The 125,446-nt window shown below is 43.7% G+C and overlaps 4 protein-coding genes across 11 annotated transcripts; 1 reads left to right on the plus strand and 3 right to left on the minus strand.

Annotated features, from left to right (window-relative positions):
• Positions 1–516: 516 nt before the first annotated feature.
• On the minus strand, positions 517–8,153 carry thg1l (tRNA-histidine guanylyltransferase 1-like). 4 transcript variants are annotated; one of them, XM_052050779.1, is made up of 7 exons: positions 8,017–8,153; positions 3,459–3,662; positions 3,186–3,362; positions 2,944–3,113; positions 2,744–2,832; positions 1,816–1,923; positions 517–1,326 (listed from the first exon to the last, which is right to left on the minus strand). In XM_052050779.1, exons 1-7 carry the CDS (start codon positions 8,085–8,087, stop codon positions 1,165–1,167), a joined length of 981 nt encoding a protein of 326 aa, XP_051906739.1. In that variant the 5' UTR covers positions 8,088–8,153; the 3' UTR covers positions 517–1,164. The 4 variants fall into 4 exon arrangements, with proteins under 4 accessions (XP_051906739.1, XP_051906827.1, XP_051906913.1 ...); XM_052050867.1 differs by lacking the exon at positions 8,017–8,153 and adding an exon at positions 3,994–4,274; XM_052050953.1 differs by lacking the exon at positions 3,459–3,662 and having other exon boundaries at positions 8,017–8,132.
• lsm11 (LSM11, U7 small nuclear RNA associated) lies at positions 4,314–6,551 on the plus strand. The gene is made up of 4 exons (XM_052051367.1): positions 4,314–4,845; positions 5,278–5,417; positions 5,489–5,572; positions 6,047–6,551. Exons 1-4 carry the CDS (start codon positions 4,407–4,409, stop codon positions 6,341–6,343), a joined length of 960 nt encoding a protein of 319 aa, XP_051907327.1. The 5' UTR covers positions 4,314–4,406; the 3' UTR covers positions 6,344–6,551.
• Positions 8,154–8,435: 282 nt separating the features above from the next.
• On the minus strand, positions 8,436–23,120 carry clint1a (clathrin interactor 1a). Its single transcript, XM_052046859.1, has 12 exons — positions 22,928–23,120; positions 19,017–19,121; positions 17,683–17,779; positions 17,273–17,381; positions 16,678–16,842; positions 16,397–16,580; positions 15,620–15,839; positions 15,452–15,539; positions 14,582–14,647; positions 13,858–14,156; positions 11,793–11,985; positions 8,436–10,453 (listed from the first exon to the last, which is right to left on the minus strand). Exons 1-12 carry the CDS (start codon positions 22,966–22,968, stop codon positions 10,110–10,112), a joined length of 1,911 nt encoding a protein of 636 aa, XP_051902819.1. The 5' UTR covers positions 22,969–23,120; the 3' UTR covers positions 8,436–10,109.
• A 33,300-nt stretch (positions 23,121–56,420) lies between these two features.
• ebf1a (EBF transcription factor 1a) lies at positions 56,421–120,545 on the minus strand. 5 transcript variants are annotated; one of them, XM_052047199.1, is made up of 17 exons: positions 119,788–120,542; positions 118,970–119,126; positions 118,191–118,254; positions 117,613–117,668; positions 116,430–116,503; positions 115,037–115,105; positions 88,711–88,792; positions 87,521–87,662; positions 85,101–85,231; positions 81,611–81,737; positions 73,588–73,676; positions 69,580–69,645; positions 68,343–68,505; positions 66,183–66,362; positions 61,776–61,973; positions 61,473–61,541; positions 56,421–58,666 (listed from the first exon to the last, which is right to left on the minus strand). In XM_052047199.1, exons 1-16 carry the CDS (start codon positions 119,919–119,921, stop codon positions 61,474–61,476), a joined length of 1,800 nt encoding a protein of 599 aa, XP_051903159.1. In that variant the 5' UTR covers positions 119,922–120,542; the 3' UTR covers positions 56,421–58,666; position 61,473. The 5 variants fall into 5 exon arrangements, with proteins under 5 accessions (XP_051903159.1, XP_051903306.1, XP_051903233.1 ...); XM_052047346.1 differs by lacking the exon at positions 66,183–66,362 and having other exon boundaries at positions 119,788–120,545; XM_052047273.1 differs by lacking the exon at positions 61,473–61,541 and having other exon boundaries at positions 119,788–120,541.
• Between the last annotated feature and the right edge of the window lie 4,901 nt (positions 120,546–125,446).

Consider the following 125,446-nt stretch of genomic DNA (forward strand, 5'->3'; position numbering starts at 1 on the left):
AAATCCTCCTGGATCCCCCGCACCCTGCCCACCACCTTTTTCAGCCACTCCCCTCAGGCAGACGCTACAGATCCATGGGCACCAAATCCAGTAGACACTTAAACAGCTTCTTCCCTCTAGCCATTAACTCCTTAAACAGTCACGGACATAGTCACTCTTCTTGCACCACAAAATGGTACTACAAAACTACTGGTTACTCTAAAATGGTTCAATGATGTTGTTGTTTACGATGATACTAGTGCAGCGTGTTATACCGGAGACAAATTCCTTGTGTGTTCTACATACTTGGCCAATAAAGATGATTCTGATTCTGTTTTTTGTTTTTACTGGCCTCTGATTTCAAAACTAGTTATCATTTTGTTGCATACGGTATATGTTATATCAGGCTATCATACATTATATATTTGGGTATCACAGTCATAATGACCCTACAATTATGTAGCGCACAACAAAAATCTGTGTTTGCATTCAGATTAATATTGTGTTTGTGTAATATTAATTTGGTATTGAATGGACTAAAAGGGGTCTCACCATTTTATTTATTTTTGCTGAGAAACTGTATAAACAGGTGTCTACTAATGCTGTCTACAGGTCCTGATCATTATTTTGACATTTTTATATACGTGTTGGAAAGTCCAGTTCCTCGAGAGCCATATCCTGCCTGTTTGAGATAGCCTCCATCCTCATACACATTTGATTCAATTGTTCATGATCGTTTCAGGCCTCTACAGAGTTTGCTGATGAACTGATCATTTGAATCAGGCGTGTTGAAGTACAGAGAAATCTAAAACAAGCAGCATATGGCTCTCGAAAAACCAGAGTTCCCTACCCACGTTTAAGTGTTAAAACCTTTAATTTGGGTCAAAACCCGTCGGTGTGGCGCCATCTTGAGGTTAAGCACAATACTGCACGTGCAGTGTCATTTTCAGTCGACTGCAAGCGGCGCAATGACCCCGCCACCCCAGTCCGAAATAGATAAACATGCGTGGACTTTGCTGCTGTATTCACAATCCAGAAACACAATATTAATCAGAATATCGTGTTCAGACTTGCGGGGTCGCATGGATCGTATTCTTGTAAAGAACATTTCTGACTTGGCTTTTACTTTTAGTAAACAAACTGATCCAAACGTGTCACCGTGATGTGTGTTTATTTTTCACAACACTAACAGCCATCGTCTTCTAGAATGTTTGAGTGTTGCTGCCAAAACTCTTCTCCTATTATGTCACAGTGGTAGGTCTGCACAATCTTCTTGCTTCGGGTCACGCGTATGTCCTTCCTCTCGTCATTCACTCCTATTATTTGTTTGGTAACAGTTTCATCATGCTGCAAAATAAAAAAAGATCAAATGTGAAATTAACCAATGGTGCACTGTGGTAATAAGTGTCATTTTTTCCTAAACTGTATCAAGAAAGGGCTGTTAAGACAGCGACACTAAAGTGTTACTCACCAAAGGCATCGACTCAACACTTATTAGAGTATGAGTGTTTTGTTTTTATACTGTAACAGTGTTCTTGTTACAAAAAAAGATACATGAAGCTCATGTGCAATGCAAATCACCAGTGCATTGTTTTTTTCATTTAAGTTCAGAGTGAGTAATTAAATGTCTTAAAGTTGAAAAGGATACTTCACATATGCATGCCATTTGCAGCAGATACGTTCATATTTTATTGGTAATTAATTTGATATGTTTAAAATGATTAAAAAATAATAGCTGGCCACCATGTTCAGTGAACACAACACTCGACAATGTTTGAGGTGTACCTTAACAGATCTCAAGCAGTAATCAATAAAATGAGCATCATATCATCTGACCTTTTCCCAGATAAGAGTTGTGCCTTTCCTATGGATGGCCGCTTCATTGTTGTAGTTGAGGTCAAACTCTGAGAACAGGATTTCATTTTTGTCAGCAGCTAACGTTCCCTGTATGACAACACAAATGTGAAAACATGTGCAGAGACTATATTAAATTAGGCATACAAAGGGTGGAGATTGAATGCATAACTCCACAATTCCATTTCTAAGAGTACAGCTATAGGTAAAAATGATCGAAACCCCTCCCCCAAACATTTTAATGCATCATCATCAATAACTTTTTAACTTCTTCATGTTTAAAACATGAAGAAGCATGCCACGTGTTGTCAGACTCTTAAATGAACTATTCGAAAAAAAACTGTAGGTTGTGAGAAACATAATCAGTTCCATCTTGTGGCAGAAAAAGAAAAACCTTTCAATGTGGTACTAGAAGACTGAAATCCACCAATTTTTGACCACTATAGAGAAGAAATATTTGCTGGTGTATGTCTTCAAAAAAAAAAAAAGTTTTTTTCATCATGTATTGGTACATTGCATTGACAAAGTTGGCATGCAACATCCTCTGCCAGTACGCGGATGCAGTGAAATCGCAGTGGGTCGGACACATTGGTTGATGCATTTCACAGACAGGAACAGCGCAGGATGAACTAATTTGGTCTCCTTAAGCGTGCAAGCCAAACCACTGTAGTAGAGCTATTGCTTTTTCGTTTTGATTTTGTAACGGTTTTTCATTGATTACTTGAATGGCCTGAAAGTATTTTAAATCAAATAGTTCCTGTAATCATGATTTTACCACGGCGTTAGCATTGGTTAGCAATAGAGAGGAACTCTGTCATGAACCTGATGACCCTCTGCATTCTATATACAGTACTGTAAATATGAATACAACTCAGATCTGAATTCACAATACCAAGTGTTAAATGGTCACCTTTAAGCGCTCTTCTGCTTGAACTGTGGTTAGTTCACCTTTCTGCACGAGAGTCCAAAAGACTGTGTTGTACAAATTATTTATGTGACCTGCAAGAGACAACAAATTCAGTGATACTTTGGTCGTCATCGCCTTCATTATCATCATTAACATCGTCACCACCATCATAATCGGTGTAATGATAGTTATAACATACTTACAGTCTGCTTGCCTCCAGCTCAGATAGTCTTTCAGGTTGCGGTTGCTAGGATACAGTACCACACGTCCATCAAATCCTGGTGGGTAGAGGAGAGGCTGCTCTCCAAAAAACTCTTTCCAGTAAAAGACGTAAGAGGACGAGAACTGCGAGGCCACATGGGTCATCAGCTTGCTGCCAGGAGAAATTCGGTCAGACACAGAACAACAACAACAATAACACAAGTATAATTACATACCCAATTACCTAGCTCTCCTCTTGAACCAGTTGGAGGTCCTCTTGAAAACAAAACTAAACTCATCACTTTGTCCATATGCAATGATAATATCCTCAAGCTCCTCCATGACCGAGCGGGCGCTGCGGGTCATCAGGCCCAGGGCCCTGTTGTCATTGGGTTTGGTGAACTTGTGCTGCTCTGAAAACCTGAAACACGACATGATACTATGATTCTGGACTATAGGACCATAAATCCACTTTCCCACAAAAGTCAAAGGTGTGAATTGAGAAAAGAAGACTAACTTGTGGAAGTTGCGCCCATCCAGCCTCACGACAATGTAGCAGTTTCTCAGACAGGTGTCATCTACTTCAAAGTTACGCACATATTCAAACTTGCTCTTGGCCATGGTACGAGAAGAAGTAAAAAAACAGGCCAGGGGCTTTATAACACGCGATTTGACACCGTTGCGGAATCGGCACACATTTATAATCTGCATCAATCTGCCTCTGCAACAAAAACACATCCAAATTAATTAATAAGTGGTGTAATGTGTAGTTTCAACGCTAATATGACAAATTGGACTAAATGATGACGGCATACAATGTAATTCACCTTTTCAGCGCGTAACTGGATGACCGTTTATACACAGTAAATGGTATATAATGCAATAAATGTAAGCTATATGTGTCATAATAAAGTGTTGAATTAATTACAACACGATACAAGTTTTTCAATGCAATACGATTCGCATTTGTATTTGCGTTTATTTTAACTAAAAACACAAATGACAATGTACTCCTCAGTGGTAACCAGTGCTCTGAAAGGAAACAGGCTTACCATACCACACTTGGAAAGATGGAAATCTTTCAGACGCACGATAAACAAAACGTTTAACTTAAAACGATTTCCTGATTACCGTCTTATCTTGACAGTCAAAGTGGATTTCATAAATATCTTATATACTGAAGAATGTCATACAACGAAAGACGTTTCTGACGCATGTTCTATTTGGTCCGTCAGTGTGTACAGTCATATTGAGAACACGGACACGATTATAAATAGTTCCGGATTACAAACAACGACTATTACACGCCAACACTTCTATCGTGTGAAACAAAAATTATAATACACTGAGTTAGAGTAAAGCTAACGTTTTGTGGCGTGAATTTACTGTGTAACTTCAGAGTTGATTAATTTCCCATCATGCTTTGCAGGACGCGTTTGCCTGCTTGCGGCTGTTTCAAACAAACATGGAGGAGAAAGAGAGGGACAGGCGAAACAAGCCAAATCGTAAAGAAGAAGAATCTGCTTCCAGCTCCTTTGCCTCATCGGTGCCAAGAGACGATTCCGCTTCTAAAATAGATGTGTGTTCTGAAAAGTTCGACCCACTTCTGGCCCTATACTCGCCCGCGGTGCCGCTCCCGTTTCCCAACATAAAATGTTTCAACAACGTCGCCGAGTACGAGGGCTTCCTGAAGGGGGGACCCGGTAGAGCCAAGCCGGAGAATGTGGAGAAAAAGCGCCTGCAGGCCATGAAAGGAGTCGCCGACCCGGAGCGCATCGAGAGGCTCAAGAAGCTCATGGTGAACAAGAAGTCAGCGGACGAGGAAGACGAGGGGGGAAGCAGCAGCCGAACGCCGCAATCACGGAGACGCAAGCCTCAGAAAAATGTGCTGACAAGGATGACCCGTACGTCCAATACACAGCATTGACAATACACTTCAAGTAAATCAATGTCAATATTTTTTTTGTGTCAGAGAAGGAGATGTAAACGTGTAAAATAATTTTATCAGCTTTTTTTATTGGGGGGCCGGCGGGGGGGATGAAATTATTCATTTTTCCAATATATATTCGTGACTGCGAAGGTTGACCATAGAATAAATATCCAAGTTACTTAAATACGTACATATATTGCTCCATCTTCTGATTGAGTATCGTCTTTATCAGACCTTCTGATCGCTGATCTACCCCAAAACACCGATCTCGTGAAGTCTAATCGACATGTGTTACCTATTTATTTGAATTCATCTCCCAACACTCACTCGGGCAAGGAGGTTGTCCAATACACTGAACTCCAAAATATCACAGTTGAAGTTAACCTGAGATCTGTTTTGTGTGCAGTCTGCAAAGGCAGTCCTTTGGGCGAACTGCACAAATGTGTGGAGGAGAGGATACGAGTCAAAGTTCACATCAGGACCTTCAAAGGACTGAGGGGTGTGTGCTCTGGCTTCGTTGTGGCCTTTGACAAGTTCTGGAATTTGGTGAGTGCTTGGATGCGTTTGTGATTATGATTGCGATTAGAGACAGTTGCCGATTGTTGTCTCGTCGTCAGGCCATGGTGGATGTTGATGAGACCTACAGAGAGCCTCTTATCGGGAAGGCCCTCTACCATGAGAAGGCCCTCACTATTTCACGGGTATGCCATTTTCTTCCAAGTGTCTGCTGAAATTTCAGCACACACTTTTGCCAGCTGCTCCAAGGCCCTCAGATTTACAGGGTGCCTCTTCCCAGCTCCTGTGAAATCTGGAGTCGGGTATTCTCTGGGTTTTCAAGGTTCTAAAAAAAATGATTTCATTTGAGGAGCAGCTTTTGAATCTCCAACACGTTATCTTAAATGATTTCTGTGTGCTTTTTTGAAGCCTGCTTTGGGTCATCCTGCTTTAAGACCTGATGAGGAAATTGACACCTGGCCCTACATTGTCCACTAAAATTATTTAATAGTCTTCATGCTTCATAATGCCATCCACAAAATTAAGACGGTTTCTTGAAAGCGTGTTTGTTATAGGCCAGGCATAATCTGTGCATTATTCTGGGAATTTACACTGTGGGAATGTTTTAATGTTTTACATACATGTTGACTCATCCCAATGTGGTTGAACGTTTTGCCTAGCTCTTTGAGAAGATGAAGCTACAGGAGAGCTCAGCAAGTGAAGGAGCAACAACGAAACACCGTGTCCCCGGAGAAAGTGGCCAGTGTCTGCCTTCAAACCGGAAGGTGACTTCAGAACACTCATCCGCTCGCCCTGCCAGGCAGAGAAGTGACGACAAGCCAACGGAGCCACCGAAGGGGACAAAGACAGGTCAAGAGAAAGAGTGCAGGGTGTATGGCAAGGTCCATACTCGCCACATCAACCAGTTATTCATCAGGGGAGAAAACGTTCTCCTTATCAACCCTCAACCGCTCTGACAGCTCCGGACTGCATTTCTTGTTGTACCACTTCATCTAAAGCTACGTGTTACCATCTGCATTGATAGGCATTAAATGCTGCTGAGGAGCTGGCAGAAATCTCTGCCCAGAGTTGCTCATACTGTATATCATGTTGATATGTAAGATTTGCTTTGTGTTCCACAGAAATCACCTTGTGGTTGAGGAATTAAAGCTTGTTGCTTGTTCATTCTGGTGTCCTTTTACAGTACATGTCACACCGTCTTAAAGATGAGAACTCAGTCATGCACAGGCCGAGCATGAAATAATATGTCCACGTGTTGCACACACATAAAACCAGCCGTGGGGGCGAGTTGAGAGTTGATCCCCTGAGCACATTAGTAAGCATTGGTAGAAGTATAGCAGTTTATTTGTAAGGACCTGCAGGATTCACTGTTCCAATTTCATCTGCAGAGAAGTGTGAAAGTGGCCACTAGCTTTTGGAGAGAGGCTAGTCTGCTTCCCGGCTTCCTGCCATTCAGCAAGGCACTGACCCTGCTCTCCCAACACAAGAGGCTGTTCACACTCATAATTCTTGCACGCCAGCATGCTAATGTGGGCGGTGTAAATTGAAATTCTCTCAAAGAGATTATAACGAGTATAATAAAATAACTAAAATGAAATGGGACTTTAATTGAACCTTATATGACCCCAGATTTAGAGGGCCCGCTGTCTCATTTGCTTAAATGCTCAGTGGGCCAGATTAAAGAAAGCAGTGGAACACGTATGGCCCACGGGCCACACAAGCCATCACCAAATAATTTGGAAGGGGTCTTCGATTTACGACAGGAATGTTCCTGCGTTGGCAACATAATCTGTGTGTAAATAGGAATGTGTCCGTCTCAGACACGGTAGTAAAGTCCCAATAATAAAGTAAGTTTTATTAAACACACTAAACCACAGAAGAAGAAAAAAACCCTAATCAAACAACATAATTACGGCTGTAACTGAGCATGCAGTGTTTTATATTATTTGTTCTAGCCAGAAGTGAACAAAGATGAAATCGGTTCGTTGGCGTCACGTGTACCATTCACCCATTTAATTGGCCGGAAATCATCACCCCCCGCGACACCTCCATTAGTGCGTCAACCGCACCATCCAGCAGGTGTCAGCAAACACACGTTACTTCCGGCGAGGCCGCCATCTCCAGCTTGTCTCTTGATGTTGCTTTTCCAGTTAGTTTGAACAGGAATGACAGCGCGGTCTCAGCGGACTTCATAAATGCATTATGAATAATTGAGTTTGCGATGGTCGAGATTGCAGATGGCACTCAAAAGCTGTCATTTGTCTTGACGTCTCGAATTGCTTTTACTCTTTAATGGGCACATTACTCATAAAAGCACAATTTACTGCATCTCGTGGAAGATTTTTTTTCATGGCAGAGGTTGCTCATTGTCTCACTATTTCTTGTGTATTTTTCATATTTTATTCGTATTGCAATGAAAGTAGGTCATTTATGGCGTACAGTCACGTCCACAATTCGTCAACGCTTCATGTGTCCTCCAAAATTAAATATATATTTAAAAAAACGAAAAAAATGTTGTCCATCCATCCGTTCATTATCTGAACCACTTTATTTTCACCAGGGTCGCGGGCAAGATGGAGCCTCTCCCAGCTGTCTTTTCTCAATAAATTAAAAAAATAATAAAACATACCTGGTGTTTACTTTCCCTCTGAGCCCAGTCAGGTGTTCTGTGGTCATAAAAACGAAACTTTTTGCAGTCATCTTGTCTACAACATTCAAACTTGTACAAGATGTCCTATAGCAAATTGCATTTGAGACGTCATCTACTGCAATTACAAAACAGAAATTGGTTTGATCTATAAAGGCTGCCAAAAGTGAGCCATGACAATAAAATGTCAAACAATTATGTAGTCACTATTAAGATGACGATCCCAAATTCTAAACGCTGCTTCTACGGCAGGGCTTTGAGTATTCACTTGCCTTGCACTTTTGATCACGTTGACATTAACTTAAATAATTTCTACATTGAATACAATCCACTTGTGCTGCTTGAAGCTCTTTCTAATGACGCAAATGACAAAACGCACCAAAATAACACAGACCATTACATCATTTCAATCAACGGTTTAATGTTGTAGATAAGCAATATTGCTGTGTCAATCAAAATGGGAATAATGCAAAAATTCTCCAAGGACTTTCTTTTTGATATTTGCATATACTAGTGTTTCTATAACAACCCGATTCTTACTTACAGAAGATCAAAAGTAGATAAAAAAATTAGATAAAACAAACTAATGAAAGAAAACAGATTTTGGTCATTGTAATGTTCCAGACTTCAATAATAAAAGGCTACATTGTATCGGTGTGCTAGACCTCTTGAGGCCCTCCAAAGCTGCAGGATCCACATCCTTACACTCCGGCATGTGAATTACTTATAACATCATTGGCCCAAAAAAAAAAAAAAAAAACAGGCACCCAAGATTGATGTAATGTTACAGTTACAAGGGTCAGGAGGCACTTGGTCCATCCAGCGAGGAGCTGTGCCTTGTATGTACGCACCAACAGATCGGCACCGCAGTTCGTCCTCTTGCTCATCTGCTTAGTCGAAAGGGAAATGCACACACATACACGCGACCCGACAAATATTGCATGGGAGCTGTTGTAAATGCAAAAATATAAAGTTTAACGCAAATGTGATGCAATCGGCAAACAGTTTGCGTTAACAGAATGACACAACAAAAGAGAGGAAGTAAATATGTCGAAGGGACAAACAAACTGCTTGAGTGAACTAGTTAAGACAACTGCCTTGGTGTACTGACAGTTTACTTGGCTTGAGGCACGAGTACAAACCGGCATTATTTGTACATGGTGTGGTTGCTGCCTTCAACACTGCATGGTCATATTGTCTTCTTTATGGAAGTGAACAAAAGAGGAAAGGCAAAGGTCTCGCAGGCACTCTGGGTTGTACTCATGAGGGGGAGAGGGAGGGGAGGGGAAAGAAAAAGAACATTCCCTAAGTATTGATTATCTTCTTTAAATGCAAAGCGATCACACTCTTCTTAGAAGTCATTTATATATGTACATCAACAAGAAGAGCCATAACATTGTACCAGTAACAAAGGGTGAGTGGTGTGGATGTGAGGAAACTGCTTTTTGCAGCCAAAGGTCATCGCGGCATGTCGGAGAGAAGGTAACAATGTGCTCTTAATTCAAATCGCTTTTGTGTGGATGGCGTAACTGTTAGCAGCCAACTCAACTCACTGCAGATCAAAGTTCTTCCTAGTTTCGAGGAAAGAGATGGAGATTTCAATTGACAGGCTAAAGGAAGACAGGACAAAATGAGAGGTAACTTGGAAGTTAAAATGGCTGACCATGTTCACCAAAAGCATCATTCAATAGGTGGCATCGTGAAAAGAGATGCATCAACCGAGATATATTTATATATGTATACAGTATATCTATATACATCAATTTTTGCTATTCTGCTGATTCCGTTTGATTGAGGTCATAAAAGCAAACACAAGTGACATTCATGACCAGCAAGGCACACAATTTACAGTAGCCATCTGAAGACCGCATTGATCATTGGTTCAAACGGCACACGCATGCATTCGCTCGCACGCGCGTGCGCGCACACGCACACACACACACACTTAGATTTGCTTAAAAGAAAGATTGCAGGGTGTCGGTAGAGTGAGAGTTGACATGATTCAAGTACTCTTTGTTTGAAGCTCAGAACAATCCTTCACCAATGACCTCTTGGCTCATCTCTGCTCTTCTTCATCACTTCCCGAAGTTCCCAAAGTCAGCGAAACTGTCATGTTTGGACTGCTGAACCATTGCCGGGTTCATTCCCATTCCCATTCCCATGGCGCCGGGCATCGCCATCGTCACCCCTCCCATGTGCATGCCCATTCCCATCATGCCCTGGTTGGAAGCCATTGACATCCCCATCATTGCCTGGTTGGGGGGCATCCCCATGACCATCATTCCAGGGTTGGGGGCCATCCCCATTCCCATTCCGGCACTGGGGTGCATCATAGCATTGACAGGCGGTCTGACTGCCGAGGGTCCAAGGCTCATGGTCGAAAATCCCTGTGACAGCATGCTGGCATTGGCCTGGCTGCCTGCAATGTATTCATCAAGTTACATTTAACTAGGCTCTTTTGGGGCACGCACACGCACATACAGTGGTACTTCGGTTCATAAAGCAATTTATTAGTGAACTGAGGTGCCACTGCATCCAAGTTCTGTTTCACAGCAAATTATTGCCGACGAATCCTTCAACACGATTCCATCGTGGCCGCCGGGTTCAATTGTTCGCCATCATTGAGGTAGCAGGAGATGATGACTGAGGTTGCTCTGTCGTATTTCCACATTTGGGCATCTCTTGTCTGAATTTGTTGGCAATTACTTTCAGTGAGCTTGCTGATGGCAAAATATAAATCTTGCTTATTATTACAAATATCTTATACCGCATCACCATATTGTGCGGAACGTCAGCTCGATAAGAACGGCCAAACATCAGTTGAGTGAGCATCAAAAGATTAACTGCGTCTGCACGCATTGTTTAGTTTTTTTTTTTTCTTATTTTGCTTTGTGGCAACTCGTTTTTCAAGATAAGGGATTTACAAGAAGATGGATAACACACTCTAATGTTGAATGATCTTTACATTCCAATCTGTAAGCCATCAACATAACATCCGCATTTTACTGTCAAGGATATGAAATTGATTTGGTTTGAAAGTGAAGCCTGCTTCAGACTTGCCATGGCAGTCATGTTTTTCCGCTTCCTGCCCGCTTGCTGAATAGTGTATAAAGTACCGATGCGGGGCTGCTGGGCCATGTCAACCCAGGCATTTGCCAGCTTCCGCCGGCTAAAAGAGGCAGAATGGCGTCAGCTGTTTAACTTGCCGTCTTAAGAGCAACTGCCACCGTACATCTAATCATCTTAATGGGGAAAGTCACAGCTACTAAGAAAAGCGTGAGGAGCCCCAGTGGCGCAGTGAACGACTCTTTACCTTTTTACTGACAATTGTTTTAACTGTTTATACATTTTGCCAATCGCAGTGCTTTTAAGGCTGTTAACATGCCATTTTTGTTTCTCTCCCTTTATCTCTGGAAAAGATTAGCGGTTCCACTGTTGATGAAATCACATTCATTGCAAGTCTGACTGTTTGCTGCCTCATTCTTTAGGACAACATCGCCATAAGATTGCCAGATTGACAAAATTCTTAATGACCTGAATGATTATTTATTTACGAGCATCCTCCTAGTTAGCCTACTTGCGAGTGTATAAGCTTTTCAGCTTGAGGTTGAACCATGTGGCTCCATCAACAAAGATGCTAATTAATTCCTTGTTGAATGCAATCGCAGACTGCGCTGTATTATTTACGGGATGCTTAAAAAAAAAAAACAGCCACAGCACGTCAACAGAGTTAGAATTTATGTCTGTCTTTCCTTTACCTTGTTGAAGTGTGTTGAGGGTGGGTTGACTCTGCTTGGGCGCCTGCATGCCGGGTCCCAGCGAGTCGAGGCTGATGTTCACCGAGTGGTCTGACCAGGTGGAAGGGAGCGACGCTTTGGCTGCAGCGCCCTGAGAAACGACTCCCTGCTGAGCAGTCTGCGGTTGTAGAGGCGTCCCAATGTTCTGTAGGGGCTGGAAAAAGCATCAATAAAAATGGACCTTGAAAGTGCAGTCTTAACCACAAAGAGCTCTGCCAAGACCTTTGTCATAAATAATTAAATAAATAAACATCAGCTTTTTACAACACTAAAGAAATCGTAATCTTGATACGATGCGAGCAACAGTAATCTAATGACACAAGTCTCCTCTTTGTTCTTGGCAGAGAAAATTATACGCATTTTGAGAGAATTATTCCATACTACAAATTAATCACCGTATTATACACTACAGTACTAAGAGATGATAAAGAGCCGGAGGTGCAAGTACTGATCTCAATTCATTTTAAGGAAGTGGCGGTTGCCTACTTTTTATGAAATGGGAATTCAACTCAACAGCCCCCAGGAGTCAAAACACAGCAACTAACATTGCGTTTGTGGAATATGAATTAAGCAGCAAAATTAATATTGCGTTTGCTGAATATGAATTAAGCACCAAAATTCACCCGGTTTTAGCCTTCTCTGGCAGCAGCCATTTTGCCACTTGCTGTCAACCAAAACAATGACAGCACAGTAGCTCTTTTTTTCCAAGTTTGGTCATGGAACTTTCGCAAGATGAGCCAGGATTGGTCGTTACTTGAGCAAGCTCCTCTTTGCTTGTAATGCAGCACTATTATTACTTGGCTATGACATGACAACTTCAGTGGAACTATCACCAAAAAATAACAAAACAAAAAAAGTTTGTTTTTTTTGCCCAGTTTAGCTGCAGTAGCAGGCTTATGGAAATGTGATGTTACAACTCCGCAAAATTCATACCTGATTAGGATCATTTTTTGGAATGGGTGACCATCTAAAAAAGTTAAATGTTCATAGAATACAGATTCAGGGCACATAATTTAAACAGTTTCAAGTATTTATGTTTATTCTTACATCATTTTCGTTTTCCAGCTCATCAATGTTCAACCTTCAATGTTTCATCTTTTTGAATGGAATTTAGAAATTTCTTGGAGAGGGTCTATCTATTGATCGATCGAGTACCAGGGGTACTTTGTTTATGTTCATGTTTTTCATGAACATTAACAAAAACATTTACCTTCATCTGAAGCCATGAATACAATTTCTCACTCCCTATTTTAGTTCCTTGTAGGTAGACTTTGTACAGCGCATAATAAACACCTTTGATCATATGACTGTGTTGAAGTAATTATCTCTTGTTTCTTCACTGTCATGTTTCTCTTGATCACGGTGTTTCTTTTGTTTTTGGAGTTGGAGAAGATTTAAAAAATAAACAAAAAAGTACTGACAAAACGATACGTCTCCAGAGGCAACATTGTTTTAGCAATTCTGACAGAAGATGTCACAAAAGGTCATGTCTCCTCTCCTCGTACTTAATGCGGAATAACAGTTATCCCAGCTCAGGTTTTGCAACAACAAATGTAGATGTGCAATGCCAAACTCCACAAAGTGAGCGAAAAGGTTTGTTGCTCCAAAATTGGCCTCCGAAGTCAATATGTTGCACGTCATGTTTTGATACGTTTTCATTAAGGCATCTATTAGCTTTTTTCATTTTGTTCAGTTTAAAAAAAAAACATTTCCAAAAGGCTTCAGTTTCACAAAGTTGTATTTAAAAAGTATTTATCGATTATAGCACAAATTTTCTCATGCGATGCACTCGTCGTCACACTATTGTGATTAAGTATATTGTGTATTCTTTATGTGGCATGCTCTCTGGTTCATTTTGAATCATACGCATCAGTCAAGCAACATTAACTGCTCATATCAGCACCCCAACTCTTGTCAATGCAATTCCCCCCAAAATGACTGCATGAAATCAATGTCATGTAATGCTAAGCATGTTGATAAATTATTAAAAATGGACACGTTGGTGTTTGAGTGCAACCACGCATACCTGTGACCTCGACTGAGGCAGGCCTGTGGTGTTCATGCTCTGTGTACTATTCATGCTGAAGTTGAGGCTCTGAGAGGAAGTAAATGTCTGCGTTGGCCCCATCAAGTCAAATAGATCCGCTGAGGACGAACTGGAGCCCACAGTGGCGACGGGGGCGGGGGCAGGAGCAGGACTGGCTTTCATGGCTCCAAAAAGGTCATTCCCACTGGTGTCTCCAGGCTGAGCAGATGCTGGCATCTGGCCACCAGGGAATGCATTCCACTCTCCAAAGTCTCCATTGTTACTGGAGACTGGTGCAACTGCAGGATAAAAGAGCAAGAAAAAAAGTTATTTGTGTAAACTGAGACAAATAAATGAGACCTGCCCTGGCAAAATCAACAGTTGAGTCAGAGTTTGCTCAGTCCGATTTTACGGATGGTATTCTCAGTGATAACTGATGCCACATTTTAAAATTTAATTGAATTGATTCTGCTTGTTGTCTCTCCATCCAACCCCCCCCCCCCCCACCCCTCACACACACACACACACACACACACACACACTTCTGTCTTCCTCTGTCCCTGTCTCCTTGTCATCCATAACTGGAGCTGATGTGTGTCTGTTCTTGTTATGCAGAGCAGGTAGCACGCACCATATGGCCAGCTTTCCTTGTGAATATTCTAGTAGTATGCTGGCATAGCTACAAAGGCACAACACACACTTAAAAGGAAGCCTTGAATCCTACCAGATCCCGCAGAAAGTCCGGCAGAAGCAGCAGGTGAAGAGAAGTCGGCAAATCCACTCATCAAGTCTGCAATGAGAAAAGTCATAAAGATGTCCATCTGAGAGAAGAGCTCCAGGTGCTCAGCTGACAGTTAGCATTCCTTTAGTGTGTTCAAGAGTGTTAGGCAGAAAGGAGGGGTGCTGACATCTGTTCAGTCCTCCCGCCCTCTTCATTCACCAGGGACGACTCCAAAAAACATCTGGTGCACTTAGTTCCTATACATTAGCTCCCTCCTCCAACTGTCCTCAAAATCTGACGCTGGCACCAGCAGGTGCACATTGTGACAAGTGCGCAACTGTCGGTTTGACGCAAGCTAACTTGACGGCTAGCTTGTTAGGCCATCAGATCGGCATTTCCCATTGCCTGGAAAAAACAGGTGCACAGACTCAACAAATCAAATCCACTGGTTGGGCCTGGATTGATCGCGGAGCGTGAGAGAAAAAGTAACCCCAGACAGGTACATTGCAAGTTACGCATTCAAACTCTTACATCTCATGACACTGCAGTATCATTCGCATGATGGGTATGTATTGATGAAGGAATTTCATTCCTATGCAGTTAAGCTTTGCTGATGCTGACGCAGACTAAACTAGTTGCAAAACTTATCTTTTACACTGTGATGTTTTCAGGTGGAAGTTGTGTCCTTGTGACCACAGCTCATTTTTTGAACGCACCCACTACAAACAGCATGTACATGCTTTCATGGTTTATTTTGAAATAGCGAGAGCAGCTGGTGACGACTGCAGCTGGCACAACTAGATAAACTAACACAGATATTATAGCATCTAAAACCAAGTTTTAAAAAGAAAAGGGTATGACCCAAAATTTTACCAGCGGAAGGAGGCTGAGAAGGAGTTGACTCCACCATAAGTAGGTCAACTAGTCCACTACTCGAGGGCTGCGTTGCTGCTGATTGAGTCTGAAATAGAGAATACAGATAGATCAGAAGCGGGGCATCGTATGGTACTTGCAGCCACACTAAGTGTATTCACACGCAACTTGTTTGCTGGTAGCGTTTGGGCTCTTGTCTCCTGTGTACTGGGCCGCCGCCCCCAAGTCCACTTTCTTTGACGGGACGCCTCCTCTCTTGCGGGTGGCTGTCGTCTCTGTAGCTTGGACTATTTGTACACTCTTGGTGGTCACGGTTTCTTCTTCATCTTTGAACTCTTTGCCCGATTTGCCATTCTGAGACGAGCGGCCTCGGTCCTCCTCATTGTCACTGGTCGAGGGCAAATGAACAAATTACAGAATGCCAATGCGTAATGCTCTCTGCTGGAGAGATTGTGACATTTTGGATACTGTATTAAAGTCTCTTTGCCCAAGTGATGACATACAAGTCACGTAGGAGAAAATCTAAATTTTGAGCTAGAGGCATTCGTTTGTGGCCACGCATGCATTGACGAAGTTGGAGGCTTGGTGACAAAGTACGTGAGTAAGTGAGAAAATAGTTGAGGTTTTTGCAGTCTCGAGCATGCCGCTTGAGCCTCATAGAGCCTCAAATTGTAATTTATGCTTCCTAAGTCATGATATGTTTTATTGCTCAAAATGGCCATCAATTCAATACACCCTGTATATGATTAAAAATCCTGGAGATCTTTCAAAGAGTGGTGCACTCAACAAAACACGGTACACTAATCTGGGAAATCAAATGCATCGAACTAATAATACGATTTGGAGGGGAGTTTGAGATATTTCAAATCAGCCTTACCAGCATGACTGGTGTGTGTGTGTGCATACAGAGATATACAAACATTGCCACTCACTCTCTTCTCTTACCTGAATCTGTCTGGTGAGTCATCTCTGTCCTTCTTCCTAAACCTGTTGATGGTATCGTCAATCGTGCTTCCAATCTTGTCACTGATCTCTCCCAACTTATCGCTGAAAGGGAACTGCCCTTTGTTACTCTCCCAGTCATCATCCCACTGGTGACGGGTTTCACTGGAGTCATACCTGTCTCCCGCTGGAAGAAATCACAGTGGTAGCTTTAGGCCAAATAACTGTTTTTTTTCTGGCGAAAAGGACTGCGATTACTTTAGTTTGGCCATGAATACACTTACAGTAACCTCTGTATCCTCTACTGTCGGAAGACACACCAACATATTTATCTTTGTTTTTCTTGGCTTTTTTGCGCTCTTCCCTGAGCCTTTCATCATCCTGGACGAACTCAACCATCTCCTTCACCTTCTGGCGCACATTCACTCCTTGGTCCTTCCCATGCTCATCTAGGAACAGCACATGTGTGGCATTACAACATGGACTGATTTTAAAAAAGTGTTACTTTTTAAGTGCTGACTCGCATACACTAAGAACACTGTATATAACCATCGCTGAGCAAACATTAACGGATGATCTTACTTCTTGCACCTTAGACACACACACATGGCTGAAAATAATGAAAGCAGCTTTTGGGGACCACGTGTGTGTGCGTGTGTGTGTGGAATTGTGGAATAAGCACAGCTGTCATCATAGCTCACACTAAAGCTTTTGTTAATTAACATTCTGTTCGAAGAAAGGCTCTCATTATCAAAGCAGAACTTGAGAATTAAAGTGACAATGAGCTACGGGGGGCTTCACGTGCCGGCGTATGCACCCCTCCTACAAACTGCAAAAGGGAAACCCTGAGTATGTTCGAAGAGAGGGGGAAACACTTACCAACAAAGTGGTAGCTTTCTAATGATCTCAAGTCATAGAGATGTTCTCTGGCACTAGTTACAACCCTCTCTGATCCATTCCTGATTAGATGAGCAAGCAGCAGTAGAGACTGCAAGGCAGGACAGATAACAATAAGAGTATTCATTTTGAACATACATACTGTAGTGTACGACCCAAAATGATCAAGAGGGACTTTTTTTTTCCTGGGCCGCTGCAGACAATTCAGCACATGTTAAAAATATCAAACATCAAAATACTTTCAAACCATAGCTGATGTGTGTTAATGAGTCGTAAAATAATAATATTTCTTGCATTATTAAAAAAGGGTCTGTCAAACGTGAACAGGGGTCTTTGCCCTTGTTTCACATACTGTCTGTCTGCAAAGAGTTTGCGGTACATGGCCAGCAGACCTTGTAGACTCTCCTCCAGTTCTTCTTGTTATCTCTCAGCATGCGGGTCCACAGCATGTTCATCACCTCTGGGAACTGCTCATACATGAAGGTCGCTCTGAACGTTAACACATGCACAGAGGCAAGACAAATTCAACATTTAAATCTAGAATGCATCACACCCTATATTTTATCTGCCCATGTCCTGTAAACATTGTGACCGGGCAAAATGTTGAGTTCACTCAAATGATCTCATGTAAGAGCAAGCATAGAATCAATATTATGGCTGTAAATTAGAGCTCGACTGATATGGATTTTTTTGGGAGGCAGATAAAATATATAGATTACCAGTTAATTCATTTAAAACAAATATACAATGCATAAAATACCTTCTTTTTGGGGTCCTCTAGAGATTTAAATACATAAATTGCATGAAAGGCAACTTTCTAATTTTATTCTTCCTGTTTTTTTTAAATTAAATATATATTTTGTATCAACCGGACACAATAAAATGAAATATCCACAAATATCCTATGGCCAGAATGTCCCAAACACGGTTGTACAACTTCTTTTCAAGGAATACAGTCAAGTGCAAAGAATAAGATGGAATACAAGAGTGACAAGTAACATTTAAGGAGCACCAACCAGTCATTTAACTAGAGTTTTAGAAACATTCGTTTCTAAAACTCGGTGCCTTGTTAAAGGCACCGTTTTATTCAATTGTGGTGTCTCAGTCTCTCTCTCTCTCTCTCTTTTTTTAAACATTTATCGAATATAAAGGTCAAGTATAACAATCAAGAAAAATATCCTCATTCAAGACAAAAAAATGAACAAAGCAACAAAAGAAAATGAAGGAGGGAAAAAATAGAAAGGTAGAAAAAGGTTATGCTGCATCATGCTTGAGGGGATCAGGGTTTATATCCTGTAAACACGTTGAAATCAATGCAAACTTCCTTTATGTGTCAGAGTACTTGAGTGAAAGAATGTATTGTCAGCGGTGTTTAATTAGTTACGAAATACAAGACTGATTCTTCTTGAGAATTTCAGACTGACCAAACCCGTACGTCCCGTCCATCCCAGACAGTGACCCCCACCCACTATTAAAACTTGACGGTGATCGATGGCTTTCACTTGCCGTAATGGGTGGCGCAACTAAGCTCGCTGCTAATGCTAATGTGACACACCGGTGGTGCGCCTCTTGCCTCCTGTCAATATATCGGAGTTGGGAGAAACATCATTCCACAATAAATCAAAATGGAACCCAATTTACAGCTGTGCTGTTTCAAAGTATAATGGACCGGCAAAATAATAGGCACAGCAAACAAACCCTTAACATTGTGGACTGTTGTGCTAACCTTGAAATTTCACTCATCAGTTGTCCTGATGGTCCCCAGGGGTCATCATTGGTTGCCTCTCTGACTTTAGACTCCACCTCTGAGTAGTTCATCACCACATTGGTTCTGTGAAGGAGAGTTAAAGAAAAAAGAGAGAGGGAGAGGGAGAGAGGACACGTAACATACACATGAAATGTTGCTGAAGTGGAAAAGCATGTTCTGTAATTAATATACAAATCACATAGTCACTGTTTAAACAAGGAGCGAAAAAAAAACCATGAATTCTAAACCCACACACTTGAGCTTGTCCCGACAGTGAGAGACAGAGGGGTGTGGTATTGCCCCCCCCCCACAAGCACACTTATGAGGGCAAAAGAGAGAGCTCTTGATTGATGACATTTAAATGAAATTAAAATGAAAAAGTAGGTCAGCAAAATACGATTTGGCTTGTCGAATTGTAAATGTAAATCTGTAAAAAATATTAACTGTAAAAAGAAAAACAGCAACATTGGTACCGAAGCGTGCACAATGTAATTCATGATGGCGGTTCAGTCATCTGTAAAAATACCGGTACTCAGAATTGATAAAATAAACTAACAGCACATGTTGAATTTATCCATTCGATCATTCAGAACAACATGATGCAACTTCTCTTTCTGGTTAGAATTTGACCTCATTGAACAGCCACAAAATGCTGACGAGTAAGTAGAGATAGAACCACAAAATACACGCTTGAAAAAAAAAAAGAATGTGGGGCCAACTGCTGTTCTAGATAGTAACCCTCATGTTCCTCCATTTTCGTAAGTGATGAACTTTTCAGAACGGTATATCTCAAACGTTTTTGGTAGACCATCATGACAGACATCAAAATAATGAGCTAGACATGGAAAAATCTCATGAGCATCTAATAGACTCCATAATTTATTTATTTTTTTACATACTTGGGATTCAAGTTGCCACTGATAAAATAGCGAAAAGTCGTAGCGGCCTCGAGGTGAAGACGAACCTGCCAGAGACAGACGGGAATCCTTCCACTGCATCGCGTTAATCATGCCTTAACCGTTAATGCCAAGTGGACAGCGTTTTGCTATACAAGAGTAACTCTCCGACTCCATTTAAGAATGGCAATCAAGATCATTACAAAGTATAATCTACATTACAATGAACTCATTTCCAGCAAGCCTTGCTTTCCACTTCCTTTGGTTCAGTCACATGTCATAGGGCGAATGATATCCTTCATTTTTATTTCCCAGCAGCTCATTTATTTTTACACTTGAAAGAAAGCTAAGAACATTAGTATTGCCTATAAAATATGTTTTTAAATTGCTACTCAATCGTCATTATTTACAATAGGGAAAGTAAAAACTCAATTCGAACACTTATTACTTATTACTTATTACTGATTCGTCTTACTGTTTATTGTATATGTTAAATCGCTCCATGTACAGCACTTTGTATGCAGCGATGGCTGTTTGAAAGTGCTCTATAAATACTGTTGACTTGACTTGACTTGACTAAGAAGTCAACTGGTATCACTGAAAAATTTGTGTTGGACTACCTATGTGTTGAGTACAGTACTCAACACTGTTCTAGTGTTCATTCTTAAAGTTAGTTCAGAGACGTACTGTATGGTTTCTGAATACTTCAAAATCATAATCTACAGTTTGGTATAACCAAACATTTTATTACGATGAATGAATTAACTTGAAACTACGCTTCAGCCAAAACATGGCGGAGTTAATGTTTGGTTCCAGCACATGCCAATATATTCACGTCACCTCAGCAGGAGGCCTGAAAGAGCAGCATGGATTTAGTGGAAGTCAAACAGGGATCCACCCTTTTCTGTGCTTGTGGAGACATGCTGTGTCACTATGTCCAGCTGCATGGGACGGAATCATCCATAAAACATTTATGGATGTGGAAAAATAAGTCCAAGGCAACAAAATATTTTTTTTAACTTGTTGTTTTTCAATAATGGAAATAAGTCCTCATTTGTCATCCGTTACCCTAATAAAACTTTATGACAAGTAATCAATTTTAAGTTCTTTCTATATGTTCTACGATCAGGCTGTATCCTCAGCCTCTTTAGGACACTGCCCAACATCGTGTCTCCCCTTAAAGGAGCATTCAGAAAGGATGTGGTGATGCAATGCTTTATCTATGATATTGGAAAGATATTGGTGATCAAGTGGAAGTCACGTTACTAACAGTTCTGACAGTGAAGCACAGAAACTTCCGTTTTGACTCACAAGTTTGTAGATACTCAAGAGCTACTATTCACACACCCAGCCATCTTCAACGACATGAACCAACTAAACAAACAAAATATAACCGAAGCACACTTGTTAAACTGATGAAGTTGATGATCATAATATGCTTCTCAAAATGTACCCCACCCCCACCTTTTTTTAAACATACTTTCAATGTCATATTTCCTATGAGTCTTAGTCCTCAAAATTTTGGGGAGAAAAAAAGAACAGTGAGAGAAGAATTACCCTGGCTGAGGTTGCTATAATAAAAGCTATATGAAAACCCCGATATGTAAAAACATACCTGTCAACTCATACGGTTTAGCCATAGTTCATACGGATTTTGTGGTGAATCTTACGTATATGGCCGTATCGCACAAATCATACGGATTCTGAAAATTTCCGGGTTTTTTTTTCACCAACTCCATTTGGAGTTGGTGAAAAAAGTAATGCAGGAATACAACTCTGAACACAGTAATGTCACTAAGTAGAATGATGATTAGACATTAACCAGACATTGTATTATGGAGATCTACAATAAATATCATTGAAAATTTCATGTTTTTTTCCTGCCGTTATTTTGACATACAAAATGCTTTGGTATGTTATAAGGATTTTTTTGCCCTTTATAGGGATTTTTTGGGTAATTTATACAGTTTGACGCTCCGAAAGGTTGACAGGTATGTAAAAAGAAAACCATTACAAGTTGCTGGTTGAGTTCAAGGCTAGTATAAATATTTACTTCTGGCATATGCTTAACGCACAACATAACTGACATTATAATGGACTGACATCTAAGTACCACAGTGTTTACCTGAATTATTTGCAAATGCTTGTTCAATCAATTCACTTGTTAAAAGCCTGAATTTATACCTGCTTGATCTGATGATACTGAGAACATAAACGTCTTGTTAGCGCAAATTGCTTTTGGAATACACTGATGGACACGCCAAAAACCCGATGTAACTAACGTTATAGTACAGTGAATTGGCGTCCCTCCATCTTTTTATCATATCATCTTATTTAGTTGTTCTAGTTTTATTTTCGCAAGCCATGGGACTTGCTGATCCAACCTGGGACCTCGGGTAACGGATTTTGTGCCATATTATGGGGAAATGTGTGTTGGTGTGACGCAATTCATTGAGTAACTGAGTACAGTGGATGGTACACAAGCACATACTGTAAATACAGAGTGGCTCAAGAGAGTACAACTCGGCGACAAGTAGAATAACTGCCACGTCACAAGATGAAAGGATGCTTTGAAATAATATTATTTCAAACTAGGCGTCGAGATTGTGTCACGACAACGTTCTCACTTCATTATCCGAAGCTGTCAAACTAGCTTAGCTGGCTACCCTGGTCAGTTCGCCAACTAGCCAGTACGCTAATGAATTAGCATGTTGGCTAAGTTTGTTAGCTGCCGTGATCTGTCAGGAAGAAACGCCAACAACACACTCAAGTGCCGTGACGGTATAAGCTATCTCACATTAGCTGTCACCAAAGTGACACCTCCATATAAATTGTATCCGTGGTAGTGCAGGGTGCTATCCGCTGTTTATGGTTAGCAGCGTTTAGGTTAGCTAACTTGTTCGAGCAATGTGACGTCAAAGTTTTTGATACGTGTCTCTTTCAAACAGGTAAACTCCGCACTCAAATAAAGCGAAAGATCTGCGAGATACTCACGCTTTGTCAACCAGCTCCCGAACCTTCCACATGTTCAGCATCTTGGCTCTGTGCTCAGGAAGCTCTCCGCCTCGCTAAAACGCTTTAGTCGAGCCCAACACCGATACCAAACCTTGAAATGGGGAAAAAGTAAAGTGTCGTTACACCTCTCGGTCAACAGACAGGAGGCGCAAACGCACCACCAGGCCGTCAGGAAAAGTTACTGCGCTAATTCGCAACTGAGTGGCGTCATTTCTTTTCACGCGAGCATTTGTAAATAGCATTGCAAAGTGGAAGCTCTTCCATGAATACAATGGTTACACAGTCATGTTTACGAGCGGTCGTAGTACAATCGGGGGTGCAAATACCTCGATGCATCATTGCAAAACAAATGTACAGACCAACTGATCGAACACATCATTGAATGTAGGATCCAAAATGTGATCATAAACGCTACGTCGCTTCGTTTTTGCCGTACAATTACGTTTAGATAAAAAAAATAGCCCGAGCAACAATGAATACACACATTTGCCCAGTTAGAAAAAATAGCCCGAGCAACAGTGAATAAACACGTTTGCCCAGTTTAAATGTGCTTCTGATTTTCATGTTTTCAATTGCAATGTTCGTTATTATTATTATTATTATACTCATGATGGACCTCAAGGGCAAACTTGCAGAATTCTGTATTTTTATGCTGTGCACCACACAGGACCACTTCACACATATGCAAGCATGCAGTGAAAGGTGTCAGTGAAAGGGGTATGCAAATGCAGGTAAAACATGCAATTTGAATTATGAAAAGGTAGAGTTGGTACCTTGCTCAAGAACACCTCAACAGTAGTTAGGAAGGAGCGTAGCTTAGTTGACCCATCCACCCATTTTCTGATGTGCTTATCCTCACGAGGATCGCGGGCAGGCTGGACCCTATTCCAGCTGTCTTTGGACAGTAGGCGGGGGACACCCTAAACTGGTTGCCAGCCAATGACAGCTTACTTGACCCCCGGTTCCAAAGCTCAACTCCTCAACAGATGAGTTCATTTCACTCAAAATGATTGAATACCCTCGATGAAAAATAGAGCATAATGCATAGACTGTATATCAATATTGCATTGGAACTCTTTCGTGTTGTCGTTTAAATAAAACAACGTACGAGGTTCATTCGGTACATAAGGTGAATCTTTTTGGTATAAGGACTTCTAATACAGATACAAGGTAGTGTTTTTTTTTTCCTCAACGTAATCTCCCAACACTGTCACACACCTTTCCCATCAGTTGAACCTTCCACCTGATCAGGGTGGAGAGTACCACTGGCCAGAAACATGTTTACAATTTCAATTGATTACAGCTACATTGTGTCACCACCACCTGTTAGAGTCTTGTTACACTGTAGCCCAAAAAGTTGGGATACGTTTCTTAAAGACGTAGTCTTGGTTTATTCGTCCTCACATCCATCAATAATTACAGTACGTTCGTCCCGTTGTAATAATACATTTTGTGTGTGATTCGTTATTTGTTTGGTGCATCAGTTCTAAAAGATGTTTGATTTGCACTCCATGAGCAACAGTGTATTTTATATAAAAGGGAACAGGATGTTTAAAGTGAGGCCAATTTATTGGGTTAGTTTGATCCAGCGGACTAATTGAGGCAGGATGTCGTTAGGGAGGATGCCTCGACTTGCAGGTTGAGTGACTGTTCTTGTTGGAGGTCTGTCACTCTATTGAGTCGTTTTCAGTGTATTTTTGTAGTATCTCGACAAACTTCTCACGCTCTCCAAGTCAGACCAAAACCTTTCATTTGTGTCCAAATGTGCTCCAGCCACATGAAAGTGAGCAGGTCATCGCTTCTGCGCTCCCTCACTCTCACTCCCTCCTCATCTAGCATTCAGGCATGCAATGGCCAAGTGATGCTGTGTGACAGGCCAGCTCGAGCACTGGCCGTTTGTGTCAATCCAGATCAATCACTCCCTCTTCTGGACAGACGACGTCATCAACACACACAAAGGTCACGGGGGCGCACTAAAAGCCAGGCCTGATGTGGCGAGCGGCGAGGTCAGCGTAGCATGTGAACACTTGACTGACTTGAGTGTCAGCTTAGATATAGAAGAGGAAGTTCATGAGGAGGAAAGAGAATAAAATGACTGGCACTTGATGTTTGGTCATGTTTTTAAATACACATCCGATTCTCATGTGACTTGCGTGCTTATAGGAAAAAACAGCCAAAGCCTTTTTGTCTTATTGATTAATATAACACTGTGACAGAAGGCCAACATCCAAGAAGACGCTCTAATGATACGCGTAAATCGGCCAGTGACTTAGACTACTGCCGGAGAGCGGGAGGAAACAACACAATAGCCAAAATCCAAGCCTTTGGAGAGAAGAAGAACAACAAGAAACAGCACTTAACGGCCCAGAATGCACTGCACCCGTGGGAGCAACCTCAATTACCGTTACACATCTGAAGAGCAGAACTCTCGGAGAAGTGATTGCCGAGATGGAAATGGCCATGTGTGATTGTGCATGTGTGAATGTGTGTTAGACGATGGGTAGAAAGGCACTCAGTAAAAAGATCTTTCTGGAACACTTTGCCTCTGTGACGTTGACGCGAGCTGTTGATTGACATGCACTTCTCGACACAAGCCAGAGCTATCAAGCTATCTGCCACGCATTAGGCATGGCGTGCTCCTCTGGGAGGGGCCTAAGTGGTAAATGATGTTGCTCGGGAGTCGAGACACTCTCTGTCAACAGCGTGTGTGTTTTTTAGACTCTGAATGCTGAGGAGAGCAAGGTATTCAATCAAAGATTTGATTGAGAAGCCCATGTGTCCTGAAAAATCAGTAATCTGGCGGGGATAGCCGAGGGGCCTGTTGAAAAGCAAGCACACTTGTGATCATACCAAACAATATCGGGCGATTAGAGTTTCACGTTAGTAAAAAGAAAAATAAAATTCAGTTTTACATTCATCTCATCTCATGTGACACAGGATGTTTCAAGTGACGACCTTACTGCTTCCCCTGATAAGAAAAAGCAAACAAATGACATGTAATTAGGATACTGGCAGCTAGGGGGCACTCAGACTTCTCTGAAACCGAAATGATTTCACTGAGCACGATCAGCAGATCCATTCGGATTCGTTTATGAAAGGATATTCAAGTGCAATACTGTCAATGAAAGACAGTAGAAAATCCAGGCTGTGATTTTACACGTCCAAAATTTCAGTTCTAAACGTGTGTATAAACATAATCTCAACTCAAAAATGTGCAAGGAAATGACATTTTTATGCCTACTGTTTTTCTGTATTAACGTTTCATAACAGTGCTTATTGTTTTCCTCACATTAGCTGGAGTTAAACAACTGCGGAGTAGAGTATTTCTGTGGAGTCATTCTGTGAGGCTCCACTTCCCTCCTGTCCTTGTGAGTGTTCTTTCTCCAGCGTTGTATTCCGTGCTGTTTTTGTTGGCCCCTTTGCAGCCCCAGTTAGATCTTGGGTCCTTTTCCCAAGCGATATAACCCTCACACACATCAAGCAGTATCTGACCCCTGTCTCCATGACACATGACAGGTCCACTGTGTTTGTGTGTGTGTTTGTGTTTGGGCATGTGAGCGAGCATTGTGTATGTCAAGTTTTCTATGCGTCACACAGATATATACACAATTACGCAGAAGATAGCTATCTCGTTATGCAAGTAGTGAGTGTACCGAAGAAATCAGCCACTTGTGACATGCTCAAAGTCTCTCTCTCTCTCTCTCTCTCTCTCTCTCTCTCTCTCTCTCTCTCTCTCTCGCTCTCTCTCTCTCTCTCTCTCTCTCTCTCTCTCTCTCTCTCTCTCTCTCTCTCTTTCTCACACACACACACACACACACACACACATACACGCACACACACACATCCTGCTGTGATCTTAAACCGCACACACAGATGTTCCTAATGGGACAAAAGCAGCATTCCCATTCCTGTGGATAACCAGTCTGTTTATTTTTCTCTTCAAACTAAACTTGACTGCCACTTTCTCTGGTGAGAAAAAGGATGAGAGATGATAAAATAAAACTGCAGAGAAAGGCTCCCACTGCAGTTTAGGCTTCCATAGTCAGCTGACAGAACTAAACAGCAATTGTGATTTAAAGGGGACACTCATGCACTGTGTAATAGAAGCTGATACCTGGGCAGATTTGTGCGTCTTCCGACATGAGGAAATTAGCTTATTGTAATGTTGAAAGCTTATATTTACGAGTTGCGATGTTCCACTAAATCCGGTTTCCTTGAACGAGGGCGAGACAGCATAGGAAGCCACGCAGGTACGCTCAAATCCGGAGAGCATCTGCTCCTTTACTACCTGATTGAATTAGCAATTACAGAGAGTAAAAAGCAGATCAAAACATCTGGAGCTGTAAGGAGTAGAGGTTATAAATCTGAGCGAGAGGAAAGGGGGTATGAAAATGAGCCAAAGTGAGATTGTCAAGGACAGTGTCTCTGATTGCTCCATTACCATGGCAGAGGTGTCAACCAAGGACCCGAGGCAATGGAAGAAATTGGACAGAGCACGGGACTACAGTGGGCATCTGAGAAATAAAGCCGTGCTTTTCAGTGCCAACGCCAGCGTGATATCTGTGATGTACTGTAGGCTCAAGAGATACAGCATGCTGACTGTCCTTCCAGGAAGTAGTAGGGGGGGAAACAACAGGGGCAAAATACCTCAACTAGGGCTTCAAAAGAATGTGATCTTCATTGGCATAGGAAGGAAAGTTTACAAAGATGCAGAAGAACTCCATCGTATTTAAACAAAATACTTTGTGAAGTGGATTGACATTGTGCTGGACAAAGTGGCGCAGGCAGGATTATCTTTAACACCATTGTAAACATTAGGCAAGACACTACCACTTGCATTTTCCTCCAAATTTTGGGTCACATTTCTATGAATAAATTACAATAGCCTACAGCAGGGGTTGGCAAACTACGGCCCGCGGGAAAGTGATATGTATCTGATTAAACGAAGCGGGTAACAAAGTACGAAACATTCGGGAGACGCCTGGAGTAGGAAAGACTCAAATCTACAAGACTTTGAAAAACAAGGAAGCGATTCTTACTCGGTCTGATTCTGGCCACTTCCATGCTCAGAGTGAATTGCTTGTGGCTCGAGTAAATGAACATTTCCTAGAATGGTTTGATTGCTATCATGTTAAAAACTTTCCGCAAACTGGACCGCTAATAAGAGTCGGAGAGCAGTCAAATGTGTAGAGCGTGAACAACAGGGGGCTCAGTACACATCCTTGAGGAGAACCGGTGCTGAGTGTGATGGTGGAGGAGAATGTTCCATTATTATTGGCATACAAAGACATTGTGCTATCTTCTTTATTTTCTATTTCGATTTCTAATTTTTGCCCCAGCCCTCCACAATATTTTCTGCTTCTCATTTGGCCCCCCCTGGAAAATAATTGTCCACTCCTGGCCTACAGTGTAAAAGACCACCACTAGCGTTGTTGTTTTAATGTTTTCCATTGTAGTTTATTGTCATTTTGGCAAAGTTCAATAGTCACAGGACAAATAGGGACGCCCAACGATGGAGTGGTTCTAGCTGTCCCCCACACAGACAGAAAATTCCAGATTTAAATGTGCATTGGCTGAGGCTTTGGAGTTTCCGTGGTCTCCTTTTACTTGGGTGGGTTTCCTGCAGGTACTGCAGCTTCCTCCCATCGTCCAAAACGAGGCATGTTAGGTTAATTGAAAATCTTAAATTGCCCGAAGGTGTGAATGTGAGTGTGAATGTGTCATGTCAGCCTTGAAAGACTCCGGCACCCCCACAATCCTGCATTGGTTCAATTATTTCACCAAATTTGCAAAAATGACTGTAATAGGGGGAACTCACTGACATGGCGATCAATGAAGTAAGACACACCAACTTTGGCCGTGATAAAATTGAACCTGTCATGATTCAACAACTATATTAATGCAGGCGTGGGGATAAATCACTGCTGAATTAAATATTGCAGATCGTTTGCAACATCACTCCAGTGGTTGTTGGTGAAAGAAAGCCTGCGGCAAGCAAGAGAGGACGATTCTAACAGAAAGAGCCCGACGCAAAAGTCAGTGTTATTGAAGGACATTATCAAATGCACTTTATCAATTAAAAGCTAATGTTTACATTTCCAATCCAAGGCCAGACACACGGTGGATGTTTCAAATAGGTCAAGGTTGAAGTGAAAACAAAAATTCGTCGATTAGCAGTCGAGGTGCGCCATTCCTAATTTGTATGCTAATCTGGTCGATCATCGCACAGGCCCCGTTTACCAATCTACATCTGCATGCACTCATTTAATTATCCAAACACAATTCACAAAAGTCACTGGAAACAAACCAAACCAAAATAAAATAATTTGCATATATTTAAAAGAGCAGATAAACTCCCTGGAGGTTGGTTAATATTTTAGAGGCATAATAATAAGATGCAAAATCATTCACATTTTACCCGGCACCAAAACAAAGTGGCTTTGTCGATGTAATTAGGGTGTTTTAGAGTTGAATCACCCTGGCAAATGACCATGTTTTTCTCTCTGGATGATCCGTGTGCGAATGTAGACACACCTCTCCCCACGTTCGTGACTGTCTGCGCGCGCGTGTGTGCGTGTGTGTGTGTGTGTGTGTCATATTGTCACGGTTCTCCTCCATGTGCGTGCAGTCTTAGAAAAGGATTGATTAAAGAACGAGTGTCTGTCTCGGAGCAGTTAATGAGGTTTAGTCCCATGAGCTGTGAGGATTTCAGTGTGCGTGAGTGCACACGCAAGTGTGTTTGTGTGTGCACGCAGACCTCGTGGAAGACACTGTTAATTGGCTAAGACTTACTTTCAGCTAGGAGGGAGGGAGGGGGCGACGTCAAGGGCACAGCTCCTTCACAATTGGGAAGCATGGGGCATTTGCAAAACACAGTTTAATTTGTTTTTTGATATCATTTGACGATGCATCACTATTGCATGCTTGGATTTATAAACAAACAAACAAACAAACAAAAAAAACATCAACACGCCCCCGTTTGTGAATGATACAGAAAACAAAATGCTCATTGAAAAGTGAACGGGAAATCAGTTGTCATTCTGGGCTTTACCTGAAGTTTAGGATGTGAATGAAACACATTTATTGCCATCTCTGGGGATGAGAATGAAAACACAAAAAGAACAAAAGAGGAGATTAAAACAAGAAAGTCATAAATGGAAGGCATCACCAGGAAGAATGGAGAATGGGGCGAAATAGTGTAGAGAGAGCGGCCATGAAGGATGGACGCTATGTTACCTGCTTGCATTTCGTGACACACCTGTCCATCTACGAGAATGGAAAGACCTGCACGTTCCTTTGCAGTGCAACACTCAGCTAGTCTCAACCGACGGGGAGCATTGATGCTTTCAAGTGGAGCACAGCTCAAAGTAGAGCAAGACTGTGTGTGTGTGTGTGTGCGTGCGTGCGTGAGTGCGTGCGTGTATGTGTGTCTGTGTGTGTGTGTGTGTGTGTGTGTGTGCGCACGTGTGTAAAACCCAGGCATTTCCCCCCTTGGGACCCACACAAACACGCTTCCCATCTTTCCTTTGAGTTTTACATTCAAAGGTTCCACTCGTTCAACTGTCAATCATCCTCTCAGCCAATCAAGGCCTTCCCTTCTCAGTCTGTTTATAGATCAAGGGTGGTTTAAGCGTATGGATGTGATGTGACTGGAATTTTTGCTATGACTAACACTAATAGTGTAAATATTCATATTTTATTTCAGATCTCACCATTGGTGTCAATCAAAATTGACATTCTATTGTGTCATACTGAGAGTACACTGGAACAATTTTTAAGACCTCACGCTCTGGAGACACACTAACAATAAATCTGAAAGAAATGCAGACCAAGAGAAATATGTTTAAAATGACTGAGTGAGGTAGTACTACGCATGCATGAAGCAATAGTGAGAACATTCTGTGCACAGACGGAGGTTATTAAAGACATATCTTTGTGTTTATGAAGGCTAGCGAGTGTGTGTCTGCGCAGATATGTGTCATCGGTGGTGTATATAGCACTTTTCTGTGTACGGGGCTGTCGCAACCCAGATATGTCGTGCTTAATTTAGTGGCTGGGGGTGGGGGGGATGGGGGGACAAGAGAAAGAATTATATTGCGTAGGAAATTTGCCTTTATTTATTTATTTATATTATGGTGCAGCAGTCTTACGGAAACGGAAAACACTACAGCAGACGACTTCCTGTTCGATGTATGATGACGGTCATATACAATTACTCGAATGGTGAATATGAATTCCTGCATGTGCAACTTCAATCAGATTCTGGGCAAAATGTAAAGGCTTCACATAAGAAATGTCAAAAATGTCATTCAATCAACAACGCCAGTGACTTGACTGCAACAGTCCTTCGTACAGTATGTACTGATACATCACATCTTTACATGGAAAGTAAGAGTGTGATGAACAAATACATCACCCATTAGGTGACAGCTGGCATCACCTCTGATTGCCATCTATTAGGATGGAACAACAGTTTCCTGTGGGATATGCTCACGGGTGCAACGGGGGAAATTAACTCAGCTATACGTTGTCTTCTTTATGCCAGTAGGGAAATTGACAAAAGAGAATGGGCACGATGGGGAAAAAGCGCAATCTCTCATACACCTGTTATTTGGTGAGATAGATAGTTGCCATATGTTCGTACCTGCCTGCCAAGCGTGGGGAATGAGTGGTGACTTGTAATGACCAATAGAGGGCAGCAGAGAACTTCTGAGCTGGATTGGCCCTCAGAGGCCTGTTGGAAAACTTCTTTTTGAGCTAAACTGTCTGGAGTTACTGTAAATGTCACCTCACAGAAGGAACCCACTCAACCTTTTCTGCGCTTAATTCAAGTATAATTGATGAGCTCATGCGGTTTGTGCGTGGAGCAAAGATCGGTTCATCACTTGCCAGACTGCCACTCTGGTCTCACTTTGTTTTTGTCATTCCTAAGTGTTTACCCTCAAATGAAATGAGGTGACAGTTAGGTTTGACCTGCAGGCCACTGGTAATAGCGGACTGCGTGTTCACAGCACGTCTCAGTGAGAAAGTAGCTGGATCTATTCACACAACATGCAGAGCCGTGGCCTCCAGGCTTGGGTTCCTGCTTCGGTAATGATTGTGTTCCCCTGTGGAATGTACAACATTGTCTCTCCTCAAATGAGGGAGGCACACAAACACAAGCACTTCAATATGCATGAAACACACAAGGTTGTCAACACGTGCAGGCAAAATATGATACACACTTACACACACACACCCATACACACACACACACACACACACACACACACACACACACACGTTTGTCACATACATTAGCAGCACAGTATCAGAAGCATTGATTTTGACTCCCTCTCAGGCTTGCTGGGCTCTGGTGTGATCAATCAGTGAGCAGTGAGCTGATAGCCCACAATGTGTGGCAGCTTGTATTGCTCTTTCTCCCTCGTCTCGAGCGATCAGAGAAAATCCCACTCCAAGCAAGCGCAATGCACATTCATGCAACTTTAATGACTCTTAAATTAACCATCATATTTTTTTTTGCTTCACTTCTTCACTGACTAAATCGCTTAATATGCATCAACGCTGGCTTTACTTGTGGATTAGCCCTGACATTTTTATAATTCCTTTGCACAGGCATTGTGTTTATTTATGAGTGTGTAGGCTTTTTGGGCTGATAAATGGCACAATTAAGCGGCACTGAGACACTTGAGCAGGCGTTTCAGGCTGCTGACAGATTTTTAGTGTCCTCTTCCATGGCTAACGATGAAAGTAAATAATGCCTTAACGAAGTTGCCGCAGCAGTTGTTTTAGGATTCATTTTATGCGTTATATGTGCTTTGAGCAGCAGCGGATGTTGCACGCGGCACAGACGCAGCCCGGATTTTGACACTTTGAATCGAATTTAAAAAGCTTGTTAACAAAATCCCCTTATAATCACTTCCAAGGCTACGAGTGAACTTTGAATTTTTGCCACATTTCAACATTTTCCTCGCTGAAGACCAAATGCACGCTTCAGTTTTGCGTCTCATTTTTCACGACAGTATTAATGTTCCTCAATATTCCTCGACATGTGGGAGGTGTAGATTGAAATCAGACAGGGATCTTGTCGCTTCCAGTATGCGCTGTTGAAGGGCCCCCGTTGGCTGCTGCTGGTTTCGACATGAACGCAGTCTGACGCAATACTTTGCAATTGTGCTTTACGCTATTGTTTTACAAACTATCGTAAAGCGTCACTCGAACAAGGGGGAGGATGAGCCCGCTACCTAGGTGGGGGGAGGGCCGGCTTTATGAGCCCTCTGAGGCCGACCAGGGAACGCCAGGGCTCCTGTGTAGTCAAGCGGTGGGCTGTGTCCCTACAAGCTGCCCCCACATTTACAGAATGCCCTTGGACAGAGTGCGTGCCTGGGAGAAAGAGTGCGGGGCATGCATGCTCATGGGCTAATGAGTGCATGTGTTAATGCCTATATGTGTTTGTGTGCGCATGTGAGTGCACGGACGAGATGTGGCCGGGTTGAGTCAGTCTCCAGAGGGAAGGAGAAGGACAAATGCTCCTTAAAAATAGCCCCTGGGCAGCTGGTGTACACAGTCTATCAGCAGTCCTTCCCTGGGGCCGATGAGGGAGAGGGGGGTGGAGGTGGAGAGACGGGATGGATGTAAGACAGAGAAGCGTAGTGAGAGAAATGTAGAGAAATGGGCTCGAATAGGAGTGCAATTGAGTGAGAGGAGGGAACAAAAGCTGTCGAAGAGAAATGACCTAGCGTTCGAAATAAAAAGGGCCCAAAAGTCAAAGAGGAAAGAACAAAGTTGGTGGTCAGTGAAAGAAAAAAGGATGGAGAGTGGATCCTCAGTTCCGGCAGAGGTCACAGTGCAGGCGAAGGATTTTAGAGAGCAGCTTTGTCCCCAGACATCTTCAGTTACTAATATAGCAGTGTGCCTTTCTCTAAATCGCTCCCAGTCGTCGAGAGTCGAGATCCACAAGACCCGCTGAGACCCTTTGTGGAAATAACTCGACTCCATTTGCTCTCGATAACGGCCGCTAACAACCTGCTCGCACTGAATATGTGTGTGCGTGTGTGTGCGTGTACGTGTGTGTGTGTATTTGAATTCACTGTTCACTGCGAGCAATGGCCATGCGCTCATTAGGAATCTTGATGTTTTACAATTCTCTTCAGCAAAGTTATCAAGCTATTAGATATTTATGGCACTGGAATGTTTCAGATTTTAAAGCTACGGCGTGTGCGTTATGCAGAAAAATGATTAAACCCGGAGAGATAAGATAAGACTCTCCAAAGGAATATCAGGTAGAATACAGTGCGACTGGGAAAATTTGTGCGAGTATTTCAACTTTAAAACGAGAAATAAAGAAGTGGAAGTCATTCTGTTTGCCTGAAGGATCCCACACTCTCACAGTATCATCTACACACCAATTAGAGCCCCAGACTTGGGAAGGATCAATGCATTTCTGAGTGTGTGTGTGTGGGCGGTAGATGTGTCTATGGATGTATTTTACTGGTTCCTCCACCAAGCTAATTGAGCTGTTTTTTTTTTCAACATTTGGGAGCTCTTAGGCTGCGGACAGATGCCCTTGGTGTGTATGTGTTTGTCCCAGCGGTCATGTGTTCCGCCCCGCCACAGTGATTGTGAGTGTTTGTCCATGCATGCCACAGGAAAACACAGGTGCGCGGGTGTGCGGGCGAGGTGTTTGTGTGCACGGCATTCAGGTCGTTGGTCTGTCACTGGCGTATTTAGCGGTCTCGAGGCATCATTAGTACAGCCGGACTGTCACATTGGACTGTCCTCGCTGAGCTCTTTATAAAGCTTTGTTTAGAATACTCTGGCCACATGTGCTCCATTGCGACTGACGGGCCTTGAGCGGGTGGTGATGGAGTGTGTGGGTGTGTGTGTGCGCGTGAAAGTGGGGTGGTGATGGAGCAAAGCCATCCTGACTGAGATGTTAGCCGGCAGCGGCATCCTGTGCACCACACATACGGTAACTTCGCTTCTCAAACAACCTGTCTCTCAATGTCATCGTATCAGATTGACTTTAAGAGGAAGGGATACTTGTTGTGGAGCTAAATATGTGTTCCACTCCCAACTTGAGGAGCCCAAAAAGTTTTCTGCTGGTCACCCTGACATCTTTCATTTTAATAATACGAGCATGAAATGTATTTTCTTTGATTTGGTTACCAGTTGGGTTGACATCTGCAAATGTAAGTAAAAAATGCACCGACATGCTGTATTCCTTTCGTTCAGTGCTCCAATGTCCCATCAAAGTTTAAAAATAAAGGATATCTTATCTTATCTTAAAATGTCAAACAAGTTAAAAATAAGTTAAACACAGTAAATAATGTCATAACAAAACAACTACTGTATATAAAACACTGTTCACTTTAACAGTTATCAGTTTAATGACAAATGATGGATGGTGATGCTGGAGTCTTGTTTTGAAGAATCCGCAAAATGCCCAAATTGCACATTTCTGTATAATAATCTCTTAACTCATTCACTCCCAAAGACGTTTTTAAACATCTTTTCAGACTTGGTCTAGATTTGGCTGGCACTGAATGAGTTAATAGCTCTTGCGGCAGATCCTTCTGCAATTTGAATACAACATCCCCACACTATACTGCAGTTCGGCCATGACAGATCAAAGGTTTTTATGTCTAATTTGGGATATACACTTTATGAGCTTTTTAGCTGTATTAAGCCCAAATTTAGAATTGTGCTGCTTTGATGACAATGCTGGACTACAACATACCTGGTGATAAGGTCTCCTGAAAGAGATGCAGTGTCATAAAGCATGTGAAGCAGAGGGCATACCTTTCTTATAACATAGTTATGACATATTTATAACTTATATGCAGTGATAACATACTTTGGTTGGACATTTTTTGTGTTAGTTAGCTACCCATATGCAACCTTTAATTCTCTTTTGTTTTATGTCTCAGTAGTGCAGCAGTTTTTCCAAGAACAAAATCTTCAGGCTGGGCTCTCTAAAAAGAGCCGGCTCCTCAATTTCTTTGTTGCTTCTATTAATTCACTTAACAAATTAGGTGTCAAATGAATTTCTAAAAAAAATCCTGACATATACCTATATATATATATCCATCCATCCATTTTCCAAACCGCTTAATCCTCACTAGGGTAGCAGGGGGTGCTGGAGCCTATCCCAGCCGTCTTCGGGCAGTAGGCAGGGGACACCCTGAATCAGTTGCCAGCCAATCGCAGGGCACACAGAGACGAACAACCATCCACGCTCACATTCACACATACGGACAATTTAGAGCGTCCAATCAGTCTGCCATGCATGTTTTTGGAATGTGGGAGGAAACCGGAGCACCCGGAGAAAACCCACGCAGGCCCGGGGAGAACATGCAAACTCCACACAGGGAGGCCAGAGCTGGAATCGAACCCGGTACCTCTGCACTGTGAAGCCGACGCGCTAACCACTGGACTACTCATATATATATATATATATATATATATATGGGCGGTATATAAATATATATAATTCACAGGGTGGTAATTTCTCATTTTACATTCGAACAAAGTACCGGCTCCCGATATTCTCATTAATGAGAGCAAAAACACATTTTATCTCAAACTGATACTAAGATCTTACAAAGCCCTCAGTGTCTTTTGAATTTCACTTTGAAAAGAGCGCAGAGACAATTGAGCTGCACTAAAGAGAAGGATGCACTCATGACCCTGGAATGGCAGGCTTTGGTTACCAGCATCTGGTTACTAGCATCTGGTTACTAGCATCTGTCACCGGTATGTTTCTTAAGGTGTGAGGACATGACTCAGGAGTAGACAAACTGTTTGTTAGAAAAAGAGTTGAAGCTAGCATTTCATACATCTGCATGATCAACCGCAACAATAAACAGATTGTTAAATAAATGTCTCTGTCAGTCTGCCAAAGTAAAGAACACTTTTAACATCGTCAACTCAGATTTTTCCGTTTAGAATGGCTCTCGTCATGGGATTGTGCCGTGTTGGAGTCATTCTTTTAATAAGTTCATCAATTTACATTGAAGGAATGTCGTTGAGCCTGCTTTCAATGATGAATGAAATTGACCAACAGTGCAACATGTACAGTGTAATGCAATACATTTGTAACAAGATTGGTTGCAAAACATTTGAGATCCCTTTAATGCACGACTCCTGCTCTTGTGAGAACGACTGAATTTGTTTTGTTTGCAACTTATTTTTCATTTATATACATCTGTTGCTAAATATTAAATGAAAGCTTTCACAAAGCTTTGATGTGTTAGATTCAAGCATCCATTGAATCAACAAGTTGACAATGTCGTTTTCAAGGAAATTTCGAGCTGGTGTTTGCCGTCTCTCTTCACCACAGCAGCTGCCTCTGATGGTTATCTCTCATTCATTTTCAAACACACACGCCTGCAACTCACACACTTGAGCACACACTTCTTTTCTCTCGCATTCTTTTTTTTTTTTTTAATAACTTCCAGCTTAACTTCCAATCAAAATTCGCCACTCGGTCCTCGGGCATGCATGTGTTGTTACTTTGAGATACATATGGCAATAGCGTCTAACTTTTTTATTCATTTTCATTTTTATTCATTTTTTTACTCATCATTGGGTTTCTCCCCAGGGAGCTTTATCATCGAACTTCTACTTACTTCATAGGCTTTACAAGTGGGTTTTTTTTTACAAGTGGTTTTTTTTTAGGTAGCAGAATTTAAACAGGAGTTGCGACAACGCTGTTTTGTGGGGAGCTATCCTATGTGAAAGGCTACGGCTTTGCGATGGAAATGACAAAGTTAGTTTGGACCTTTCAAATCTTGAAACTCCCTTGGGTCACCGTCCCTCTCTGTGCTGATTGTGCGCGTGTGTCGCATGATTGCTACCTGGGCTAACAGAGGCGAGTCCCTCAGGTCCCTCTGTGGATCTTCTTGGGTCTGCTCAGTTAACCTCCATCTTTCTCTTTGATCGCCATCGCTCAGACGACCCGCTGGGATAGCAAAACAAATCTTCCGTACCGCTTGATCCTCACGAGGGTCGCGGGGGGTGCTGGAGCCTATCCCAGCTGTCTCCGGGCAGTAGGCGGGGGGACACCCTGAATCGGTTGCCAGCCAATCGCAGGGCACACAGAGACGAACAACCATTCACGCTCACACTCACACCTAGGGACAATTTAGAGTGTTCAATCAGCCTGCCACGCATGTTTTTGGAATGTGGGAGGAAACCGGAGCACCCGGGGAAAACCCACGCAGGCCCGGGGAGAACATGCAAACTCCACACAGGGAGGCCGGAGCTGGGATCGAACCCGGTACCTCTGCACTGTGAAGCCGACGTGCTAACCACTGGACTACCGGGCCGCCCTAGCAAAACAAATCTCCGTCAAATGTCTTTGAGCACACACCCGCACGCCCGCACACACGCACGCACACACACACACACACACACACACACACACACACAGACAGACAGACAGACAGACAGGCAGGCAGACAGACAGACAGACACACACACACACACAGACACACACACACACACACACACACACACACACACACACACACACAGAAATTCTTCCTCTCTGATTCACTACACATACCAAAAAAACTTAACATGGACATATGCCAATGCCCACATGGCGTCATTCGCACATCTAGACTAAAGGGGTAATACTATACAGGCAGTGTCAGTGAGAGCACGGTACTTAAGGTGCTATTACACCTCCATTACCTTTACTCTCATGTGCAATCAGGGAGAGGTGATGGCCCGCGCTCTGGCAACTCTCTTTCCTCTGCTGACAAAACTCGGGCCTGCTGCTCCTCCACAATCATAAGGCAGGCCAGAGGAGAGGATTTCATCAGACACGTGCGCATGTGTTTGTTAAATCGAGAAGGACGCGAGTGCAGCTAAGAGAGAGGGGTCTTACTGCACCAGTGATGAATCGAATGATGGATATGCCAAGTTTCATGCAACTATGAATTCCCTTAATGAAACAAATGAAAAGAAAACAGATTCCCTCCCATTCGCTCTCGTGCTCTCTCTCTCTCTCTCTCTCTCTCTCTCTCTCTCTCTCTCTCTCTCTCTCTCTCTCTCTCTCTCTCTCTCTCTCTCTCTCTCTCTCTCTCTCTCTCTCTCTCTCTCTCTCTCTCTCTCGCTCTCTATCTCTCACTTGCTTCCCCCCCCCCTCTCTCTCTCTCTCTCCCCCGCTCTCTCTCAACTAGCCCTAGATAGTTTTGCCCACCCCACCGCCCCACCGCCCCACCCCTCCATGATCCTCTGGGACCCCTTCTCTGTGTCGTTAATCAGAGCTCCTCTGCTCAGCTTCCCTCTCTTTTTCTTTTTCCAGCCAAGACACACACACACACACACACACTTACACACGCATACACACCTACAGTACATGCACATGTGCAGTCTTCAAGCCTCCCCCACCCTCCCATGCATCCTCCGCCCCATCCATCATAAAACAGCATTGGGGAAGGTGGGGCTATGTATGTGTAAGTGTAAGTGCACATGACATTGCGTTTGTGTGCGTGTGTGTGTGTGTGTGTATGTGTGTGTGTGTGTATGCGCACGTGCGCACAGGCACACATCGCTGTGTCTCCTCAGCAAAAATGAATTGAGACTTTACAAGAAGAAAGCAATTAGGCCGGGGCTCTGCCCTATCATTCACTAGCTAATGTATCAGAGGCAGAGTGAATATTATTAACACACAGGGAGGGGGGGGGGGCTCTGTGGGTTTTTACAGCCAGAAGGTAGGACAAGAAAAGACTAATGATTGTGATGAAGTAACCCTGAGTTGACGGGTTTTAATCACTTGTAGGCTTTGTGGCTTTGCACTTGATGTGCTTTATACGATAACTGCATGGCTTCCAGCTACGTGTGCCCGTCATTTGCCAAAGCACTGGAATGGAACAATCAAAAGAGTCATTATCAAACATGGACAAGGATGACTGCATGCTATGCAACACCATCACTCATTCATCAGGACTAGCGGGAGAGCGCATCAGGGCCACGGGGCTCACACACAAAAAAAATTGGAAAGCACGATGCACCAGTGTTGAAGAGTGGTGGCATTCAAGTGCAGTATTTGAGGTCCGTAACGTGGGAACCTGTAGTATTTGACTGTCAATTGCATACCTGTCAACTTTTCGGAGCGCCAACCCGTATAAACTACCAAAAAAATCCTTATAAAGAGCAAAAAATCCTTATAACATACCAAAGCATTTTGGTATGTTATACCAAAGCATACCATACCAAAACATACCAAAGCATTTTGGTATGTTATAAGGCACAGAAAAAAAATCCCCGAAATTTTCAATGATATTTATTGTAGATCTCCATAATACAATGTCTGGTTAATGTCTAATCATCATTCTACTTAGTGGCATTACTGTGTTCAGAGTTGTATTCTGGAAATGAAAGCATTCGAGTAGATGAGCACCATTCTGGGCAAAAGCAAACGGAACTACCTGTTAGGGGGAAAAAAAAAAAAAACCCGGAAATTTTCAGAATCCGTATGATTTGTGCATTACGGCCATATATGTAAGATTCACCACAAAATCCGTATGAACTATGGCTAAACCGTATGAGTTGACATACTCATACTATGCAATTGGTCCAGGTGTCAACACCTCTCACCAAAGCCACTTGCGATATCACAAAAGAGATTGTGTTGGGAGGTTCTGCTTATGAGTTTGTAACAAGTCGCAAAACATTTATTCATAGAAATATATTGTAAATGTCAGTGGAATACAGCGATATCATTGTTTTCTTCCTGATACCGTTCAGAAACTCAGAATGTTGTTCAAATGTGCCGTTCAGTCATTCACAGTGCCCCAGAAAAGGGAAACCAGTACACACAGTGCAAGGAGAGTAAACAGATTCAGAAATTGGGACGCAGAACGCTCACGCTCCGACGGAACACGAGGATGATGAAATGTCCGCCTAATAGCCACGTTAAAGTTTTTCTTTTTATCGTAAAATGGCTCACCTTAACCAGAATCCCGTGAATCACACTGTAGCAATTTTCCTGAAGTTCAAGGTAACAGGTCGGCGCAAAGCTGCGAGGGTGTGCCCGCGAGTACCTTTTTATCCTTTATCCTTTATTTGTCCCACACTGGGCAAATTTACAGTCTACAGCAGCAAGATTGTGGGTAGAAAGAAGAAAGAAGAAAAACAAAGTGTTTGCATTCACAAAATGAATGTTACAGTTTCAATGTACACCGTTCAATTAAGTGCAGTATAAATATAGATATAGATAAGTGGCTGTGCTATTTACAATTGTTTTTCGCATCATTTTATTTTTTATTCAGCAGCCTGACAGCAGTCGGTAGGAACGTGCGGCGGTATCTCTCCTTCTTGCAGTGCGGGTGTAACAGTCTCCGGCTGAAGGAGCTACCTCGTGCTGCCAGGGCGGGCTGGAGGGGGTGGGAAGGACTGTCCATCATAGTTTTTAGCTACACGGCAAATGATTGACACATCGTCAGTCTCAGCCACGTCATCGTTAGTCTCTGATTCTTTGTTTTTCCTCAGGCACGATAGTTTCATATGATTCAAATTAGAGGTACAAGTTGGGGTCAGAAAGAGCTGGGTTTTTTTCACAGATCATTTTACTCCTGTACCACTGTAGGCTCAATGTTAACAAATACAGTCATACCTCGGTTTTTGACAATAATCCGTTCCAGAAGGCTGTTCGAAAAGCGATTTGTCCGAAATAAAATTTATTTTATTCGCCCATGTTTAGGGGCTAATACACAATGCAGAAAAAAAAAATGTTCAGATTTGCGTAAATCACAACAAACACAATGAACGCTACACGAGGAAGCCTCACTTCCTCTTGTAAGGGAGCCAAGAAGAGTCAAGTGGCGTATTCGGGTTTGCTCAGTTTGGTCGAAAACCGGTTTTCGGTCCTAATCCAAGGCGTAAAAATCTCTAAATTTTCTGGTCGAAAACCAATTTGGTCGAGAACAGAGACGTTCGAAACCGATGTTTGACAAAAAGTGAATTTTGGAAAATTGAAAACTCCGCATTTAGAGCAGCAGTTGTTTGAAGATTTATAATTGCTATTACATCTATGCTAATTTTTGTTGTTGGCTAACAAAAATTAGCATAGATGCAATCGTAGTTCACATTATATATTAGCATTAAGCTAGTGGAGCGGAAACAAATGTACATTTCCAGGTTCAGCATGACCGTGTTTAAATTATAATATTTAATTCTCCTTTGTGTCAGTTTTACAGGAAATTTCATGTGGGAGTGACGAATAAATAGCTTGAAGCAACACACCAAAGCTCGTATACAGCATGTAGAACTGCGAGGTGCTAAGAAATTCATTTTACGAGCTTTTTCATTTCACTTATTATTTTTAAAAATTAAGTTGGGTCTCACCTTACAGATTTTCGCTCTTCGTATGTGGGTCTGGAATGTATCCCCCTTTGATTAACAGGCGTTACTGTACAAAATAGCCGTGGCCCAAATCTTGGAAACCTCATAGCAAACAATGACTGACAAGGACCGAAGCAGGTGTTTTTATTTTAACCATTTCTGCTAAAGTACGCACCCCCTTTGCCCTTCCCATGATACGCTGTTGTTCAAGTGAAGAAGAGTCAACCCTATAAAGGAGACAGAGGTTACTGAGGTGGAATTTTGATGCACAGAGTCAAGAAGGAGCAGGCAGGAGAGAAGGTGAAGGAGCAGTGTTGGTTCACTGATGCGGAGAGAGAAACCATTTGCACCTCAGCAGAGTGTCCCTCTTCTGTCCGTGTGTGTGTGTGTGTGTGTGTGTGTGTGTGTGTGTGTGTGTGTGAGTGTTGTGGGGGACTGGGTTGAGATCTAGGATAGGTCACAGACTAATGGTGAGGGTTTTTTTCCCCCCAACAGCATTTTAGTCGGACATCTCCGCAACGGCCCTAAATGTCATGCATTTTAAAAAGTCGGGACTCACTGGGGACGTGCCGACATGGCCGTGTGCGCCGTCTTCAAACAGAAACCTGATTTAAAGCAACATTTCATGCTCTCTGGTTACATTTGTTGACATCACTCAGCTCTTAACAGCAAATGTGATATGATAACTCAATCAGGCAAAACGCTAAATATTGAGATAAGCCTGTCGTGACCCTGAAGAAAAATAGGAGGCCCATGTGTTCCAGCCTGGTTCTGTGTTACAGTCACAATTACTGGAGATTACGGCGAAATCACTTCCACATGGGCTCAATGAAAACTTTACAATCTCCCACAATACACGGCCAGGTGACTTTGTTTGGACAGAACCAGAAGAGCAGTGGACGTGAAGGAAATAAAGCAGAAAGCCTCTGTACAACAGGGACTACATGACCTGGCCTTGGTTCAAGATTTTACATGCGAACCATCATGCAGCCATCATTCATTCTCCCGTGGATGGCTTTTCCAAAATCAAATCAAATTGAAAGCAAATGTGCCGGGTCAGACCACACGAGAATAAAACACATTCTTGTTGTTTCACAATCTACCACCAGAAAATAGCTGGCTCAAAGGAGGACTAAAAAAGAATGAGCAAGCAAATGTGAAAATCAAAATCAGCTTGAACATCACTGGAAGGAGAGAGGAATGCTACAGAACGGAAGCCCTTGAAAAATATTTGTTTTCCACAAAGAAAAGACAAGAGCCATCAAGACTTTTGCGCAAAAAAATGTTTCATTCAGGAAAGCTGGGCGCTTTTTCTTTTGACCGTAGCTTCATTAGGACCATTCCAAAAGATTATTTTATTGATTAATTTTGTTGGATTTAGATAAAAATTTAGGAAGTGTTGTAAATCTCGAGCAGTGGAAAAGTGGGGCCACCAACCAAAATTGCACTGCACCACCACAGCTTTGAGAATTCCAACAGTGTTCTAAATTTGCACAGACAACAGAAAGGATTCACCATTTATTCTCAAATGCCAACATTAACAAAAGCACATATACCGCCTAGACCAGGGGTCGGCAACCCAACATGTTGAAAGAGCCATATAGAGGACCAAAAAATAAAAAATAAAATAAATAAAAGCATTATAACGAAGGAAACACATTCTATATGTATCTATGTGAGCTATATTAGCCTACTATCTGACTACTATAAATGACCAAGTTGGCTACAAAATACACAATGAGCCTTGATGATTAAATGTTTTTTTCCCTGCACTGCATCCTGTAGAGCAGGGGTGCCCAACCTTTTTTGACTGAAGATCTACTTTTCGATCAACCAACCTACCTCGATCGTCCCATTACCGCACGTACTTACCAACGCATGCCGACCTACCTTCGTCAAGACTTGACGAGGGAGGCATGGGACGCTCTTTTGCAGCGTGTTCACTATCGTAGCTCACGTGTACCGTTTTAAAATGCTCATCTTTGCCCTCCACATTCTCGTTCTTTGCCAGTACCCTCTGTGAATTGTACATGAAACACAGTTTGTGTTTTTGCAACGTCCACCTGCCTGGCATCCCGCTCTGCTAATGGAAACGTGTCGCAGGCTATGACACAAATCTTCGTTGACAGAAACGTTGAAATTCAATATTTATTCTACACATTTTTACAGCATTGGAAAACGTTAAGAATGTTTTTATCATGCTTTTCCTCCTACAGAAACTATATTAAAACAAAAATATATATTTCCTTCCCCCATGTTTAGCCATTTTGGAACATTTTTGAAAAAGCTCCAGGGAGCCACTAGAGCGGCGCTAACGAGCTGCATACGGCTCTGGAGCTGCGGGTTGCCGAACCCCGGTTTACACCGACATAATTGCTCAGGTTTACTTTCATGTCATGTCTACGCAACCGGTTGTCATCAGGCAGATTTCGCATGGCTCGGTCATATGGCGGATAGTCAAGGAACACATTAGCAGACACCATTTGCACCGACTAGGCTTTTAATGCTAAATAATCAATTCCATGCCTAATTTTTTTTAATCATATAAAAAATAGCTTCCTTAGTTTACCAAACACATTTTATGCATCCACATGAATCAAACCCTCTAGTTCACTTGGATTTTCAAAGAAACATTTTCACAGAGGAACCACAAGAGCCACAAAAGGAGAATAAAAAGCAAAACACATGCAGAGATGAACACAAAACGCTCTGAACCGAGGCGTGGCAGCTCAAATTTATGTTTTGCTTGACTTTAGAGGCAAGTTTTCCCAAAAATCTTGAGTTCTCTTCTGAATTTTAGAGATTCCACTCAAGATTCTGAAATGGATTGTATTATATTATACAAGTTCATTTTTAAATGGCATAATAATATTTGTCGTCAAAAAAGGACTTGTGTCAGAGCTGTCATTGGTCTCTGTGTTTGAAGCCTGATACACGCCACAAAAATTACGTCTCCAGAACCAAGGTAATGGGCGGCTGTCAATAATTATTCCACTGACATACTAAAGTTTTAAATAGTTTAACCATCTTTGATTCCCAGTGCATGCTGGATTAGCATTCTTCAGAAATTCAACCAATTAAGAGCTTTAATATAATTTTTATGTGCCAGGGTCGGGTGCTGCATTTTCCCTCTCGCTTGCTGCTTCCAAAAACCCAATGCCTTTTTTGTGCTCCTCTCCCCACTCAATCATTTTATACAGTCTTGAAGTCATTTAAAGGAATTGTTAGCAAAGGGAAGTTATTTCAATTTTCCCGCCCTTAGGCCATAAAGTAAATGTTTTTTGTGTCTAAAAAGTGAAACAATGGAGGGTAAAGTCAGATCATGCTTTAGTCTTTAACTCAGGCTGGCATACCTGTCTTGCTTTTATAGGTGGCAAAAACTACTAATCCTTCAGTCCAATATTTATTTAGTCCAAGTTTTGCTTTCCTGGACCCTTGCTATGCATCTCCTTGGCTCACTGCTTATATATTCCTGGCCCTTGATGTATTCCTGGCTCAGGAAACACGTTTTAGTGGCCCGCAAGGGCTGAGTGAGAATTGACAGTGTGTGCCAAAGTGAGAGGGAGACGTGAGGAGGAGGGGGGGGGGGGGGCTGTTTTACTTTGTAAGGTCACCCAGGGTACATCTGTATGGAGTGGGAACTCACTCGCTTTCACTGTCACAACCACTCACAACAGCCATCTGTAATGTTGTTATGTGGAGCACTGTGTCCCTTTGTCCCTCTCACGCACACACACGTGTGCACGCACACACACACACACACGCACATGCACACACATGCGGGGGCTACACACGCACGCTTCAAAAGGTGAGCGTACACACGCAGTGACCTTCAACCTGGACGCTTGCGCGGCTTTTCACACGAAAGCAAATGAACCGGCGCGAGCACACGTCGTCATCATCACGCCGACTTCTAATTGCGACTCCATGTGTTTCTCATGAAAAAGTTGTTTTAGGGTTTTATTCCGCTCGGCTGTCAAACAATCCAGCCGTGTTTTGAAATATAATTGTGGGGACCGTAAGAGGTTCAAACCCAAACCAAAACATCGTGGCGATCCTGGTTTCTAATGTTTCTAATTTGTTAAAATATGCTGAGTGAATGACAAAAGTAGAAGTCCGAGCAGCCAAGAAAAACATATCAGAGGCCGAGCTGCGTGGAAATACAGAGTCTCTTTTAGAAACATGATCAATGTAACCTTTGTTACAGGAAGGCGAGGGAGAGCGAGGGGCGAGTGGGAGTGAGGGGGCCAAAGAGACAACTTACACAGACACTTGTGTACATGTTTATTTATCACCATATCCTCTGTGGATGCAAGGGTCAAAGGAATCCTCCAAATCGGAGCTGCCTTTTGGCTAAGCGTGCAGCAGACGCCGATAGACGCTGCAGATGTACACATGCGCTGTTGTGGTGAAGCCGGTTGCGAATATGTTAGAGAGCAATTTTGGTGTGTCAAAGTGTCAAAAGTGGAGTGGAAGAGGAGAGAGCTTTAATCATTCACAGATGGGAAGTGGATCTTTTTCTTCTCATTTATGCTTGTTCGCTCCCAGGCTGGACTCAGAAGGATGTGTAACCCCCCCCCCCCCCCCAACACACACACACACACGCACACACGCAAACACATACTTCCACCCCTCACTTTTCAACCCAAAACTAACATACAGCCTGAAAATGATGTGTGCGCAATGGAGGGAGAGGGAGAAGCAAATTCAGATGGTTGCAACATATCTTTCCTCCACCCCACCCCCGCTGCTTTCTGTTACTCTTTCCCTCGCTCTCTCGTTCCTTCCCCACATATCTGTTTCGCCGAAGAATAACATACAAACCCTCTGTGAAAGGATTCATGGTTTATTAAACCAGAGGTCCTTTTCCTGTTTCAACACGGACAAGAAAAAATAAATACCACTGTTTGCTTTCTCTCCCTTCTTCTCCATATAGCTGTCAGATTTGAATTTTTTTTTTGTACCTCCGCCAAAGGAAGTTATCCTTGCTGCGGGTTTATTTGTTGTGTTTGTGGTGCACAGACTCCTCAGATGGCTTTTTGATGTATCTACCTGAATTTTTACCTGAGCCAATCCAAGGCTACAGGGAGGCAATCATGAGTGTGTGTTTATTATCTCCACCAAGCGACCGACAACCCATTTGATTTGGGAGCAAATCCGGATAAAAATACCGCTATAGGAATTGATTTTCTCTTTGTACTGTTGAAGTGACAATGGATTTGCTCGCCTTGACCCAGGATGCAATTGGTAGAGTCCAGCATTCCTCACGGTTGGGGAGTCATGGAATGCATGTGATAGCATTACGTATGCAAGGTGCAAACACACTTAACTTAATTCCATTACAGAAGTAAAACAGTTGACAGGTACATTCATTAAAAACCGGGATTACAATTTTCATGCAGACAGAGAGAGGACACCTAGTTGTTCATTTAATCCCTCATTAGATTTAAAGTGGGGGGAGCAACCTTGTTAGCCGTGCAACAGGTGGATAAATTGTGTTAATACATGATGGGGGAGAAACGGGGAAGGTGACATAAGGAAGTGGCTGTTTTGTTTTGCCCCCACAAAAAAAAGCAACACAGAGGAAATGAGAAGTAGTGCTATTCACTGTTAGGAAGACACACATTGAAGGACTGATTTATCTTTAAATGACAATATGACGGTGTGAGCTGGACTCCAGACTGCTATGGTGGAACCACAAAAATCAAGAGTCCAAGTCACTTGATTTTGAGTATCTACTGATACTGAGTCCTGTTCCAATACCTCTGCAATGCAATCAAGAAGAAAAGGAAGACCACATCCCCAATTTTTTTTTTCAAATATATTCATGATACCTTTTTATATGGCTGTAAAACACATGACTCAAACAAATAAACACAGCAAATACTGATCAACTGAATATCATGTGATCTGCCCCGATTTACGATCATGTCGATCGGATTGGGACAACCCTACCGCTAACGTAGATCAAGATTTACCTTCATGTCACAATCCACCCACTGATTTTAACACTATATTGACAAACGGAGTGGAAAAGCAAGTGGTGTTCTGCAGTTAATGTCACATACTGTTGTCATCATCGTTCCATAATCTAGTACAAAGGCGTACAATCAAACTGAACAATGTCATACTGAAACTACTCTCTTTGACACAATCAAAAATTGCATGGTCTCATCATCTTACATCATCTTCCATAAACCAGGAATATGCAAAGAGTCATCCCCGCATTTTATTAGCAATGTCTGTGCGTTTCTTTTATTTTACACTAGAGTTGGAAAAAAAAATATGACGAGGTGTCCTGATGGAAACTTTGCGAAGGAGTTCAGCACGGGCCAAGGAACAGTCCATTAATTTTTGGCTCAACTTCAGGTGACGGCTCCATCAGTGTTCCCTTGGACATACATCAGGCACATCTGGCAGTTTGGGGACCGGAAATCGACGAAACCTTATGATATGTCTAACACCCTCAATGGCGTATATCTAGTCAGGAAGTTTGCGGATCTCTGTAGTCGCCTCGTAGCACTGACGAATAATTGTGGCCCCCTCCAGGATTTAAGTTGCCCATGCCTGGCTTAAAGGGTTATAATACCACAACACAAATGCTCTTCATTAGGCGGTTTAACATTTTGCATTGTTGTTAGCGTTAAGCTCAAAACAAAAACAATACAAAAAAAAAACTTTATTGCGCTCATTCTATGTGGTTCTTTTTAAATATGAAATGTCTCTTTGTTTTATATTTAGTCTGACTTGACACTTCCACCGGGAGTGGCATTAAACAGCTGGAAGCCTCTTTTTCAAAGAATTGATCAGTGGTTGTCCAACAGCTGCTTATTGTTAATCGAGTTGAATTGAGTTCACCGCTACCAGACAGTGCTCGGATCTCTAACTTTTATTTGCAAGTCGAAGCAAAAAAGCTGAACAGCGACTTGTTTCTCGAAAAACTTACTTTACTTTCATCCAAAAGAAATTGTGCCTTTCTTGACTTCTATTGAGCTATTTTGAGCCTCGGCCTCCCTTTGACTTTACAGGGGATGAATTTGTAAGCCTTGGGAGTGGTCTCTTGTTTTTGTGCTCAAGTCTCCTAGTTGCGTCGCTTAATCTTTTAACTTTCCTCTTTTAGTGTTTTGAACGTCCGATAACGTTCTGTTGTGAAATTAACTTTTGTTCTTTGGGACACCAATCAGGCACGCGGCCCCATTAAAGTAGAGTGTGTGACCGCTGAATGGGTCCCTTTAGTTTACACGCTGTGTCTGCATGGCCGCCGCGTGTATTAGAGCGGGCCAGACTTGGATAACTCAGGCTAATGTATTGTCCTGAGCCTGCACCCTGACACTTCCCCCTGCTGGCGCCTGCCCATTCATTACTGCTAATTTGACATGTTTACGAACCCCCCTCCTTACATTACATACTTAAGGCGATCGACTGACCTTAAATGGAAACACCTACAGCCGCGCGCCACATCAATACCACATGACGATGTTTGTGGCTGTGTCCGTGCACCCTCTCTTGTCTGCGCATTGCTGTGACGCCCTGCATCAATACCGAGTTAGTTATTAGTGGATAATCTGGAGGAGCGGCTGAGTTATGTCTTCCAGCATTATCGCGGTAAATGCGCATAATGCGGCTAAGAGGTCAGCAATTCAAAGTAATGCAAGGTGTGTGCGTTGTGTTTGTGCGTGTGTGTGTGAGGATCCAGAAGATGTAAAAAGATCCAGATAAGTCCCAATCGCTTTTGTTTGCATTTTCCCATATTCAGCACTTAAATACAGCATTGTGTCATTAAATGAGCAATCTTGCGTTGTCTTTCACTGATACACAACATTAATCACCAATTAGCTTGTCCTGCGGACTGGCCACCTCTCTCATTAGTATATGATCGAAAATAATGGTACTTAATGATGCTTAGGAAACATAATTAAATGACTGAGCTGTAGAACATGTGGATGGACCGCGATGCATCAATCAAAGAGGACCCTGTCAATCCAGCGTTCATTGAGAGCGCACAGACTTAAAAAAGCAAAAAAACAATGCGCCGTGTGTGTGTGTGTGTGTGTGTGTGTGTGTGTGTGTGTGTGTGTGTCAAAAACCACTGGCCTCTATCGCGACCTCATTAGTGGAAAATGAAGGGTGGATGTGTCCCCATCATAAGATAGCGCTGGTGCTTCAAAGTGTGAATGACATTAATATGTGCCTCAGTCACTTGGCCTATCTAGCTGCACTGGAACAGATGAAGAAAGAAAAAAAAAGCAAAATAAAGGGCGTATCTCTTTCTGAGGTAGCTGCTTTTCGCCCTAATTAGCATCTGAATAAATGGAATAAATAATCTACATTATTTATGGGTTTGCTTTTATCATTAATCAACATAACAAAAAGCGTGTCTAATGTGCTTGCCGAGGGGGGATGCGTATGGGGAAGAGATCGAAAGAAAAATACTTTTTTATTTTTTGCTTTAGTAGAACAGTAAAGATAAGTGTCCGAACATGCGTGTTGAACACACACACACACAGACACACACACACACACACACTTTGCAGGGCTCGCCTCGCCTTCTCGCTCTCTATATACGATAAAATCTATCTTTGTATCTCTATCGCTCTAACATCCATTACACACCTCAGCCCCTCACCCTCCCCACTCATTAGACCACTGCACAGTAAATTAGTAGCAGCAATTACAAGGCGTATAAAGCATGTGCTCTGCCGGCTTCCCTCTGACAGGTACCACACAGATCATAGACAGACACACAGAGTCACCGCCATAATTACTGTGGGAAACGACCACACACCCTACTAAGTGAGAGCACAAACCTCAAATGTGAGTGCGCGCTCGTCCGCCGTGTAGCCGCGGAGCTCAAACGCGCTCTGTCTTACTGGCAGCCAGATGTAGAACGGTGTTCGGTGCACCTGCAAAAGCGCCCACATTCAGTCGCCAAAAATGCACATTACAGTACACTTGAGTTCTGGCAATCACAGTATTGTTTGGGATGTTTAAAAATATCATCTGGTACAGGTGTATAGTTGGGAGGGCAAGCAAAAGAATACAGTGCACTCCGCTTAATAGAACACCATTGGGCCGAAGCGCTTCTCTTCTACTAAGCGGAGTTTCTATTAACCGGAGACACTTTCAGACACTTTCAGGTACACCTTCAGACACGTCGACGACCAAGTTATGCACGCAGAAAAACCCCTGCTGACGAGTTAGAAGAGATATTTCGACTGTGGACGTCCATATCTTTAATCAAACAACAAAACAACAACTTTAATCAACTTCAGTCAAACATCTCAAATCACGAGAAAAAATTTGTTACTTTTGTCTGGAAACAGGAGTCCGTAATTTTGCGGTTGACTTCCCTCTCAATGCGCTGGATAAGAGGGAAGTCCTGGAAACCGCGGGCGTACCTCCTGAGAATCCGGCAATGCATCGTATCGTCTGAGTATGTCCTTCTTATAGCCCTCGTCTCTTGAATGAAGTTGACGCCATTGTGACGTGCGTGTGTCTATGTGTGGAGTGACGCGTGCTACCTGTTACTGTATACGGCTAGAACTACCGCGTTTTCTCGCGATAGTGGTACAGTATCGCGATAGCTACACTTCGAAAACCACTAGTTTACAATGTTCATTGCTTGCGGCCTGTTCTATTAAGCGGAGATCTGTTCTACTAAGCGGAGTATCTTTATAGGAAATTGCATTAGGCAAATCCGTTCCAGAGCCTTTTGCTCTATTAAGCGGATTACTCTATTAACCGGTGTTCTATTAAGCGGAGTGCACTGTAATTGATGACCAAATTAGGACTCACGCACATTGACCCTTCATCTTATTGATGCTTAAATAACGATGTCGTTTTAGGCTCACTGATTAAACTAATCTCAAGAGGTCCGGTGCTTTAAACATTTCCCTTTGAGTGCCACTGGTATGCTTCACCATAAAGCAAACTTCCAGAAATAACTTTTGGACCATTAACAGATCAACATTGATCAATCAAGAGGAAGTTGAGTCAGTGATTTTCAAACTTTGTGCAGTTTTTTATTAATATACAGGTTTATATTCATCCATCCATTTTCTAATCTGCTTATCCTCAAAAGGTCGCGGGGCGTGCTGTAGCTCATCCTAGCTGTCTTCGAGCAGTAGGCGCGGGACACCCTGAACTGGTTGCAAGATAATCGCAAGGCACACACAGACAGACAACCTTTCACGCTCACACCCAGGGACAATTTAGAGTTTTCCGAATGACCTGTCATGCATGTTTTTAGAATGCGGGAGGAAACTGGATTATCAGGAGAAAACCCACACAGGCATGGGTAGAACATGCAAACCCCACACAGGAAGGGCGATGCCGAAATCGAGCCTTGCACCTCTTTACCAGGAGGCAGACGCGCTAATCAGCCGACCACCGGGCTATATCACTTTTTATTTGTTATACTGTATTTTATTGTAACTTTTTGATAATTAATTGCTGGTTTCAATGACAATTGTACACACAGTATGTTTTGCATTGCCTATCTTTGCTTCGTCAACGGATCTGCCTCACTGTTTTTGTTCACATTCACATCAGCTGGTGGTACTTCATTCTGAACTGCCCATACATAGACTATTGACGTCCATATTGCTTCAGCCACATGCAATGCAACTCACTATTCTTGCTGCCGCTCACCTTTTCAGCGGTAAGTCCACCCATATTTCCTGTAGCGCCTGTCCATAGTATGGTTACAGGTGAATTGGAGCCTAACCCAGCTGACTTTGGGGCATAGTCGGTGTACACCCTGGATTGCTTGCCAGCCTATCGCTGGGCACATCATGTGCAGACAAAACACCCTTTACAGATTCACCCCAATACAGTAAGGACAGTTTAACTTTACCAAACATGCTGTCACGTTCTGCCCGAAGCGATAACTATCGCTCCGTGCAGAACAATGAAATAAAGGGTTGGATCCCCGGAGAACAGACAACGAAAAAATCTTGTCAAAGAAAAAGAGTGTCTTTAATGACAAAAAACAGAAAGAGCCCGACAGGGAAAAACGGTAACACAAAACGCTGGTCAAATAAGGACCAGGAAATAACAAAGAAGGATACTACAACTGAAAACGCTCGCGGAAAACAAAACGACGCGAGGAGGGCCTGAATTGGCGGAAATACGAGTAATACAAAATCTAGGAGCTAAACGCGAATAACAAGAGTAACGGCCGTAAGGCAAAAAGGCAACTGGTCAAAATGACAAAATAGCGAGATCGAGCGCGAGAGCAATATGGCACGGCGTGGAATTCTCCGGCAGTGAGTGAACTGCCGGAGTCTCCTAATAAAGGAAGCATAATCATCCCGAAATGAACAACAGGTGTGCAGTCGGCGGAGAGAAAGCCCGCCCTCTGCAGGCAGGCACGGAACGTGACACATGCATGTCTCTCCAATGTGGGATGAAGACGAAGTGTGTGTCCTCACATACATCTGGTATGTAAGTATTTATTTACAGTTTGCCTGGACAGTTAAATGTGTATTTGATGCAATTAATTTTGAATTGGTGAGAAGCTTCTCCTCCACATCGAGAGAAGCCAGATGAGGTGGCTTGGGCATCTGATTCGGATGCCTCCTGAACGCCTCCCTGGTGAGGTGTTCCGAGCATGTCCCACCGGGAGGAGACCCCGAGGACACATTGGAGAGACTATATCACCCAGCTGGCCTGGGAACACCTCGGGATCCCCCCGGGAAGAGCTGGAAGAAGTAGCTAGGGAGAGGGACGTCTGGGCTTCCCTGCTAAAGCTGCTGTGCCCGCGACCCTTCTAAGTGGTAGAAGATGGATGGATAATTTTGAATTGGATTCTATGTCGAATGTTGACAAACTGCACACTGTACTGCACAACCCTCAACCTGTGACCTGGACCGCCTCCTAACAGTTAATAGGTGCGATGAGGAATTTGGCTCTTTGTCCACTGAAGCTATTTTCCTAACACTGAATATGATTAATATTCATTCCTTGTCCTTGTCTTTTTGCTCACTGACTAGCTGTGCTTCCATTGTCAAACCCACACCGACTACACCCCCCACCCCCTCGCCATCCTCTCCTCTCTTCATTTCTTTCCTTTCTTTATGCAGGATCCCCATGGGGGAATCCTGTTTTTGCTTTCAAATACGCCTCTCCACCATCCTTCCTCTCTTCATGTGTCCATACGGAGAGGGGAATGTGCGAGATGGTGCGGAATATGTGCATTAATATATTTCATTAGGCTACTAGTAGCGCAGAAACTCTTGAGCAGCACCACTCTTTATGTGCGCTGAGGCTGTTGGCGCCTCTGATTCTTCAGGAGGAATAGTGCCTTTGAATACAAAGTCTCCAGAGGCTGCTGAGGTCTGCCCGGGGCCTCCCACTCCTATTGTCCTCCTCCGCACTGACCACTCTATCTGGGCCTGCAAAGCTGGAGCAAAATGGCATCACCTTTTGTCTTGGTGTATTTATGATTTATGTGTTTGAATGTGTGTCTGCTCAGATGCTTTGTGTGAGTGCGTGCACATTTGGGGAGAGTCCCTGGAGCCGCGTGTTGATTTTCGGCGCGCTAATCAAAAGCATTAGGCTTTTCCTCTGCATGTAGTCACCTCGGTAATTCAATATTCTACCTCTTACAGCTAAATCATGCACACACTTTACTGTTTGTCAGCAAACTATTAACTCGCTTATTAGATAGACAGATATGCACCATTAGAAACCTGCAAGCCATTAAAGAGTGCACGCAGTGTTTACAAATCCTTCATTCATCACCTTTTCCAGGTTACGCTCCCCGGGCGCTACGGGAGCCTGCGGTTACCGCGGAGACCCCGCAACACTCGGAGGTCAGCAGAATCCCAGTATCCGCTAAGGTAATCCAATCGCGGCCTACCAACATTACATATGCAAAAATAAAAAAAATTATAATTTTCTGCTGATGACCGGGTATGCAAATGATGATTCAATTATGGCGGGCTGGTGCAGTTGCAATTAATAACCTTGGAATCATCATTAACTAATATGTTTAGGAGGAAACTTGTCAGGCTAACCATGTTCACCATGCCATCGCTAATGAAGAAATGAATTTGATTCATTAATTAGAGAGAGAGAGAAGGGGGAAGGGACGCAGACTTGCTCTTGACTTGAGGAATTACGCAGTACGGGCAACTCCTCTTCCTGTTTGTCAATCTGATGAAGCTGATGATTGCTCCCCTTCAATGGGTGGAAAGTACCTTGAAAAATGATCATAACAAATAGACCTCCTTGTTCGTGCTCCAATTACTTGTAGTTGTCTAGCACGGTACAGAGCAAGGAACCTTAATTAGGAACCTAATGTTGATAATAAAAATAATAAGGCTAACCAAGATTCATGTCGAGCCTTTAGCCGAAATAAATATGACAAACCTCTGTAAAGAAACATTAAGAGTTATATTTTTTGTTTTATTTATGCATTTCAAGATTGTGTTACTTCTTCAGATTTTTCTTTATAGCACTTTAACTTGGCTGTCACTTTTTTCCCTTTAGGCACAATAAAATTCGTGAAAAAGAATGCTTATGGTCATAATAAAGTACAATGATGGAAATGTAGTCAAAACATTACAAATGTAATAAAAATAATAATCTATTCATCCATCACTTTACCAGACTGCCTTGACTCATTAGGGCTGCGGGTGTGCTGGAACCTTTCCCTGCGAGAGGAGAGCCACACCATGGACTGGTCACCAACAAACATGTCGACAACCAATCATTCACTTACATTCACACTTACTACCCATTGAAAGTTTTCCGTTTGCCTTACATGCATGCATTCAGAAGTGTGAAGTAGACATGATACCCACAAGACTGCCAAGGTTCAAATCTATTCTTGCAATTTCAATGCATACACTTTCCATGTCGTGTTGTCATTTGCTCAAGTCAAATAACTGAGGGGAGGGAGCGGTGGGGAAGGAATAAACCTTGAGAAAGGAACATAGACGGAGGAATTCCCCTTCCAGGATGACCAGACTGCAATTCATGCAGCCTGGGAAACTTATCACATAGTATGGTGCTGTACGATGTTAGTTTCAACAGCATGACCATTCTGTTTCTTCTTTTTTTTTTTTTTTAATGTAGCACTTGATTAGTCATAATAAACATGAGGACCAAGTCACAGACAAGAGGTAACTTTAATTCAACATTGTGAAGAGTCCAAAAGTTATCTTACAGCTCATCAAAAACAATAACAATCTATACAGTAGACTTTTTTTTTCTTCTCTTAGAGCTTTTGAGTGTATTTGCAGTCCAAGACAAAAAAAAAAAAAACACCAACAACACACAAACAAAAAAAACAGAAGAAAAAAATAGACACTGGCTATTTGGTTTGCATCTGTCATTTTCGTTGTACAAAACGTTACCAATAATCATAATGGAGATGGAGCTAAGTTTCCAAAGAAGCCATTCATTTGTGTATGACAATAGACCTCTGTGGTGTGTTTGTGAAACAGATATGGCGCGGCCCCTCGCGGAGAACAACAACCCAAGTGCCTGAAAACACTCATCTGTCAGCGGGCGTCTCTCTCTTCAAATACTCCTGAACAAAACCAGAAAAGCAGAAAGAAAAGCCTCATTCTCTGTCACTCTGTCTATCCGGCAACAGCTTCAACACGCACGCACACACACTAATCATTAAAAAAAAAAAGACAACAGATATGAGCTCCTGCTTAGCTTGTAATGAAGCCATGTAAGTTGTGGAGTGGACATGTGGTGTTCATGACACAGGCATTGGCTACTCAAGTCTGGACTGCTATTCCATCCGTGTGATAAGATTGTGCTGTGGCAGCGCGTCACTGTGCTACGTACAATTAAACAGCTCAATAAGGTCAAAGAATTTCTCGAAGCAAGACAAGACGTGCTGTCGCTGCTGTCGTTTCAAATGTTTTTGAATTATGGCTCTTTGTGTTCTCGTGTATGTTTGTGCTTTGTCCACCAAGTTCCCACGAATTCCTCTGTGGCAAAGAGACAATTGCGGCGAGGCTAGAAAACTGTACACGTGATTGAATGAAGAATGGGATTGCATTGTTAAGGCATCTAGACTGCTGGTAAAGATTACAGGGATAGAAAACAAGAGTGTAGAGATACCGTATGTAAGCGGGAATAAATAACATGGGGAAGGAAAGGAGAATGTGTGCGCACACGCACACAAGGACAGTGCCACTCAAGAGAAGAGCCCATGCATATTAACAGCATCAATCTGGAAAAAAAAGGAAACAAAAAAGATATAGCTTTACAGTATATATTAATGTGTGTTTATATATTCTTCAAAAAATCTACTTCAAACAAATACTCTGTATAAGATGCTACTTTTTGCCATACAATAAACATTTTCATGAGGAAACAAACAAAAGCCAAAAACAAAACAAAACAAAAACAACAACAACGGACACATTTTATTAACTTATACAAAAATAGACAATGGCGTGTTGGTGAGTCCCATACAAAACCAAAAAAAAAGGAGAAAAAAAAGTCACATTTAAATAGTGAGACGACAGTGAATCCTAACAAAACACGGTGAAGTATGTTCACAACACAATGAAACAAAGGTGATGTACAAATACAAGGGATAAATACAGTATTTATAGGATATCTTACACAAACCCCTTTTTTTGTATCCAAATCCTTGTTGTATCTCTAAATCTTCTGTACTGAGAAGCTGCCTTAAGACATTTCTTTTTAACCAGAGCTAATGCAAAAAAAAAAGAGAAAAAAGAAAAAAAAAAGCCAAATGAAACTAACCACCCCTCCACAAAAAGAATCACCTTTTTTATATACAAAAATATATCAAACATTTATTCTAATGTAATATTTGCTTGACTCCTTCAGTACAGTGCTGGCTGGACACACTCGTCATCGGACTTTTCAAGTTTTTACAAACCCTTTTTGGCTAAAGAATCACATCGTATTTTTTCAACTCCTGTGACAAGCTTCGCGGTCACAGTTTTAGTAGAATTCAGACAGCATAAATAGAATAGGATCGCTGTGTTATGCTCTTTCATTTTGTTTTATTCGCGCGCGTGTGTGTGTGTATGTGTGTGTGTGTGTTTCTACCGAGCAAGCTTCACACTCGACTGTTGTTTGTGCACATTACAGTTGGCTTCTCCAGTAATCAAATAAGCAAAGATACATCTCATGAATACGAATCCCCAAGCGACACCAATTCAACCAAAAGAGAAATGACATGGCAAAGGTTGTTCCGTCTTCGAAATCCCAGTGGTGTGGAAAGGCCTGAGTTTTGAACAGAGTTCTTCTCGTCATTTCAGCTGCGGAGTCCAACCAACACGCACTCGTGTCTTGTTCCGCTCAACATTCTTCTTTTCCAGATCGTCTACATTGGTGGAACAATCATCCCCGGAATTGCTGCTTGTGGGAAAAGAGGGGGAGGAAAGTGGGAGAAAGCGAGGCAGTGGGGCGGGGGCAAAGAAAAAGGGAGCGAGAGGTCAGTCATGTGATAGCTGGGTTTCATCTGTCATCACAACAGTGCCATAACCCAAATGTGCTGCAGCAAGGACACGTCTCCCTCCCTCATTATCTCCTCAAATCAAAACATTTCCCCGCTAACTCGCCACACACGGACCCCATCATTCCAGTTTGGCACAGGCTTCTCCCCGAATAGTTTCATGCAAGCACCGCCACTGCTAATTGCTAGCAGCTACACTAAAGTGTGTGAACAAATGCAACATGGCTGACGGCGGTGATGAGATTATGTTTGACTCATGGAAATGGATCATGAGCCTTTTCGTGCACCCAACCTTGGAGTGTATCCTCACACTTGCATTTGGTGCACTTGCACAGCCAATAAAGAGAGAACGATATCACAAATGGCGTGACAAATTTAATAATGTGTGTGTGTGGGGGGGGGGGTACTTAACTGAACAATATGTTGACAATTGTGGTTGGAGTTTGCACTACATCCCACAGAGAGTTCTTTCTAATATTTATGCAACCTTATAAAATTACACAAGAGTTCAAATATATTGTATTACACAACTCTCTTTATGAGGCAGCATCTAAATCTTTGGAGAAAAAAAATCAATAATGACGAATGCAGGGCTCCAGACGGCTATGAAATGGTGGCATTTTGCGACTAAAATTTGAGACCGTGCGACTAAATTCTGCATCAAGTCACACGTGTGACCAGTAAATTTGATGTTTGTTTTTAAAATCTTGAAAAGTTTTTGTTTCCGACAAACTTCTCGATACTTGCGCGCATTTATCAGTAATACAGTGAAAATGAATGGGAATGTGAATATTTGTTATTCGTGCGCGCTCCGAAATTTTCCGCTTGTGCCCCTGAACCTTCACGCAAACTTATTCGGGATCCCTAGACTAATGCATACATGAATGTTGAAACTTGTACTGCCTTTTATGCCAATGGCACCTCATGTGAACGGCTTGAAATTTGGAAAAAATATCTTTTGAAAGTCAAACAAAGACTTGAACTGAAGGTTGAGCAGTCGTCGTGCGCAAAGTCAGGATAGATTTCAAAAATCATCAGCTCAGTGAATATGAGACCAGGGGTGGGAAAGGTCATCCCCACGAGGGAGGATTTCAGATTTTGTAAAGCTTTCTGAGTGCCATACTACATTGATCAAAAAATAAAACTCAACAAGTGAACAAATGTTTATTATAATCTATTTTGAGCATTTGAGAGTTTACATTTCATTTTCATATAGTTCTTCGGAGGCCTTTATATGTTTTTTAGAATTGTGTCCAATGCTGGATCCAATACTCTCTCAGGTTTTGTTTTTATGTTTCTCTCTTTTGTTCTTTTTTGACGTACGCATATTAATTCAAGCAATCACGGTATGATGCCAGTAGGTTGCGGTTGCTCTATGCAAACCCTGACCTGTTCCCTTTCAATTAGGTGTGTCAATTGCCTTTGAAGGGCAACGAATCATTTTCAATGAGTACATGATCGACTCGTCATTATTATCTTTGTAAGGGCGGATTCTTTTTCTGACTGCTCTCGTAGTGTACTTGATCGTGCATCCATCCATCCATCCATCCATCCATCCATCCATCCATCCATCCATCATCTACCGCTTATCCGGAGCCGGGTTGTGGGGGCAATAGCTTTAGCAGGGAAGCCGAGACTTCCCTCTCCCTAGTTACTTCTTCCAGCTCTCCCAGGGGGATCCCGAGTCGTTCCCAGGCAAGCTGGGTGACATAGTCTCTCCAGCGTCCTGGGTCTTCCTCGGGGTCTCCTCCCGGTGGGACATGACTGAACACCTCACCAGGGAGGCGCTCAGGAGGCATCCGAATCAGATGCCCAAGCCACCTCATCTGGCTCCTCTCGATGTGGAGGAGAAGCGGCTCGACTCTGAGCCCCTCCCGGACGACCGAGCTTCTCACCTTATCTCTAAGGGAGAGCCCGGACACCCTGCGGAGAAAACTCATTTCGGCCGCTTGTAACCGGGATCTCGTTCTTTCGGTCACGACCCATAGCTCGTGACCATAGATCGTGCAGCTCTACCCAATTTGGTCCATCTATCCAGTCGTGCTTCACTCTTTAAGCCATTTCCTGCCTCCAGTTTTACACATAAGCCATCACATGGAGGAATTTTTCATATAAGATATTGGCTTCCTATTGATTCCTCTCTCTCTTTTCAATCCACTAATTCCCGGGTTATTTCCTAAATGCGTTCGTCTTGTTGGGATTAACTGAATGGTACGTTTGTGTTGTGTGTGTGTGTGTGTGTGTGTGATCAGCGTGCAGTGGCCCCCCGGGTCACCATGTTCAATGCTCATCAACGCCGACAGAGGAAGTGAGGAAGTGCTTAGCTTGGGGCTCTGATAAAAATTCCCATCCATCATTTCTCTGGCTCGGGATCTCAACGCCATTCTATATCCTGCGTAGACGGGCCAACTACGAGCCATTTTGGATGGAAACGGGAGAGCAGAATGACCCCTTGTGGCACGGCACACACCTCCCCATGGATGGCGGACATAGCGCAAGGCAGGAAACAGGAAGTGAAAGCAGGAAATGGAACACATATGCGTTCTCACTGACAAGTGGAGCGTGACCAAAAAAAAAAAAAAACAAGAAGGAAGGGCAGGGCAGGATGAGCTGCTGCTGTGAACGAGCCGGGTGGGACAGCGTGGGATGGAAAGAAACAGAGGAATAGCAGACCAAAAAAAAAAGAGAAAGAGCGGGGTAACATACTTCAGGAGAAGGCCAGGCCCTGCAGGGAGCTGGCTGATGAGTACTTGCTAGAGTCCACAAAAGACTGATCTGAAGTCAGGGGGGACAGTCGGGGATCAAGGAGGGTTGAGGAAGAAATAAAATTGTAAAGTGGAGGAAGAAAGGGGTAATAAGAGGCAAGAGGAAAAGGAAAAGGTGAGAAATTGTTATTAAAAGGAGGTTAGTGTAGCGGCACTGGTGCTTAGCTAGTAATGGGCAGTAGATTGTGTTGGGCTTTCAAGGGTCCAGTGTGGACACGTGACTACTCGGCTACCTCATTCTTACCTTGCAGGCTGTTAGCGGTGGCGCTGGTGCACGTGGGGGGTGGCGAGTTTTGGGGTCGTACGACGGGGGCAAAGGCGCTCTTCTGCTTGACGGCGGCGGACACCATGTTAGCAGGGGAGAAGGAGAAGATGCCGGAGGAGCTGCTGCAGTTGGAGGGCAGGCTGGTGGACGACGCCATGGTGGGGCTGGACGGGACGACTGGGAGGTGCGCAAGGGGGAGGGGGGAAGTTGGATGGAGGGCAGGAGAGGGAGGTGGAGGGTGTCAGGGAAGAAGGATTGGAGGAAAGATGAAGACGGAAAAGAGACGGGGTTAGAGAGAGGGCCGAGGGCAGAGGACGGGCAGACGGGACGAACAGAAGGGGACTGGTCAACGGATGATGGCAGGAGGGATAATAGTTCAGATAGCTAGCTCACATACCTTACGCAGACAAAACCATTCATTTATGATGTACCGGTATATATCTATCTCAGTTCTTGAATCATTCATGTTATTCTCACCCTGGAACATGCTTTGATATCGTTAGACATGACCTCTCTAGAATTTGACTGGTTGACAGTTACATCCTTGGTGGTATTATCCTCCCACCCCCCACTTCCCTTCCCCGATAAAAAAAGAGTTTCGACTGAAAGTGGCAGTTCAGCAGAAGGAAAAACAATGTGTGGACACCTGCACAACAAGAAGTGGATCGTTAATCCTGCCTTGAGAAAGACTGTACTCCTCATATTTAACAGAGTCACTTCTGGGTGAAGAGCGTCAGCAGCCTATTGCGTTTGGGCCGACTCTCTTTGTTTCTTTCTCCTTTATTGAATTCCCCCCACCCAATTGCTGTTTCCTGTTTTTGTATTGTAAATGTATTGTTAGTGAGTGTCAACACGATCAGACTTATTTTTCCCCTTCTGGTTTGTGATGCCTAACGTACAACCACGACAAAATCATGCTCGGCTGCTTCTCCTTGGCGTTGAATGCTATCCTGGAGGGGTTATGGAGAGGGACGAGAGCTGGCGCAAAAGGGGAGTACTGCACTGTGGTGCCTTGAGATGAGAGTTAAATTAATTGTCAAGTTCTCAACTCAAAACATTTGCATTCCAAATCATCTTTCACCATTGGCTTGAATAGGAATTTATCCATTCCAGCTTCCAGTCTGCGGGCCACTTGGTACAGCGGTACAGAGACAGACGCAATTTATTTTATTTTTTTGCAGAGCATATACAAAAGCCCCCCAGCGAAACGTGCATCTGATGGACAGCCAGCCGTTATCTTCCCAGCATTGCTTGTCTGCTGGTATCAGGTATCTCCAAAGGGATGTTAAGTAAATGAAGCAGTTGTGCAAGGTACAGTTAGTCCTCAAAAACAGGCAACGAAACAATCCTGTTGAAACAGTTTAAGAAGGAGCATCCGAGTGATGATGTGGAAGGCATGATAATGCGAAACTAATTTGAACAGAATGCGTGTCATTGGCGTTTTCACCGCTGACAAAACTAGCCCTGGATCTACCGACCAAATCAAAGGAGAATATGGCAGACAAATACACACTGTGGTTTTAGCAAAGAAGAAAAATGGATCAAGGCTGTGCTGAAAAATGTTTCTCATTTCATCTGTAATTGAGTGTGCGATGCTGTTTATTGAATTTTGAGATTTTTTTTTTTCAACATTTGCACTCCCTGACCATTTCTGGTTTGCGGTTGCCTCTTTTTTTCCTATTTTTTTTAACAAAAGAACAAACGTATTTTATTTTCACACTGAATGGGAGGACAAATTCTATTTTATGACTGTGGAAAAAAAAATCCTGTGTGTCTCATTCGTGCAGCGACTGTGGCGACGACAAAGTGGCACAATGGGGAGAGACATTTCAAAACATGTCACACAACCTGTCATGCCAATTAACCACCGGACAAAAATCCAGAGAGTTGAAGGGAGCTGTGTGCAAACAACATTTTTTTTTTCTCAAAAAGGCCCCCAAATCGGTTGAAGCCTCATTTAGAGATCTACATTTCTTGATGGGTGCAGGGGGGAAAGAAGGCATTTTCAGATGGTACGGTAATTTATAATTTCTCCACAAACAAAAAACTTCAAACACTCCTTCCCTTAAGGACAACTGTGAGGGAGTTGACATATGTAATGCAGGGAAGGGAGTTTTTCACAGAGAAAAGGGTTCCTTGGGGAAAAAAAATTGTGTCGGCGAAGATGGACGGGCTCCCGCAATGATCGGCCGACATGCAGGAGTCATTGCTCACTTTAAAGGTGACACACAGTTCTGAAGGTTTCTGCACGATCACTGCACTCGTCACCAGAAGAGGTTATGTGCAAAAGTGATCGACTTTGAACATGGGATGACTCCTGTCGTGAAGCAGCTGACAGCTGAATATGGTGACCCACTATGACACAAATCCGATGGCTCAGGCTATTGTTGGTTGGTTTGTTTTTTTTCCTTTTTTTTTCCATTTGCCATTTTTGAGAGACATCAGAGTGTTCTCGCAAATCAAAGGTGAAGACACCCTGCTGCTGAAGAACAGTGAATGGACACTTGATCTGGCATTTGGAACGGACATAACTGTGAAACTGAACTAAGTGAAACTGAAGTAAGACCATTGCTGATATGATGAGTGCTCTAAATGCATTTTAAGCACAGATGAATATTTTCTCCATGCATTTACAGAGCAAAAAAAAAACATTCCGTTCTTTCCCTCTAATGGTGCTGAAAAATAATGTAAAAGGGTATTTATAATTACGGTACTGATAACTTCCAAAAAGTTGGGGATGATTGTCTTTGATGATAAAGAATATATGCATATCAGTTGTGTTGTGTTGTGTTATCTGCGTGTTGTTCCAACATTAGTGTTCAAATATAAGTTGCTTCTAAAATTGCAATTAACAATGCTAACCTTCAGAAATGTCAATGGGGTTTTGCATTTTTATGTTAGCATTAATTGAAGCAGACCTGCCTAAGGCAAAAGCTGCAGCTGTTTTCAATATACTAAGTTAATTGCCTTTGTTTTATGTTTAATTTGACAATAAACTTGAATTGGGTGTGGCATAAACAGCTTTAAGTTATTCAGTCCTGTTACTTTTTCTTCCCTACTAACTACTTCACACAACCTAAAGACTGTGCAACAAGAGCGACTAAAACTCTGGACCTCCTTGAAGCCACCGTGAAGGGAGCATTAGAAACCTTTTTGATGTGAAATCTACAACCACATCATTGAATATGATAGAAGGTTGGAGGTGCTGACTCAATGTTTGGTTCCAGATTAAGACAAATATGGACACCCTGGAATTTGATCTTTATTGATGTTCATTGACAGATTGGTACACACAATTGTTGTTGCGCTGAATGGGTTTTTTGTGATGTCAATTGTTTTTGCTTTTGATATTTGACTGTTGTCCTTGTTTTTTTTGTGTGTGGTTTGGTAATTTTCATAATAATAGCATCAAAAAAATAATCCAAATAAGGTAAAGTTCCAATGTAAAGCAGTATCATTCATAAATGGACAATATTTTCTCAAATTGTGCAGAGATAAATTGCATGTATTTAAAAGACAGGTTTAGATGCAACTGCCATCCTTAATTCCGCATTGACAAAGATTTTAATGCTCACATCAAAGTCATTTTCACAGCTTTTCATGATACTGTGTGAAGTAAAAACGGAGACTGTATACACAATGGCTATTAGTTGTATTTACAGTACTGTACATGTACGGCACCGGCTTCCTCAGCCAAATTCTGTCTCTCCGACTGACATCATCCCATCCATCCACCTCTCAAGGGTTTGTCTTTTGTCTGCTAATACACTTAGAGCATTTTCCCCCCTCAGTGATTTTACAATCAGCCAAGTCGTATTTCACCTGCCCTCTGATATCTGCTTCTGCCTTTATTGTTGTTATTATCCAACACTTAGCTTTTATGGCCCTTCCTGCCAAATCCTTGCAATAAAGTCATAATCCATTTATGAAGGGGCCTAACTAATCAATTAATGAAAATTGGACTTACAAAGGCAGGCTGAGGGGCCATTGATTGAAAGTGTCTGTGTGGGGCCGATGAGCCTGTTAAAATACTTGTTAACACCCAGGAATCAAAGAGCTGAAATGGAATTGCTTCTCTAGCAATTAGTTTATTGATTTAATCAAGGGTCTTTAATGTAGAGAGTGAATGTGTGTGTGTGTGTGTGTGTGTGTCTCGAGGGGGAGGGCGGTGATCTGCTCCCCTTTACCAATAAAGTGAGGATTTGTGTTTGACTCTGTTCTTAAAGAAATAGATGAGCCAGCTAAACGGCTCAATTTGCTCCTCGTCCATCAAATTTTGTGTCCCCCTCACACTGTTTAACAGCATCTCTGCTTTCGGTACCTCCTCATCTGACTCGTGTGAGGACCGATTGGCCATAGGCTCAAAGGTGTGATGAATTTACTCACTAGCATACGGTGAGTTGCCTGCGGATCCATTGAGGAAGTTGGGCGAGGTGCCCAGGGTTGCCATGCCAGAGTTAGCGTAGCCATTCATGCTAGTGGAGACAGAGCTGTAGCTACCCTGCTGGGGAGTGGAGCTGGGGACATAACCATGAGGGGACACACTGCTTGTTGTCCTACTGAAACCTATAGACAGGGAAAGACAGAGGGAAAGGCAGAGAAGAAGATAGAAGGGAATAGAAGAGAGAGAGAGAGAGAGAGAGAGAGAGAGAGAGAGAGAGAGAGAGAGAGAGAGAGGGAGAGAAAAGGTGTTAAGGATCGAGAAGAAGGCAGACAAAAATAAATCCATGCAGCGCTGCCTTTGAGAGAGCAGGCATCAAACCGGAGAGGCAGACGTCTCTGAGATCAAACCCCCCTGAGTGGCAGCGAGTGATAGACATCACACATTTCACAGAAGAGCCACCATATTGTGTAATTGACTGTAATGAGGAGATGTTGTCCCTCGTTACTTTTGGGTTAATGTTCCCTGAATTTTAACAGGTATCTTAAGGTGCTGCTCAAAAGTCACAATGCATATGACAGGGTACAGGCGGATGCGATTTGGTATGATTACACCAAGCAGGATTTGGTATTTGCAGTAGGGCTCTGTCCCTCTCCATCGAATTCCACATTCACAGTGAAAGTTAACACTTTTTTACATTTGCGTGAATTGGAAAAGTGATTCCTATCTTTTTGCACCAAGGAAAAAATAAAAAGACCTGTCCACCATTCTGATTACCGTATTCTCCACACTAACAGGCGCACTGGATTATGAGGCACACCTTCAATGAATGGCCTATTTTGTAATTTTTTTCATATGTTGGACGCACCGCATTAAAAGACGCAATCTACAATGCATCCACTAGATGGAGCTATGCTCAAGAAAATGCCAACAGAACGATTAGATGTCAGTAAAACTTGTTTAATAAAGCAGCGACACAGTCCACTTGACCAACAGCAAGTTATAACATTGACTCGTTAATGTTGAACTCTGTTGCCGCTGCTCGATTTCCGTGTTCAACTGTGAAACCGATCGCCTTAAGTTTGAACTATGTGTTGTAAGCGCGTCTCTAGCAAGGAGCAATTTTGGGGTTGACATATTACCGTAATGATCATACACAAGCGCTGTGAGCTTTTCATAAAATGGAAGGCTTTTAGGTGCCCCTAATTATGGTGGCATAAATGCATCACTCGATACCTTATACGGGAATAATGGCCATGGGGATGAAAGCCAAAAAAAAATGTTCGGACAGTCATGGATGGCATATGGCACGATGAGATGGCAATGAACAGAATGGAGGAGTAGCGATTAATGGAGTACTCCTAATACTAAAACAAGCGGCCTCTAACCTGATCGGCTTATCTCCAACAACAACAACAAAATGTATGTACAGTATATAAGGATAAGGCAATTCATACAAAAAAAACTTGTGTAGCCTCCTCCAAGATGTGATGATTTCTGCTCTTTATTGTCAGTGGCCTGTAGGCTACGAGGCAGTGAATAGTAGGAGCGCAAGATGGAAGACTCGGAGTATACATCCCAGGTCCAAATGCTGATACCGCAGAAAAAAAAACACCTGGAATTGATTACGAGTGTACTTGCTAGTGCAATAGTGGCTGCACTTTAACCATCAAAGGAGGCTCTTCTACCATAATGAGCACATACTGCGGTAGCAAATAAACCCCCATGTCAAGAGGCTGTTGTTTTCCTCAGCGCAGAAAGACATTTTGCGATGATGCTCATCGGAAGTATTGCGAGACATCTAGCGGCTGATCCATCCACCCGCTTTTCTCTCCTTCCTTAGATCCATGTGATGAATCACCCCAGACTGCACGCGCATCTCTCTCTGTCAGACGAGGGGGCCGACCCAAGTCCAATAAACACACCCCTAGGACCCACTCATATTTCTCCATCGTGCCTCATCCGTGACTTCCTACTTCTCCACTCGTTGCGATTTCGCAGTCTTTCTCGCCTCACCCGCACTTTTCACTTTTTGTTGGTCCTCCCGCTGCTCGCGGTCCCGGTTTTCCCGTTGAACCTCCTTTGACGGTATAATATGACTCACACTTGACAATGAGATGATGGAATGATGACCCTCCTCCCCGATCCGTGTCATGTTCACTCACCCTGATTGGCCGTTTGAGCCACCTCTGACCCGGTGAAGGAGTTTACGGCCATCATACCCGCGTGGACAGAGCCACTGCCGAGGCCGGCTAGCTGGTTGTGCCCTCGCGGCACAGTCGTATAGAGTGCCTCTGCAATGTCTGCTGCTCGTTTCAGGATCATCTCCTGGCAGTGAGGGAGGATCAGAAGAAGAGAAGTCAGGTCCTATGCCTTTGTTTGCCCTCCTCTGGTCTTCTTTTTCTTGCTGTCGGTACACTTTCGAACTTGAGTGGATAAAAGCCACAAATCCTTCCGCGATACTGTTACTTGTATCCAACCTTATGAGGGGACAGTGCAAATGGGATTTTATATTTCAGAAATAGAAACTGAAGCATCCTTTATGGTCACATGGCAGAACAGAAGTTACAACAAATGAACAGTTTGGATTTTGTCACTCTTTCTATTTTATGGTATTTTAAGATTGGAATACATGACCTTTAATTTGCTACGTTCTGGCACAAAAGGATTCATTCTGGGCTTGTATTTTGCTTTTACTTTGGCAATTTTTTTTCTCAACTCAATTCTAATCAATCAAACTCAATTCTAATGACGTGAAAAAAGACGCAGCGTTCTGTTATCAAACTAAATGTAGTGCTTTTATTGTTTTCATATTTCACTTTACGTTGTATTATGTTGTTTATCCTATGATGTCACGCGGTTTTAACTATTTATACCATTCCAACAATGTTGAAAAGAGAGAAAGGTGAGATCAATCTGTGAGGTGATGCATCGTCGCATTGCAGCTTCATCATGAGAGTAAAGCAGGTTGTGTCCAAACCGGGACCTCGAGGGTCACTGTCCTGCGCATGTTTTATATGTCTTCCGAATTCAACACACGTGATTCAAATGATAAGAATTGTTATTCGGCTTGTTCAGAGCTTGCTGATGAACTGATCATTTGTGATGGTGGAGGGAGACATGTGAAACATGCAGGACAGCGGCTCTCGATGATCGGAGCTGGACACGCTTGGAGTAAAGGTGTTATTGTATTGGAAGTGGCAAAACAGTTTACAGTTGTATGACTGCCAGAATCTTAAAAATAACCTTCTCAATTATTATTGGTTTTGTCGATGATATGCAGATTTTAAGATATTTTTTAAAAAGAAACTTTGATTTGGTGCTACTGTACTTTCAAGAAATCCCACAAAAGAGAGACAACCAATGCATCCGAAACAGGACGCTGAAGTTTCTGTGCGCTACCTGGTTGTTGTGAGGCATCCCGTACAAGGCTTCGACCAGGTCTGCCGCTCTCTTTAAGATTACCTCCTACAATCAGGAGCGAGAAAAGGAGGGTGATTGATCATGAGTGTGGCAGCTGGAGGAGTTCAGTCACTTTCATTACATTTCACTTGTAGCATTATGCTGTGAATGCAGAACAGAGACTGCACGACAGGAAGACGGCGGTGAGAGCAGGCTGGAGGAAGAGAAATGTCTCTGGCCGTGCACTTTGTTACTGGCTGGGCAGTTTGGGAGCGCAAAGGGAAGATACCGTGAGCTGTGAATAAAACATGAGCCTGTATCTCTTGATCAGTCAAGCATGTTTTGCATCTCCTCCCTCCTTCCTGCTGGATCATGTATCTCCTGCTCTTGATCACATGTCCGTCTAGCGACGTATCAGCTGGGTTACGGGGGATGCGATTCCCCTCTTAGCTGAGGGCACACCTGTCGTCTGACCCTGACAAACCTCGATAATGTTCCACGTGAATAGTCGAGCACCCACTTTGGGAGACAAATGTAGTTGTGGTGTGGGATGGAGTAGAATTTCCCATATCAAACATTTATCCTTGCATAGCGTTGCTAGTCTTTGTGCTCATTTTCCATCACTTACCCTCCTTTTACCCTCTCTGTTCTTTTCATTCGTTTAGTCTATGTGTGTCTCAAGGCAGTTCTTATATGTGTGCGCGTGTGTATGTGTGATGTAGACACCTTCAGCCCTACGAAACCCTTTTTAAAAGTTAATGTGCCGGGGCCAGGATATATGCTGGAGGCGCGACAACCAGAAAATTGCAGCCCCCTTCCCACCTTTGCTCCCTCATTTCTTTCTCTCCCCCCCCCCACACACACACGCTGTGCGTTCTACCCTCCCCAGTGTATCCCTCGCTGTGAACAAGCCCCGGAGCATGTGTGCTCTCTGTTCCGTGACACACCGCCTTTCAATCAGACCTCATATCACACATGTACCGACTCACACACACCCACACACAGACACACAGCCACACTCATGTGGAGGCTGTCGAGCACGCCCAGGACATGACGGGAGGGTCAGCAAAGCAATAAAGATTGTAGAGCGCTGTCCGAGGTGCTAAATTCACTCAATAATGGGAGCGCTGCTTCTGTGTTAACCTCCCATTACTAGCACTATCTGGGGGAGGGGGGGAAGCGGCGGCGGCAGGGGTGCGGTTGGTGGTTTTTTGAGAGACAGGAGAAGAGGGGGGAACATAGACAGGCCCGCTAGGTGTGATTGAGAAACGTCGAGGCCCGAGTGAGGTAAGTGGTTCTTTAGTATGTATGTGTTGTTCCTCGCTTGCCTCTCGCTACTTTTCCACCATGCCAGATGCCTCCTAGGGATTGCTGGATAGGTAAATGGATGGATGGGGGGAGGAGGAGAGGAGGTAGGAGGGGAAATGAGGGAAGGTAGAAGCATTATGGCACAAACAGATCCCCAGCTGGAGAAGGACAGTGTTCATGCAAGACGTGTGAGATGAAAAATACTCTCAGGGGCCTTCATCCGTTCTCCCCATGTTTTTGAGGAAAACATTGGACCAAAATAAAAGTGTGTACTCCATCTTAGTCCCGTATTCTCAAAACATGCAGGTTAGGTTGTGTTCATACGTGTGAATGTGAGAGTGATGTTTTTTTGTCTTTATGTGCCCAACGAGTCTTGGGCTCCTAATGCAGACAGGCACTATAGAAAATGGATGCCTGGATAGGTCGTAAGCCAAAGAGTTGACTTACTTCTGATCTGTCAATCAACAATCTATTCCAAATATGCCAAAATCTGTCTGATTGGAAAGGCATCAGCTGCACGCAGCCTGCCTCAGGTCACCCCACAATCTTTAATAAATAAAATCCAATTGGACTATAGTTGGTCATTATTATTTTTGTTGATATCACTGTCGAATGTTGAATTCACATTTATTGTGTCATTTTAATTGGAAATGTAGTGTTGGGTAGAGATAGACGATTATGGGAAAAAAAATCATAATTTTTTTTTTATTAAGACTGAAGTCATGTTTAATAAAGTGATTATTCATTGATATTGGTAAAATCTTTTTTTGGGGGGCGTAATTTCCAACACTTTTTTAAATAGCAGTCTTCACTTTAGACAATGCTATATAAACCACCATTGAATGATTTGTAAAATCCACTTGACTGAGAGCAGCTGGATTCTGTAGGTGTCTTTAAAAAAAAATCTGACTATGCTAGCTAAAGTCCATCAGCATTAACAAGTGACTATAGCAACGACTGTATTTATCATGATGCATAGCTGGTTAATAATGACAATGTGTAGTATATTTTTTCATGGCCCCTTTTTAATTTGTATGGACACAATTGTAAATGACATTTTAGGGGGCTGTTGACAACCTGGCCACACATACAGCATCAATTTTCTCTTCACTCATCTATTTCATGTCTCCTCTTCTTCTCCCTCGTTCCCATTTTCTCAATTAATCACCCTTTCATGGTCCAGTGCCCGTCTACTTGTCGGTCTCTCGTTAGCGAAGGGATCTGTCCAGAAGCTAAACGCGATTAGGCAGCGCTCCAGAGTCATTCTGATAAACAGATAAATGCGGTTAGCGCCGTGCTGCCTGCCTTGCCCCGCTGCTGTAAGGAGAGACCATTTCCTGGGCGCAGGGTCTCTTCCCGTAAAGTCAGGCCCGCCGAGACGTCAACAGGAAGGGGAACCTGATCCAGAGCAGAGCCTGGCTTCGTCTGGCAGGACGGTCACTCATTAGCCGGCCCCAGATCCCCTCCCCTGCACCACAACCTGAGCTACTAAGCACGTGGGACTCCTGTGATCCGGCTTCCAGCACTCCCTGCTTACATGTCGCCGGACTATTAGCGGGAACACGATGCAGCTGGACGCTGGATCATCATCACAACATATGGAGACAAAGCAGGCATTTCCAGGGTTCATTAAGAATCTCCTCACTAAAGGTGCCTGGGGGAAAACTTTGTTCCTCATTTGAGAATCGGCTGGAAAAACAGACAAGAAAAAAAAAGGCTTGGCTTGCACTGAATGGGCGCAAAAAAGTTGCCAGTGTGTGCCCCTCTAATGATTGAGGCCAACCGTTGAGAGGAGTGTGGTCAACAAACTGTTATTACCTAATAAAGGCACAAATCAATAGAGCTGAAATGAACAACTGGGCCTGCCAGCTACTGCTGTTCATTTGGAAGAGAAGGAGACACCGCACAGCAAGGGGAGACTCGGAGGTGAAAGAAGCGCGATGGAGAGGGTTAAAGACATCACCAGGACACGTCCCGTATCCACCGGACATGACACACAACCACGGAGAAGTGATTTCTTTATCTTCTCTCTACATCTACCTGGGCTCTCCATCTCCACCTCACGGTGACGTTTGCCGTGTGTACGTGTGCGTCTGCGCATGCTTGTGTGTATGTGCCAAGACGTGTGCATGTGCACGCTGCTCTGTGAGAGGGTGTGTGTTGGAAGTAATAAAGTCCACCCGGGGTTGACTTCGATCCACTGACCCAGCAGGAGGTAAGACTGGACAGCTATGATGGATCACCTAACCTCCTTCTGCCTCTCTCTTTCTATCTCTCTCTCCCCGGCCCCTCTCTCTCTCTCTCTCTCTCTCCCCTCAACCTCCCTTCATCCTCCCCCTTTTCCTCCCACCGTCACTCCCTCTTTGCCAATATAAACGACCTTACACACGGCGCGAGCATGAATAGAGCTGCTTGTGCGTTTTCGGCGCAAAATAAACTGCAGAAAATGACCATGAACGTGTAATAAAATGTTAATGTTCACACTGCAAAGTGTGTCAGCGTCCGGGGAATACAGTCATTTGTCTGTATGTGAGGTCATGCTGCCCTTGTGGCATGTATATCCAATGCGCCATATGAAACCGGAGAAGACGTAAATACATCTCGGTATCAGTGTTACCAAGACAAATTGGGATGCAATAATTGAGCGTGGCAGAGTGACATGAGCACAGACAAATGAGAGGAGTTGTGGATGCATGGTACCTTGGGTAATCTCTCCTGGTCTCCAGGGTGTCTGGGGATGACCTTCTGTAACCTCTGGAAGCCGTAGTCTATGGTGGGCTCGTTCAGCGCTGAGCACAAACAAGAAGAGACAGATGGGAAATTCAAATGCTTGATTCTTAGTAATGAAAACACACGTGTGCTATGATCTGGCCAAGATGAATGAGTGATTCGCTTCTGCTGTAGAAATGACTGAATTAAGCACGGTGCCCATGAATACCGCAACATTTAGGCAAACCAGCAGAAAAAAAGTGCATATTCAATTAGTCCTGCGTGTGCCTTTGTTTGCTTGTGATGTAATGAATCTGCCTCTCTCTCTCTCTCTCTCTCTCTCTCTCTCTCTCTCTCTCTCTCTCTCTCTCTCTCTCTCTCTCTCTCTCTCTCTCTCTCTCTCTCTCTCTCTGTCGCCCGCTTTGTTGCTTAATAAAAAGCCAGGATTGAGTGTATTTTGGGGCGAGCATGCGTGTAAATATATGTGTGTGTGTGTGTGTGTGTGTGTGTGTGTGTTTAGTTTGTTCCCCGGAGCGATCAAGCCTTTGTTATATTGGAACCCAGCGCTGTAATTGCTTATATTAGTCGCTGATCAACGCAGGTCCACAGGACACACACACACACACACAGAAACTGTGTACACAGAGAGTCAGATCATCCAGACAGCAGGGAGAAAGCATTCGCTCTGTATGCTGTGGTCGCGCTACTGTAATTGAATATGAGAAGATTTACTATGAATATTTCAACATTTGAATAAATACAATGAAGATCTGAGGCTTACAGTACAAACACTTCAGAGAAAGATTGTGGGATAAATGCTCTCTCCATATAATTAATTCCAAATGTAGTCAGTCTCATGCTCCCCTTTCTCTCTATGCCCCCCTCCCAGCCACCCACCAACCTCCCCATGCTTCAGTGGAGGTTGCCCGAGGAGTTCTAGTTCAGTATCATTGCTTCTGTAAAGAGCCTGTGTGGACATAGAAGAGACCTACATAAAGTGCTTAACAAAAGTATCTGACCACCACGCTTTCCAAGGTCTATGCCACAGCTGTCCTAAAGTAATAGCATTGCTAATTACCGGCATCAAATGCTCTTTTTAAAGAGCTACGAATGACTTTCAAATGCACAGCTTTAAAATACAAAAAAAGAACAGGAGATTTAGTTTTCATAGCTGAACATTCTTCAGTGAGCCGGCTCAAATGTGGGTGTAAAAAGATGACTTGAGTTGAACAATTCTGTTCCAAATGGTTAGAATGAGGGTTGTTTTCCGGAGGAAAAAAATGGGTGGTGCGGTATATGTGAGGGATTGCCCTTATGTGTTCATGCCGTCCGTCTGTCTCCCCTGTGGGTCACAGCTTGGACGTTTCCTGGGGGCCGATGCCCTGCTCGCCTCACATCTGAGCAGCCAGGCTGACTAGACGGACCCAGAAAAAAGGCCCCCAGAGGCTATGAGTACAAGCTGTCCTGCTGGACCTCCAGTAGCTTCCGCACGGCTCCTCCCCGAATGGTTCACTTAAGAAGAAGGCCAAAACAAAGCAAAGTGCAGGGATAGTGGATGATCTCTTTTAATAGCCGGCATGCATTTATACAAGACCTGTCAATCTCCCAATGGAAATGCCAAGCTTGACACACTCACACACAACTGACAATGAGTAGAGGTAACAGGCTATGGAATTAAAGAGAGTAACTACAGTATAAACGCAGAGGTCACCACACAATACATTGCAGGACACTCGATTTCCAATTTGATTTCAAAACGTTCCCTTAAATAAGTGAAATTGAATTGAACCCTTTCCAAAGTCAAACTAATATTTCCAAAAAGTCATCAGTCGGGGCAATGTTGAGGGAACCTTTGGGTAAGGAGTGAAAAGAAATAATATGTAACATATAACACTGTTTTAACTTGTATCTCATGATGAATGAGGAGAATCTAAGAAAAAGTATAATTTTAGGATGGTATAAATAGAACTTAACGTCAAATCAATCAAACATTTGATAACACACGGGCCCCTATTTTCATGCCCAGTGTAAGTGTAGCACAAAGTGCAATTCAACTGTGCACATGGGTGGCGTTTTCTTTCTTTTATTATTTTCCTGCACTCGCACAGATAGAAGTGGGCATTTGCACCTTTGTGCCCCATCGTGGGATGGAACGCAGCCGACTCCTGACCCATCGAAGTGGCTCCCTTTATTCCCTTAAAAATCAGGGTGGTGGAGGGGCACGCACGCAGTCCTTGACATTACGGAAGCAGGAATTGACGTGCGACTCTGTGTGATGAATTTTGGCGAACTGGCCGTCATCTCCAGCATCCGTGTTGCATCATCTGTGGCTGGCATAGCTTTGAAAGTCTTACGAGGCCGGACTTTCTTTCAATTGGGCCTGTGCTGTCAAACAAAAATTTCACATTTTCTCTGAAAGGCTTTTGTTGTTATTGCAGTTTAAAAAAAATACTATTATTAGTTCTCCAGAAAATGGCAGACGAGTGTCAGATGAACACTCATAAATTTAAAAAATGTACAGCGATAGTTCTGATAAATAAAGAGGCAGTGAAGGTAAATGAGAGAGGAAGTCCCATTCTCTGCTAGTTTTCAAGGACCATAAAAGAGAAGAGTAACGCACAATCAGCTCTACCTGGTCTCTTTGTAAATTTTTGACTCATACATCTTTTTTCGATACCTCCCATTTCACATTGGGAATTAATGCTGGAAGAAAACTCAAGAAGAATACAACTGGAGAACGCGAGCAGGCAGGTGCACTCTGAGATTCACGGCACACTCTCCTGTACAGGTATATTTATAATCTTCAGCTGTCGCTGTGCAGAACAGCAAATCAAAGTCAGTAAAACATAAATGCCATAAATAAATGAATAGATGAGCAACAGCCCTGGACTGGAGGGATTCACCTAGCAATCACCCGCATCAGATCAGATCAATGCTCATGGAAATTTCATGAAGCTTAGAATCTACGCCGCTTCATATTTCACTATAATAACCCGCAGAGCCGCAGGGGGAGACGGACCTAAGGGGTGAGCGGCTAAGAGGAAGCGGGGAGGAAGACAAGAGGTGGGATGGAGAGATGGAGGTACGTACTGGAGGGGAGGACAAAATGGGAGGCAGGAGGGTTGTGGGTTCCAGGAGGTGGAGGACGATAATTGAGAGGTCACATCGTCGGTTGTTACTGAGAGTGGAGGAGGAAAAGATGAAGGACGAGGAGGGGCAAGTACACCAGCTCACCAGTCCAGTGTCACAACTCGTGGGGCCGGGTGAGCGTGTACTTGCAGGGTGAGCTAATTGGCTCTGAGGTTGGGTGTTAGCGCCTTCTCAGGTCCTCCGACGGTAGGTTTTATAGGAGCTGATCATATCACAGCATTGCGTCTCGCTGTCTTTCTCCCTCTCAACTCATTCGTACCCCCTGCCCCCTCTTGCAACTCAGCCCCCCTCCCTTCTACAGTCTCCAGTGCTCAGGTGTGATCTCATAAGCGCTGCTTGGCGATCGATGCCGCCAGTGGCAGGGGGTTCAATAGCCCTGAATTACGGCTTCATTTCTCCCCCTCACCCCCCTACACACAGATGAGAGCTGCCCCCTCCTGCTCACCCACCACTACGCGCACACCTCCCCACCCTCTACTCCAGATCAATACCCTACAATCTAATTTTTATCCATTTTTCCATAACCCCTGAGATTGCGTTTATTTGGAGAATCCGACAAGCTAAATAAAGCATTGCTTGAAAATGTCAGGGAGACTAATGCATGGCTGGAAATTCATACAGAGAAAACAGACGAGTGGAGCATTTTGCTCTTAAAGCAAGGGGGAGAATGGCAGGAGGCGGGGTGGAGGGCTGCTAAAAGATTCTACAAATCAATTGAGGTGTGGAAGCTACTACAACCTAAGCTCTAATTATCTGTTGCAAAAAAAAAAAGTGCATGTCGACAGTTCGACAGCACAGATCCTCAGTGGAAGAATGCAAATTCTGAAAGTATGGATGAAAAGTGCGCGCTTGAATTAAGAGACAACAAAACACAAGGAATCGTTTCCCTCGGTGCGCGCTGCTCATTTCAGCGGGGTATGAAACAACCTACATTCCAAATTCATTTACATCATCATCATGGAGCAGATGCTAGTGTAATAAGAACTGAGCATGCTAAAGAGGGAAAGACAAGCCACATGGTGCAGAAAATGAATCTCAATCTCAAATAGAGGTGTGAATTTCCTTGCAGTTAAGATGGCGTGATTGCGAGCGTGTGGCGCTATCTCAGCTGGCCCTCTGTCTCCAGCTGGAGGCCAGCCGTTTTAATCAACAGCAGGCCTCCACCCAAGCTCAATAAAAGACAGCATTCACAAATAGGAGCAAGACAAGTAATTGATCTCCTCATGCTCACACCCCACTTTTATTGCCAGATGACTACATGCTGCAGTTGAGTGTCGGGGATGTGTGCGAATGCGCTGCTTGTATCGCGTGTGCATATGAATGAGGAGTATATCTGGGAGTCTCTGTTTGGGTGGAAAGGCAGCCAGAGGATTTTCCACTCTCATTATGTTGCCTTTTGCACAGGCATTATTGATGGGTGCCTGCATTGGCACCTGCACTATTTAATGAGATCCCGTACAAGAGCAAGGATCAAACATTCTCCCGCAACACATACAATGATTCTCGGTTTTGATTGACATTGACGACGAGGTAATACGTTTAGTAGTGCGGGTGTAGTTTGCGGTGGTGTGGGACTGCACTCACTCAAACTAACAGCTCGGTCCTACTGTATATTTTGCTTCGCTCTTATATGGAATAAGCCAATGCTCCACGTAGAGCCATCCATCCATTTTCTATGTCTCTTTTCCTGTTCACGGTCATGAGTAGGTGGAGCCCGCCCTGGACCTTTGCCAGTCAGTCACGGTTCACAATGACAGAAAAAGAGTGTTATACCGGAGACAAATTCCTTGTGTGTTCTACATACTTGGCCAATAAAGATGATTCTGATTCTGATGAGAATGCAACTCTGATTAGATTGTGCGAGTGTTCGCTTCGCGTTTTTTTACAAACAGTTTGCAACGTATTCATCCGTCACGATGATTTCAAATGTCATTGTAAAATCAGAAGCTTGGAAATGATGTCCATGCAAGCAGCTTTTCCTGAAACCTCACCTTTTGCGTCGCCCCGTTGTCTGGATTTGGTCAAATAAGCAGACAACTTTTCTGCTCTTAAAACTAAATTGGATGCCGGGAGCAAATGTGAATGGAGATGTCACTCATCATCTCATCTGGTTTAAATTCGGTTCATGACTTGTGTCTTTCCCCCTCACTCTGCCTGCTCCTGAATGATGTTTCCCACACGCCTATAATATCCAGCGAGCACGGAAAGACTACCCCTAATGTTTGTCCGTGCGTGTGTGCGGATGCCCTTCTGCTGCATGCGGCGGCAGCCTTAATGTGAGCAAGCAGGGCCTTTTAATATCAGCACATACTGGAGTGGAAGCACTAGGCAGACAAGGCTGCATACTGAGGAGGGAGGTATTGCCTTTTGAACGACAAGGGCGATTCATCAATTTTCTCAATCTGTGGCCGGCACCTCTGTGCCACACGCACGAACAAGGGCCCCTCTGACACGCATTATTATTACCGCCTTATATTGCATGGGGAAAAGAAAAGCGAGCGCTTCGCTGATGAATGTTCTAAAGACAGCAATCCGGTTAAAGGTGAGACACAGCCAAACATGCAATGCATTTATACAGAGTGGAGAGGAGGGTGGGGCTGGGGGGTGGGGGGGCTGCGGTGGTAAGCAATGACCTGATAATAAGAGAGAGAGAGAGAGCGACATTAGGGTGGAATCGAAGCCTCAGAGGTGGGTAAGGCAGAGGGCAGAGAAGGGATAAGGGGATAAAAAGACAGTAGAAGAGCAGAGAATGAAAAAAAATTCTTTTATTCTTATCAGTGGAGAGCTTAATTGCTTTTGATGAGTCTAATTGGAGCTTTCTGAAGTCTAATGGCGAAGGAGTCCTCAGAGACAGTGGAGAACACATTACAGTAATGGCTTCTCTCCCAATCTCTTCTCCAGCATAAAGTCCCCTCCGTCCTGGACTTCGACTGTGCGGAATGTTTGTGTTTGTGCGGTCACACGCCGGTTCTTCTGAAGTGCCAATGAGCACCAAGAGCAGGACTAAGAGAGCAAGCTTATGGTTGATGGAGGGAGAGTGTGTGTGTGTGTGTGTGTGTGTGTGTGTGTGTGTGTGTGTGTGCGTGCGTGTGTGTGTGTGCGTTTTTGCAAAATAGCAGGAGCAGCAGGATTGGGTAGTGTTGACTTAATTAGGTCTGTGTGCTGCTCGCTTTCCTCTCCTCAGCAGAAGTTGATTAGCAGTGCCAGCTGTCCCCAATGTAATTCAGGGTGCGCATGTGTGCGTGCGCATGCGATATACGAGCGTATGTGTGCGTCTGCGAGCGGGGAACTGTGGTGGCGGCGGCGTGTGCGGATGCGCGCGCTGCCAGCTGCCACGCCGTGCTGCCAATCCTCCATGATTAGTACCCACTGGCAACTGGGCTCAAACTGGTGCCAAACAGACCCAGGAGGGCAACATGGCCCACGGTAATCCAGCATCTCTCCCCAGCATCCTCCTGTTCTCATCCAGCTCTCTCTCTCCTCTCATCAATTGCTTTGTTCCTCCAAATGGTTTGCCTATCATTCTCGTAAAGCTGGGTAGGCGGATACAAGTGCCCTCTGAGAGTGCAGACTGTGAAGAGGGCAAAGAGCGGAGTGGGATCTCTGCCTTGACACAGTTGACTGTATCACTGTGAAGCTGCCAGTTCTTGGCAAGTAGCATCACTGCCGGTGTGTGTGTGTGTGTGTGTCCGTGTATGCGTGTGTGTGTGTGTGTGTGCGTGCGTGTGTGTGTATGTGTTAAGCTCCCAGTGGATGACCTCTGCTAAATCTCACCTGTTGAGATTCTTCAATGCGCCAATGCAGAAGCCAAGAGGCAGAGGAGGGATGAATTCATTCACAGGGGCAAGTTTTGAATAAGTGAATGTGACAAGGTGAAAGAGTGGAGGGCTGGGAAAAGATGGGATGTTTATGCATACGTTTCCCACATGTCTGGCACAATAAAAGGCTGCGCGCGCGAACACTCACACTCACACACACACACACTCACACACACACATTTCTAGGCTTGGCAAAGTTGAGGTCTGTTGGACAGCTCTGGCATGGCAAAGTCTGCCCACCCATCTGCCCTCTGTCTTAGTAATGCAGTTAGTGTCAATGTGCTTGTGTGCGCCCAGACTACCTTCACACATATATGCTAGCTCAGGAAGCCAATTGCCGCCTTTGCCACAAGTTTGCAAACACGGACATGGATCCTGTCAATGCACAGTAATTAAAAGACATTCAAACGCATGCCAGCCACGCAGCCAGCGCGTTCACACAAATGTGATTTTGTCAAATGTTGGCACTTCCAGCAGGGGCTTACATGCTAAATCCATCAGTAGTTGAGATTACAGACAGATTTATGTGATTCACATTCTCCCCAGAGACTTGTGTCCACGCGTCGGTTAATCACTGCTTCACATTCACTCTCTGCGCCGCTCTTTTCAACCGGGCGGCAATAAATCTACACCGATACATTCTGATGTAACACTCCTGCTATTCTCTCCATCAGAAACCACGCTCTCTATATGGATCGCCCTCCCGCTGTATCCCGCCTTCGACAGGGTTAAACCTCAATAATCCCACTAATCAAAAGGTTAACCCTTCCCTTGACCTTCACTTGCTTCATAAAAGACAGCAAACACATTCCTTCCATGCTGTGTCAGTTTTGCTACTGCGTGACACTTAGTTATGCTAATGCATTTATTTTTCACAATGAATTCAACAAAATGAATCACCGCTATACCTTCACCAACTTTGCGGCACAACCTTTTTTGGGGGTCAGAACCTATATTAAGGAGCAAAGTTGCATGGTACTCTTGGCTAGCAGATCCCTATTCAATTCCACTATAAACCAAAAGAGCGATTGGTGCTTTGGTCATACCTGTGTAGATGAAACGTCCAGGTGTGCCTTTGCAGAACTGTTTGGATTTGTAGGACAGTGTGACCTCCACCACTCCGGGGATGTGTCTGGGTGGAGTCTGCACTCGGATGGCGTGCGGGGTAATCAGCTACGGGGGAGGCAGAATGTGCATTAATTGCGTGAATTGGAGCAACTTGCATTTCAATATGACACTATTTTACAAAAGGTCACAAGAGTCCCAAGAGGTGCAGTCCTTGACATGACAGAAGAAGAAATGGCTCAAGTCGACGCAAGTAGGTCAAAGCCTACAAAGTGCATTTCTAAGGACCCCCATGGACAGAAGATGCAAAATTGATCAGGGTGATCACAGATCTACACTGTGATGCGGGCCCTTCTTTTGAGAGCTCCTTCCACCATGATCATTTACACGCGTGTGTTTGAAGTTTAGTAAAATGACATGCAAACATCTGAGCGCTACTGTAAAACATAACAATAGATATTTCCAGATATTTTGATCATTTAAGAATCACACCCCAAAAAAGCCTTCCTTCTGATTAAGCTTTTTTCTTTATGATCGTATCGTTCTTTTTAGTTTTACACATGACCTCGAAATCAGTTTGCTCTTAAGGCCTGAGGTGAGTTGACAAAGCCCGAGCGATGTCATGCTAGAGATGGTTATGGTTGCTGACAAGGATCTTTACAGAGGACTTCAAAGGTAGTTATGTGTATGTGATTAAGGAGAAAAAAAACTCTCACTGCATAAGTAAACGCATGATATGCTCATCCTCGATGCCCCCTTGTCTCGGTGTCTGTCAGCGTTGGCTGTCTAGCTGCCGTTAGCTTACATTAAAGCGCCGCGGTGTCTTTAAGAGGCTCACTTAGTGTGGCTGATGGGCCCAATTGGCATGCGCGCGTGCGTGCGTGCGCCCGTGTGCTGAAGGCTCTTTGAAGGAGAAAAGCGGCAACAAGACAAAACACAGATGAGACCTCACTGAGTGCTCGTTTTCCGCATCCTGTGTCGAACTAGCACTCAAAGCTAGCGGCGCTCAAAAGCTCTCAGCGCTCCTGCCAGCGTGCGATGCATGTGTATGTGCATGTGTGTTGTTCAAACTGTCTCTTTTATTGCTCACTTAACTAGGCTTTCATTCTGCCATTGTCTGACCCCCCACTCACGTTCCAGCGCGATAATATAGGAGCTTTTTATAGAATAATTCTTTTACTAAAGAGAAAGCTGTTTCGCTGTGCCGCTCGCTGACCTTCAATTTCTCACATGGACTGCATTTACATTTTTGTTATGTGGCAGATGCTCCTTGCAAAGTGATTCATACAGCACCGTGTGTATGCTCCTTCGATACAAATTTCGCAAAAGATCAACTGAGAGCTGAGCATTCAGGTGGTTGACAAAAATGTGAGATGACAATAAGAAAAACAAAAGGCTTGGAAGCCGCTCACATTCCTTTGAATGATTAGTTGATGTTTTTTTATTTTTGCAGGAATTATTTTTTTTTCAGTATACATAGTATATGTATATAAAGTACCCACTGGCCGATTGGTGTATATTATCCTACTTGTGCTTGCTGCTTATCGTAAATGTTTGTTTTGTTTGTTATCAGATCTTCACTATTCCTAGTTTGTTTTTACACACAAACACAGCCTTCTTAAACAAACTGCAGGCCAAAATTTTGGGGCAGAAGCCCATTGGGCTTTGTTTTGTTGCAGTAACGCTTGGCCTTGTGTATTGTGCTGCTAGCGTCAGATTCAAGGTTGCAACACGTGCGTGCACTGGGATGTGCTTCGACAATGAGCCTTGGGCCAAATTCATACCAAAAAAAAACATGGTACTTTAAAAACATAATTGAATAAAAGATTTTTCATGCACTTTGGCCTTGAGAAAACAGAATAACTAGGGTGAAATATTTTACGGAACTTTTCAGCTTTAATGGGTAGACTTTCCTATTTGATTTACCTTGATTTATTTCTCTAATTATTTCAACGGTCGAATAGACGGATCGTTACATTATCTATATTCAAGAGTGCCAAGTCTATGTAGCTCTGTGTGGGGGGCTTGTCGCTTAGCTGGAAACCTGGGACTTGTTTTGACAGTTATTGTTTAATACTTGACAGTAACTTTGTTATCCACTGCAGCAAATCTCAAGGTGGTGATTCATTTTTGTTCACCCCCACGGAGACACCAATAGAGTGACATTATGTGCTTGGGATGCATTCTCATACTCAATACGTACGGTATATCTTCTTCATCTGATCATTTGTCAATCAGGGATAAATCAGTGATTACTGTGTCATCTTGCAGACCAAATATATTGACTTTTTTATTGTCAAGACTGAGATGAAGTGTGGCTTGAAATCGTTCAAACTTTTAAAATTCGTTTGACAAAGCGAATGTAGAGTAATGTGACTTGTTTCCATCAAGTTAGGATGAATGAGGGGCCTCATAATGCGCACACAATAAACTCTAAACGTTCCGATTGATAAACAGATTATTGTGCTAAAATCCACTACTACCTTCTTCATTTTGGCATATTAGCACAGCAAATGCTGCATTTTCTGAAAATAGTGCCCAGAGGCATTGATTCACTCAATAGTACAATATTGCAGGCAAACTGCCATCCATAATTATTAGCAGCCCTGGTTAGGATACATTTTCGAAATAATATAGGACTTCAATTGAAAAAAAATAATAAAAAATAAAACGGAACATCCAGCCTGTAATTCAAGTGCATTTATCTAGAAAATCCAAATTTAAGGAATCATTATTTTACATCAGATAATGCGTGCCATGATTATTTGCATATCTGACAACCACCTCTTCCCAACAAAACAGCACCTAAATATTTCACGAGATTGGAGAATACAGAAAGCGGCATATTTGACCTTTGCTCTTTGCACAATCCCTGGAGGGCACTGACTAGCAAAGCACGTGTAACTGGAGTTGAAAGCAACATTTTAACATTGCTATTGAGAAATAGAGTGAAGTGAAGTCACTCCTCAGAATATAAATAAAACGAAAGATGCTCATAACATTGTGGAAAGTTCACGTCAGTGCCTGCTACAATGTTCTTTCCCGTAAAAGATGAGAATCGAACAGAATGTACATTCATCTTAGATACCACGCAGGGCACTTGTTTCCAACACGCTGCTTTATAAGTTAACCGAGAGATTGTTGACATGTTCATCTTTAATGATACACTATGCATATGGAGGGGCATATGCTGTTGGGGGTTGGGGGGATGCGATCCAAGGATAAAAACGCATATCAGTAATTCCATTCGTTAATACAGCATGGTGAAGGAGTGGTTATCATGTCTGCGTCACAATTCTGAGAATCAGGATTCCAACCTTGGCATCGGCCTTCCCGTGTGGAGTTTTCACATTCAGCTAGGCCTAGAGTTCCAATTAAACATAAGGGAGCCAAGGAGCACCGATGTGATGGTGGCTATAGACTTATGAAAAGTGCTGTATATGCCTTTCGAGTGACTATAGGGTGACGAACCTCACTCCAAACCAGCATGGTGCCAAAAATGACCTGCAGCCCGTCAAAGAAGTTGTCTCCGATGATGATGACTGTAGCGCCTCCTGTGGTCCAGCCTTCACTGGGGCTAATGGCTTTGATGCTGGGGGTTGCTGCAAAGATTAAGGGACAGAAAAAGATGAGATGTTAAGTAACCTAAAGACAAGCCCATAAAGGTCTTTGCTACTGGCACCGCTGCAAAGACCTTTATGGATATGACACGTGTAATTTTTTCCATTTTCGCACACACGCGCTCACACCCACACGCGCACACACTACCTGCTCCGCTCATCTCTTCTATCCCAGGGGTTGAGAGCAAGCGAGGAATACTAATCAGGGTGATTATACGCACCCCGTTATTAAACATCACCCCTGCCCCGTGTGTGAGGGCAGCGGCGGTGTGCTTGTTTTATGACACGTAGCAAAGCGCAAAGGCGTGTAAATGTCAGGTGCGCTGAGTGTCTGATCAAAGGCCACGCGACCGGGGAGCGGGGCCGACCCAACATTAGCGCCGCCCTCGGAATACACTGCCCTCATTAAGCAAACACTTAGCACTTGCTCGGCTATCTTGCTTCCTGCACGTGTTTGTCTCGGTGCTCGGCCAGTCGGCGCACGGTCGCATGCAGTTATTACGGTTCGGGTCTTTTCGTAATGCCTTTCACAAGCTGTTTAGGACTTCTTCACTAAACACACAGAGAATAACAACAACAAACCATATTTTCAATAATGAGCGCTCCACTCTTCTTCATGACCTTATCCGCTGGTATTATGGATTTAGAGATTGCGGGATGTGATTGAAGAAAAGAACAACCCGGGGAAAATGTTTGTTTATACAAGCTGAACCTCTTTCTTTTGCTTGTCGGACATGCTGTAATTCCGCAAAGCGACGTAATCCACTTTAGACTAGGCCGACTTTTTTCACCCGCAGCCCAGCCTTTGCTGTTGGCCTAACTCTCTGTGCTCTGTTGATCCTCCCCAACAAGCCGGAATGATATTTTGCCTGCCGATACGCCTGCAGAGATCACCATTCAGCAAGCGGCAATCTGTGGCTCTAATCACGGCCTAAGATGCCTTCTTTTCACAGCCGTTGATATTATGTGCGCTCCATGCATGTGCGGATGTGTGTGTGTGTGTGTGTGTGTGTGTGTTTGGATTAACCAGATGGTGGAACATGAATCCATGTGATAGGATTATACTTTGGGGTGTTCCTCTGTGCCATCTGTTCAACTCTATGCACTGTTATCTATTATCGCCTGAAATGAGCCCCCCCAAAGTTGTGTATGCTTCACATACTCTCAACACGGCGGTGGATGAAAAGTGAAGGAAAAAAAAAACAAAAAACAAAAAAAAAACCCAAAGGAGAGCATGATGTCTCCTTGCTTTGCATTTCATCTTTTCTTTGTACCATCAAGCACTCTTGCTCCTTCCTCATGTCACGGCTGCTGCTTCCCCTCTCCTCTCTTGTCTTCCTTCACTCCTGTTGTTGCGCCTTCTCACCCCCCATCATCGGGAGAATAGAAAATCACAGGGAGGAAATTCCCAAACAAATCTCTCTGACACAGGGAACATCTGTTCGCGTGGTGTGCCGTACTGTTTTTTTCTTTGTCAGAGCCAAGCCCTTCATGATGACTCCAGTATGTCTTGTCTTTGCGAAAACGTTCCGAATCGGCTCGGAGGCCAGGCCAAGTGGTGCGCAGCACCTCCGGAGAATAGTCATTGAAAATACTTAACCATAGCATTCGACCCTAATGCTATCTACCACAGGCCATCATGTAAATCTTTTTTTTTTGGGGGGGGGGGGGGTGGATTATCATGCCCGAGGTTGACTTTCCTCAAAGAGAAAAAGAAATATGTTTCTCTTATTTAATCTCTAGGAAATAGAAATGAGAAAATAACTGGATTAGAGATTTGGGAATCGGTGCATGCTCCCTAAATCATGTGCACATGTCATTATGAAGTATTAAAGGTTTTGGTCTGACAGTGCAAGCGCATTGTGCATGGGTGTGTTTAAAAACCTGAGGGAAAGGGAGTGATGGAGGGCTGCGGGATAAAAGCGGCTCTCCGAGGAAATAAAGCCAGTGTTGGCTTTAAGCAGAACAGACCTCATACGACACATAGTGCTTATGCGAGACGGAGTAGAAGGCCTCGAGGCAGAGACCTGAGGGGAGCAAGCCACCAGGGACAGACAAGAGACTCACTAGCTATCACTTTCTCCTCTCTTAGCACAATCTAGAAACAATGCAAGAGACAAAAAAGTGAGAAACACGAGTAACAAGAAAGACGGGAGGGTGGGGAGGGGGGGATTGAGACAAGACAGTAAGGAGGGGATGAGGAGTGTCGACGGGAAGGGAAGGGGAGAACCGAGACAAAGAAGTCTGATATTATGTTGCTGATTTTACTACCGTGTTCCAGGTAGGACTGCGTTCCCTCCGACGGGTCCAGTCTTCGAGCTCTGCGCCCGTGTTTGGAGTTGTTGTGCACAAACATGTTGTCGGACACTGCTAGCACGTGACCCTCCACGCTCACCGTCGTTGACACAACCACCTGAGTCGGAGAAAGCGAAATGGAATCGGGTCAACTGGGTGGAGTACAAAGCATTGAAAACTGAACATTCCTAATTTGGATCAGACCCCCAAATGTTTTGCTTATTTTTACCTTCATATCAACTCATCTCCTGCAAATGGCTGCATTTGATCTTCAAGTTCATGCATGACTCAATTAACAAAACAAGCACTTCTGAAACATTTATTTTGTGCAATGAAACAGTTTGTTTTTTTCTTCCCCCGCCCCAGTTAGTTGCTGTAGACTGCAAATTTCCCTGTATACTGTTCAAATCCAGATCCAACTTGATCCCAATCCGACAAAACACTTTTCTCTGCCCGTGCACCAGCACCAACCCTCCACAAAGTTCATGGAGATTTGATGAATCATTTAAGCATAATTCTGACCATTAACAAAGAAAAGAATGCCAATCGATACATAACCTCAGAGGTGATGAAAACAAATCTGGGTGATAATTTCAAGGTTGATAAAACGGATGCCTTTCTCGCCTCTTCTTGAAAAAGGGGGTTTTCACAGATACTATTTAGCACTTTGAGCTGATCTTGTCTTTTTAATTGTACCATTACATATTCATTGTAGAAGTTGCAAGTTGTTCAAGCTTCTATAATTCTTTTGTTTAATTGTTACATATCGTACCAAACGCCCTATTTGGAACGTGGTCAATGTATTTGAGCTTTTGGTGTGTTTTGAGATTTCTCATTGTAAAAACTATTGTCTGCTCACAGAACCGAGTGACTATGGATGCAGACAATCGACAGAAAGCGACACAAGAAACTCTTTGTCAAGCTGAGACGAGTCGCTGGCGTCAGATTTGCATTCATTGATTCCATCGACTCCAAGACTGTAGTTCATGTCTACAAATTATTATGACTACATTTTGTTTGAGTTTCAGAGCAGATTGATTCATACCATATTTATGTATGCTGTCTTCTTTGCGCACACTCATACTTCCTTTTTTTTCTCCACATTGTTTCTTTTGATTTGCAGCTAAGCCCAGGAAGTCCATTTCTACATCTTAGTTGCATTTTACCTGAAAACGCCTCATGTCTCGAGGGTTGCCGGCATTCTTCAGACAGTTCTGGTTGCACTTCAGGAAGAATTTGAGGAAGAACCTACACATCAACCCAGATGAAAAAAAAAAGATGAAGAAATTAGTTGTTGAGTTTGAAAAAGAGCACCTGTCTGTCAGTGAAACTATTGTGTCTGTGCTGAAAACATAAAACGGGACCAAAACAAAATAAAGCAGCAGCGGCGGCGGCAGACAGGGCTCACGCGCTGCGTGCCGCATCCTCATCCATCAGTTCTTTATGACAAAAGGCAGTTTTGGATGTAAAAACTGCTCCGGGATATTGAGTAAGATGCTACCTTGTATATCCATCTCGGGGCTGCTGTCACAGCTTGCCATAAACTCAAATGGGCAGATGCGCATATACCCCACCCCCCCGCCACCCCTCACCCCCAGCAGAGCCCAGTGACGGAGGTTGTACTGTAGCTACCATGCATCTCAGTCTTGCCATTCCTGCCGCTCTCAATCTCAGTGTGAGAGACCACATCAACAGCACCTGCCATGCATTATTAATAGGCTGAGATGGCAAGTATGGCTACCCACATCAATACTTAATGAGGGAGGGAGGAGGGTGGGTCGGAGTAGTAAAGGAAGGTGTGTATGTATGTGTGTGTGTGGTTGGGTGGAGGGGGGGTGGGGGTGTACCGGAGGCCTGAAAAGCAGAAAGAGGATGGCTGGCAATTTATTCCCTAACACACACATATACCCACCCCCCTTCCCCACCTCCACCCTATTGCTTGAAGCCTGACAACTTCTTCCTTAACAGATACTACAGTAAATCTCTCCTCGTTTCACGCTGCTGTATTGTCTGTCAACCTGACAAATAAATCACACTATCAAATGAACGACTAATATAAACAGCACTGCGAACAAATAAACAGGAACCCTCAAAAAAGGGGATTTTTTTTCCCAGAAGGAACGCTACATTTCCTGATCACGCCCCTCCTCATCCTCCCTTTGAGGTAGCTCAAAGAAGTGCTGACAGCCAAAAGTGCTTACAATACAGATCTCCACCAGCTCGAGAGAGAATCGTTCCTTTGCTCAGCTTTTCTCTCTTATGTCTTATTTTCTCCCCTTCTGTTCATTTATTACAGCTGGGATTTTGCACTGGGCAGCGCCTTTGGAGCCAACTTGCCTCAGATATATAATCATGCAGTGGCAAACGTGTCACATGTACCGATACATATAGTGGTGTGTCAAGTGAGAGGTGGGGGTGGGGTAGGGGTGGGGGGTTAAGAAAGAGACATAGATAAATGGACAGAACAGAGTTCCGTCTCATTTCAAGGGCTGCCCTTCTACTGTGTGCATTACATGCATCTGATGTAAGTCAAGAACTTGCGAATTTATCCCTGACAACTTTTAAATGCATGACAGCTGGTTAGTGGTAGACAATTTTCCGTAAGCAAAGAAAAAAAAAGCCTCTTATGATCTGAATAACAAAGTGTCTTTTGGCGCTGCCTTCTTCTTCCCCCTCCTGCTTTGTTTGTGTTCTGATTTACAATCGTGTTGGTGCAAAGAAGATACACTAAATCTGAAAGAGAGGGTGTGTGGGGGGAGGTTGGAAGAAGAAACCGATGGAAGGACGAAGTAGAGAGTGTGTGAAATTCGAAAGGAGAGACACACAACCCTCCTGTATATTTTAGAAGCTGTGGACCAATAGCTCAATAATTCATGAAGCTGAGCGATGGAGTTTTTTTCTACCTTTTTATTTTTTACAGCGGCCGTTGGAGCCCACAGGCTGATGGTCTCCTAACTTCCTTATCCATGAGGGGTCAAAGGGCATCTTCGCAGACAGCTGCGGACTACATCCTCTACCTTCCTATCGGCACCTCCTGTTTAATTCATTGACTCCGATCTTTCCCCAAGTGTCCTCCTTTTCCTCCTCGGAGGCGTTTATGATCGCGGAATGATGCATAAGCCAAAGTAGGAAAGCCAAGGTCACTGCAGTCAGAGGTGACTAAATCAGCAGGTTAAATATCAAGTTTAGGCGGTGGAATAAAAAAAAAAAAGTCAGATGGTGCTGGATATCACCTGTGAGGCTTTGTGCTAAAAAAGAGGGACGTTGTTATGCTTTATCCGCCATGCCATATGCCAGCGTGTCCCGCGCACGGATCATCTAATTCATTATTTAGGTAACTTAAGGTGTCTGGAATCAGTCGTACGGAAACATTACAAAACTGCAGCAAGTTGATTCCTCGGTGCTCAAGCTCATCAACACGGGTGTCGGGGGACGGGAATCAGCACGGCGCGTATTTACAGTACACGGCTCGACATAGTGGGTGGGTGCGGACAAAGCGATAAAGGGCAACGCATGTTGATGGGCAAGAGCAAGGAGATTACTGCAAGGATTTATGGATAATCTGATTGACAGATGACCAGTAAATATGAACAGAATACTGATGATAGCCTAGAATTTGTCCTTTTATTTCATCATATTTTCACCCTATTAAAATGTTTTACAGAGCCAGATGGGTTGGTCTTCTCCCTCTATGGATTGAACTAAGGGGAATTAAAATAAAATTAAAAAAAGAGTTGTTGTTGTTGTTGCTGGGTTGTGGAGACATCAAGTCAGTTCCATTACAATTCAACATTCAATTCAAGCAAAAACCCGTTTTGTGCTTTTGTTGGCTTTTTGTAGCTGTTTTCTGCAACCTGCCAAAAGAAGCCTTTGCAAGGGATAGAAAGAGAAAATAAAGAGGAAGGAACTGTACGCACAACCTTGTGTGGACCGATTCGAATTCAAAGCAAAAGGCTCCCCTGTCAACATATTGTGAACATCGTTGCTTGACAGCGATCAAAAGAGTGCTTCATTGTTTTGGAGTTTTACTGCAGTGTCAAGCTGTTTTTACACTTGACTGATAACAGAATGTTAGAATGTCCCTTCAAAATGACTTAGCTGTAAAATTCAACAAAGCTTGATCCAGGAACAGATTTCTCCCAATTATTTCCTGTTGGAAATAAACTGTGAAGTGAATTTTGTTCAGCTTCAGAGTTTCCTCAATCACGTTGACTTTTATGACTTTGTTTTTCGGTGCCGTGACCCGGACAGCATAATACGGAGCGCCGTTTCAAATTGATGTTCACATTATTCAGCAATGCGCGAGGTAGGAATTTGGAGATTTTTCTGGCCCGGTACTGTTTGAAAAGCGAACAATATTCCCACACACTCCCAAAGCACATTTTGGCATCTGTACCTAATTGTGGCTGCTGCGATGCTTGCTTTTTTCCACCTCCTGCAAATACCTTTGTTTGTGCTGAGCACTCTTGCAGGTTTCACGCTGTTTTAACTGCACGCACTCCACTGCTACAAATATTAACACTGCAAATTGCCACACGTGCTGGATTAAATGAAATAAAACCACTGCCGTCTCTCATAATTAGACACCCCCCCCCCCCACCTCCCCTCCTCCAACTCCCAAATCCAGAAATGGCTGCGGAAGTGAATTTGTTTAAATTACTGTTCGGCCTCTTGACAGCACATGGCAAAAATGTGCAGCGGCGCAAACGGCTGAATTACACATGCAGTGGAAGTGTAACGCTGTCGTAATTTAATGATCTCATACTTTCATCATGAGCTGGCATTATTTGTCACTCCGGAGCAATTAAACACCAAATCACCCACTGCCCATAAAAACAAAACAAGGAAAGCAATTAGAACACAACTTTTAAGTAATCCCCGTAGCATCTAAATATTATTACTCCAGCGGAGTTACAGAATGTCTACGTGATTAGCCAACAGCAAGCAAGCCTCAAAGGGACCATTGTGTTAAATTCTCTAATAATTTTCCGACATTAGTCACAAATGAGGAGAACAGTATACTTCCGTGTCAAATTTAACACGGATAGGGGGAAACTTTACAACGTTGCGGTTTTATCTACCTCAGTCGTTTCAGTTGATTCATCTTCTCTCTTATTCTCATTGTGCTTCGCGTTTTTGTGTCACATTTCTTGATTATTCTCTCTCGCTCTCGCCCTCTCTCGCTCTCTCCGCTGTCAGTTTTCTTACAATGCTAACACACATTGTAAGAATAGCGACGCCATAACTCAGCCTTCTCCGCCTCTCTCCATCCATTTCTGCCAAACACATCATCTCCACAAGAAAAGCTGTGTATCAGGCCCCTGATATGCTTCATGAGGTGTGTAATTCAGCGTGCTCCGGAGGGGAGCCATTTATCTCGAAGGTTAACTAAGTGACACAACAGCACTTCCCCGTGCCTGTTAACCGCCGCGCGACATGTTGAACTAATCTAGGCAGGTAGAGGAATGGGACATCCTCCTCTACGGCAATTAAGCGATACGATTTGTTCAGGAAATCCATCCTAATGAATTCACTGGTGCTTCAAATGAAGTGTAAATATTTGTAAGTACAATGTAGCGTCAGATTCGGGGTGGGGGTGCGGGGGGGGGGGGGGCGTGTCATTCCGAATGTCCTTCCTCTGTTTTCTGCATTTTCTTTCCCGCCCCTCGTGTGTCATTTCTCGTATTCTTTCTTGGCTCTGCAACTCTCCACTTCCCTCCTTCCGCCATGCATCACTGACACTTCAACCGGGAGCCTGCCTGCCTTGTTTTCCTGGTGACCTGTCTGCTTTCCTGCAGTACATATTTAAGCCTGTAAGCGCACACACACATAAACACACACGCGCACTAATTTAGGGAGATTTATGAGGGGAGCCTTGCACCAGGAGCCACGGAGGCTGACCCCAGGGGTGTAGGGGGCCACTGGGCGGGGGAGGGGCCCTGGCTCCACAGGAGGGACATTAATAATCCAGAACCAGGTCTGTCTCTGGGTCTGGCCCTGGGCCTTGGATACAACTGCAATGGCCCAGTTTACACTGTGGTCCAAGTATGATAGATAGATAGATAGATAGATAGATAGATAGATAGATAGATAGATAGATAGATAGATAGATAGATAGATAGATAGATAGATAGATAGATAGATAGATAGATAGATAGATAGATAGATAGATAGATAGATAGATAGATAGATAGATAGATAGATAGATAGATAGATAGATAGATAGATAGATAGATAGATAGATAGATAGATAGATAGATAGATAGATAGATAGATAGATAGATAGATAGATAGATAGATAGATAGATAGATAGATAGATAGAGGTAGAAAGAGAGGTAGATAGATAGACTGTAGAGTGAAACTCCTGAAAGTCATGTTGTGCACCTACATGTTTGCCTCATGTCTATCTTAAGTGTCATGATTTATTCAAATAGAACATCTCACTTTGCTGAAAAATTCATTCCCAGCTTGGTCGCCGCGTCGCCCCATCCTCCCGCTCCTCCCTATCCGCTGCCTTGTCTGTGCATGTCATGTCAGCCGAATTTGCCCCGTCGTTAAATATTTCTCAGAACAAATGGACCCTGGAGAAGGGAGACGGTGGGTCAGGGGAATCGGCACAGTGCCGTCGCCGCTCGGGGAGAAACCACGCTTGGGAGAGATAGTCGGTCGTCTTCCACTCCGAATCAGAGTTGCAATGCTAGCTTGGGGACAGAAGTCCCAGAGACACTTAACAAATTGTGTTTCATCCATTTCATCTGAAAAGTATCATTCAAAATTCAACTCTGAGAATGCTGAAAGACAGGCGGGGAATCGTGTCCAGCTTGACGGTGCTGACTTCAACCACTTGTAACTGGTGACCCGGTTTTTCCTCTGTGCCACACGGAGGGGTAAAAGGCAGCCAAATAAACATCAAACAAGGAAGAGCGTGTTTTTATATGTCATGAAGAATAAGCGGCTGCCTGAGTGACGGACAAGCTTGGCAGGCGGTGCTGATTGAAACACTTCCTCTGTAAGGCTTGGGCCATTAATCTGATGAAGACAGAGACCGAGCGCGCCGGGGTGAGACACATGGAGGCAGTGAGAGAGCGAGTGGGAGCTGCCGGCCTCCGGATCAGAGGAGTAATGAAGGGTCCTGGTCCTTCTCACCTCGGCGCCGTCCTGCCAAGCTGTGACGCTCTACTACCCTGTCCAGTCCAAACGCTGCACTCGTGGGACTGACCGGTGAATAATGGCCCTGTCATCAGCTTGGGTGGACGCCACCACACAGCCCCAAGGTGCGTGTGACCGCGTGCGGGAACGTATTTGCGGCCGCCCGCGAAAGCTCCTCGCTCATTCAATCTTAATGTTGCCTCCTCTAACTTCAGTCAAGAGCGTATTCGTATTGAACAGTGTTGATTTAAGTGCATGTTAAACTCAATGCATAATGCATCGACTAAATATAGTTTGATAAAGAGCTTTGTGTCAACCCGGGACCAGCTCCATACGTTGTGGGGATGAATGTAGCGCTTGCAAAAGTTCTTTCTTTTTGTTCCATTTAAGCAGTGTATTAAATCATACCTACAACCGTGAGTGCACACGGGCTCAAGGTTATTGATTCTAAATGCAGCTGGATCACAGATCTGAAACTTAATTAGGGTGCCGTGTTTGTTCTTGGGTGAAAAGTTGCACCTCCAATGGGTCTTGAGGGAGGATTGTGAAAAGAGAGAGTGAGAAATGTGAACTTGTGTGCGTGTGTTTATGCAGGAATGCAGAGACAGACTGATGCTGAGCAGAAACTATATGGCTCACTGCGACTCGTGTGTGTGTGTGTGTGTGTGTGTGTGTGTGTGTGTGCGTGTGTGTGTTTTGGCCTCGCGTCCCTCTGTGTTGATGAAACATATTACAGCTCCTTCTCGATTCCTCACCTGCACTCCCCCAGCTTGCTACATATGGCCCACCAATCACAAAATAAGGAATCATGCATATATTAGCATAGTTAATGGCCTCCCCTCTCCATTTAATATGCAAATTTCCTGAAACATTACTGAATGCCGTCTGTTCTAAATGAATAAATTTGAATCGCAATTAGAATAATCCTTTATAATTAATGAAAACTGTCAATTTTGGTTCACGAGTAATTTGATTAAAGTGGTGATGGGACACTTATGAAGTTCACGGGGGCCGGCGAGGAGTGTGAGCTCATACTTGCACATGCAAACACACAAAGTGCCACGGCGACCAACGGTGGGGCTGCGGGTGCATTATTGATGACAATGATTAATAAACTAAAGTTGGTGCTTGTCACACATGGGGAGACCGCCCCCTGCCCCGCAACCCCCCCCCCCCCCCCCCCAGACCTTTTTTAAGTCCCCCCCCCGCTCCTTTACGCTTGTGGAGCAACAACAGATCAATCTGGCACCTGACAGAGGGGGAAAAGTGGGGGAGTGATTGAAAAGGTTTAGCGGCCTCATGGCGCTGTGTCAGTGGCCTGTCTGTCCAGTGGGAGAGCCTGATGGACTGTCACACAGAGGGCACTGCGCGTAGGCACACACGCGCGCACATACACACACACACACACACACACACACACGCACACACACACACTTGCAGAGTCAGTACAAGGTGTTTAAAGGCTTCACAGAGGAGGGCACAGTTCTGCTGTTTACTCACTTTCATTAGTGTATCACATACATTAAGATGCTATGAGGAGAATTAAGAGGGCGACCTGTTTGTCACTGTTCATAATCATCGTCTTCCTCACCATGAGCTCTCTCAAGTTGTGCTATATGTGCTGAGGCGCCTAATGGTGCCACTTAAAATAGGGTCACTCAACTGTGGGCAATTGTTGCAAATGCAAAGACACTAATGTGAGCGCACGAGCGTTTGCGCATCAACTTGAACACGAGGCGAACGTATTTGCATGGCTTCAACCCAACAATAATGGTCGAGATAGTGTAGCGCCTCACAGACTAATTAGTCAAATCACTGAGAAAATAGCAGCCGGATAATTAATGGGTATTATGGCATTTCAGAAATCACGGCTCTAATTGGGAGGGAAGTGAGCCTCACATTTCCATGCAGCAATACCAGCGGCTTTATCCGTCCGTCTTTCTATCTGTCTGTCTTCCTACTTGGCAAACTTGCTTTTAAAAACAGCCTGCCAACAGACAAAAATAATTACCCGGCACACAGTCACGCATCCAAACATACATACAAAATACATGCGTACTGTATGGTTTTTGCAGGATGGCCGCCATCCAGCTTTAGCCACAAGAGTCAAAGATCACCACATTAAACATATCTGTACCCTCTAAGTTATTGTTTTATGTTTTATGAGCGAGCTGCCCGTCATATTGCCTTTAGAGCAAAAAGCGCCTGATGCAATTGAATCCTCGAGTCATATAATGCATCTGAATAATTCCCCATTTTCTGTGTGTGCGTGTCGCTGCCCAGAAAGCCCCTTGACACACATGCATACATGCATGCACATCCCCAATAGGTTCCTCTTAACCCTATCAGACAGTGGGACGATCAAAATAGATTTGCATTCAAATGCCACATGCTCGCTATCAAATATCAAATCAAGTCGCTGAGACAGACAGGCAGTCACCTCCTCCTTTTTCCTTTCAGGGTCCCAGGGAGTCCCGGTCCCCACCGGACGAGCTCTATCGAAGAGTGACAGCCTGCGGCCGGCGCTTGATTGACAGTCAGTTGAGACTTCCTTTTCCACGACACTCACACTGCCTCAATTCACCTCCACCATCACCCCTGCCCGAGGACTGACGCCCGAATCCGCGACAGCCCCCGGGCTTGTGCCCCTCAGGCTGCGCAGCGCCATACATTCAAATCACAGTGCGTCAGTACCGTGAAAGGGCTCATTTTGACTTTGTCCTTGTAAAGTCATCCCCCCCGCCCCTTGAAACGGGTTCAATCTGAAGACTGCTTTCATTACTTTCCTCCTTTTTAACGCAAGCAGATACAATAGGACACTTAAAACAAACCGGCATTGCAGAAATGGCTTCTTTTTTTTTCACGGCTAAGCGCTAAAGGGCAGGATCTCACAGAGGCACAATATAAATACATCAACAAAAACACAAGCAGACAGTCAAGACACACCACAACAGGCCAAGACCCAGGGCTTAATCTCACACACTCAGCAAGTACACCTGGTTAATGTTAAGAGAGCAGTTATAGTCAATTACATCCCCATATAACGCATAAACCTCCACCCCACCTTCGCCCAGAAAGTAATTGGAAACAGGCGCCCAATGCATCGGGGTCCACGTAAAAAAAAGTTAACTTCCCACCCCTAACTTTGCCATTCACGAGAATTCTCCTGGTGGCCCCGGGGCAAATGTAAGAGGGTAATCGGAGGCCGGTACTGCCATTTCCACATCCAGCAGCGAAAAGAGCAGGCGGATATGAAGTCATGCAAGCTATAGGAGAGAGGAAGACAAAAGTAATAGGATGGAGGCATGAAGGCTCCGTCTATGGGGGTTAAATGGCAGGCCGGGGTGAAAGGGTGTTCCAGTGGTTTTGGTCGAGGAGTGTTGGGGGAAGGAGGGGATGGCAGACAACGGTTGTAAATGGGTGTTCAAGACTGACAGGTGACATTACCTTGCGTCATGGCTGGACGGACTGGGGGACAGGGGACTCGATGGTTATCCAAGCAGAGAAATGTCACCGTCCAGACGTCTCTCACACACACACACATGCACACACACACACACACACACACGTACGCACACACTTATGCATACAAAGTCCACACGCAGATCCAGGACAAAGGAGTCTGGAGTCTTTGAGCAATAAAAAAAAGGCAGCCTGCACTGGACAGAGATGAATAGATTACATCTTCTCCATTTAAAATAGGAAGAGATGAAAATAAAAAGACAACGCCAAAGAAAAGGTGAAGAGTCAAAGACTGATACAGCCTTGCATTTATTGTTACGATCTTCTTTGGAAACAGAAGCTTCTCCTCCTGAAGATCCTTCAATTTTCTTTTTCATTATTTTTTATTTATTTCATCACAATCTGTTGTCTGCGGTTTTCATTAAAGCCTCACCTAATTTTGGCAAAGCTTATAAAATGTCCATATTGCTGCTCATTCGGCCCCATTGATTTAGCGTTTGGTTAAATATTCACGACTGTGGATGCAATTAACATGCTGTTAATGAATAATTGATCACATCTTAAGCGGCCATAAAACTCATGCATATTAATTATTGAAACAGGAAATCTGAAAAAAAAACAACCTTCCTTGTTTTGCCTCAATCAGGCTTCTTTCATTTTTCTTTCGTCAGGAAGGCATGTGGAAAGTATTCAGGAGGGAAAAGTGTCCTGTGTATTCATGCGAGTGTGTGGTTGTGTGTGTGTGTGTGTGTGTGTGTGTGAGAGGCAGCAGGCAGAATGAGCAATGAACGCTATGCAAATGCTTCCTATAAACATCACTTTAAGAGCTCTTATACGGCTTTAAGCTGCTCGTCAGTACATCCATTCCGCTCATGCAAACGTCTGAAAGTACAGTTTGTAACACAGGAAAGTGAGGAACGACCTCCACTGTCACTGAGTCTCACTGATCATTTTTTGGGGGTTGTAGTTGCATATTTTGGTAAGTTGCTCACGCAAAACCAGTAAAGGTTTAACTGCTTAGCCTGGCAGAATGTCTCAACTTTAACCCTACATGCTGAGCTGAACTGAGCGGAATTAGGAAAAGAGAAGAAAGCAAATGAGAAAAACCCTTCTTAAGGAGAGAACATATATTTATAAAGTATATGGGCATAAGTAATGTAATGAATGGTTTGGCAGTACCTTTGGTGTGTAAATACAGTATATACTGTATAATTCTTTGTTTGTCTGTGTTAAAGTAGTGTTTTTTTTTAACTTTGCAAATCACATCTCTGCTAATTTCTGTTGACCCACATTTGATGTTTCACATCACAGGCCCTATTTCCGTGCTCAAATCTAGCGCAACGAGCGCTCGAAGTGGTACACGAGTGGAGTGTTCTTTCTGTTGGTATTTTCCGGGTGTAGTTAGATATGGGTGTTTGCACCGTTGTGGGAGTGAACACGGCCAGCTTGAGTCCCGGCCAATCAAAGCGCCTCCCCTCATTCACTTTGATTCCATGAATTGATTTTTACAATAATTCACAGTGTTGTACTTATGAATGCAATGCGATGACATATAGGACATATCGGCATGCCCACGACCCTTGTGAGGATAAGCACATTCGAAAACGGATGGCTGGATGAAGCCAGAAAAGATCAGACAAATATTTATAAATACACATTGTGTTGACATTTAATTTTTCTTGTCTTCATGAGCATATTTGGCATTAGATTCATCCCAGAATAATTTAAAATGTTCAAGTTACAATACTTTAATATTATGGTAACTGGATTACATTATGAACTACATTTTTGACTTGAATGAATCGGAATGCTGTTTTAAAGTCGCTCTCTCAAACCTGTTTATGGGATAATGATCACTGTTGCGCACAATAATGGCGGAGAACCCTAACATCTACAGAGTTGGATTGTGTCTCACACTTGCGCAGGCAGTAGATCTTTGGTCCAATGAATATCACCCTGCGTGGGGGGTGTATTTACACACATGGTTCCAGGGATGCAGGGTTACATTTATTAACCATGCACACTACTAAACCACTGTAAAATGTTTTGACATGAAAAATACATCCCAGAAGCAACCACACACTCCAGGAAAACACCAATTTACATCGTCGCTTGTTATTTATTTAGCACGTCAGGCTCTTGAAGGTGTGTGTGTGTGTGTGTGTGTGTGTGTGTGTGTGCGTGTGTGTGTGTGTGTGTGTGTTACTTTCCACTATCTACATCTGAGATACCTCACTAACTACTCTGCAACATTGGTGCCTCGGAGCTAAAAGTGACAAGCCGTCAATTGTGCTTCGATTAAAAAAAAAAAAAAACTTCTCGTTGTCTGCGTGCATGTCTTCCACTGTTTGATGTCGGTTTGATCAAAGAAGCGGCACTTTGGTAAAAATAGGAAGACACCATGCTGCTACACAGACTGATGAACGACGACCAGACTTTCTGCAAAAACATGCTCCCCATTTCTTTGCTTCGTCTGTCCATCTCTGTCTTTCTCATTATCTCCTGCGTTCTCTCTCATGGTAGCTGTGCCTCCTATATACGGCCAGCAAGTAAGTAATGTCTTGTGTAGTTTTATAGCTGGGAAGAGTCGTGCCTGCAGGCTATATCGCCATTGTAAAGATTTTTTTTTTAATACAGGGAGAAGTGGCTGGGAGGGGGATAAAAGCGAGAAGCATAAGCACTAGCAAAACCGAATATGATCGAAAGATGTCCCATGCTTGTGTTTCATCTCATCTTAGCAGGTTCACCTCACGGTGAAATGCCTCAAACGCATTTTCAGTCATCATTGACAGAGGGGGGGCTTAAGAGAACAGGATGAGGCGGAAAACCGACAAAGTAAGCAAGAAAGGCGAAGGGGTTGGGGGGTCCATGCGCACGGCAGGTGGATCTGGCTGTGGCTAATTCTCAGGGTGTGGGAAAGCGGAGCACCTAACACAGGTTGGCCTGGTTTCTGTAATGAGTTTGATTCTTCTCTATGCCTGCTAAGTCTCACTGGGGACCTAGGCTGCATAATAACATCTTACGCACACACACACACACACACACACACACACACACACGCACGCACACACACACGCACACGCACACACACACACAGACAGGTCTATGGGGAGCTAATTATTCTCACCTGTGTTAATTATTGCTGTAAGCCAATCAGTGGACTCTGTGCTAATTAGGCAGCGTTAGGTCTGATTAGTGTTTTGCAGGCAGCTCCCCTCAAACTGTTCTCCACCATTCTAGTGCCCTCAGGCGAGAGAGGAGAACAGGTGGATGCTTGCCCCGCGTGCATGTTTGTGTGTGTGTGTGTGTGTGTGTGTGTGTGTGTGTGTGTGTGTGTATGTACTCATCCTTAATAATAAATAACTGAAGGACAGCCTGGATTCACCATAAAACAAAAGTCTGATCAGCTACTTTTGGATAAACAAAGCAACTTAAGTTGTCAACATAGTTAATTGGCCCGACTTTGGGGTCATTTTCTTTGAACTGGACAAACAGCCCTACTCCCCTTTAAGTTAATGATGGATGATCCAGGATCACTTTTGTCACTAATGGCTGCCTTTGCCCAGATAACCTCACAGATTGATCCACACATGACATATGAAACCTTTGTTCTGTCCTATTGTGTGTGTGCACTTGTCTTTGGCAAGGAACCCCATCTTTTTTTTCCAAGAACCAAACGAAAAGGACGGCAACCGGAGAAGAGGAGAGAGGTAAATGTGTAAATTGAAGCGCCTGCAGAGATTCTCCCAGCTGAAAAAGAATGAGAATAAAATGGGGAAAGAAGAAGGCTGGAGGAAACCTTCCTCTTATGACACAATTGATTTTCTTTCAGATGCTTGAGCCTGTCACTACTGAACACTTGGTCCTCCATTCCTCCTCCTCCACACACGCACACACACACACACACACACACACACACACACACACACACACACACACACACACACAGGCACTCACGTGCACAAACTCTGTGCCCTGACCTCCACGTGTGCCTGCTGGTCCATACTGGGTCTAATGACATGGGGCCTCCCACAGATCAATACGAGGCTGTCACTCAGCTGGCAAGCCCACACACATAAACATATCAGAAAGGCACAACACACACATGCACACATATGCAGGGCCTATATACACACACGGGGTCAGGTACGCGTTTGCACATTTGTGTATGCTGGAAGCGACGTTTTCTCCAACCTCAGCAGATGCCCTCCTCCACCCGCACACACCCCTACCACACAAACACACACGCACTCACACGGTGGACTAAAGCCATATTCTCTCCCCTCAGCCATTTTCTAAGCTCCTACTCCCTTGCCATGAGCGTCAGGATCCTGATGTAATATTGATGAGCAAGGATGGAGGCTCCATAAAAAAGTGATAGGTCCTTGTGATTGTGAATTACAAATTGTCATCGATTTAACGTCAATTATCACATACATGGAAAGGCTCTCAGACAAATAAAAAGGGGACACACTGGCTTTTAGTTGAGGAGGGGTTTTGTGTGTGTGTGTGTGTGTGTGTGTGTGTGTGTGTGTGTGTGTGTGTGTGTGTGTGTGTGTGTGTGTGTGTGTGTGTGTGTGTGTGCGTGTGTGTGTGTGTGTGTGTGCGTGTGTTGCCTAACTGATCCCATGTCATTCAGCACCATCACTTCCAGCGTCTTTTTTGTCTTTCCTCCGCCTCCTCCTCAACCATCTCAAGCACTCATCCTCCTCTCGCCATATACATCTCAAGTGGCTCTTAGAAAACCAGACTGTGTCACGAGCCAAACCGGCCGGGCAGGGCTTCGGCGTGTTTGTGTTTAATTATTGCAGTGACAATGCTGGCAACGTGCGTGTCTCAAAGAAAACTTGACAAATCATCACCAAGCCACAATTTTCCTTTTAATTCCCGGCCAGGGAGATAAGAAATAAAAGGCAGAAATGCACAACGCTCGGGAAAACTCTGGGTGAACACATTTGTTTGTCTTTGTTGAATCACTAATTATAGTTGAGCACAACAGAGGGCAGATGCAGGCTAATTCTCCATTAGGCCGTTTGATGTTTATTAAACTTTTATAATATGATCACTCTGATAAGGCCACAATTGTTTCATACGGCATGTGTGATTACACTGTTGTGCCTTTCAGTCCCCCTATAATGGTTCCTGTCGAGTGTGTGTCCATTTGTTCGTGTGCGTGTGGGTGTGTGTGTATGTGTTTGCATGTCTTGGAGCATGTGGAGTAGTGTTTTCCATTTCTCATTAGAGTGGCACAGACTCCTGCTGCAGGGTCAATGCATGGGGAGAGGTGTGTGTGTGTGTGTGTGTGTGTGTGTGTGTGTGTGTGTGTGTGTGTGTGTGTGTGTGTGTGTGTGTGTGTGTGTGTGTGCGTGTGTGTGTGTGTGTGTGTGTGTGTGCATGTGCGTGTTTGAGGGAGAGTGGGGTGGTAATGAGAGCAGCAACATAATACTACGGCGTCCATTAATGCTCGGAGGCAGTGACATTAGGCATACTTAACTAATAGAGCCAGTCTCTGCAATTACCCACTGTTATCTCTGCAGCTTTAGAGGGGAACCGGCTTTAATAAATGTTTGTAGTAATGTGATAAATGCCAGGTTTACTCATTTGTAATCAACACTGCAGGACTGTGAAGGGGGAAGTGGGTGCATCTAATTGTTTTCCTTTGGATTCCAGAATGCGGTCCTGTGATAGGGCCCAAAAAGCCCCCTACAAAAAACAGAAAAAGGAAAAAAAACAGAGCATCTTTCCTTCAGAGCGTTTCCCTACAGGTACATCTCTCCCTCTGTGCGCCTGTCTGGCTGGTGAATCCTCCCCATGTCTCTGTCTGCACGCTCAGTGGGCTACTGTTACAACTGTCCTCCTGTCAAACAGAAAGATGCAGACACTCACCATCACATCCCTGCCTCCACTTCTTTCCTCCTCACTCGTCTCCCTTTCATCCCCGCCCGCATCAGAGGCGCCACCGTGATTGTTCGTGTAAACATCTTGTCACACTAACAGAGGCGTCATGACAGAAGAGAGACGTCCTTCATTAACGGCGGCGCTTGCAAGTATTGTCTCTGTGTTTGAATGCGGGAGTTACACAACCCTTTGCAAGGGAGACGCATGGGAGCCATGGATTATCTGGGGGTCAAAAGCAGGAATCAAGTGCAGTCGCTTTTCTTGTACAAATAAGACACAATTCAAGGGTTCCCATGAACCTCGCTTTACATTCACCTCTGAATAGCTGCCAATTAAGGAGCGAGTAATCACCTGCAGCTGAACACACTGTATGAAGTCCCGAATTTCACTAATAGGAAGAGGAAGCCGCATAAAGGAAAGTACCTAAAAACTTTGCAAGCCAATTAGAAATTCGCACGGAGCTTTGTAACAAAAGCTGATGAAGAGCATACCCATAGCATAGCAACCCCAAGACACCACACCCACATTCCACCTCAAATGTATAAGCCGTGCAAATTGAAGCAAGTCATCTGAATTTCTGACTATGCATTAATCTTCCCCAAAACGTTTGATCCTTAGAAAAAAAAGACAATAGTTGACAGGCCGGAAATTTGTATTCATTCGTTTGTTCATTCATTCATTTGTTGGTGACATACTAAAAACAGAATGTAAATTGTGAGCCACCAGTAGCTCCAGAAGGGCGTGTCGATAGCCTTTGTGGCATTAACTCAAATCACCTTCCAAATTGTATACCAATAACGTATAGGCCTGCGAGGCAGTGAATAAGTAAAAAAAAAAACCAAAAAGACAACTCCGATCATCTGTTGTAAAATTTGTCATTGTCTTCCGCCTAATGCATGCCTCACCGCAGATGTGTGTGAGTTCATGCAGTTATGCAAGGCACAGCAATAAATTTTGGACAAACATACCTGTCAACTTTTCAGAGCGCCAACCCATATAAACTACCAAAAGAATCCTTATAAAGAGCAAAAAATCCTTATAACATACCAAAGCATTTTATCTGTCAAAATAACAGCAGAAAAAAAACACAAAATTTTCAATGCTATTTATTGTAGATCTCCATAATACAATGTCTGGTTAATGTCTAATCATCATTCTACTTAGTGGCATTACTGTGTTCAGAGTTGTATTTCGGAAATAAATGCATTCGAGTAGACGAGCACCACTTTGGACAAAAGCAAACGGAGCTACCTGTTAGGAGAAAAAATACGGAAATTTTCATGATTTGTGCGATACGGCCATATACGTAAGATTCACCACAAAATCCGTATGAACTATGGCTAAACCGTATGAGTTGACAGGTATGGAAAAATAAAGAATTCAAAATATATTTTTGGAAATAACCACCACTGGATGGCTACCAATTCAGGGTGTACCCCGCCTGCTCCCTCAAGACTGGGATAGGCTCCAAGCACACCCGCCACCCTTGTGAGGATAAGTAGCTTGGATACTGGATGGAATAAATCAAATAGGTAACTCGTTGGGACGTCATTTTATAAGTAGCTAACGTGCTGAAAAAGTGTGGCCACCCATGATGGAGAACATCTGGAATTCAGCTTTTCTTTTTTTTTTGGTGTGAGGTAAGGCTAGGAAGTGTGACGAAAATTGTGTCTGAATGCTGTAGACAAGCCCAGAAATTCAAAAAAGATGAGAACGTTCATTCGTCACATCATCGCATATCACAGCAATGGAAACATGCGCTCTAGATACAAAGCAGTCTGATTAGATGGATGAGAAGATGGAATTTCTTCGACGATGTCATGTCTGCATCATTTCATTGTTGATGTTCCATCCATCCATCCATCCATCCTGCATGGATGGATGGATGGATGGATGGATGGATGCTGCATTATTTGAAAACCGGTGACTGATAATAGCTCACATGACCTTGAAATAAATAAAAGTGTTTGGCAAAGCTGTGGTATAATATCACTCACTTTCTTACGCAAAGCACCGGTCATCAAGTTTTGTCAGTTTTGTATTTCTATCTGATGTTGCTTTTTTTCCCGTCGTTTGTTAAGGACCCAGCGGTGTGACTGGAAAGCTAACCTTTCAAAATGTGGAGGTAGAACTTCATTTTGTACCTTTTATTACCTCCCAAATCCCGTTTCAGGTACACCCTGATATCATAAAAGAACACTGTTGGAAGGTTCAGAGCTTTGTTCGGTTAAAAACAGAAATGGAAAAAAAAAAAAACGGAAACAACATTTGGAGATACATGCTATTCATTGGACAGCAGTCGGTGTGGGTGTGCGTCCGTTTCGCTCTCAGCATTGACAGAATAATAGGGCCCTACTTGGTATATTTTTACAAGGCCCATAATTCTTTTTTAAATGTGCCTGCTTGCAAATACGCTCACTTCTTTGCCTGCAAGCTTGCTGTATTAGTGAAGACAATAGCCAGAGGAAGAGAGTGAGGGAGTGGCGCATCAGGAGCAAAAGAGGATACAGGAGAACGCCTCGCTGTTAATAGTTTTCCCAAAAAAAGCAACCAAGGTCTCTGTGTTTGAACTGAATGTCACCTCATGTAAATCAAGGCCGCTCTGCAGGAGAAGCCAATAACTGGGATAATTAGCGTGACTCACCCCCGCGTCACACGCAGGAATCAACAAAGATGCGAGTAAGGGTGTTCAAAAGCGGGAAGACTCCATGTGTGATTAGTCCCCTCCAATAAAAGAAAAAAAACAGGAGTGTGAGTGGGAGGACCAAAGAAAATAGTATAGTCAAAAGGTGCAAAGAGCAGGAGAAAGTAGTGGAGAGACGCACGGGCGGCAGTCGGCAAGGCAAACACGAGGAGGAGAGAACACTCCTCTCAGCGAGGTCAAGCCACTCAGACAGCAAACAAACAAACACACACGCTCAAGGGCTGAGGCAGTGTACAACTACAAAGTGTCTGTCGATTGCCTACGCCTTACTTTGTCTCCCCCATCAGTTACATAAACACAAACAAAGGCCTTTAAATTCGAGCTCGGCTTTTTGAAGTGAAACAGTGACATGCGCTAGGCCTCATTTGTCGATGATTAATGCATTAAAGACTAAAAAAAGAATATATTAGGAGTGAAGGAATATATACATTCCTTTGATGAATGCTGCTGTTGACCATAATTGCCTGCTTGCTGACGGGCCTGCTTTAGGTTTTAATTATGTCCCTTGAAGAATTGTTTTGTACCTTAACATTGCAGCTCAAATTAGTCAAGCTCAATGTCGTAAAACTCAAACAAGTTTGGAGATGAGGAGATGTTTTCTAAGGAGAATAGACATGACAAATCTTGTATCTTAAAAAAGATCTGTCCAGTATTCTTTAGTTGCACTGCCCAAATCACTCGACATGAAAAGTATTCACCCTATTCTTAAATTCTTCTTCTTCTTTTGCCTTGTTCCCCACTTTAATGTTGAAGACCTTCATGCAAAAAGAACATATGAGAAATCAAGTCCCTGACATCTTGAAGTCGTGATTTATCCTTATTCACAAATGGAAAAAACACGGAACCGTAGTGAACCTTCCCAGTGGTGAATGGCCAACAAAAAATACCCAAAGAGCAGAGCAACGACTCATCCAGGAGGTCTCAAAGGAACCCAGGCCGTGATCTGACAAATTCCAGTCCTCACTTTCCTCATGTTCGTGACTCAACAATATGGAAGAGATGATTTCCAAGAGTTTGGGGAGGACATTCTATGGACCGATGAGAATGTGTGTGTCTCCTTGGATCTGTCATAAACATAAGAGCAGCATTTCCGGAAAAGTCAAGCATGGTGGTCGCAGTATGATGGTCCAGGGCTGCTCTGCTCATTCAGGACCTTGATGAAGGTTGTGATTGATGGAACATGAATTCTGCTCTTTAATAGAAAATCCTAAGGCAGACTGTCCTGCCAACAGTCCGTGACCTTAGCAAAAAGTATTTTATTCAAGTCAACTTAAAATTTCTACTAATTTGTAGGCAGTATATTTAAATGCATTTTTAAAATACTAACTTTTTCTAAAGTATACTTGGCTTTTGCTGAAAAGTATAAAAGATACTTATAGCAAACTCTTCAAATTTCGTTTTTCAGATACTTATACTCGAGTCTGAAGTACACTTCATTAAAACTACTTTTTCGAAAGAGTGAAGCGCACTTGGATTCTGCAGCAGGACTGATCCAAAACACAAGCAGCAAGTCAACTTTTGAATGGCTTGAAAAAACAAAATCAAGATTTTGGAGTGGCCTAGTCAAAATCCAGACTTCAATCCAATTTTAAAAGGTTGTTTATATTAGGGCCCTTCACATTATGCTGTAATTCAAATTCAGATTTCAGTGGATGAGGAATAGCTAGCTAGCTAATAAGCATTAGATGAGACTCTACTGTGCAGTCCAGTCAATTAAGCCCATCTCGGCGGTATATCAGTGCCTCTGCCATTACTTTGCTGCTGGCCTGTCACTCGGTCATCGCGACAAATGACGGCAGCTTCCCACCAGGTAGTCCATCGTCCCAGTCAACAAGGATTTATGTGCAGCACCGTTAGGTGCAAAAATCAACCTCGGGTTCAACTTTTGGCCATTGTACAGAAAGGGTCGTCCGGTTAATGTAAGCCTTTTTAAACTAAAAAGGAAATATTTTCTGGCATTAGAAGTGGCTGACAAAATGTGGCAGCATACTTTTAGGTTGAAGAAATAAGTTTTCAATAAGTTAATGTGAAGCTTTTTCATGGGCACAATGTGGTGTACTGTAAATAAAGCGGCATGCAGTATAATTGCATTCCATTTACCATTTACAATTTTGATCAAACTGGATTTCACATTTGTCGCTGTGTGTTTATTTGGGAGAAGGACAAGGAGTAACTATTCAATTCTTTACAGAAGTCATTCTTTACTGTCAACATTGTTGCTGAATTAAAGCAGCTCTGCAAGGAAGCGTGGACCTGAAAACTCAGTGACGATGTGAAAGACTCATGGTCAATTCTAGAACCGGTATCGAAAACGCTTGACTTCATTTGTTGCTGCTGCGAGGCTGGCCCAACCAATTCGGTTTAGAGTGCATGTACTTTTTTTCATGTGGGGTCAGGTAGCTTTGAATATTTATTTCTTTAATACATAAAATGAACATTTAAAAACAGTTTTTCATCTTTCCTTGACCTATCTTTGTCTTATATTTTTACATTTGTGTTTGATCATCGTAATAATTAAAGTGGTGAAACTGTACAAAAAAAATATAAGAATTTGAAAGAAGGACAAATACTTTTTCACGACACTGTATGGCCTCTCAACTCCCACCATCGGACCCCCACCCCTGCACCACCCCCCACCTCTGCAGGTCTTCCTTCCATTGTGGCGTGTGAAACTGAGAGCGACGCTTTTACATCGCCTGGCCAGTGATCCATTCTTCCTGAACAGATTGATGAAAAACAATCAACAGACTATACATTGCATTCGGGCACAGCGGGTCAACAGAGCGCTCATCCTGGACACCTGGACTTACATCCTGGGCTACGACGCTGAGGTAACCCTCCCTAGAAGAGGGGCTGGGATGGAGACGGGCTCGGAGGAAATTAGACGCCAGCTTGGGGGGTATCGAGCTGGCATGAGGCGGACTGTCTGTGTTCTCACTTAGCAGGAGTAAACAATGCATCGTTGGGTCTGAGATCAGGGTGCGTACGTGTATGTGTGTGCGTGTGTGTGTATTGCAGCTCAATGACACACTGCTGCTGAGTCTTTTCTATTACAGGCACAAACAGACAGCCGTGTAACACATTGGCCATGAGAGCGCACTTAAGCTGCGCTCTGACTGTCTACAGGCATCAGCAGTGAGAAAACAAAGCTTTGCTTCTGCCACGCACACGCACACACACACACACACACACACACACACACACACACACACACACGCACGGACAAATATACCATCACACTGAGAGGCACACACTTGTGCTCTTCACGCCTCATTTGAAAAGCAAATTGAGCGCATCTTCTAGGGCAGGGACTAAGTCCTGGAAAATGTTACTCTTTCATCACTTGCAGCATAGACACACACACACCCACACACACGTGCACACACAAGGCCTTTTGTACAGTAAATATATCTTTATTCTATTTCTTCTCCCCGGCCTGCAATTTCCGCACCAAAAATGTCTTTCAGAGAAGTAGGACGCTACTCATTTGGACCAGTTCTGGCCGGCCAAACCCTGTCATTCTGGGTCAGAACAAACACTGGCACCAAAGGAGAGGAGAAGAGGGCCAGGTCAAGGAGGGAAAGTAAACAATAATGACAAAGCAGTTTTGGCAGTAAAGGGAGCTACTTACTAGCTATTTTCAGTGTTATGACATTTGTAAATTGCCTTTTATGAGGCCTAATAAAGTGTTTGTTACCTGCGTTCAGCTGTAGGGCATTAGTTTTACAACCTACAAAGTGTGATAGCGTCTGACTTATTGGTGGGAGAATTAAAACACAAGGAAATACGGGCACATTCATATGCGAAGTGTGCAGTTCAAGTTAAGAATTTAAATTAAGACCCCCTCCATCCCGGACACATACACAATTGTTTTCCCTGCCCCAAAGCAACTCTTTAAATTGATGTTTCATATTTGAATAAACTAAGCCAACACATGTATGCTGTGTTTACCCCCCCCCCCCCCCTTTGCAAGTGAAAGCGCAGCAGTTGTTGGGGTTTACAGTACTGGAGTGAGAGAAAAAAGAGGCAGCCCTGTTTGAGAGGCTCCCCGACCTCCAAACTCTCTGCTGTCAATCATCCCGGCCGTACTTCCCCTGGGGCCGCGCTTTCTTCCAACCCTGAGGGGGGAAACCACTGCAGGGAAGAAAGAACACAGCCAAACAGATGCAGGCAACCGCAGGTCAAAACGCATTTGTGTATGTGTGTGTGTTTTTATAGTCATGGCAGTGGGTTCCTGTCTCCATACATATTTGCGAATGAGTTTATCTGAGAGGGTGAGCTCTCTGTATATATTTGTGTTCTTCGAAGAGCAGCCGGCACCTTAGGGAGGGGATTTGTGCATATCGATGAGGCAGTAAGTCAGTCTCTTTGGCCCTATGCCATGCTCAACTTCAAGTAGCTGCAAGTCAACCCACCAAATGTCTATTGCAGTTGACCCCCAACTGCGAGAAGTACAATGGAAACCCGTACACCAGCTCAAGCCAAGTACAAAAATAGCAGCAACATCTGCACTGATGTATTTAAAAGTGTAGCACGCCGAGGTCACATGGCTCAGTCTCGCTATAAACTGGTCTCGTGTGGCATTTTAAAGTGGCAAAAAGAGTCAAAATACAAAATGATATCAATGATGTTGCTGGTAACGTTGAGGGTATGACAGACTTATCGACAATAAGTAGGTTTTCACCTTCTCGCTGACACAGTCATGGACATGAAAGTGAAACTAGGCGGCAGCGACGGAAGGCGCTGCCAGTAAACCACATTAGCATCAAATGCAAATTAGAAGTGGGCTAATGGCTGGACAGGTGCAGACTGGGCCTCTAAATGACACAAATTCGTAAGCGTGTGCGCTCACAAACGTGAACACACGCGCGCGCGGACACACAAATGAGACGGATGAATTAAACATGGGTGGGCTCGGCTTGGGGGGCTGGCAGAGCTGACATAAAGTCAATGAAATACATTATTCACTAGCGCACGTTAGCTCAGCCAAGGCAACACATGAACTCTCACCTCAGGAAGTGGATCCAAACACAACAACCAAAACAATGAGGGGGTTCCCCACTAAAGAGAGACAATTAGCAGAAGAGCGACAAACAAGCGGCAGAGTGCACAAAGCTTGCAAAACAACCTTTTCAAAACATGCCCGACTCCCACGAGTATTTGCTCCTCTCACACACGCCGCCAAGAGAGTTGAAGGGGCGAAGCGGCGAAGAGGTGATCAAAAATCTGGTGCTAGCCACTCGGCTCCAATAGCAGAACAGGAAACCGCCATGACATCATCCTCCGCGGGAGGAGCACTTCCCGCCCGACATTCTTCACTCAAGACACACACACACTCGCCAGGAAATGGCCTCTATCACCGCACACACTCCCAGGGAAACAACCAACATCGACGCAGATACAACGGCACAGACGCGCATGCAAGGAAATGGGCCGCATCAACAGCGGGCCGCGGGAGTGTGCGCAAACACAAACACCCAAGAGCGCACACTTGAAAACAGCAATTAACCTGAAATAACATCGCCTGCGCATGTAAACACGGCAACCTCATAACACACGCTGCAAAACACCGCCACTGGAAAAGTGGCTGTTGACGGGGAGGGGGAGGGCAGGGGTGTTCATGTGAATATACAGGGGTGTCCGATGGATCCTTATCTGTGGCCACAGAGTGCCCCCCCACCCCACGCCCCGAAAGAGGGGAAGCCAGCCTGGGGGACTCCCTCCGGAAAGCCTACGGGAGCTGGGCAGGCCAGAAAGGGCCAAGGGACACAGGTGGCGTGAGGCGTGAGAGGACGCCCGTACGTGCGGGGGACATTCGGCACCAGAGCCGGCGCGCAAGGCCAACAGATTAGTCTGCAATCGAAGCTATTCAGTAAGAGCAGGAAGCGGATTGACAGGAGCTATGCAACGTGCTCGCAAAGGTTTCCACGGGTGAGAGGGAGATGTGTTCATGATGTGAGGCCCATCCAGGCAAAGCACAGAGTGACTGGCAGCGTCTGCATACGATTAACCCCGTGCTAAGCAGGAGTGATGAGGAGAGCTGAAAGTGGAGGTGAAGGGGTTAAGGGCTCCCCCTCATATTATCCTGTTTCTGTAAGAGGCTAAAGTGGACCACATGTTTCCCCGGGGAAGACATAGAGAGGTGCCCAGGAGTGTCTCACCTTCCCCCCTGACACACATTTGCCAGGTTAACTTGTTGAATTCCCCCAAAAAAGGAAAGCCCCTTTCAAGCTACAGTAAAGCTAACAAAAGACTTCAACTCATCCAAAGTAACGCCGGTCGGGTGCGTATTGAAGACATCTCCCACTTCTCAACAGATAGACTTCATAATTAAAGTTAACATCATGTAAGTGCTTGTCGACGCTTATCTTGCCAAACAAATTCTCTGATGAACAGGAGCTGCTTGGAGGGCGTCTCCAGAAGAGAGTGGCGCACCTTACCCGGATGAGATTCGCACTGTACTGATTTGTTCTCCTAACAATCAAATAAGTTTCTCATTAGCTGCCTTTATTTTTCCTCATTCCTGCGGTTTTTGCTGCCGTGGCCCGTTTCTCCAATCTTAACGAGAGAGAGCTAATTAGGCAATAAGACCCATTACTCTTGCACAAGAGTTTGAGCGAGCCCAGATAATTAGGCCTGTAAAATCTAATCATCTCTGCGAAATAGCAGCGGGCTAACGAGCCCTTATTTAACGAACTAAATAACTTCAAGGGTGGAGAGGGGCTGCTGATGGTATTTCTTTATGAATTTGAAGGAGGGGGGTTCATGTTAATTGAGTCAGCTTTGGCATCGCCGTGGTTTGTTTGTTTCTGAATCCCTGATTATTACAACTGCCAAGACGATGTCGATGCTAAATGAGCAAAAACACATCAACCCGTCTTCTTATTCCCCTTCAATCTACAGTTTGAGCAACCATCTCCACCCCCCACCATTGACACTCCTCTCACCTGACCTAATTTCCCTGTCCAGGAAGAATCGAAGAGGAAAGCGAAGATATGGCCGTTGTTTTCCTGTTGCCTGCTCTAATTTGTTGTTGCTTTATGTGGCCTTGCACACCTGAGCCATTAAATATCAGGGGACGAACGCCACGGAGAGACCACGGCACGCTCGATGCGGGGATGGCGGTGCCTCCGCCTGTTCTGCAAGTCGCGACCGCCCCAAACTTGCAGGCCAATTTGAGGAGAAAGGCCATGTGATGAGAAATTCAACAAGTACGGATGCACGCAAACAAAAACGGTTGGGGCAAACGGTGATGGGGCAGGCGTGTTGTCTAAAGCCGTGCGGCTGGGGTGCAGCTGTCTCAGGGAGCACTGAGGTGAAGCCTTCCGCTTCACTGGAGCGGAACCAGGGTGGCGCTCACACACAAAAACACACGCACACACACACACACACACACACACACACACAGGTAAAAGTCGCTTTTGACAGAGCAGCAATGAGAACAGGACAGCTGTGTTCATCAGCTAGCACAGGTCACTGCCTCATTAACACACGCACATACTCTTGTACATGTCAAAGCAACATAAAAACTCAAGTAGCAAATATGTATATATATTTTTTTTAACATGACCAGAATGCGCATCGGAAAATACAATCAGCTTGAATATCGTGTTCTCCTAACGTGACCAATAATGATTCAAAGCCAGGATAAAATTAATCACAGTGATTAACTGAATATCACTGTGACCAAGAGTCCCACACAACAAAGGCCAGACTGTAAATCTACAAGCAGGGCTTTTCCTTTTTGTTGTTGTTGTTGTTGTTGTTGTTTTCTCCTTTCCGAAGTGTTAATCAGGCCAACTGCTGCATTAGTCATTGGCACTTTAAGATGACAGGAGGATCGGCGCACACTCTAGGAAAAAAGTACAAGGAGTGCGGGCTCCAAACAACAAAGCATGTTTGGATGGTTAGCATTTAACCAGCAATACACACGCATTCACGCATCAGCCTTGAGTTGTAACTCGAACTGCTCATCAGCAAAGTCATCAGGCTAACCACTCAGACATTGTGTGTGACCACACATGTAGGAGTCCACACACACACACACGCACACACACACACACACCACTGCTATGGCATTTACTGATGCTTCACACGTTTTGCTCACAGAGATGATTAAGGCTGCTGAAATGTAAACAACTAGGCGTTCTGCTTCTCTCTGACCAAGCGCACGCCTCAGCCGTGTGACATTTCCTCCAGATTTAGGGATTTATTAAATGTCAACACGCGACACGTCTTCCCCACGATGGACCGAGTCGACAGGTCAGTCTTTTCCTACCTGTCGATGATGACCGGGTCTGATGGGGTCTCGTTCCTGTTCCCGCAGCTCTTCTTATCGCAGCATCGACTGTGGGGCGACAAGAGGGGAGTTAGAACGCGCAGGAGTGATGACACTGGGAAGGGGTGCGAGAAGGGTGAAGGGAGACTCCTTGGAAAGGTAAAGATGGTGCAGGAGCTGACTTTCCCTGGGTTTGTCTAGGTAAGACCAGGCTCAAGCCACTGTTGTACAGGTGGGATCAACAGGGCGCTTTCGACCACAGTTTGGAGGTGAGCGAAAGTGGTGCACTTGAGCCGGGCTGGATTTTGCGACGAACTTAAATCACAATCGGGAACTCAGGTTAACTCCGTTTCTGTCAGACATCACACAAGCAGACATCTTGTGTTCTCAATTTTTCCTCCTCAGAGCTCGTCCCCTCCCTCTATCCCGCCTCGCTCTTTCTCTGCCTCAGAAGTGGGTCACAGAGTGGTCCCACCGGACCTGGGGAGTGGTGCATGCTGGGTAAAAGGGGGTTGCATACTGATGTGACGAGTCCTTTTTCCAATGACTTGACTGCAGCACAATGTCACGGTGTGTTGTCATGCCGCCCATCTCTTTGCACCTTCAAAAATACATCACATCTACCTTTTCTTCCCTCGCCCGCTCTGCACTGCGCCTGCATACATGCGTGTCGGCGCGTACCTGCATCTGACTACACGTGAGCATCTGCTCTCGCGGTGTATGACGGGAGATGGAGAAACACACAAAAGAGTGGCGCGAGGGGAATTGACCCTCCCCCTACTTTCTTGCATCCCCAAGGACAGGAGGCTTGGAGAGCCAGATCAGATTTCTGATCTCAGGCCATTTCCTGCAGCATATGAAAACAAGTGGTCTAAATTGCCTTGTGTGATAACCAGGAAGTGCCACGGGCCATTTATTTCTACGTGCAAGTCGACATGTATTTTTAGATGGCCATCGGCGGTGCGATGCCTTCATTGAAACACTGAGTGTGTTTGAATGCGTGAATGTATTTTAATGCGCGGTCCGAGTGTGTCCTCGTCGGCACATAGCTCACTGTCAGGACGATGCAAACTGCATGTGTTACGCACACTAAGGAGGATGGGTTTGAGTAATGAGCTTTTCCTTGTCCTAATTAGCTGAACATGAGAAGGATCCGCACACACACCCGCCCGCTCGCACACTTTCTCACACCCCTACCAACTGAAATAGGCCAGGGCCAATCTTGCCAACCCACTTTGAAGAAAATGATAAGATTTTGACAGTAATTTAGCACTGCTCTTCATATCTTTGCCCTCTCTTTACTCTGGTAGAGACACTTTCAAAATGAAAACAAAAGAAGGCCCATTCTGGACTAAAATAATGACATTTGCAGCAATGTGGGGCTCAGCCTTACCTGCACATGATCTCGTGGGTCAGCAGAACCCGACACATCTCTGGATTTTTATCCTGGCCTTCATAGACGATCGCCTGGAGTGGAGCAAAAACAATACGGCGCTTTTAATATGGTATTGTTTCATGTATGTGATCAAAGAACGATGCACACAAAAATATTCATGTCTTCACATAGGAAGCATCTCCTCCTGAACACTCTGCTCTAACAACAAGGAAGAATGCATTTTTGGTTCCTATGTTGCATTGTCCCTTGTGCACACGCGTGTGAGTGTGCACACGTATGTTTTTGTGTGCTGTACAGTGAGCAGTTGGGCTGCCAGACTAGAGTATAGTACACCATCTGCTCCCTATAGCTGCGTGTCCAAAATTGTAGTCTGGTACCTCACTCAGCATTCACTCTCGGGCCACGATCAACACGCGCGCTGACGCGCACAAAGGCACACGGTAAACAATAAACACACATAAGCATCAACTCAAAATAAACTGTAATGCCTCTCCTTGAATGTAAATTCCATTCAACACCAGCGTCACCTGATATTAAACCGAAAAGGTTAGCTTTATCAGTTGACTAATTCATCCTAAAAAAACAAAAAAAAATTCTACACTTTTTGTGGCATGTGTACATATCTTGCGGGATTTTTTAAATGTTTTGTTTTTGTTTTTTTGATTGGCAAATAAGCACTCTGGGATAGAGTGCGTTCTGTTCCACATTGAGGAAATGAGGGTCAAGGTCTTCTAAGAGTGAGCTGGCATGTATCACTGTCTCTCCGCAACACTAACACACTAATACACTTCTTCGACATTCTCGCACAAACACACTCACACACACACACACACACACACACACACACACACAAACCTACACACACTCGCACACACACACACACACATCTCACATGTACACGCAAATGGTTATAAAATGCAACATTCCAGTTACTGGCTGCTATAAGCGGCGGCTGGGTATAGGAGGACACATGTCCTCTACGTTCTTGGGCCTTCGTAAATGTATTCCACAGGTAAGACAGGTCGTTTATCACGCTGGCTGTGCAGTGCTGAAGTTGAGGGTCTCCGACACAGGGTGAGAGGGTGTAGGGGTTGTGGTGGGTCCAGAATTAAGACCAGTACAAGTACGGAATTGCTGCAAAGTTGAATCTGTGGCAGTATAGTAAAATGGAAAATCTCACCTGTTTGGTCATGGAGTCAATTAGTCGCACATATAAGTCCTGTTCTGTCCTGATCCCTGCGAGACAATCAGGAAGTTCTTGTTTATGATTTAACATCCCAAGAGAATTAGCAACACCACATCGTTTCCTCTTTTGGGCACTTTAGAAAAGATGAGAAGTTTAAACTTCTAACCATAGTGGTTTGTTTTTTTATTACTTAAATTGAAAATGTGATGCATGTAACGTTTTATAAAAAAAAAAACGTTTCTTTAATGTAAAACATTTTAATCACAGGGCCATGAAGCCTTCAAATTATGGGAAGGTCAAAATACATAAAATTTCGTCTGTTTTTAATTTAAAAGAGTCGGACTCAGAATGACTTTTCTTACAGTATAGACAGCAATTAAGATACAAGTCATGGTTAGGCTTTTAAAATAATTTCTATCTCGTCATTCTCCAAAATAAACATTTAAGAAGGTTTTTTTTTTGTATTGCAACGTCATAAAATTGGACGGCTTTCGCTCTCGGCTTCAAGTGTTTTAGAGTGTATCACTCACTCGATGCATTTGTTCTATCAAAATGCCGGGAAGGAAACTCACCGTTACTGTAGAGGAGCTGAAGTCTATAATGGATCCCATTGTTGGTCTTTTCTCCTGTCGTTTCCTACAAATAAAATATTAAATTAACTGGTACGGACATCCGTTTCAGTTTTTGTAATCAAAACAAATAAACAAAAACAAAGACCATATATCATGACAAATCTCTCTTGCAAAGGCATTTCTTTTCATTTTCTGTATTGATGTGATGTTTTTAATGATCATTTTAAAATATGAGACAATCGTAAATGTTCGCATGACACACCATAAAATGATTAGTGACCATCATGTTGACGAGTACAAAGTGGTATTTAGCATTAAAAAAAAAACAACAACAAGCAAATAACAAATTTAAACCAGCAACATTATCACTTCAATTTAAACGTTATGTCCGAAGTATATTTACATTTAATAAAAATTACTTCCATTTCGTTTTTCCTTAATTAAATTTGTTTTTTGGCAGTTCCGAAATGGGTAGTAAAATGTTTCCATATTATTACTACGAACGCGTGCCCACTCGGGGTTTTATGCACTTTTAACTTTGCGAGCCTCACTGTTAAAACTCACACGAGCATAATTATAACGACGTCTGCTGTGAAACTGCACACTTTATTTTCGGCAATAAATTAATTTGATTAAACAGGCCGGCTAACGGTACTCGGGCGTTCATGGTGAAATCCAAACCACCTCCTTTAGATATTTATTTTAAAAATTGATATATATAAATATATATATATATATATATTTTTAAATCTGTTGACTCGAAAAATGTCTGCACTCACCTTTTCCTTCTCCACAAAATCAACGAAGGTGGTTCTCTCGATCTCCACGGGCTGACCCTGTCGGTCGTAAAGAGCCAGCACAAAGTGGAAGAAGTTGGATTTGCGTAGGTTGGAAGGGGGCTGCTTCTCGAAGTGTGCCCGGGCCAGACCCACTCCGCTGCGGACACGACAGGCAGAACATCAGCGCTGGGAGCCACCCTTACAATTCATTGCATATCAAAAGCAAACGCGTCTTTTAAGGCTCGCGCACATTCTCGCTTTTAAAAAAATACAAAAGCCAAACGATGTGCAAATGAATTAATTTTACGTTGAAGTCCAATTGTTGAATTATTACCGTAGTATAAAAAATAATTAAATCTGCTGAATTCGAAGACGCTGTTTTTTTTTTAATTTGGCCTGCAGTCAATAACCACAATATGAATTGTAACTGTTGGTCGTATTGACAACAAATCCCAAATAATTCATTTTAATACGGCTTAATTATTCCATGCGTGAGTTCCAGAAAAAAAAAAACTTAATCACTACAAAATTCAGGAGCAAAAGTTGACATTTCGGGCTCGCACGCCTAAAGTAGCATTTTCATGCTGAAATGCCGTCACGCCGCTTAAGTCCCGTTGGGCGTCAAGCGGATCTCGACTCATGAAGTCGCCAAGCCAGCCGGCGATTGTTCAGGTGATCCAACAACTGCGTCCTCTGGGACCGCATGCTGCCCCAAGTGGTACCGGCTCGCGGAGCTCAAAACGCCGCGGATGCGATCCCCCACCCCTCCTCTGCCGCCGCTTCACGTCCCGTCTCGCAGCAGGCCTCCTCCGGCTCACCTCTGGGCGGCTGTGTTGGCGTCCAGCACTCCGGCACCTTGCATCCATGTCCGAACCGCATTCATGCCGGCCACCATGGGCTCTTCTTTCATACTACTCCCACTCCTGTGGATGCTGTCGTGGATGCCGAACATCAAAACGCACCTTCAGCCGTCTCTCTCCCTCTCTCTCTCTCTCTTTCTCTCTCTCTTTCTCACTCCACTGCTCCGTTTGAAGGCGCTGTCACCGTAGCCAAGTGTCGCGCGCTCTATTTCACTTTAGCGCTTCTCAAAGTCAACAAAAGATGCGACATGTGGAAGAAGCGAGAGGCTGTCAGTGCGCACCTCGTGTCAATGAGAGCGGAGGGTGGGAGTGGAGAGAGCGAACACAAGGCTGCGACACTCCCGCGGATCAAGGTGCAAGCTGACACAAAAAAACAAAAAACAAATGCAAAATGTCAGTTTTGGCAACAAACAGTCCACGCGAGGAAGAAACACCCAGGTGACATCACTCCTTCGCTCCGTTCCTTTATTCACTGAGTCTTCCCCGGCGCAAATTAGGAGGCAGTCCTCGGCGACAGCGAGTGCAGCTCCTCCGCAGCTCCAGCTCGCGTGGTTTGCGCTCTTTTCTTCCCAGAGGAATCACTTTAGACCTTCCGTGGCACGCCGAAGAGGAGTGGGCGAAGGGGGCGTGGCCTACAAGGAGAAAAGCAACGCCCCCTCTCTCCAAACACGGTTAATAAGGCGGACAATCAGCTGTCCACCAGAAAGACCAGCCTGCCGCTTACACCCTATCCCCCCCCTGCCCCCCGCCCCCTGCCCCAAGCTCCACCACTTGCAAAGTACCGCCCCATGCAGCCGCTTTAGTCAGTAACTGGGCACAGCGTGAACGTACGTGCCAACCGCGCGCCTGTGCGAGGATTCCGTGTGCGCGGGTTTGCATGTGACTCACTGTGGTCTGTGCACGTTTGAGTATAATATCAATAAAAAACATGCCGCAGAATGCCTAAAATGGTGTTAAAACGCACTAATCAAGCCAATAGAATTTAGACTACAGACTGTAGAATCATAAATGTTCCAATCTCATCAAATTAACTCAAAAAATTGATGGTAACTGGCATACCATATGCTGTAATGTAATGTTAGTTATTTTTAATATAGTCTTCAGAGTCTTAAATAGAAAGAAGAACCGCATTAAAAACTGCATACCCTCTCAAAAAGTTGCATGAATAATATGTAGTCATGAAAAAAAACAAAAGACAACAAAGCCGTTGTGCACATTTTTTCAGTTTCAATCCGACAGCGACAGAACAGAGAGCTTCGATTTGATGCGAGGCATAAATCATCTGGGACCAAGTGGTGGATGCAACATGAATGTGAGGATTACAGCTCATCTATGCTTCGTCTGATAGTTGTCCCACTGTATCGCCACAAGCCAAGAAAGAAGTGCAGACATGGAATAACAAGAAAGAAATGCATCGCACTTCATGTGCACATACTCTGTAGGAGGATTTGACTCTGGCCATACACACACGCCCGAATGAGTTCCCTGCAGCATATACTTTTGCTTTAAAAAAATAATATCTGTTGACACTGTCCGAATAATCCTTGTGCATTAAGATTTTACTACTCGAATACAGCAAATAAACACTGAACTGAGCGGAAAAGATGCGTCATTTTGGACATTTTTATATTAGATTTTCATAAAGCATTTGTACCTCATAAAAATGTCAGTCAGTGCAACACACGAGAAAGTAAAGTCATAATATATATATATGTGTGTGTGTGTGTGCGCACAGTCACACACAAACACACACACACACACACACACACACAAACACACATGCTGAGCCCAAATATAAACTGTGCATATCTATTGTATGCCTGTGTAATTAAATACAGTGTAGCTAATGTTCGTGCGATTGATTATCAGAAATCCTTTTGATTGTTGTACATTGCTTAACTTGGAATGAATAATGGTTTGAACAGTGGGAAAAGATTTAGGAACAGCGTAAATTTGATTAGCAGCAGAATGAAAGCCCTCGAAACTATTTGTTCCGTCACAAAATGCTCATATGCTAATATTTCGTAATATTTTCCACTCTGAAGTCCAAAGAGTCCTAACAAGCAGCAATCATGTCTTCTTTTATCTGTTTATGTCTCCTGCTGTGGAAGGAGAAATGGGAGCGCTTCCCCGCGTGAATACACAATATTCTCAATGCTGATAAAGAGCAGCAATACACGCACACTCACACACACACACAGACACACACACACAGACACACACACACACACAGTCGTTCAGAGTTATCCTTCAGCACATTTATTTGATTGTGGCTCGCCATGATCCGCCTGCCTCTGTCGGCATGCGGGTCAGAGAAGGCCCCATGGGTGGCTATATTTATATTCGCACCGCTCTCTCTCTCTCTCTCTCTCTCTGTCTCTCTCTCTCTCTCTCTCTCTCACACACACACACACACACACACACACATACACGCTTAGCCCAAATATCAGTGTATCGCCCTCCACAAACAGAGATGTCACTTGGGCCCTGGTGATCCCCAACACTGTGATCTTCTCACGCCGTGGCACCCACGCAGACATTAGGTTGGCAATACACACTGTGTCTCTTTGGCTGTGGAACAAAGCGTGTGTCGCAGAGTGTGTGAATGTGTGTGTGCGCGCGCATATGGGAAGGGCCATAAAAACATCTGCGTAAAAACTCATCTCCAAGGGGCTTAAGTGACCAGAAAGTAGTTGTGAGAGCGATCCACCGCCAGATGTTGTCGTATATCAAAAAGGTGGGGCTGATGATAATAATGGCCCGATTGAATTGAAGACTCGTAAAATGACCCGTTGTAAAACTCAGGCATATGTTTATAAGAGTGCCTATCGCGCCTCACAATATGCTCTCTTGTCGCCGTTTAAAGAGCCAAATATGCATTCTGCATGTAAGCGACTTGCAGATTAATGCAGTCTCTAATTGACTTCATGAGTGGAGTTAGAATACAGTCGAGTTGTGTATTTTGCATTGAATTGAAAATATAGAATGTACTGTATATATGCATATTGTAATATTTAAAAAGTGTTTATTGAGTTTGAATGTGCATGACAAAACCACATCAAGCAGTCCACTTGGGTATTTGGTGCAATGTGTCCATCTAGTGGCTAATAAGAGAATTTGCATGAAAACTCATCATTTGCGTCTTGTAAAGAATCCCGTTTTCTGAAATGCTGTTGGTGCACGGTAAACGATCCGCAAAATAAATAAAAGCCACTTGCCGGAATTGCTTTGGGTCCGTTAACTTAATGAATAGGGTGAATAGATATGGGCATTCAAAGGTCAATATGATTTGTCAAGTCAAGCCAAGTTAAGTCAGCTATTATTATCAAATATGCTCCTTGTGAAATTAAGAGAGCAACTTATTCACACCATTGATCCTGTTTGGGGAAATCAGATGGGGGAAACTGGTGGAAATGATGTCTTTAACTTTTACTGTAAAGCACCAAGAACATACAGTGGGTGGTGGTGGTGGTGGTGGGGGTGTCTTTCCAATCTTGTAAATCAGAAGGTAACCAAATGACTATTTTGTAACCCCAATAACGAACAATAGTATTTTGAACAGAATCCGTGTAGAACTGTAAGGACAGGAATGTCCCTCATGAAGGCCCACATTTTATGCAGTGTCCTTTTTTCTCTAAAAAGTGAACGATCCTTAAAAAATACATCAATTTTCCAGAGAACATATAAAAAGATTCAAAATCATCACCCAATTTAGGGTTTTCTAGAAGCATTAAGAACAGACACAATAATGTCATACATGCCACAGAGTGTAACACCATGATTTGGGTTTTTACAGTTCACATTAATGCACGTCAGACCATCCTGATAGGCAGCTCAACATTATCTAACAGGTCATCGGTTACAGTAAAATATCGTTGTATTTTATCATTTGCTTTGCATCGTAAACCCTTGACTCTCCCTTCTCTGAAGCTAAGATCCAACAGCCCTATAGTCACGCTGTAGTAATTACTTACAGTATATACAGCAGGTTCCTTGTCAACACATGCTATCGAATGAGAAGGATGTGTCCAGTTGTTTGACCAGTACTGTTTTTTACTTGGACGTTTTTCAAGCTTTGATGAAAAGACCAGCATCCATTTCACTGTGGAAAAGAATAACCACAGGTGACAAATGTCCCACTAAAGGTCAAATAATTATCGCTTGAGGTGAGACATCTGAGACAGATCTCATCACTATTTCTTCACCTCTTCCTCTTTTCTAATCAGGGAAGTGATGGGAGAGCTCCCTGCTTCCTCTTTAGTGAGTGCTCTATTGTGTCATTTTATAATGTGGGTAGGGTGTGCTTTATTTGGGCTTTTCCCTCGTTGAATGAAGTCAGTACATCTGCTTTCACTTTATATGGAAACGAACATTATTCAACACGTCATGATGAAATAAATGTCTGTTTAATATAATGTTTTACCAACTTTTAAACTTTGATTCTGTATATTTCACTGTTCTGAGCTTCTCTCTCTTTCTCCCTACTATATAAATAAATACATAAATAAATATTTTATATATATATATATATATCTCATAGCGGCTGGATAGCTCAGTTGGTAAGGCATCGGCATGACATATGGGAGAAGGTGGTTCGAATCCCGCTTGGGGCAAAAATGAGCACATAACACTATCCAGTGTGGGTCCTTGGGCAAGATCCTTCACGCTAATGCCGACCTCATACAACGATGAGAGACAATAAATAAAATGAATGACATGCCGGCTCAGACGTCGCCCGGCCAAACAAGGTCTGCGTCAGGTGCTGGGGAACCAGAGCACCTTGATGAAAAATGGGCTACTGGAACAAACCGGAGATGGGCCAGATGCGATAACATGGCTCTGTTGGAATGCTACTACTCAAGCAACCCTAGTCAGAAGGGGTTACATGCAGAGAATGTGGGCTAAATGGTTACTTCGAAACCCAAACTCAGTGTTCCAACATTCACAAACAGTAACTGCTGTCACAACGTGAGATTGATGAGGTACAACGCAGGTTCCATGGTAAAGGGCCCCAGGCTGCCAGATCAGGTCATACCAGAGATTGGGAGGCAAGCCCCAATGAATGCAGATGATGAGATTGGGAGGCCAGCTCCAATGAATGAAATGCTGAGCGAGGCAGCAACTGACCTGAAAGCTAAGATCATGGCGAGAATGAAAGCTGGCCAACGAGAATGAAAGCTGGCCAACCTAGAAACCGATTACAACAGCTATGTGAAGTACCATCTGAAAGTCTAATAGAAAGTGTGAATGCAGCACTGAGGTCGATCCCTACCGTAACGATCACAGAAACCAATGAGCTGATATACGCTTCAGCATCAGTGATCCTAGAGACTCTTGGCTATAAGAGCAACCATGGAAGCCATGAGATACGTTACCCACCATGGAAAAGACGGTTGGAGGCTAAGATCAAGACGGCCCGGAAAGATGTGAGTCAATTGACGGAGGCTCAGAGAGGTGTGATGAAAAGGCTGATACCCGAGAGGTACATCCAGATGACCATACCTGAAGCACTCAAAACTGCCAAACAAAGGCTCCAAGCCTTGTCCAGTCGCCTAAAGCGGTACACGAAAGAGAATGAGGCCAGACGAATAAAAAGGCTGTTCGCAACACAACCTGC

The sequence above is a fragment of the Hippocampus zosterae genome, chromosome 1 (genome assembly GCF_025434085.1).
Source record: "Hippocampus zosterae strain Florida chromosome 1, ASM2543408v3, whole genome shotgun sequence".
In the NCBI taxonomy this organism is placed as follows: Eukaryota; Metazoa; Chordata; class Actinopteri; order Syngnathiformes; family Syngnathidae; genus Hippocampus; species Hippocampus zosterae.

What these genes read in the sequence shown, in the direction of transcription:
- lsm11 (XM_052051367.1), top strand. Translation starts at nt 4,407, where the DNA reads ATGGAGGAGAAAGAGAGGGACAGGCGAAACAAGCCAAATCGTAAAGAA. An exon ending in TTGACAAGTTCTGGAATTTG is followed by an intron (nt 5,418 to 5,488) that starts GTGAGTGCTTGG and finishes TCTCGTCGTCAG; the next exon opens with GCCATGGTGGATGTTGATGA. An exon ending in AGGCCCTCACTATTTCACGG is followed by an intron (nt 5,573 to 6,046) that starts GTATGCCATTTT and finishes CGTTTTGCCTAG; the next exon opens with CTCTTTGAGAAGATGAAGCT.
- thg1l (XM_052050779.1), bottom strand. Translation starts at nt 8,087, where the DNA reads ATGACTGCAAAAAGTTTCGTTTTTATGACCACAGAACACCTGACTGGG. An exon ending in AGAGGGAAAGTAAACACCAG is followed by an intron (nt 3,663 to 8,016) that starts GTATGTTTTATT and finishes TTTTTGTTGCAG; the next exon opens with AGGCAGATTGATGCAGATTA. An exon ending in GAGCTGGAGGCAAGCAGACT is followed by an intron (nt 2,833 to 2,943) that starts GTAAGTATGTTA and finishes TGTCTCTTGCAG; the next exon opens with GTCACATAAATAATTTGTAC.
- ebf1a (XM_052047199.1), bottom strand. Translation starts at nt 119,921, where the DNA reads ATGTTCGGCATCCACGACAGCATCCACAGGAGTGGGAGTAGTATGAAA. An exon ending in TTGACTCCATGACCAAACAG is followed by an intron (nt 116,504 to 117,612) that starts GTGAGATTTTCC and finishes GCTCCACTCCAG; the next exon opens with GCGATCGTCTATGAAGGCCA. An exon ending in CCATGCTGGTTTGGAGTGAG is followed by an intron (nt 81,738 to 85,100) that starts GTTCGTCACCCT and finishes CCTCCCCCGTAG; the next exon opens with CTGATTACCCCGCACGCCAT.
- clint1a (XM_052046859.1), bottom strand. Translation starts at nt 22,968, where the DNA reads ATGCTGAACATGTGGAAGGTTCGGGAGCTGGTTGACAAAGC. An exon ending in ACTGGAGGAGAGTCTACAAG is followed by an intron (nt 17,382 to 17,682) that starts GTCTGCTGGCCA and finishes CCTGCCTTGCAG; the next exon opens with TCTCTACTGCTGCTTGCTCA. An exon ending in TGCCTCAGTCGAGGTCACAG is followed by an intron (nt 11,986 to 13,857) that starts GTATGCGTGGTT and finishes TGCTTTTTCCAG; the next exon opens with CCCCTACAGAACATTGGGAC.